The sequence below is a fragment of the Copadichromis virginalis genome, linkage group LG8 (genome assembly GCF_057382275.1).
Source record: "Copadichromis virginalis isolate Kocher_CV1m ecotype Utaka linkage group LG8, C_Virginalis_male_GT1.1, whole genome shotgun sequence".
NCBI lineage: Eukaryota > Metazoa > Chordata > Actinopteri > Cichliformes > Cichlidae > Copadichromis > Copadichromis virginalis.
The window spans coordinates 3,506,572-3,616,833 of NC_140625.1; the positions used below are offsets into that span (position 1 = coordinate 3,506,572).

Consider the following 110,262-nt stretch of genomic DNA (forward strand, 5'->3'; position numbering starts at 1 on the left):
TCATCTCTTTTGTGGGATTAGATTAAATCAAATCAATTTATTTATATAGCACTTTTCACAGGATAAAAACCACAAAGTGCTTCACAGTAATATAAAGCAGAAATACATAAAATACATTAATAATCAAACATACAGCACAAATCTAATTAAAGCCAATCTAAATAAATGAGTCTTAAACTGCTTTTTAAAAGAATAAATACAGTCAAGGCAACGTAATGATGGAGGGAGAACATTCCACAACCTGGGGGCCACCGCTCTAGAAGATCTATCACCTCTAGTCTTAAAACGAGTTCGTGGGACTACCAACAGCCTTTGATTAGATGATCTCAGGCTGCGAGAGGGAGCGTAGGGTTCTAAAAGATCAGAAATGTAGTCAGGGGCATCACACTTCAAAGCTTTAAAAGTCAGTACCAAGATTTTAAAATGAATTCTAAAATGTACCGGAAGCCAGTGTAATGAACGTAACACTGGTGTAATGTGCTCTCTTTTTCGTGTCTTAGTTAAAAGCCTTTCAGCAGCAGCATTCTGGACTAACTGGAGACGGTCAATATTCCTGTTGCTCAAACACAGAAAAAGGCTGTTACAATAATCTAAGCGAGAAGAAATAAAAGCGTGAATAACCATTTCTAACTCAGATTTAGACAGTAAAGTTCGCAGTTTGGAGATGTTTCTTAGCTGAAAAAGGCAATTCCTAATCAACTGGCGAGAGTGTTGTTCTAGGGACATGGCAGAATCAAACATCACACCAAGGTACCTGAGGCTCAGGTGAACAGATGAGCCAAGAGAACCAAGATGCTGTTTGATTAGAGATATCTGGTTGTCGGGGGCAATAATTAATGTTTCTGACTTCTCAGAGTTCAACTGTAAGTAGTTGTCAACAAGCCACTGTTCAATGGAAGCTAAACATTTAATTAAAGAGGACAGTTTATGGACTTCCATCGGCTGATAAGACACCTCAGGGAACTGAATAAGTCCTAGAGGTAACATGTACAAAAGAAAAAGAACAGGACCCAGAACTGAGCCCTGTGGTACCCCACATGTCAGATCCTTAGACAAAAACACTAAAAGATCTGTTGGAGAGGTACGACCGAAACCACTCCAGAGCCAGACCGGACACACCGACTATGTCCCGGAGCCTGTTAATCAGGATGGTATGGTTAATGGTGTCAAAGGCAGATGTCAAGTCCAACAAAACCATGACTGAGGATGCTCCTGAGTCAGCTGACATCATAATGTTACTAGAGACTTTAAGTAATGCGGTTTCTGTTGAGTGACTTTTACGGAAACCTGACTGAAATTTGTCATACATATCATGTTTTTCTAAAAAAGTGGTAAGTTGATCTGCAACTACTTTTTCCAGAATTTTCGATAATAATGGAAGCTTAGAGATAGGCCTATAATTCTTAAGCTGAGTTGGATCCAAACGGCTCTTTTTTAACACACAAAGATGTGTTATTTTGATGCAAAGAGCTGATAAAATGTGTTTTAGTGTTGTTCAAACATGTAAATTTCAGTGTGTGAAAAAGGAGAAAACGTGTACATTTTTCAGTGTTAAAGTATTAAAATACATGTTATCAATTACTTAATAAACAACACTTTTAATGATCTTCTGAAATTAATATGTATAGAATATTAATTTTCAATGTCATCCAAGTCTGAATCACTAACTTCACATGCAGAGGTGGGAAGTATAATTTTCAGGTATCTCTATTTTATGTAAGGAGTTTTTTCTGATCACTTTTTACTTTTACTCCCTACTTTTATAAACAAACATCTGTACTTTCTACTCAACTTCAATTTTCAAAACAGGTTCATATTTTCATTTCATTTGTTTAGGCTAAAATCGGTTTGATGTTTTCTATCCCTCCTTCCGCAAAGTGCAGAAGCAAGTTTGGCACTGGGATTCCAGGTTCTTCTCTATCCATCATTCGCAATATGCAGCAAGCTTCCTACCACAGAGTTGCCAGTTTGTCTGCCAGAAGGGTTTATTACTACAAAGCAGTAATGAGCCCTTCTGGCACCAGGATTCCAGGTTCTCTTCCCTCTATCCCTCTTTCACAAAACGCAGCAGCATGCTTTTATTGGCACAGGGATGCCATGTTTTCTTCCCTATTCAATTCAATTTTATTTATATAGCGCCAAATTGCAACAACAGTTGCCTCAAGGCGCTTCATATTGTAAGTTAGACCCTACAATAATACATACAGAGAGAAAAAACCCTGTGAGCAAGCACTTTGGCGACAGCGGCAAAGAAAATCTTAGCCCACTGTTAGGGCCCACTCCGGTAGAACCAGGCTCAGGGAGGGGCGGGACCATCTGCTGTTGGGGAGAGCGAAGGAGGACAGGATAAAGACATGCTGTGGGAAGAGAGACAGAGATTAATAACAAGTATGGTTCAGCAGAGAGGTCTGTTAACACATGTTGAGTGAGAAAGGTGCCTGAAAAGGAAATAATAAATGCCTCATGGGAATCTCCCAGCAGTCTACGTCTATTGCAGCATAACTAAGGGAGGATTCAGGGTCACCTGGTCCAGCCCTAACTATATGCTTTAGCAAAAAGGAAAGTTTGAAGCCTAATCTTGAAAGTAGAGATAGTGTCTGTCTCCTGAATCCAAACTGGAAGCTGGTTCCACAGAAGAGGGGCCTGAAAACTGAAGGCTCTGCCTCCCATTCTACTTTTAAATACTCTAGGAACAACAAGTAGGCCTGCAGAGCGAGAGCGAAGTGCTCTAATAGGGTGATATGGTACTACAAGGTCATTAAGATAAGATGGAGCCTGATTATTTAAGACCTTGTATGTGAGGAGCAGGATTTTGAATTCAATTAAAATAATGCTCTACACTCAATTTGTTTAAGGCAAAGGTTAAAAACTGGTTATGGACAAATCAAGTGTGTGATCATGTATGAGTTGTATAATTTTAATGTTTTATTTGGGAACAGAATGGTGTGTATGTGTAAGTTTGGTGATGGAGTTTTTATTATGAATGAATGATGAATTTTTATGAATTATTATGTCTATTTTTTATGCTTAAGGACAACAGATGGAAATTAGCCCTTGGCTATAATCTGGTATGTTTACATTCATGTAATTTTTTTTTACATTTATGTTCATTAAACATGCACTGTCCTAAATAAATAAATAAATAAATAAATAAATTCTGGATTTAACAGGAAGCCAAAACAGGAGAAATATGCTCTCTCTTTCTAGTCCCTGTCAGGACTCTTGCTGCAGCATTTTGGATTAGCTGAAGGCTTTTCAGTGAGTTTTTAGGACTTCCTGATAATAATGAATTACAGTCGTCCAGCCTGGAAGTAATAAATGCATGAACTAGTTTTTCAGCGTCACTCTGAGACAGGATATTTCTAACTTTAGCGATGTTGCACAAATGGAAGAAAGCAGTCTTACATATTTGTTTAATATGTGCATTGAAGGACATGTCCTGGTCAAAAATGACTCCAAGGTTCCTCACAGCGTTACTGGAGGCCAAGGTAATGCCATCCAGAGTAAGAATCTGCTTAGATACCATATTTCTAAGCTTTTCAGGGCCGAGTACAATAACCTCAGTTTGATCTGAATGAAGCAGAAAGTTAGCGGCCATCCAGGTCTTTATGTCTTTAAGACATTCCTGCAGTTTAACTAATTGGTGTGTTTAACAGTTTAACAGTTTAACAGAGATGCTGTGTTTTGAAAAAATGCGTCTCAACTGTTCCGATACTCCTGACACGTACGGGATCACTACAGGTTTTCGCTTAGTCAGCGGTTGTTCTTCTCTCCTGGATCGGCTGGAGCTTTCTTTTGGCCCCTTCCCAGCATTGACAAAAGTCCAGCTGGGATAACCACATTTACTCAGGGCCTTCTTGATGTGATGTTCTTCTGCCTCCCTGGCTGCTGTGTCAGTGGGGATGGTGTTTGCTCTGTGTCGTAGCGTCCTGATGACGCCCAGTTTAAGCTCCAGTGGATGATGAGAGTCAAACCTTAGATACTGATCCGTATGTGTAGGTTTACGGTACACATCAGCGTTTAGATGTCCTCCATTACTGATGGAAATCTCACAGTCTAAGAAGGCTAACCTGCCACTTTTTATATCCTCCTTGGTGAATTTGATGTGTCGATCCAACGAGTTAATGTGATCCATGAAATGAGGTACGTCCTGAGATTTGATTTTCACCCAGGTGTCATCCACATATCTGAACCAATGACTTGGTGGTGTTTCACGTTAGGATAGCAAAGCCCTCTTTTCCACTTCTTCCATGTACAAATTGGCCGCGATGGGTGAAACTGGGGAGCCCATGGCACACCCATGTTTCTGCCTGTAGAACTGACCCTTGTATGTGAAGTAGCCTGAATTTCCTGTCAGATGGCAGCAGCTTAAACATCCGGTGTCGTGGGTGTGGTTTAAATATGTTAAACCAGAGGATTCTAAGGCAAGTTCTGAAGCTGCTGCACTGCTGTTCTATTATTTTGTTGTACAGTATTACATAACTTCTATGATTTAAACAAAACATCATACTGAGAAGCATGTACCAATCATATGGAAAGAGATAAACTTGTTTCTTAGTCTATTGAGTAAACTTAATTTAATAAAATGTGAACAAATATAAAATGTGTTTATTTTGCTGCCATTGAGTGTGCTTAAGTGAAACAGCTGTACACATCTGGCTGCAGAGTTCAACTCACTGTGGGTTCAGGCTCCACTGTAATACTTCATCCAGATAATATTTCAGGTTCTTTGAACAGTCTGTGGGGTGGACTGGAGAGGAGAAGGTGACAGGCTGTCTTTGATAAGTAGCTCACTGGTCGAACACGTGTGATAAACAGATAAGGTTGTTGCTAGCATATTGTGTGAATCTAAAAGCTCTTATTACACACCATGCTTGTACAGTAGCTGCTGCATTCTAGGTGTGCTTTATTGTGACTTTTCAGATTTCTTAGCTGTGTCAGGAGTCGGGGTGTGGAGCGAAGGGAAAGAGGACTCAAACGCAGGACTCGTCGATACAGGGAGTGCAGAATTATTAGGCAAGTTGTATTTTTGAGGAATAATGTTATTATTGAACAACAACCATGTTCTCAATGAACCCAAAAAACTCATTAATATCAAAGCTGAATGTTTTTGGAAGTAGTTTTTAGTTTGTTTTTAGTTTTAGCTATTTTAGGGGGATATCTGTGTGTGCAGGTGACTATTACTGTGCATAATTATTAGGCAACTTAACAAAAAACAAATATATACCCATTTCAATTATTTATTTTTACCAGTGAAACCAATATAACATCTCCACATTCACAAATATACATTTCTGACATTCAAAAACAAAACAACAACAAATCAGCGACCAATATAGCCACCTTTCTTTGCAAGGACACTCAAAAGCCTGCCATCCATGGATTCTGTCAGTGTTTTGATCTGTTCACCATCAACATTGCGTGCAGCAGCAACCACAGCCTCCCAGACACTGTTCAGAGAGGTGTACTGTTTTCCCTCCTTGTAAATCTCACATTTGATGATGGACCACAGGTTCTCAATGGGGTTCAGATCAGGTGAACAAGGAGGCCATGTCATTAGTTTTTCTTCTTTTATACCCTTTCTTGCCAGCCACGCTGTGGAGTACTTGGACGCGTGTGATGGAGCATTGTCCTGCATGAAAATCATGTTTTTCTTGAAGGATGCAGACTTCTTCCTGTACCACTGCTTGAAGAAGGTGTCTTCCAGAAACTGGCAGTAGGACTGGGAGTTGAGCTTGACTCCATCCTCAACCCGAAAAGGCCCCACAAGCTCATCTTTGATGATACCAGCCCAAACCAGTACTCCACCTCCACCTTGCTGGCATCTGAGTCAGACTGGAGCTCTCTGCCCTTTACCAATCCAGCCACGGGCCCATCCATCTGGCCCATCAAGACTCACTCTCATTTCATCAGTCCATAAAACCTTAGAAAAATCAGTCTTGAGATATTTCTTGGCCCAGTCTTTTTTTTTTTTTTTTTTTTGCCTGTCCCATTTGGTTCTTTAGCCATCAGAATTGTTGTCTGAAGACCAACAAGGATACCCAATGGATTTACTTTGCCAAATGGATCATCGTGGCATTGCCGTATTGGTCCATTTGGTCGATCTTTGTTTTTATTATTTATTATATTTTATTTTCAGATGTTACAGACGGGACAGACATGAGTGAGAGATAGGAAAGGGAGAAAGAAAGAGGAAGGAAAGGAAAAACAGAAGGGGAGAGGGACAGTGAGAAAGGGGGGGAGAAAAAAAATAAAAATCTCCTGGATCACCTGTTGAGAGAAGAATAGAAAACAAGCAAAAAAAGACAAAAAAAAAAACAAAAAACAAAGCAACATACTAAACACAACACCATCGCATTAATCTAGCTAAGTGTAAACAGCAGTAAATACTAAATATTCAATGTTGTTGTGCAGCACGCAGGACAGATGTGCTTCGAAGTAGCAGCCAAGAAAGGTGTAATTTGGGTCTACGAGCAGTGAACACCCGTGTGCATACCTGTGTGGATCAGCGCGCTTGTATTCCAAAGGTTTCTCCATGTAACGATCTGCTAGGGAGTGTGGGGGGGCCACAGCCCCGTCCTCCAGGGTGTGAAGCAGGTAAGGAGGAGATCAAAACTCCAGACATCCAGAGGCCCCCAGAACACAAGAAACCATGGAAGACCATCAGAGGGGCAGCCGCGCCACTGTTCCAGTAAGAGCTGAGGAGAGTCCCAGATGAGGGCTCACTCAGCAGCCGCGGAGCAGAAGCCAGGGGGAGTTGCAGTGACGCGCCCATGAGCTCCGCCGGCCGCCAGCTGTGCCTGAGTGACCGAGCCCCAGGCCGAGAGGCCGGGGGCACCCCACCCCCGAAGGGGCCCGAGCGAGCCCCAGGCTCCAGGCCCCGATAAGCGGCCGCCAAGGAGTGAGCCGGGGTGTACCTGGACGCCCACCCCCAGACACAAGGAACCACCAACGCACCGACACCTGAGGGAGTCCGCCACCGGCAGGGGAAGTGGTGGTAGGTGGAGATAGGCCTCCAAACCTTGGAGGGCCTGAGATGTCCCCAGAGAGGTGGCGTCTGATACCCAACCTGACATATAGACACAGAAATACAGGCACACACAGATACAAACATCCATTCCCACCCTCATGCTCTCATATGCACTTACTCCACACTCAACCAACGTGGAGACAGACATAAAGAGACACTGTACACACGATCACACTCCCCAAGCGTACTCTACAAACCGGGTCTAGGTACCCTTGCCCCTGGAGGGGGGAACTGCACCCAGACCCAGGTGGTGTTACCCTTTTCCCTGCGGTGGGGAGAGGCAGACCACCCCGACTCCGCAGCAGCAGGGAGGCCCCACACTCCAGACCGCAGTCGGACGGCCAACTCCACCTAGCCCTCCCGCTCCAGCAGGCCGCAGAGAACGGGGGTGGGAGAAGACTCCAAACCTCCCTCCACCCGCTCATTGTAGTGTTGATGCATGTGTGTTCTAAGGTGCAATTAAAACCCAGGAGGGCATGGAGCTACCTGCCAAGGAGCAGCAGGTAAGCGCATAGTCCCTCCTGATAGCCCTCAATGTCTACGTGTATTTAAAATTGAGAGGTGGGCAACGACGCCAGGGGTGGGGTGTACACCCTGATGGTAATTTGGACTCCGTGATTGTGCCCACCCCCAAGATCCTATATGTATGTGTAATGAGAGTGTGAGTAATGTGAATGTCTAAGTTGTGGGATAAAATTGAGGCAGAGGCAGCCAGAAGGGGACAGAGGGGGGGGGGGGGGGGGTAGCCTCCTCTGCACCCTGGTGACATACCCCTACTCCAAGGCCCTGCATGTGTGGGTGGTTGTGGTGGAGCGGGAAGAGAGAGGCAGCTGGAGATGGGGAGGGAAGGAAGGGAGGGCCAGCTCCCCCGCTGACCCCAGTAGGCACTCCCACACTCCGCGACCCGCCAGGGAAAGGGGGCCCAGGCCCATCCAGACCGGGGCCCAGTGCAGCAGCGCCTCCCGGCCCCACAGAGCCCGGGACAGTCCACCCAACCCCACCACAGAGAAAACTTCACCCACCCCACCATCCACTCATCTTCCAGACTACATAAGACAGTAAACGCCCAGGCTGAGATCTTCCTCCACCTCTCCTGTATCTCCCCCTCCTGCAGAGAGAGTTCCTGAAGAGAGGAAAGCTCCTGCAAGATGTGACCATCTCCCCCACCAGTTGAAGAGCCCCCCAGGTGGTTCGACGCACCGGCGGCACCCTGCTCCAGGGCCGGGCCCCCATGCACCCACCCGCCCACAACCCCGGCAACACCAACCAGGATCCAAGCCCCTGAGGCCCGGCCCGGGCCCCAGCCCAGAGACGGAGCGCCCCCAGAACCTCACGCCCATCCCGGACCCACCCAGGGCCAGCCAGGCTACCAGGTCAGTAACCCACGTCCGTCAGCACAGACCCTCCCCTAGCCCCGCTGCACGCAGCCGCGAGGAAACAGTCACCTGAGAGCCAACAGAGCCCCTAACCGGACATGACCGCTACCCCGGGTTGAGCCCCCCAAGGAAGATGCCTCCGGGGAACCCCCCGACGCCCTAAGCCTGTCCCTACCCCCACACCAATCACAACAGTGAAGGTGGGACCAAATTATGACCCCCCACCCCCACTAGGTGATGGAGCTGATAAAAGGAGTCCAGAGCAATTGATCTGATGTGGTGGCAGAGGCTGTGTCAAGACTAATGTAATCTAATAGATAATTTCTATATTGGTTAGAATTAAGATTATTTTTATTTTTCCAGTTCATGAGGACTGTTTTCTTGGCTATGCATAGGGCAGTGAAAACCATATGGGCGATATTCTTTTCTGAAGTGACATTATCTAAGCTGCCCAGTAAACACACTAAGGGGGAGGTTGGAATGTTGTTTGGAATGGCCCAGTCTTGACGTTTCAGCTTGTGTGTCTTGTTCAGTGGTGGTCGTCTTTCAGCCTTTCTTACCTTGGCCATGTCTCTGAGTATTGCACACCTTGTGCTTTTGGGCACTCCAGTGATGTTGCAGCTCTGAAATATGGCCAAACTGGTGGCAAGTGGCATCTTGGCAGCTGCACGTTTCCGCGATGCGCGTATCGAGGCTTGCTTCATTTATGGGAGGAGCTGAAAATGATGACGTCCGAAGCCTCGCTGCCCGGCTGTACCACGTGACTGGTTCATGAAGTGGTTCGAACTTTGCCGCAAGATATGACAGCGATATAAAAGGTAATAAAAGCAGTGAAAATTTAGTTTTTACAGAATAAAATGTGAACAGTGTGTAGCTGTCCATACCTCAACGTTACAAAAGCACAACCACTGTCCACACATCACCTCACAGTAAATGATCATTTCCATTTTAAGCATTTCCAAATAATCATTTTCCATACTGCCAGTATAAATATACACAGTATACTGCATCACTACAATATACATGTTTTACACACTCCTTTTGTTGTTGACATTTACAGGCTGTGTGCAAAAGGCCACACTCTTCAAATTCATGCCAACTAATATTTTTACGTCCAGTAGGTGTCCTACTAGAGCAAATGAAGCTTCAAGAAGGAAATTGAGGACTTAAATACACAGACTGATGCGGATGATAATGAGAGACCGGTGAGTACACAGCTGAACATAATCTGGCTAACGACATGAGAGACGAGCTGATACGGGAAAAACAGGAAGTGAGAACAACATTGATGTGGCAAAATAAACTGAACATGAACAAACTGAAATCACTGGGTCAATGACCCAGGAACCCTGACAAGCGGAAGTCGTGCCTAAATATGATCATGTCCTTATTGTTGGAGATTTTAACATCAATGTGTTTTGACCTGATAAAGCGATGGTTTTTTAAGTTTAATAGATTCTTTTAATCTCACACAGCGGGTGGCTGAACCTACACAAGCATGTGGACATACTGTGGACTATGTTTTATCCTATCACCTGCCTGCTTCAAACTTGATTATTTTAAATGCAGAGTCCGAAAACGTTAGAGCACTTTTGCAAATATCTGATGTCTTGATAAATCGAGCAGATATTTGAAGTTTACACAGCACCATTCTCGCATGAAAATATCTTAAAAGTGTGACCCAGAAAGAGTAATACTTCAAACTCCGCCACTCTGTGTTCCTCCGCCACTGCCTCGTTTGCGTTTTGGACGAAATGGATTCTGGGATATTGCATTTCATCATTTCGAGCTGATTGGAGACCAAAACAGCCAATCAGATTTTTTTGCATCCAAGTCTGTGATTGGCTGGTTTTGTGGCACAAATATAACGGTGTACAGAAAGAGTTGAACGCGCACGGGCAGAAATGTTGAGAGTGCGAGCAACACATTGCGAGCGAGCGCAAATGCAAAAACTGAGCGAGAGGGGCTGCTGTTGTGTGTGTGTGTGTGTGTGTGTGTGTGTGTGTGTGTGGATAATCACAAACACTGAAATACAGTTTTTTGCACGCAGCAATGAATTTTGTTCACTCAGATTTCACTTTTCTTCGCTCAAAATAAATTTCTCCTCAAAATGCAACACTTGCACCTGCAAAACTTTTTTACATGCACCCAAATTTTTTTTACGTGTGCTCAGAATAGTGGCACAAACATAACGCGATGCCCTTTGGCTCCCCCGTCAAAGTGATCCGTGACAGCAAAATTTCGCAAGCAAATAAACTGCTGCAGCGTGAGCAAAGAAGAAACTCTGTCTGGCTTATTTGTGCACGTGGCCACTGAGTTCACTGGGATACGGATACACCTCTGCTCACTAACTAATATTTCCTTGCTAAAAGTCAGTAGAGGCCTATCCCAATATAAACTTCTGATAAACCGACCTTCATCCACCAATCTGCAGTCTCTGTCCACTACCCATTTTGAACAGAATATTTCTCTACATACTCTATGCAACCGGATTCTGGGGATGGGATAGTAGTGCAACATGCATGGACCTTCTGGCCCATGAATAAATGATAAATGATTGGTTCTTATCTAGTCTACAGGGGCACTCAAAGCGCTCAACGACAAGCTGGTTATAGATAAAGGTGACTAGGGATGGGTATTGATAAGATTTTCATGATTCCGATTCCATTTTCGATTCTGTTTAACGATTCAATTCTTTATCGATTCTTTTTAAAAAAGGAGAACACTAAGTTCAATTAGCTTAGAACTTTGTTTTATATCTTCTCTTTGAACAAGATAGAAATTTAGGAGTAGCATGGCCTTACAAACCCAACAGTGAGATCTTAATGATCCAGCCTATGGCCCTTCAATGGGGTGTCACAGGGTCCCCAGAAAAAAAAATTGTAAATGTAAAATAATAAAATAAATATTCGTCTGTAGCAATAACAAAGTATAACATAAATTATTCAGTAGCAATTACACAAGAATATCCAGTAATGTCCCTGCCTACAATTAAACACATTCACTTACCTAAAATCAGGGGCATCTGCTGTGGCAAATGGGTTCAAGCCTTTTACCACAAACTTAGTCACTGCTCGGTGACATTCGTCTATCCTGGCTTGAAAGGAGATGCTACCGGTAGACTGCAGCGAGAACTGGCAGCATCTGAGCCAGCCAGACTCTGTCTCTCTCATCATGGTCACTAAACGCACAGTAATGGCAGGTTTTGAAATAAGGCAGATCGCGCTAACATAATATGCACTGTTAGCTGATTATTTACCTGCCGCATTAACGGGAGAGGACGTGCAAACGTTACCGCTGCTGCTGGGTTGAGATTCACGAGTCCGGAGCGGAATTAAAAACACGACATTCATTTAAGGTCATCACGCGTTTTGTGAGCAAATGCTTTTGCATATTCGTAGTGTTTCCTCCCTTAAATGAAATATCTACTTTGCAAGTATTGCAAGTTGCCCTGTTGTCATCCGTTCTCGTAAAGTATAACCAAACTTTTGAGCGTTTGAGCTGCTTACGCGCCGTGTTTCCTGCCAGGTAAATGACGCTCCGCAACGTGGTGACGTCATTCGGGGGGACTGGAATTGATAAGGGAATCGTTTGCAAAAAGGGGAAACAATTCCAAGGAACTGAAACAGTGGGAACTGGTTCTCAACAAGATACCCATCCCTAAAGGTGACTGAGGTATTTTTCTGAGAGGTATATAAAGAAAATTCCACCTAGCCAGGATTACTTTGTGTGCTCAATGAGACTCAAATAAATACAAGTTGTGTTGCATGTACAGCTTGTGTATGTATTGTACAGCAGATGGAGCCATTCACCTTCCCTAGTTTCTGTACTCAATGTAACATAATGTTGAACACATTTTATTATTTGATCCACATAAATATTTACTGGTAAAATTACAAGTTAATAAAAGCAAGACTATTAAACACAATCTTTTTACATTTAGTGCTAAATCCTGATACCTGAGTTCAAGAAAAATACCCTGAAAAGATTCTAAAATGTAATAAATCTAATGGATGTTTTTTCAAGGTCAATTTTTGGATACTAAACTTTTCAAACAGTATTAATCAGTGATCTATGACGTTTGTGGGTTGCTGTGGCTGACCAGCCTACCCATTCCTGTTGTTGTGGGGTGGGAGTTTCCAGCTATACAGCTCAGGGGAAACGCCACAGGATGTCCTTTTCCTCATTCCTCAAGGACAGAATTCGGTTATGTACATGTTGAGCTGGTGTGTATGTTAAAAACATTTCCACTATGTCAGTCTTCTTTTAGTTCTTATTTGTTAAAAGGAAAAAGGAATCTTATAAACCGCATTGTCGCTGTGTTTACAATACGATCTAGTCGATCACATAGTTTTTATAAAACTGATCATTAAAGTACTGCTTGTCTAGAGATGCCTATACACAAAAATAATCTCTGTATACAGATTTCAAATTTGTTTGTTGTTTTGTTTGTCTTAAGTTTAAAATAAACTTAATTGTATTCAAACAGCCAACAATGTGTTGGAAGCAGATTCAACCGGGCTTGAGTGGTTTGTTTTGTTTGTTCACCCCTTGGATGGACCTATTTTAGTCTGCAACACTGAGTATCTCTTGAAGCATCATCAGTGCTTCATGAGATAATGTTGTGTTCATGGCTATAAACAGCTCGACAGTGCACTGGGAAAATTTTCAAAGTAATTCTACATTTTGTCTTGTTACAGCTTTGTTACAAAATGTATTCAATTCTTTTACCTCAAAATTCTGCACACTCCACAACAGCAAATTGAAAAACATTTGCTTGAAATTTTTGCAACTGTATTAAAAATAAACAAAAATATAACATGTTTACAAGTATTTAGAGCCTTTGCCATTGCCCTCAAACTTGAGTTATGGTGCATCCTTCTTCTGTTAATCATCTGTCAGCTGTTTCTACAACTTTATTGCAGTCCGTCTTTGGTACATTGAGTTCAGCTGGTTTGGGAACAATTCAGTGTCCCTCTGGATGAGGTGAAAGAGGTGGTTCAAAGTGTTGTCGGTGCAACACAAATGGTAGAAAATTGAAGGATGGATGGACGTAGTGCTGTTTAGCTAACTTTGCCTAACTTTGATATTTAATTTGAAATAATGTCCAAATGCAACAGCATGAAACATTTTCTCTTAAATGAAAGAATTAATCTTTAAAAGTAAAGCTAAGATTTTAATATTTAATACATCAAATGAACATATTATGTTAAAATCCCAGCTAAACAGAAAAATTGTACTTGATATTATCTGTAATTAACAGTATATTATAACTATAACTATGGGCACTTTTTAAAATAATGTAAGTCCATAATTTTGTATGAAGGGATACCAGTTTTAACTTTAAAGATCTACTGAATACACAAGATATTTAGGCAAGAAAAACTGATATTACAGTTGATATAATTGTTTCATAGCAGTTTTTTAAGGTAAAATATGTGTCAATATTTCTTTAAACATTGTAGACCTATCATCATCGATAAAAGATTATAGAAAAACTCAGTTCTTATTACCAAAAACTAAAAGTACACCATTGCAATTATAAACACAGTTAGTAGTTACAACAGTATTTCAAGTTTTTTCAGTGAATACTATATAATTTAAATCGAGATTAAATTTACAAGCTGTTTCACATAAAATTACACCGATGAACATTAAAGTATAGAAAACTAAATAATCATGAAACAATCCTTCTCTGTTCTTCACCTTACAGTAGGAGCGGAGCCTTTTTGGTTGTCAGCATCTTGCATTTATCAATGGAAGCACAAGATGCTAATAGTGAGGCACTGAAGGGATGAGTGCGACAGCTGCTGGGTGAATCCTACTACACTATTGGGTCATGTGGTACACACAATCACACTCTATCCCTCTGATCCTTCCAGCCCTCCCGTTTCCCTCCGTCTCTCACTAAGGCCGAGCACAGTGAGGGAGGGCAAAAATGCCTGAGCTCAGAGAGAGAGTGAAGAGCGACTAAGAGAAGGAGGAAAGGCGGTAAGCAATGTGAGTCCAGATTACCACCAAGGCAGGAGCAGAGCGGACAGAAATACAGGAATACAAGCTCTCCTATCATATTCTCTACTTGTGTCAATTTAAAAGGAGAAAAGAAGAGGATTAAAAACTCGAAAGGGTGAAAAGAGGAGGAGGGGGAAAACAAGAGCAGAGGAGCAGAAGTAATGTGCTACCAACAGCGAGCGTTTCAGAGGACAGTGTTGTCACAGATGAGGAGGTGATGCGTGTGAGCGTGTGGGTTTGCAACACAGCAGCGACAAGGGTGATGTGTGTGTAAAGTAAACCCCCCACACCTACAAATCCCCAACACCATCTACTGAGACTTGGCCTGAGGTTTTGCAAGCCATGGTGAGGACCAGGAGCTAGCTGACATCCTGCTGAACACTATGGCCCAGGTGAGGAGAGACTCCCTCATAAACACACACAAAGCTATTCATGCATTTTAAAGACATCTACTTTGTTGTATATTCACACACGCAAAGTGAAGTTTTGTCCATTCTTTATTTCTCTATCACAGTAGTTAGTAGTTGCTCAGAGCAGAACTGTGCTGGTGAATAATAACTGCAACTTTACCCTCCCTGGTAAAAGTCTGAGTTTTTGAGTCTTTGATGTATAGATACCACTCCACAAAATTATAGAATATTTCTTGCCCACGGGGCAAAAAGGAAACTCAGGCATTCAACTCCAAAAGTGAAAAATTCTGGAAAAAATACATTGTATTTACATCTATTGGAGAGATATTTTGATTCGGTGTATTTTACATTTGGCACGCTCTGACAAAGGTGACTGACGTGACGATCCCATGTGGGGTTTTTTCACATTACCTAATGTTTATTGTTGATGTTCCTACAACAGCATAATGTTCCTCCAGGATAATCATCTTCCTATTGAGGTCTAATGCTGTGACAGGGTTTATATAACCAAAATGATATTATCTCCTAAACTTACCAAACTGTGACTTTAAAGAAGAAAAAATTACTTGTCGTTGACTTTCACACAGGATAGCAGCCTGAGTCTCCAGGGTGAAAGTCCTACTCCTTGTGCAAACTATGTTGCTCTTGTCACAGACTGAAGTGCTTTTCTGCAAACATATGTCACAACAGCATGACTGACCAGATGCAAAAATAGATCTTAACATTAGTGTTGATAATATTAAAAGAAACACTGGAAACATCAGATGAACCATTCCTTTAAAATTTAAATTCATGAATTTAATCTAGCCTGTTTATTGAAAATCTTGTAACCCTGGGACTAACACAAAGTATCATGCCAGCTGCACTAACTGGCTATTAGCTATTGGTTATGTTAAGCTATTTTTTATACATGCAACATAAAAGACTGCTGGGTAAAGACTGTAGGATGTAACGTTTTTTTGGTTTTTTGTCATTTAGACCTGGTGAACCTGTATGTTCAGTCTACATTTCTATGTGTTTTTTTCATACACATTGACTTACCTAAGGTCCAAATGCAAGACAAGATAGTACAAGACGCAATTAGCAATGATGAGCCGACCACAGACAGTGAAATCTTAGCGAAATGTTGTGACGTTTTGTTTGTTTGTTTTTTAAGAAAAAAAAGTGAGGGTTATGTGTTTTTCCTCAATCAACTCAAGTGATTCCATTTATTCAGTGTATTCTATGCATGTGTAGACATTTTTTGCCAGGGACAGAAAGCAAAGAAATATAGTGCATGTAGGCTCTGTGAGGACCTGACTGTCTGAAGACACAGAGACAATGTGTCCTTTAAGGTTCGAGACAGATCAGCCATTTGAATCATGAGTGAGGGTGGAGCAGCTCATTCTACACAGCAACATAATGAAGAAATGATGTAGTTGGCCAAAGTGTAAGAGCTGCATTGTGGTTGTGGAGGTTGTGTGTAAACGTCAGGATATCCTGCTCTTGCTCAAACACATTTACTGGAACAAATAGGAAAAAGGTTTAAACCAATTTTCCGACACTATCATCCTCAATCATAAACAAGTAGGCTCCAACTTACAACTACATTAGACTTTTATTACAATTTTTGCCACAAATGTCCCTTTAGTTGAAAGTATGTGGTTAATATATTCCCTGTCTAGGGTGAATTTATTGTTGCCTGTGGAAATGTTTAATTACACTTTTAATGGTATACAATATACTGTCCTCTGCAAGTAGAAAGTTCATTGAAGGCATAGTTCAGTTCACTTTGAGAAGTCAAAATGAACTAAACAAGTGTGAGATGAAAAAAAAATAGGTACCTATTTGTCTCTGCGTAGCTCTGGTATTAAACAGTTAAATACAATACTGAATATTAGCCAGTTCAATCCAGAATGTGAGTGCTGGTGAGACCTGCCTATTTTAATTGTTAAGCTAATTTTAATTCTTATTTTAATTCATAGTGATATATACTGCTTTGTGGTGTCTGTTTTGCTTATTTGCATGCTGTGCATTTTTGTCCTGTTGGTGTTCGGCTTGTGGATGCTGCAGATGCTATAGCTATATGGTGCATAAATAGTCATAGTTTACAACTATCCAAAATTTAGTATACTAAATAATACAGATGGGAAATGTACAGTACACACCTTTACTCAATTTCCCCAATATAATCAAGGTTCAAAAATACATATCCTGTATTTAGCGTGAAAGATTGGAAAAAATGTATAAACTCTGGTCAACATACATGAGGTTTACTGTGTGACTCACTGAAGTCACGCTGCTTGGCTGAAGGCCAGCTTTGGGCTTTCTGTGTGGAGTTTGTCTGTTCTCCTCATGCTTGTGTGGGGTCTCACCAGGTACTCTGGTTTCCTTTCACAGTTGAAAGACTGGGGCTAGGTTCATTGATGACTCTAAAATAAGTGGAGAGGGAAAAATGAGAAATGATTGGACATGGGAGAGACAAAAAAGAGAAAAGCAGAAAGTGGGAGCAACAAATTAGAATTGCAGTTCCCAGTCATGCTTAGTTCAGGCCCTGTTTGAACTCGTCTGCTCTTTATAGTCTTCATAGTATGTATGGGGTGGTGTGATAGGACACAGTAAGTTGTGTGATTAACAGCTTTTTATGTATTACGTATTTTATGCTTTTTATCTATGCCACTATGAAGCCATACTTCAAGAAAGGAACGCTGTGGATTCCAGGCTTTAATATTTCATCAAATAACTGAAATATAGAATAAACATTCATCTTGTGGTTAATTATCTGGGGTTGAGAAAATACTGAGAATGTGAGGGGTTGAATGTGGCTTGTGGAGTGGTTTGTACAAACTGGTCCATTCTTTATCCATCATTGTCATCTACTGGCAAATATTTTCCTGATCTTTATAGAAGTATTTTTAAATATTGTTTTCCCCTGTGTTGCATATTTTAAATGTTTGCTCTTAGTTGAAATAAAACAAACCAAAAAAGGCAGAGTGCAGTTAGATGCAGGAGAGAGACTTGCAGCACATACAGACAGGTAGCAAAATATCTGGAAATGGGATGTTTTAGTCTTGTCTATTTGTCTTGTTGGCAAATAGAACAGCTGACTGATCTGATTTTTAAAATATCTAGTTTATATACTTAGTTACTGCAGTGTACGTGGTTGTGAATGGTTCAGATTTCTCTTGATCTCTTGACTCACATTTTTTAGTAAGTTAGTTCAATCAGCATGTCCTGAAAATCTCTGTCTTGCTGGGCTTACACATGACATCATTAGCATGTTGCAGCCTGCATGTTCAGTGCTACAGTCTGTGCCATTACATTTGCACACCGACAGCTAAGTTAAGATGGACTGTGTTATATATATATATATATATATATATAAACACCCAGCGCGCCCCTGCGGGCGGTTTATCCTTCAAGCTCGGGTCCTCTACCAGAGGCCTGGGAGCTTGAGGGTCCTGCGCAGTATCTTAGCTGTTCCCAGGACTGCGCTCTTCTGGACAGAGATCTCCGATGTTATTCCCGGGATCTGCTGGAGCCACTCGCCTAGCTTGGGAGTCACCGCACCTAGTGCTCCGATTACCACGGGGACCACCGTTACCTTCACCCTCCACATCCTCTCGAGCTCTTCTCTGAGCCCTTGGTATTTCTCCAGCTTCTCGTGTTCCTTCTTCCTGATATTGCTGTCATTCGGAACCGCTACATCGATCACTACGGCCGTCTTCTTCTGTTTGTCTACCACCACTATGTCCGGTTGGTTAGCCACCACCATTTTGTCCGTCTGTATCTGGAAGTCCCACAGGATCTTAGCTCGGTCATTCTCCACCACCCTTGGGGGCATCTCCCATTTTGACCTCGGGACTTCTAGGTTATACTCGGCACAGATGTTCCTGTACACTATGCCGGCCACTTGGTTATGGCGTTCCATGTATGCCTTGCCTGCTAGCATCTTGCACCCTGCTGTTATGTGCTGGATTGTCTCTGGGGCATCTTTACACAGCCTGCACCTGGGGTCTTGCCTGGTGTGATAGACCCCAGCCTCTATGGATCTTGTACTCAGAGCTTGTTCTTGTGCTGCCATGATTAGTGCCTCTGTGCTGTCTTTCAGTCCAGCTTTGTCCAGCCACTGGTAGGATTTCTGGATATCAGCCACCTCCTCTATCTGCCGGTGGTACATACCGTGCAGGGGCCTGTCCTTCCATGATGGTTCCTCGTCTCCCTCCTCTTTCTTGGGTTTCTGCTGCCTGAGGTATTCACTGAGCACTCGGTCAGTTGGGGCCATCTTCCCAATGTATTCTTGGATGTTCCTTGTCTCATCCTGGACTGTGGTGCTGACACTCACCAGTCCCCGGCCCCCTTCCTTCCGCTTAGCGTACAGCCTCAGGGTGCTGGACTTGGGGTGAAACCCTCCATGCATGGTAAGGAGCTTTCTTGTCTTTATGTCAGTGGCTTCTATCTCCTCCTTTGGCCAGCCTATTACCCCAGCAGGGTACCTGATCACGGGCAGGGCGTACGTGTTGATGGCCCGGATCTTGTTCTTACCATTCAGCTGACTCCTCAGGACTTGCCTGACCCTCTGCAGGTACTTGGTGGTTGCAGCCTTTCTAGCGGCCTCTTCATGGTTCCCATTTGCCTGCGGGATCCCCAGGTACTTGTAACTGTCCTCTATGTCTGCAATGTTGCCTTCTGGTAGTTCAATCCCCTCAGTTCTGACTACCTTCCCTCTCTTTGTTACCATCCGACTACACTTCTCCAGTCCGAACGACATTCCAATGTCATTGCTGTATAGCCTGGTAGTGTGGATCAGTGAATCGATGTCTCGTTCACTCTTGGCATACAGCTTGATGTCATCCATGTACAGGAGGTGGCTGACAACTGCTCCGTTCCGTAGTCGGTATCCGTAGCCAGTCTTGTTAATGATCTCACTGAGGGGGTTCAGGCCTATGCAGAACAGCAGTGGGGACAGAGCATCTCCTTGGTAGATCCCGCACTTGATGGTGACTTGTGCTATGGGCTTGGAGTTGGCCTCTAGTGTTGTACGCCACATCCCCATTGAGTTCCTGATGAAGGCTCTTAGGGTCCCATTGATCTTGTACAATTCTAGGCATTCCAGTATCCAGCTGTGGGGCATTGAGTCATAGGCCTTCTTGTAATCAATCCAGGCAGTGCACAGGTTGGTCAGTCTGGTCTTGCAGTCTCGGCTGATTGTTCTGTCTACCAGTAGCTGGTGTTTTGCGCCTCTGGTATTCTTGCCAATTCCTTTCTGTGTCCCGCTCATGTATTGACCCATGTGCCTGTTCATCTTAGCCGATATGATGCCTGACAGGAGCTTCCATGTAGTACTGAGGCAGGTTATTGGTCGGTAGTTGGAGGGGACCGGTCCCTTCTTGGGGTCCTTGGGGATCAGGACCGTCCGGCCTTCAGTTAGCCATTCCGGGTGTCTCTCGTTAACTAGCAGCTGGTTCATTTGTGCTGCCAGACGCTCGTGGAGTGCAGTTAGCTTCTTCAGCCAGTAGGCGTGAACCATGTCGGGCCCTGGTGCTGTCCAACTCTTCATACTGGAGACCCTTTCTTGGATATCTGCCACTGTGATGGTTACTGGACCCTGTTCAGGGAGGTCGCTGTGGTCTGCCCTCAGATCCTCTAGCCACTGAGCATTGCCGTTATGGGTTGCATCCTTCTCCCATATGCTCTTCCAGTATTGCTCCGTCTCCAGCCTTGGTGGTGCTGTTCTCTTATTGTTCCCTTGCCACTGAGAGTACACCTTTGCTGGTTCTGTGGAGAACAGCTGGTTTATTCTCCTGCCTTCTATCTCTCTGGTGTACCTCCTCAAGCGGCTGGCCAAGGCTGTGAGTCTTTGCTTGGCAGTTTCCAAGGCCTCAGGTATGGACAGCTTGCTGTATTTCTTAGGCACCTTATTCGTCGCACCTTTCTGCAACTCCGTTAGTTGGCTAACCTCTCTCCGTGCTACTTTGATCTTGCCCTCTAGCCTCCTTCTCCATGGAGGGTACTGCCCCTTGTGGCTGTTCAACTTGTAGCCAAGCATCTCACTGATCACTGCTGCCGTATTGTAGATCAGCTTGTTAGTGTCGGTAATCGTGGTTGTAGGTATTGCCCGTAGTGCTGCATTAACATCATCTAGCAGACCTTCTGAGGGTACTTCACGTAATCTTGGTAACCGGCTACGGGGGATCCAGGTTTCAAGCTTGGCCATGATCCTATTTTTCAGGTCAGTTCCTCTCGCACTCAACGATCCTTCTCCTATCACACTTGGGGCTATGTACCCAATCTCGGGTGGGGGTGATGATATCTCCCCCCTGACCTGGCGTCCTGACTCCTCCTTGCCGTAGCATTTGTGTTGTACCTCGTCAATCTCTAGCTGTGAGAGCAGTCCCTTCTTTCGAATGTTGGAACACTGAGCTACTAGTTGTTTCGCCGTCATTGTGGATGTTGGGTATCGAAGAATCCATAGGTCCCTCATCCTATTCATGTAGCCCCTTCCGCCGGGGTTACTTGCGTAGTAGCATTCCAACAACGCCCTGTTTTCGTCCCTTGCCCACCGATGCCTTCTTGTTCCAGTAGCCCACTTTTCGTCAGGGTGCCCTGGTTCCTCAACACCTGACGCGGACCTTGTTGATCCGGGCGACGTCCGAGCCGGCATGCCTTCATATTTATCTGTCTCGCTCATGTCTGCGGTAGGCTTGCTTAGCATAGGGGGTCTAGCCTTAGGACCCTTACTGGATACAGACGCCCCAGGCAGGAATCGAACTTGCGACCCTCTGCTCCAAAGGCGTGTAGTCTAACCACTACGCTATCCAGCTGCTTATATATATATATATATAAACACCCAGCACGCCCCTGCGGGCGGTTTATCCTTCAAGCTCGGGTCCTCTACCAGAGGCCTGGGAGCTTGAGGGTCCTGCGCAGTATCTTAGCTGTTCCCAGGACTGCGCTCTTCTGGACAGAGATCTCCGATGTTATTCCCGGGATCTGCTGGAGCCACTCGCCTAGCTTGGGAGTCACCGCACCTAGTGCTCCGATTACCACGGGGACCACCGTTACCTTCACCCTCCACATCCTCTCGAGCTCTTCTCTGAGCCCTTGGTATTTCTCCAGCTTCTCGTGTTCCTTCTTCCTGATATTGCTGTCATTCGGAACCGCTACATCGATCACTACGGCCGTCTTCTTCTGTTTGTCTACCACCACTATGTCCGGTTGGTTAGCCACCACCATTTTGTCCGTCTGTATCTGGAAGTCCCACAGGATCTTAGCTCGGTCATTCTCCACCACCCTTGGGGGCATCTCCCATTTTGACCTCGGGACTTCCAGGTTATACTCGGCACAGATGTTCCTGTACACTATGCCGGCCACTTGGTTATGGCGTTCCATGTATGCCTTGCCTGCTAGCATCTTGCACCCTGCTGTTATGTGCTGGATTGTCTCTGGGGCATCTTTACACAGCCTGCACCTGGGGTCTTGCCTGGTGTGATAGACCCCAGCCTCTATGGATCTTGTACTCAGAGCTTGTTCTTGTGCTGCCATGATTAGTGCCTCTGTGCTGTCTTTCAGTCCAGCTTTGTCCAGCCACTGGTAGGATTTCTGGATATCAGCCACCTCCTCTATCTGCCGGTGGTACATACCGTGCAGGGGCCTGTCCTTCCATGATGGTTCCTCGTCTCCCTCCTCTTTCTTGGGTTTCTGCTGCCTGAGGTATTCAGGCAGCAGAAACCCAATATATATATATATATATATATATATATATATATATATATGTTGAAAGCCTATTTTTGTGGTGGCTCTGTGTGTGTGCCTCAATGTTTACTGCTGACCTGATAATAAGTTTCCTCTAGAGTGCCTCTCCCTGAGGTTCCTCCAGCAAGAACACAGTCAGGGAAATATGTGATCCCCTGCTGAATATATCAGTTTGCTCACCCACAAAGAAATAAACATATCCGTTTATGATTCTTTTTATGGTTGTTTCATTTTATTGGGAGACGCAGAACATTAACCAAAATATAATCCTCTTCTATAATTTTGGCTCTCATAGATTGGCTGTGTGCCCATGGAGTAAACAGTTTACAATCAGTCAATCAATTACAGATACTCCTGATCTCAACTCATTGTGTGTATAAGGCACCAAATCACAACAACAGTTGCCTCAAGGTGCTTTATACCGTACAGTAGATCCTACAATAATACATACAGAGAAAAACCCAACAATCATATGACCCCCTATGAGCAAGCACTTTGGCAACAGTGGGAAGGAAAAACTCCCTTTTAACAGGAAGAAACCTCCAGCAGAACCAGGCTCAGGGAGGGGCGGGGCCATCTGCTGCGGCCGGTTGGGGTGAGAGAAAGAAGACAGGATAAAAGACAAGGATAAAAAAATATGTGGGATCTATGGATTCTTTGACGCCCAACATCTACACAAACAGTGAAACAACTAGTACCTCAGTGTTTCAACATCCGGAAGAAGCAACGGCTATCACAACTAGAGTTTGACAAGGTACAACACAAATACTATATCAAGGGGGAGCCAGAATATTAGGTCAGAGGGGAATTATGATCATCCTCACCCACTGAGATCCTGTACCAAACCCCAAGAACTGATGTGTTGTAGGCAATGAGTGCGAAAGCAGCTGACCTGATAGATGGGATCATATAAATAAAAATGAATTGAACTGAATTAAAAGCCAAGATCACGGCAGCACAGAGGGAAGTTAGCCAACTATTAGAACTGCAGAAATGTGTGCTGAAGAAAGGGATTCCTAAGAAGCACAGCAAGCTGCCCATACCTTAGGCAGTGGAAACTGCCAAACAAAGACTCACAGCCTTGGCCAGCTGCTTACCAGAGAGATGGAAGTCACTGAACCATCCAAAGGGTACTCTCGGTGGCAGGGGAACACATGAGACTGGGGCAATACTGGAAGAACATAGAACAGAAGGATGCAATCCATAACAACAGTGCTCAGTGGCTACTGGGTCTAAGAGCAGACCACAGCAACCTCCCTGAACAGGATCTAGATACCACACAGTGGCGGACATTCAAGAAAGGGTCTCAAGAATGACGAGCTGTACAGCACAAGGCCCTGACATGATCCACACTTACTGGGTAAAGAAGGTAACTGCACTCCATGACCGTCTGGTAGCAATGAACCAGCTGTCATTGGATTGATAACACGCACAACCACAGGTTTGTGAAACAAAGTTTGCTTTATATATATTTTTCTTTGGATCAGTTCCCTTTGCTCATCCTCAATGTAGGGATACCTTCAAATGCAGTAACCATCTCAAATGCATCACAAAAATAATTGAAACAATCAAAACAGATGTAAGACAAGAAAGAAACACAATATTTCAACACCCCAAAGAAAAGGAAAAAGAAAAGAAAATAACATGTGAGTGTCCAGTTCCTTATGGTGTCAGTTTATTCAGTCACCCACGGTCTTGGGTTGAGAACTGAAAATGACCTGAATTTCAGGTGGGGGAAAAAGTAGCAAAAGAAAATGATAAGGTATCTCTCAGGTGGGCTTCCTTTTGTTTTTTCCCTACTGCCCTCCTGGTACGGCAGGCCTCCACAGCAGCAACAGTGTCTTAGACCCACGATACCAGCTCCTCACTCGGCACACATGGAACTGTTCCTCAAAAAAAAAAAAAGGGTCAGAATAGTTCAAAAAGTTTGAAGAAACACTCCGACTCCTTTGAGGTAGGTACCCGTCTGTGGTTCACTGCTAACGGCAGCTCTCTCACAAATGTTAATTGAACCTCTTTTTTTCCTTTTAACTGGAAAACCGTGCTTCGCGGCAGCATGGAGTTTTTCCTTGCCATCCTTTTTCCTCTACACCACACCTTCACGCGCACCGAGCTGCAGATGATGCCTTCAGGGCAAGCCCGGAAATTAAAGTATCAGACAAAAACTACGATGCATTCAAAGAACTGATTGCTGTAAATTTTATCAGGGTTGCACAAGGATCTACTCCCATCCAACTAGAGACCATTAATCTGTCTCAGTACCACATGGAGGCTCCTGCCAGGCATCATAGCTGCTAGGATAAACAGGCATGTGGCTCAGTACATGAGCGTGGCACAGAAAAGAATTGCCATGAATATCAGAAAGGTAAAAGATTAGCTACTGGTAGACAGAGCAGCCAGTTGAGACTATCTGACCAACGTGCGCAGTGCCTAGACTGACTACAATAAAGCCTTCGACTTAATGTTTCATACATGGATCCTGGAAAGCCTAGACGCGTACAAAATGAATAGGAACTGCAACACAGGACCCACACACACACGACTGGTTCATGCTTAGACTGTCTTTTATTGAGAAATAATCTGTGGTTTTTGGCACCCGCCTCGGACGCAGCCACTTCGACTCTCTCCCAGCATCATCTGCTGCTTCTCACTGCGGACACACATAAGACACATCTCCCTCATTAAAACAGTCCTGTACACCTGTTCCCTCCCCGCCTCCGTGCCGCCCAGAGAGCTCACTGTGTCACCCCTCCTCTGCAGCAGGCCAGCAAACCACGCCCCCGCCACAGCTTCCCCATTGCCCAACTCAGGCCGGGACCACACCCGGGAGAGGAAATCAGCCACGACCATCTGCGTACCCGGCCTGTGGACCACCTTGAACTTAAACGGTTGCAAAGCCAGATACCAGCGGGTGATCCGGGGGTTGGCATCCTTCATGTGGTGGAGCCACTGCCGTTTTTTCCTTAGACTCTGCAGACAAGGGAATCTGCCAGTAGCCCTTGGTCAAATCCAGTGTCGTAAAGAAACAAGCAGTGCCCAACCGGTCCAGGAGTTTGCCGACCCGGGGCATTGGGTACGCATCAAACCGTGACACCTCATTCACCTTGTAGTCGTCCACACAGAACCGTATAGACCCATCTTTCTTCACTACAAGAACTATGGGGCTACACCAAGCACTGTGCAACTCTTCTATTACACCCAGCCTCAGCATCTCATTTGTCTTTTATGTCTTTTATGTTCCGGCAGCCTGTAGGGCCGTGAACGCACCGTCACGCCAGGCTGCGTTTCAACATGGTGCTCTATGAGAGCTGTACGGCCGAAGGGGGGAGAACACATCAGCAAAGCGCTGTTGCAAGGCAGCAACATCCGTTCTCTGGGCCTGTGTGAGATGGTCATCACAATGGAGGGAGGCGGGAATGGTAGAATTTGGCACCTACGGCCCCAACTTATCTCGCTCCTTAACCAGGCTTACTAGAGCGGCGGTTCCCACCTCCCGCCATGCTTTGAGGAGGTTGAGGTGGTAAATCTGTGTTGCCCCTCCCCTGTCCAACCGGGCAACTTCATAGTCAACGTCCCCCACCTGCCGTGTGACCACGAAGGTGAAAATTGCCTGAGCCTAGCCCCTCTGTTGTACAGGCTCTGCTGATGTTGCTGGGCCTGGAGCAAATTCTCCCATGATAACCTCCCCAGCCTGTGCAGCTTTGCTCTCAGGTCCAGAACGTGTTGAATTTCATTCTTGGCAGGGCTCGACCCTTCCTCCGAGCACCCCCCCACAGCTGTCTACGGTACAGTAATTCAAAGGGAGAAAATCCCATGGAGGCCTGGGGTACCTCCCGCAAACAACAGAGGGACTAGCCAGCAATTCCAATTTGGTTCATCCTCGCAAATAAACTTACGAATCATGGATTTTAAAGTCTTATTCAGCCTCTCTACCAGCCCATCAGTCTGCGGGTGGTAGATGCTGGTCCAAATAGATTTAATGCTCAATAATCCGTACAGTTCCCGCAATGTGCGCGACATGAACGACGTGCCCTGGTCAGTCAGTATTTCTTTCGGAATACCAACCCAGGAGATGACATCCGGCTTGCTCGAAACCGCCGCCTGTAGTCCTCTGAGGTGAGCCTGGGCCGATCCAGCACCGCCCTGCAGATATCCACATAGACAGTCCGGGGCGCCAGGGGCACACTGAAGGCCACCGTCTTCGCCTCGCCCTGACAGCAACGGTAGCAGCCTGGGAGCCCACTCCTCTTCAGGCCACCGGCAAGGCAAGCGCCGTGGCCTGGAATGTCTCAACAAACGTCAGGGGATCCTCCCCATCACCCATCTGGTGCAGCGTTACAGACAGTGGTGGAGGTGGAGGCGGCGCGGCCGGACCTCCCACTAACTGTTGCAGCACCGCCATCTGCTGTGCCGCTTGCTGGCAAAGCAAAGCCAGCTGCTGGTCCTGGGCCGCTGCCTGGCGCACGGACATAGCAGCCAGATCCTGCATCATCTGCCCCAGAATCTGCAACGGCTGGACAGGTGGCTGGGCGGCAGGCTGGGCAGCAGGCTGGGTGGCAGGCTAGGTGGTGGGCTGGGCGACGGGCTGAACGGCAGGCTGATCCGGTGGGGGGCCCGACATGACAGCACACAACTGGGTTTCGGCACCACTTGCAACACAGGACCCACACACACACGACTGGTTTATGCTTAGACTGTCTTTTATTGAGAAATAATCTGTGGTTTTTGGCACCCGCCTCGGACGCAGCCACTCCGACTTTCTCTCCCAGCATCATCTGCTGCTTCTCACTGCGGATATACATAAGACACATCTCCCTCATTAAAACAGTCCTGTACACCTGTTCCCTCCCCGCCCAGAGAGCTCACTGTGTCACCCCTCCTCTGCAGCAGGCCAGCAAACCACGCCCCCACCACAGGACCTTAAGCGCCTCCATCAGGAATTCAGTGGGAATGCAGTGAAAAACACTAGAGGCCAACTTCAAGCCAACAGCACAAGTTATCATCAAGTGTGCTGTGTGATTTCTTACTATTACTGAAGGCTACTCACCACCAAGCTAACACTGTTAGCTGGCGTTAGCTGAGGTTAGTTTTTAGACTGCAGACTGGTAGACTTGATATTCAGTGTTGGGGAGTAAAAAGATAAGATAAGATAAGATAACCTTTATTAGTCCCACACGTGGGAAATTTGTTTTGTCACAGCAGGAAGTGGACAGTGCAAAAGTTATGAGGCAAAAATTAGAATACAATAAGAATAAATACAGTACACAACTGTACAGAATAGAATAAAATAAAATACTATATACAGTAGAATAAAATAAAATAAATATACAATAAGATAAAAATAGAATACAAATACAAATACTATATACAACTGAGTAAAAATACAACGATGACAGAAAGGATTATTGCACTTAGTATTATTGCATATGTATGGATGTGTGTGCTTGATCAGTTAAAGTGGAATACATGTACCGGTGTTACGTATTTAAAATACAAAATATGAGTAACTGTATTCCGTTACAGTTACCGTTTAAAAATGTGGTATTCAGAATACAGTTACTTTGTTGAAATAAAGGGACTACACAGCAGTCTTTTCCTTTTTCATATATTAGGCTGTCCCCTCTCTATTTTTGGTAATTCCACGCTGGTGAAAACCCAAACAAAACACGCATTAAGAGGCTCTAATGACTGTGTCTCAGTCTCACGGCCCATGTCACCTCTACTTGCGGCCCGCATAAATGGCGTGAAGAAATATTTAAAAAAATTATAATTCAAAAAATGATTTAATATGAAGGCAATAGGCAGAGTGTTACAGGCATAGCCCTAAAGAATGTAGCCTCATGGGTAGTGTAGTCCATGCTGCAGGGAGATTGGCCTGCCATACCCGTTATGTGTTTGTGAGCGTGACGGGGGGAGAAGAAGAAGAGTAGAAAAGTACGAGTTGTCAGTTGCCGAACAGAAACGAGAGATGGAGTTTATTTATTTATTACTTCCATCCATTCGCTTCCGCTTATCAGGGTCACGGGGGGGCGCTGGAGCCTATCCCAGCTGTCATAGGGCGAAAGGCAGGGTACACCCTGGACAGGTCGCCAGTCTGTCGCAGGGCCAACACACAGAGACAGACAACCATTCACACTCACTCGCACATTCACACCTAGTGACAATTTAGATTAATCAATTAACCTATCCCCACAAGCTGCATGTCTTTGGACGGTGGGAGGAAGCCGGAGTACCCGGAGAGAACCCACGCAAACACGGGGAGAACATGCAAACTCCACACAGAAAGACCCCGGCCTGATGGTAGAATTGAACTCAGGACCTTCTTGCTGTGCGGCAACAGTGCTAACCACCGTGCCACCGTGCTGCCTTATTTATTACTTGTTTAGAGAAAAGGGGGGCATAAGTCCTATTAACCTGCAACAATTGTGATACTTGCTTCCAAAAAAAGATATATGAAACAGGAACAAGAGATGGAAGCATGTAAATATGATAATAACCACTACAGCCAAAAAGAGTGCCTGACGAGCCCAGTTGTAAGTGAGCTATCAAGACTCGACTGTACACAATGTATTGCGTGGAACAGTTTTCTGTACGAGATCGCTGCAAAAAGTGCAGCCTTACCTAATGTCCACCCTACCTACTGTTACTCATTTTATATTAAGATTTACAAATCTAATTGGTATTGGTATGGCGAGTAGCCTTCAGTAATACAGGGAGTGCAGAATTATTAGGCAAATGAGTATTTTGTCCACATCATCCTCTTCATGCATGTTGTCTTACTCCAAGCTGTATAGGCTCGAAAGCCTACTACCAATTAAGCATATTAGGTGATGTGCATCTCTGTAATGAGAAGGGGTGTGGTCTAATGACATCAACACCCTATATCAGGTGTGCTTAATTATTAGGCAACGTCCTTTCCTTTGGCAAAATGGGTCAAAATGGGTTGTCTCACTTCCTGAGACAACTGGGGAAGTACAGTCTTCCACAGGAGCTGCTGATCCAGTTCTACACTGCGGTCATTGAGTCTGTCCTGTGCTCCTCCATCACAGTCTGGTATGGAGCAGCCACTAAACAGGACAGGAGCAGACTGCAGCGGACTGTACGGGCAGCAGAAAGGATCATCGGCGCCCCCCTGCCCTCCATCCAGGATCTGTACCTCTCAAGAACCAGGAAACGGGCAGGGAAAATCATCACAGACCCCTCACACCCTGGACACAGACTTTTTGATCTGCTGCCCTCTGGCAGACGGTACAGAAGTCTGCAGACCAGGACCACCCGACACAGGAACAGTTTCTTTCCCCTCGCCATCTCCCTTGACCTGTCACACTGCTCCCACTGCCAGACTGCAACTGCACCTTATGTACATTTTGTAGTATTCACTCCACCTCATTCATTTCTGTATTTTATGTATATAAGTTTAGATTCGTTATTTATAGTTGGTTTACACAGCTTTGTGTATGTATGTGTAATGTGTATATATAGACGTGTGTGTGTGTGTGTGTGTGTGTGTGTGTGTGTGTGTGTGTGTGTGTGTGTAATGTGTATATATAGACGTGTGCGTGCGTGCGTGCGTGCGTGCGTGCGTGTGTGTGTGTGTGTGTGTGTGTGATTTACATTGCTGTGCTTGAGAGCCGCCATCTGCCGGAACCAAATTCCCTGTATGTGTCTGCACATATACTTGGCCAATAAACACGATTCTGATTCTGATTCTGATTCTGAAAAGAAGGACTTGACAGGCTCAGAAAAGTCAAAAATAGTGAGATATCTTGCAGAGGGATGCAGCAGTCTCAAAATTGCAAAGCTTCTGAAGCGTGATCATCGAACAATCAAGCGTTTCATTCAAAATAGTCAACAGGGTCGCAAGAAGCGTGTGGAAAAACCAAGGCACAAAATAACTGCCCATGAACTGAGAAAAGTCAAGCGTGCAGCTGCCAAGATGCCACTTGCCACCAGTTTGGCCATATTTCAGAGCTGCAACATCACTGGAGTGCCCAAAAGCACAAGGTGTGCAATACTCAGAGACATGGCCAAGGTAAGAAAGGCTGAAAGACGACCACCACTGAACAAGACACACAAGCTGAAACGTCAAGACTGGGCCAAGAAATATCTCAAGACTGGTTTTTCTAAGGTTTTATGGACTGATGAAATGAGAGTGAGTCTTGATGGGCCAGATGGATGGGCCCGTGGCTGGATTGGTAAAGGGCAGAGAGCTCCAGTCCCACTCAGACGCCAGCAAGGTGGAGGTGGAGTACTGGTTTGGGCTGGTATCATCAAAGATGAGCTTGTGGGGCCTTTTCGGGTTGAGGATGGAGTCAAGCTCAACTCCCAGTCCTACTGCCAGTTTCTGGAAGACACCTTCTTCAAGCAGTGGTACAGGAAGAAGTCTGCATCCTTCAAGAAAAACATGATTTTCATGCAGGACAATGCTCCATCACACACGTCCAAGTACTCCACAGCGTGGCTGGCAAGAAAGGGTATAAAAGAAGAAAAACTAATGACATGGCCTCCTTGTTCACCTGATCTGAACCCCATTGAGAACCTGTGGTCCATCATCAAATGTGAGATTTACAAGGAGGGAAAACAGTACACCTCTCTGAACAGTGTCTGGGAGGCTGTGGTTGCTGCTGCACGCAATGTTGATGGTGAACAGATCAAAACACTGACAGAATCCATGGATGGCAGGCTTTTGAGTGTCCTTGCAAAGAAAGGTGGCTATATTGGTCGCTGATTTGTTTTTGTTTTGTTTTTGAATGTCAGAAATGTATATTTGTGAATGTGGAGATGTTATATTGGTTTCACTGGTAAAAAGAAATCATTGAAATGGGTATATATTTGTTTTTTGTTAAGTTGCCTAATAATTATGCACAGTAATAGTCACCTGCACACACAGATATCCCCCTAAAATAGCTCAAACTAAAAACAAACTAAAAACTACTTCCAAAAACATTCAGCTTTGATATTAATGAGTTTTTTGGGTTCATTGAGAACATGGTTGTTGTTCAATAATAAAATTATTCCTCAAAAATACAACTTGCCTAATAATTCTGCACTCCCTGTAGTAATAAATCACACAGCAATAGTACATTCATGTAGTTGTAAAAAGCATGACAATATATCATGTAATCCAAAGTATTCAGAATACATTACTCTAATTGAGTAACTTAACGGAATACGTTACAAAATGCATTTTGGGGCATGTATTCTGTAATCTGTAGTGGAATACATTTTAAAAGTAACCTTCCCAACACTGTTTATATATTAATGAAAGCCAATACTAACATAGATGCATTGAATGAGAATACAAAACTCATCATTGGAGTGGAGTAATCATACCAAACTACAAACTGGTAGGTCTGGTAAGTCAGACAGTTTGAGAGGCTTTCAATATTTTACTATCCAGATCTAATCTGAACTGCATAACAAGTATTTATAGATTAGATGTTACCATATTAAATTATCATTACATGCATACTTAAACATGTGATTTCATGTCACTTAAAATTTGGAACCCTTGGTCTACTACTGTATTAAATTAAATCATTAACTGACATGATCTCTGGCACATCTTTTCTCTCCTAAGTGCACATTTGTTATTTTGTTTTTCATCAAAGCAACATGTCAGGTGATGTTATTTTCTGTCATCAGCAGAAGCCATTGTTGTTGACGGTAGCTTTGCACCCCACTAACCCTGTATAACGCAAGGACAAAGTGCATAATTGACTTTTTAAAATCCTGGATGCTGAAACATGTATGTATACAAAAACACTTAAAATAGCATACAAGAAAAAGTAATTAAAAAATTAGTGCACAGGCAAAATCTATTTAATGCATTTAATCTCTGGGCAGAACATTGTTTGTTTTGAATAAGTTCTATTCAGATGTGATTTGCATTGTTCAGATTGAATTGCTCAACTTGAACAGATAGTTTTAAAAACTGAATTTGAAATCCAATGCATTGGTTTGGAAATGATTGACACTAAACTGAAACTGAATTTCATATTTTAAAAAATGAATTTATTTGCTTTGAAACTGTATCATCAAATCCTTTTTTATTAGTGATTCGGCTGCTACACTAAAGCAAACCACTGATGATATGTTTACCCAGTTGGAGCTTTGAAACCTTTGATAAATGTAGTCTCAATAGTGGAGCCAAGTCTAAGTAAATAACTGTATAATATATCATAATATATTAAAATAATATTGTTGCACTGTGATCAGTGTAAGATCAACTGTGTATTATTAATGACACCTGAGTATATTTGTTGTTGTTTTTAGACGTCTCTGGTTGAAAATGTTTTTCCTCTGCAGTAATACAAGGAATGTATTTGAAACTGAGTGTGTGACAGGATGCAGCACAGGCAAGATAAGACATTTTTGTATGTATGAGCTGGCAGCCTGTTGAGGGGTGGGGGATTTAAATCCAGTAGATTAAGGCTGTTGTGTAATGGTTAGATGGTCTGTGCTTTGTGAGACTGACACATGCCCTCTTGAAAATACATTCAAATGATCTTATATAAGTACAGAAGTACATGAATGAATATCCTGTTGAAATTCATTGTGGTTAAATCACTATGATTACGATGTCCTACTCAGCAGTAATGTGCGTTCATGTGTTGCACCTACGCAGTTTATGTGAGCAGCTTGCTAAGATTAGATGCTGGCTTATGGCCATATTTATCCAAAACTAGTGAGTGACTTTTGATTTATGGCATAGTATGCTTCACTGCATGGCTGAAGGCCTGAGGGAAAATGGGTATGTTCACAGAAAGCTTATCTTCAGTGATCTTCATTGGCTGTCCACTTTGTAGAATACATATAATTCAAGTAATGCAAGTGCATGGCCTTTCTATAGCTGCAGGGCAATGACACTGATGACACTGATGGGAGGGGATTGTCCTATGAAGCAGAGTTTTCTCTGAGGGTAGTAGTTCTAATGTAATCAGATTGCATGAGATTACACAGGGACCACCAATGAACCTGGATAGAGATGTGTGTTTTTAAATCGAAAACTACTATCGGTATGATGACTGTTCATATGGCATTTGTAAACATGGGAGAAATAGTTCACGTACAAAAGTTCCTCATTTGCCCAACCTAACTTCTAATTTGCCTTCAGCTTACAGTCAGCTTGCTCTCTAGTGGTCAGCCTGCCCCACTGCACAGACAATCCTCAGCTTCACTGGAGATAAGATGGATTAGGTATTTAGCGAAATCTCTTCATGCTGCTGTAAATAGACAGATGGGTTTGAGCCCCCCCACCACCACCTAACCAACCAAACCTACCAACCTCCACACTCACCGCCTCTCTGTTGCCGTGCCAGGCCACAACATGACTGAACACAAGTGAACACAGGCAGATAAATGTCTGTTTAATTTCAAAAGATTACTTCTACTCCCCTATTCATCTTTCTCATTTTACTTTTTTTCAAAAACACTTGTTTAGTTTCATTGAAGCTTTATGGTTTTACAGTGTTTTACTGAAGTGACAGACAACACTAAAACTAAGAAAGACTGTGCCACACTTATCATGCAACATGAGCAGTTTTTCCTTTTTCTTCATATTAATTTGAAAATACAACACTGCTCAAAAAAATAAATACTTTTACCAGAGTATAGCATCAAGTCAATTAAACATTTTGGAATATTGATCTGGTCAGTGGGGGGTAGTTAAGCAGTTTAGCAGGTGCTATATAAAAGATCAACAGTTGTGATGGTTCCAGTTTCCACAGACAACATATCCTCAGCATAACCATGTATAATATCCACAAAACTTTTTTTAAAAAAAAGGTTATACACACACAATACAGTAATATTATGTTGAAGCACAGTACGTATCACTCCGCGAGGCTCCCGACTATGGTAGCCGTAATGTTCCGACAATCCGGTGCGGCTTCGTAGCTTAGCAAAGTCGTACTAAAACATTTTTTGACAGATTTTTGAGTGCCGTGTACCACATAAAATTGGTTCGAGGTCAGTAAGCACAACCAGAATTCATATAGAAGAATTATAAGGGGCACTGTCGATTTTTCAGAAAATCAAAGGATTTTAAGAGCGACTTATTTTCCGAAAAAGGCGGTAATAACGACGGCCGCTAGCATGTTTTACTAAAAAATGTGCTTTGGTGTGTATCTGATGGACAAAAGCCAAACCAGTTCCACACCACTGAAGTTGTGCCATTTTTACAAACCAGTTCTGGTTCATCTGTTTCATTCAACGATCCACTTTCGCTTATTCTCCATCGCCGCCATGCTTTTTCTGCCAAAGGCACTGCGCATGTGCGTTCTACCCATACTCTAAAGCAATATTTCATTTTCTTATCATTGCCTAACATTATATCGGTATTACCGTGAACAGTATGATATGGCCACACCCTACGAGGAGAAGCCAAACTTCAAGTGATTCAACCATCCAGCAAAGACTGAAGGTCTGCCACCGCCTTTAGAAGCGGCAACAAACGAGGACATCAGAATTAGGAGCATTTCTTCATTTTGTAGGGAGAAGATGGGAAGCCAGGCAGGGTCCCATTTCTGCACTACAACCAAACCGCACACACACAGAGAAAGACAGAGAGGAGGTAGAGCACTTTAGAGAGAGAGAGTGGTGAGTCAAGCAGTGAGGACAAAGAGACTGTGACAACCAAACGTTCCTCAGCTTTGTACTTTGTCTCTACTGAGCTGTCAAAATGTTTTTTATTCTGAGAATGATATTAATAGTATTCGTTCTTTGCTCTAATCCATCTTTGTTCTTTCTTTCTTTTCAGTTTAAGCTTACACATTTGCATTTTCTGTGTTGTCCTGTAGAGCCAGAAGTGATCAAATTTGGATAAAAGGGTGAGCTGTATCTGCTAATTAGTGCCAAGTAAAAGATTAATAAAATAATAAAGTTTTAGTCACTAAAGCTGAAGCACAAGCTTCTTGGACAGTCCATACGAGAACATATCATGATAGCAGTGCTCCAAAAAGCACCAATACCACAAACACTATTAAATTAGTATACATGAGGCTAACTGTGAGCCCTTAGCTTTGAACCTTAAGGGGAAAATGTAATTTAATTAGAGGGGAACTCTCCACAGAGGTCAAAGCTGGTTTTTGTACCCATAGACTCATAGATATATAAATATATGAGATGGAAGTTGGCACTGTGATATCATGTGTTTGTTTCTGAAGCACCAATATGAAGCCTCAAAGCATTTCCATTGCTCCCGTCTTGGCTGCAAAAACGGGTGTAAAAAGAGGGACGGGTCTGATACTGCACACTTTTAAAAACTGTTAGCAAATTAGCATGTCATTTCCATTTTGAAACATCCCATATGGAAAAGATATATATAAATCTTATAAAGTTTGTATCTGTCTTGTGTGAAACTTGTATGAAAAGCACACAAGAGTGAAAACAGATATAAAATCCCTTGAAAAATTATATAAATGAAACTTGTATTTCTTGGATACTTACTAAAACAATATATGAAAGTAATGAGAAAGTGGCCACTTTCCTGAGTAAATCACATAAGCCTTATATGATTCACTATATGAAGTAGGCCACATCTTATGCAAGTCTTTTATAAGTTTTTCATATTTCTTTTCCATATGGGATAGTATGACCAAGATTTGCAAAATAGAAAAATATTTCTATTAAGTATGATTCAGAATGGAGCACGAGCCCATAAACTAAAAGTAAAGTGTTTACATCGATCATTGTTCATACCAGTTTTTTTTAACACTGTAAAGTTTGACTTGCTGGCCCCTATTGGGAACTGTGTTGTTTTTTTGTTTTTGTTTTTTTAACTTTAGCGTTGGCTTAACTTTTTAGCCCGAGAGATTGTTGTGTGAATAAAATCAGCCTTGGGACATTTTTTTGCACATTTCACGATGTGTTTACTTTAAACAAATAGATTCCTGGAAGGTTAGAACAACATTGTAATGTATCAACTGATTTTATCAAGCATCCATGTTGGGTTTATTGAAAAATAATTTCCATAGGCCACATTTTTTCCAGTCTTTAGAGTGCATGTGTGGAGCATTTTTGATGTATTCTGTAGTTCTCCTACATGTTTGTGCTTCAGTTTTTGTGAACTTAATTGTATTGTTACTTTGCTCTAAACAAACTTTAATTAGTGTCAGTCCATTCTACACACCCATTTTTAGAATTAACTTTCTAAATAGCCTTGCCTTAAATTAGCACTTCAGGATTCATGCATACAATCTTTATTTTGATACCAAGATTGTTTATACAGAGTTTGCAATTGCAGAGAAATACTCTATTCATTTTGGGCATCTCATTCTGGAGCAGGAACCACAGAAAGATCTTTGGCACTCAAGAGGTTAACCTCTAGCTCCAAAACCACAACATGGTAACAGCCAAAATGCTAATGGGTGACACTGCAGTGCCTACATCCATCTTTTATACTATCAGTTCAGTTTATGATAGGCTAAAGTTGCAGGTTGGGAGGGTCACAAAATGCATAAGCTGAGAGACTGGGGGATGATGGGATACTGGTTCTGTGCAGGGCCCCCCATTGTGAGGATGAAACCCTTTTCAGAGCAAAAGCAGATTAGCACTGCAGCCTGACCCCATATGTGCATGAACACACAGACTGTTGGAAAGGAAATTTAGGGCCTTTGTTTTGGAACAACAAAGCTGTTAATCTCTTGTTATGGAAGATGTGATACAGGAATTTCAATAAATATCTGTGTCATGGTCTTTGGTAATATTTCAATATGCCAACAACAAGAGAGCCACAAACAAAAGGAATATATGGTGACTGCGCTTTGGGGTCCCTAAGAGAGGAGGGGGGGGGGGCTATACAAATACAGGCCATTTACGTTTTTGTTACGTAACATCTTTTAGTTTCTTAGACTATGCTTGTTTAGCATGTACTCTAAATGCAACCTATAGTGCTTGATGGGACTGGGACTGTAAATACTTTTCTCCTGACCTTTTTTGTGCTACATGCTAAAGCTTGTGAAATGTCAACGTGTACCAAACTGAAACAAAGATCTATACAAATATGTCCAAGAACAATTTGAATGTATCATTTTTCCTTTATTGACTCAGAGCATTTGTATTTAGGCTTGTGAAACATTTTAGTAAGCTTACCCGTGAAATCATTGCAATCATTGTTTCAGTTGACTCAATACATGAGATACTTCATTTTCATTAGTTGAGCTTCTTATCTGAAAAGATGTTCTCTTTGAAAAGTTATGGGATTACAGTGTTACAACCATTAACCTAAAACAAATTCACAAAAGCATAAGCTCAATTAAGTAGAAACAAAGAATTCAATAGTTTAAAAAAGGAAAGAAAAACAATACAATCAAGAGCTTAAGTAAAATCTGAAAAGAATAGTCAATGCAGAAAACATTTCTGCATCCATCCTTGAACAGCTGAAACAGATATTAACAGATGTGGTTATATTCATCTGGATCTGTGTCAGCTGATAGAGAAACTGTACTGAGTCAAACTGAATTCAAACAGCAGCATCAAATGACAGGAGGGTAATTAACTAAGAAAGGATGAACTTGTCATATCCATGATTTTCTGATTGGACTCAGATTGGGAACTTCCACTTGTTAGTGATAAACTCCAAGCAGTCTGATCCACAACTTTGCAGTACAAAAGGGTGCTAGTCAGACAGATCCGCAATCCTCTATCTTGCTAGATCTCTTACTCTCAGGTAACTCACACCTCAGGTCCAGTTATCCTGCACTGAAGGAAGCAGAAAGCAAGTTGCAGTCTCTCCACATGCAAAAACAGAAAAACATTTGCATACAGTAGCACTAATCCCACTTACAGCTCTTTGTTAACAATCCAGCAATGAATGGATGTCTTCCTCCAGCCTAAGTAGCGGGCAACTGATCACGAGATCACAAACAGGTGAGATAATCAGCTCAGGTGCCCAGGTGTTGGCAGGCGTAGAGCAGGAGGAAGGCCGGCCTCTAAGACAGGGGTGTGGCTAGTGCAAAAGCAAACACAACACAGACAGTCAGAGAGAGGAAGAAAAAAACAGAATGAGAGAGAGACAGAACAAGTGAGAGACGAGTCAGAAATGGGGATTGGAGGACCACGACAGCAGTACTAGCAGTACTAACATTATTCAAAGTTTCACAGTTTATCAGGACAAGCAAGACAAGTAGCGGCTGCCTTTTAAAATCTAAAAGTAGATATTAATTAAATCTAAAGTGATCCCTTTTATTTCTTTGCATGCACCCTTGACATTGCTGCCATCCTGTGGCCACAATTGACTACTACAGGGTTGCCTTTTTTCTATACAAATCCACAGTGCATCTCACTTCCATATCCCAGCTTAAAGTTGTCTTTTTTGAAGGGGGTGGTTAATGTGCATGTTCTGGTCTTTGACAAGAGACCAATGGGAGTTTAGCATGCTAGACTACCTGTTACTGGTTCTGCTTCTGCTCCTCTTACATCAGTTAACATCAAACATAAAGCCTGAGGGCCAGAATCAGTCTGGCAAAGACTCCAATGTGGCCCACTGGTAGACTTCAGAAAATGTGTAAGAGTGCATAGATTTTAAACTTTTAATTGTATGTCCAAAGTTTTGCAGCTTTTCCTATTAATAAATTATCCACATGCCATTCATACACAAAAGTAGTTAAGTAAAAAATAAACAATTAAATGACAGAAAAACTTCTGTTTTTCCACTATCTACTTTAAAGATTTCTCTTTTCCATAGTTTAAAAACTCTTGTTTTATAAATACAGTCAGGGCAATAAGAAGCACCAATGCCACATGATAAGAACTTTTTTCTCAAATATCTTATGTACAGAAACTGAGATGTATTGTTAAAATTACACTTCTTTTACTTATATTAAAATATCTCCACGATTAAATGTTTAGTTAGATGTCTACACTGACAGAAAGGGCAGTTTCTGTCCAGCCCTCTTAAGATCAAAGTTGGCTGTATGTGGGCGACAGAATAAAATGAGTCCGACATCCCTGATGGTAAATGGAGCAGCTCTATTGCTTTACGCAACTTGCCTCATTCACCCATTCATACAAGCACTTTTTCTCAGTTTTTTCTATCTTTGTTCACACACATTTGTACTTCAATTGATTCATCAAAGAGCAACTTGGGGTTAGTATCTTGCCTGAGGATATTTGGCATGCAGACTGGAGCAGCCAGGGATCGAACCACCAACCTTTTCAATTAGCAGAGGACCAGCTCTACCTGACTTCCTGTGTTTACTCCTGTTTGTGGAAAAAGAGGTAACATTAGTAAGGTGCCAATTTTGTGTTATTCATCATCATAACAGATAACTTTTCTCTCTGCTTGTTAATAAATAAACAAGAAAATATCCAATTTCTCAGTGTGACACCATGTTATCATCTCATGTATGCTGGAGCAGTGTTATTAACACTTTAATTGTTTAATTGTTATTAACACACTCTTGTTCCTGTCCATGATATGTGACAGAATGTCACATATGGAGCTTCAATTTAAAAGCTTTAATTTAAACTAAAATTTAAAATGCGACTGAACAAAGCACTGCCTTCATTAAATCATTAAAACCAACTCATTATCACTGGACTCACATGTTGGTAACTCGAGCATAGGCTGGCAGCCACTTTGTATGATAGGCTCCCTGTGGAAGCATTTTTCTTTAGCGTTCTTTTATATACTGTGTCTGACTTTGTGCGAGAGCAATGTAACACCAATAGAGGGTGTAGAAGTGTCTATCTACACTCTCAGCCTCCCTTGGGGCTCCGTGTCCTGCTCTTATATAATGACTCATTGAGAGCATGTTAGTGCACAAGTAGTGCATGCTCTTCTCTCTGTCCCAAGGGGACTGTTGGCACAGCAGCACAACTGGGGCTGTATGTTGTTACACTGTCTATGATTTTGGACGCTACACAGATATATACTTTTCACTTCAGACGCCATTATCTTGACATATGTACCTACCCTAACTGTAGTTACAGACACTTCTTCAGTACTTACAGTTCTAAAACTAGAGTCCACAACACAGCATAGTGTAAGAAAGGTGTCTGATACAATTCAATGAAACGAATTTTAGTTGAAATCAGAGGGTCCACGTGCAAAGTTACACAGCAAAAATTAGAAAAACACTGGAATAGGATAAGAATAAGATACTGTACACAACTGTACACAATAGAATAAAATAAAATAAAATACTATATACAATAGAATGGTAGAATTGAATTGATGAATTGATGGAAAAATGTCGCAATTAATTTGATGACAACTCACAGTTTTCCATGCATCCTAAGCACAACTCATCAACGCTTTCCTGGATAAATTTGAGGTTGCTGTGGTTGACCACTTTGAAACTGGCACTGGCAAATATTGCATTTGAAATATGTTCAGGGGTGGAGCCTTATCACACGTGGAGAAGTTTGGTCCAGATTGGACAATGTATTTGTGAATAAGAGCCAATTAAACTTTCATGGTGAATGATTAAAATGCAGTGTGGACACACAAAGGCACCACAATTTTGAATATGGCCCACATCTGTAGTTGACCAAATATGAAGTTGATTGGATAAAATCCCTCAGAAGAGTTCAAAAAGGAATAATTCCTGGAAATGGTCAAGTTAGCGCCACAATTTCATCTTCAATTTAATATGGCTGACTTCCTGTTGGGTTTGAGTCATGTACCCAGTGGACGTTTAGTCCTGTCTTGGCATGTACCAGATTTCATACATGTGCATGACACCCAGTTGGGGCAGTTTTTTCACTTTTGTAGAGGGTGCTACTGAGCCATTATGTCCAAAACCAATAAAATACATAAATAAATAGTAAAATACTAGACTGTGTCTGAGTTTGTGAGCATGTTAAGGCCCTCAAAAAAGCAATTAATTTACCAAAATAATAAAAATATAAAATAATAAATGGAGCGGCTCTGAAAGTAGCATTTAATTAAGACACATTGCTTTACAATAAATCCTACCTTTCTTCAAGAAATTAAGCTATTCACGAACTCCACGCAGTTCTTGGAGGATGACGGAATTGATACCATTGACATTTGACGCACATAAATCCAGTAGGATGCAGTTTGAACTGTTATCTGTAATTGCCCACTAAGGTTTATGTTGAGCAATAATGTCGAGCAATATTAAAAATGTTAGTGGTTCTACTAGATTTTAAATAAAATGTTTTATTTAAGTAAAGCGTATTATTTCTGATAAGAATCGTCTTCCTATATGCAATGCCTGAAACGCAAAAGTAAATTTGAAGAAAATGCGTAAACATGTACCCATATTTATTTTGAAGTTCAAACTTCCGGTTGTGCTGTGCCACATGCTTTTAGCTGAACTGTTTACGTTGTGGGGACTGCTGGAGAGAAGAGCACAGCCAGTCTGCTCTACACCCCAGCACGATTTAAGACAAAAATGTTGACAGCAAAGTATGTCTTTTTGTCGGTTTACGCACGCCAGACGCTGACACGCCAATGAATGGAGTTACTTTTTGCGTTGTTGGAATTCCACCTCGCTCAGACGCTGAAGTAAGTCAGATACAATAACTGTTTTTCTGGTGACTGGAATAATGTTATTATAATATTGATCAGTTCTTCCCGTCGGGGGGAAACCATCCCATAAAGACGGTAAATCTACCCACAAATGGATGCTACTTAGTATAATCGTACACTAGACGAATCAGAGCTTTTTTGCCGTAAAAAGTCTAAACCAAGGATGTTAAACTCATTTTCCTGCTTGAGCCCAATTTAATCTCAAGAGCATGTAAACAAGTACATGCTATCCATATGATGAAGAATCTGAGGTGTTTAAAAAAAAAGAGATATGAATGATATTCGTTATTTTCATTATTTTTTTCATTTAATTATTTATCATTGTACATGCACTACAATTTAGCGAATCTAAAAGTGGACAGACCATTCACATATTTGAGGAACTTAAGCCTTACTTGCTAAAATTCGTGCATTCTTCTGTAAAGCTGAAAAGTTAAATGATTTCACATCAATTATTTGACTTTAAAAAGCCCCCACGCTGGCCCAGTGGGCCACACATTTGACAGTCTTGGGTTAAACACACAATTAATAAATGTTTCGTTTCATTAGGAGAGGTGTGGGATAGTTTCCACAATAGCTACGTCACAGCATTGACAGACAAACTGCAGACATGACTTTTTGTGCACTTTTGTTCTTGTGCTCTTGACCATGTCTTACGCAACTTGTCAAATTCCCAAAATTAAAAACAAAACTGCAAACCACATAATGTTAACTCATAAAAAACGTTATGACTGTAAGTGCATGGTTTTGTAAGAAACTCAAAATCTGTGTATTTTACTTTCCTGTGAATGTCTACACCACAGTTTATTCACTCATCATTGACACCATTCTACACATAATACTTCACATATCTTGCAAAATGGAGGTATGGGGTGTGGGCACATAGCAATGGAATTGGAATGCATGTATTTCCATGTGCCAGCCCACATATGCATATTTGGCAACAAAAGGCACATTGTAAGCTTTGGTCTTCTGTTAGTGCAGAAACATTTACTCATAAACATTTCACGAGCCTTTTTAGAAACTAATTTGCTAATCATGATTCTGACATTTGTTGTGTCCCTTCACTCAGCACATTATTCTTTGCTCAGATTGTGTGAGTTGTTTTCTCCCCTAACTTTTAATATTTTCAGAGCTTATTATTGTGGGTGCGCTAACACGTTAACGAGCTAACCGTGCTAACGCATTGACACCGTGAATAGTGTATTAACACAATTCATCTAAAATTACAAAAAAAATAATAAAATCAGAGTATGAAGAAGTTATGTTTGGTACTGTAAAGACCACAAACATGTTGAACAAATCATTTTCATAACTTGAAATGCAAATATAAATTGTAAATTTCAAAAACCTATGTACAAATTTTGCAAACAGCAAAGTTATATGCAACTAATTACCTAAAAATGCAGCCAATGCAGCATTGTAGCAGATAACAGGGCATTGCAGAGGATGGTGAAGTTTGTGCAGAGGACTATCTGGTGCAAATTACCTCCCACTGAGGACATCTACAGCTTCAGATGTAGAGAAAGAGCCGTCTGTATCCTACGCAACCCAACCCACACTGCACATGAACTGTTTACTCTCCTCCCCTTTGGATGGAAGCTTCAGAAACCGCTTCTAACCGAATGCAGTCAGACTGCTAAGCTGCCCTATGCTCAAAGTGAACACCTTACACCTTAAAAACATGCCACTCTGGAATTGTTGTTACTGATGTTTTAGTTAACTCTGTACTGTGCACTGCTGTTCCCTGCTGGTGGAATTTTGTACATTCATTGGATCTGTTGCAAAAACTGCTTGTAGGATGGGTTTTTGCTATTAAAGGCTAATGTTTTTCATATACTGTAAGGAATGACCTAAGAGTGGAGATCAGAAAGCATCTTTGTTTGTTTGGTTGTCTTCTTTGTCTCACAACAGAGGTTTGAAACTAAAGATAACATCAAGCTTTAGTTAGGGTCAGCCTTTAGTATCTATGGATGTCAGCTATTTAAGCAGTAACGGCATTTAGTGCATGTCTGAAAAGCCCAGGCTACAGTCTTCTGTTGCACTGATGCAGTTAGTGTGTGAATATTATTAAATGTGCTTTGGTGGTATGCGCTGTGAATTCACGTATCATCTGATGAAACAGAAGAGAAAGTCACACAGCCTCAAGGGAGCATCCTCTCCTCACAGCCACTCCTCGACTGGGTCATAAAAAAAAAAACAAGCAGAGCACATGCATATTCTTGTATGACTCACACATTACTATGACTCACACACAATATTATGTTATTTTTGTTCTGCCTAGACTCATGATTGTAAGTTCCTAGCATCAGTAAAAACTATAAATAAAAAAGAAAGAAATCATTATGAGTGCATTGGAAGGGGAAGTGAAGGCCAGAAGAGGATGGGAGATGAAGATGCAGAGTCTGCTGTATGATGTTTGCATGGCTGTCACCCTCTTTTAGTGTCTCTACATCACACTTTTGTTTCCTTATCTTCATTCGCCCTTTCTCTTGCTTTCAGTCTTAACTGTATTCAGGTGTTAATAAAACGAGCACTGTGGGCCTGACAGCACTGTTAGAGCTGTTTGGTAAAGCCTAGAGGAGGATGGACACGTGCAGCCACACACACACACAAGCTGGCATTCACATTTAGTTTTTCTAGAAGCACTAACATTGATGCAAGTTGGCGGTTCAGTTGTAATCATTTGTTCCTTCTCTCAGAATCCCACATTTACTCAACATTGTGTTATCAAAAACACTGATGCACAATGAACGTGTTGTTTTACACTTACTTACAGATTTCTCTTTAAACTTATTACACTTATGTGTTCGTGTCAAATCTCTTATCGCACTCTTCAAGACCAATTCATGGCTTTGTGTACATGGGCAGTTCCTTAAATCCAAAACTTTTATTTAAAGGAGGAGACTTTCAATTATTAAAACAATAATTAACATGTGAGCATAGAAGTTATGGTCTGCCTTAACGTATAAAGCACCTTGAGGCGACTGTTGTTGTGATTTGGTGCTGTATAAATAAAACTGAATTGAATTAAACTGAATAGAAGGGAAGCAATCTAGGCAACAATGACATGTCATGAATTTGCACACTATCTTTGCCAGGTTAGCATTATTTAACAACAATCCAAGCAGGTTTGTCTTTTTTTCCCCGTTAAAGCAGCAGGCAACATCGATGAAAATTGTGAGAGGATCCTTTAAGGTTTCAGGAGAATTGATGAGCGATTTGATTAGTGAACAAACAAATATATGATAAACCGATTTCTAAAATGAAACCACAATAGTGAAACAAGCTTAATACAGCTACCTCTAGTAAAAATTAAACACAATGTCACTTTACTCGCTAATACAACACCGACCTTACATGTTTAGCATACAGTTGTTCCATAGTGTAGTAAATAAAAATACCTACTAGTTATATTATATGTTCAAAGGACACTGTGTGCGGAGCACTGTATATGTAATACCCTAGAAAAAAGCAACCAATCCTAACTAATCATATTTCTGCGCTCAGGGAATGTTTGTCGTTTTTGCTTGACCTTTTTTTTGATGATTTTTCTGTCCCATATAAATTAATAATAATTGTAATGTAAAAAAGACCCACATTTTATGTGTTCTGAAGAGCAATATCAGCTAGCCAGTTGTGAGTTTAAGAGAAGCTGACAGGAAGAGAGAGAGAGAGAGAATAGCATTTCTCTTTTCTCTACCAGTGGCCTGGACTGTTAAGCTAAAGAATGAGATGAATGTGACTGAAAGAGAAAAAGAAGGAGAAGAGAGAGAGAGAGAGAGAGAGAGAGAGAGAGAGAGCTGGCATGTCAGCAAATAGTCCCAAGGCAGAGAGAGAATGAAAAGAGACGCACAGTGGAGAGGGGGGAAGACTATACTTAGACACCAATACTGCTCTAGTGCCAGAATAGAGGAGAATATCTTATAAGCACCGTGGGATTTTTGCATTACTTATTTGAGATGGACTCGTTTCTGAAATCCAGAGATGAGTGATGAATATAAGCCAACCTACACACAGCAAACCACTACATCACTGAACTGAGTGTGTTGCATTTGGACAGTTACTTTGAAAGCTTTCAAGAGGACGAGCTGAAATTGAAGAGAAGTACCAGCTTATTTTACAACTAGAATTAACCTGGAACTGATGTTCTTTTATACAAAGAACGTTATATCTAAATGAGAGGATATAGAGGGCAAGAAGAAGTGATATTTCCTGTTTTGATCACCAAAAAAAAAGAACACTGTGGACTTGCTCAAGAGAAAATTGAAGAAAAGTGAACACCATATTATACTTTAAGTTTGGACTGCGTCTGCATAGCTTGAACATCGATCTTTAAGACCTTTGAAACATGACCAGATGAGTAGACTTACAGACTTTGTGCTTTGCCAGTTCTGATGGTGCTGCTTCAGTAGTTAACACTGTGTAGAACTGTTTTTGTTTTTTTTTACCACCAATTTAGCTTACTATTCTGGTCACAATGCAGCAAGTAGAGACTTTGCACAGATGAACGCAAATCGCAGTCTCACATTCTGAAGCTTTGGTGTGTTTTTATGTGTTTGCTACAAAGACAATACATGTTTGTTTGAATGTGGAAGTTCTAATGTTGAGGGTGTCGAGTGTAGCACCAGCTCCAGCAGGCCACAAGTGGCGATTCCAGTGCTCTGTCGGGGTTGACTGTAGCGACGCCGAACCTCGCTGTATCTGGCTGGCTGTTTTAAGGGATGTTTTACCTCATGCCTCCCCTTGTCAAACACCCATCACATCAACAGGAAGAAGTGCATACCAGAGGGTCATACGTCGCCGTTGCTTGTCTTGGGTAATTAGTTGTGATTAAAGCAGTATTAACAAATTTGATTTATTGGTTAAAGGACTAGTTTTGTGCATGACAATCTTAAACTTGACACACTATGTGGAGCGCTTTCTGCTGGATTTCATTTGCTATCTGTACAAAATTGTTTAAGAACAATGTTTTTGAAGAAAAAGTGTCCCATAGCTACTAATACGCTTAAATAAGTTCTAAAATAACAGTTTAAAATCAAACCTCAAACATCTCATGTTATTTAGCACCCAAAACATTTAATCTAAAATAGGATTAGGTTTCAAGGGAGGTTTGGGGTGATGACCAATGATCATGTAGACATCATTCCAATACCATGTAATACCATCAATACCATCACGTAGATATCAACTCACCAACAACAGGGTTTTGGCCTTTCAATATTACATCATTAGTAGAGTCAGCATGTTTCGACCATGTACCTCACATAGTAGCCGTTCTGACTATTATGGCTTTACTACCTGAATCAAGCAAATATTATAACAGAACACTTAATGTTTTACCTGTTCCAGCTCATATTTGTCCCAAAATGTCTAGTAATTGTGGAATTAATAATAATAATGGATTTATATAGCACTTTTCAAGGCACCCAAAGCGCTTTACAATGCCACTATTCCTTCACTCTCACATTCACACACTGGTGGAGGCAGCTACAGTTGTAGCCACAGCTGCCCTGGGGCAGACTGACAGAAGCCAGGCTGCCATATCGCGCCATCGGCCCCTCTGGCCAACACCAGTAGGTGGTAGGGTAAAGTGTCTTGCCCAAGGACACAACGACCAAGACAGAGAGCCCGGGGATCAAACCGGCGACCTTCCGGTTACAGATACGCTTCCCAACCCCCTGAGCCACGGTCACCCCGATTGTGTTGAGTTATTGGGCATTAACCTAAATTTGATGCTCTGTCACTGGTATGGGATCTACACTGGTAGACACTAGACACTCCCTAGTAGAGATGGCACGATACCACTTTTTTATGTCCGATACCGATACCGATATCATAAATTTGGATATCTGCCGATACCGATATGAATCCGATATAGTGTTTTTTAATCAACAAAACTGTTTTTTAAAATATCTTGCTGCATTTTGCAAGTCTGCAAGTTCATACTCAAGTTTAAAACAACAACTACACTAAAGCTATTCTGTTATACCTGTATACAAAAAAAATATTTCATAGTTCAGCAATACTGATCAATCTAATAAACTTAGACCTACACCATCCTCCCTATTCTGGTATTTTAAAGAGTACTTAGCGTAAATATTAAGCAACCTAACTAATAGGGTTCCAACTCCCAGCAACAACAAAAATAAATAAATAAAAAATAAGGAACCACCCCTCACGCTCCACCTCATGATGCTTAATCGACGTAATCAACCTTAATTTGATGCAGTGTGAAAAAAAATGCACAGAAATCAATTATTTTTCAAGAAATATTAAATAGATTCAACATCTTTCTTCAACAAAATTGCAGACTGCACAGATGGTACCTTCCCAAAGGAAAAAGTACTATAGCTTACTAGGGTATATATTAGACTTAATAGTCACTATATACAGTAATTGACTTCTATTCATTTTACATCAAATTAAAACTTTGGGTGTCAGATAATTATTTATTAAAAGCTCGACATTTTAAATGAGAATAAGAAAGAAAAGTATGTCTTTGTGCCCCCTTTTCCCTGTTCATGCCCTATCGGCCCCCCTGGCTAAACTTTGCTAGATCCGCCCCTGCACAGTTACCAGCGTCAGCTACGTAGAAAAAGATCCTCGAGTAGAAAGTAATATTAAATACATTCTAACAACAGCTGATCAAGCTTAAACGTTCTGCTGTTGTTCAGCCGCTGGTTTCCTCTTTCTGGTGCAAAGTGGACCAAAAACAAACAAGAGACACGGACTCGCGACAGAAAAGCCGATCAGCTGATCATTTAAGCAGTTTCACGATTGAAGTAGCAGCCGGAGAGCGAGAGGCAGTCGCTCCATATATCGCTTGTTAAGCTTAACGTGGGAATGCTTTACAAACATTCAGAGATGGACTTACACACTTGCTTTACTTCTCTCGGGGATAACTTTGTCGGAGATGAAATGCCAGGTTGCTAGCGAAGCTCCAAATGCTATCCAGACCACCGACAGGTCCGGCATGCCACAGCTGCTCTATCACGTGATGCATACTGCTCCGACTGCTAACGTTCTGAGGTGAGTTACGGTGTGTTGCAAGTTTTGTGAGGTGCTTTCGTGATATTTAATGGATCGGATTACATTTTTTATTTTTCTCCGATATCCGATCCAGTAATTTAGGTCAGTATCGGACCGATACCGATACGTAATATCGGATCGGTCCATCTCTACTCCCTAGTGTCTATCTCTTAAAAACTACTACGGAATACCTCACCTGTTAAATGCATTAAAAATTACCCTATTAGCAGATCAACAGCCCTGACCTATTGCAATAAGGAGAGATCATTTGGAAGAATTTGACATAAATAATTGAGATATAGAAATTTACTTATTTGGCAATTAGACTCCAATGATCCATCATGGCAGAACGGAATGCCATATTTATAATTTGCAAAGCGGCGCCCAGGTGTCACTGTTGATGATGACGTCATCTAAACAGACATGCAGCGTTCGGCTGCAGCACCCAGTCCATGAGGCGCTAGAAACTGACTGGGGCTCCAAACAAGCCAAACGGCAGTGTGACAAATTGGGAGTGGAGAAGGCCATTTTTTCCTTGGATTTTGCAGACAAGGGAATCTGCCAGTGGCCCTTGGTTAAATCCAGTGTTGTGAAAAAGCGAGCAGTGTCTAACCGGTCCAGGAGTTTGTCGACCCACGGCATGGGATAAGCAGCAAATTGCGTTCATCCTCGTGAATGAACTTACGGATCATGGATTTTAAAGTCTTTTTCAGCCACCCCACCAGCCCGTCAGTTTGAGGGTGGTAGACGCCGGTCCAAACAGATTTAATGCCCAGTAATTCATACAGCCCTTTAGTGTCCAAGACATGAACAACGTGCCCTGGTCAGTCAGTTTCGCTTTTGGGATACTGACTTAGGAGATGACGTGAAACAGTGCCTGCGCCACACACTTTGCAGAAATGGTGCACAACAGCACTGCCGTGGAATATTGCGTTGCATAATCCACCAGAACTAATACAAAGCTATATCTGTGTGCACTCCAGTTAAATGATCCGATGAGGTCCATGCCAATGCATTCAAACAGAACCTCCATTAATAGTAGTAGGCGCAAAGGCACTTTTGGAAAGGCCTGCTGGTTAACCAGCTGTCACTCTGAGCAGGAAGCGCACTATCGGTGCACATCCGCTCGGATGCCCAGCCTGTAAAATCAGGCACCAAGCAGATCACACAGATGCAGCCTGTCTTTAATCAACACAAAATGCGGGTAGGTCCACGCTGCATCAGGGCGCACCAAGTGACCATCAGTTTTTATCACTCAGTCCCTAACCCCTAACCCTGAGCAAAGGGTGTCAACAGCTCTTGCGGAAAATCTTTAGTGGAATGAATCACTGGAGTCGGCGGGGCCTCACAAGGCCCTGCCACCTCCTCCTCCCCAAAGTCACCATCAGATGCCCCCGCGTCCACCGCTGAGCACAGCGCAGACACCACACCCCGCTAAAGGTCATGAACACATCCCGACACACACTGCCCCAACAGGTTACTAAACCCCAGTCAATCTGTCCCCAGAATTAAGGAATGCGTCAGGCACGGGCTAACTGCAGCCTTTACTCTATGCGTTTTGCCCTTGTATTTAATTTGCAGGAGCACTATGGGATATTCAATTCAATTCAATTCAATTCAATTTTATTTATATAGCGCCAAATCACAACAAAAGTCGCCTCAAGGCGCTTCATAGATACAGAGAAAAACCCAACAATCATATGACCCCCTATGAGCAAGCACTTTGGCGACAGTGGGAAGGAAAAACTCCCTTTTAACAGGAAGAAACCTCCAGCAGAACCAGGCTCAGGGAGGGGCGGGGCCATCTGCTGCGACCGGTTGGGGTGAGAGAAGGAAGACAGGATAAAGACATGCTGTGGAAGAGAGACAGAGGTTAATAACAGATATGATTCAATGCAGAGAGGTCTGTTAACACATAGTGAGTGAGAAAGGTGACTGGAAAGGAAAAACTCAATGCATCATGGGAATCCCCCGGCCGCCTACGTCTATTGCAGCATAACTAAGGGAGGATTCAGGGTCACCTGGTCCAGCCCTAACTATATGCTTTAGCAAAAAGGAAAGTTTGAAGCCTAATCTTGAAAGTAGAGATAGTGTCTGTCTCCTGAATCCAAACTGGAAGCTGGTTCCACAGAAGAGGGGCCTGAAAACTGAAGGCTCTGCCTCCCATTCTACTTTTAAATACTCTAGGAACAACAAGTAGGCCTGCAGAGCGAGAGCGAAGTGCTCTAATAGGGTGATATGGTACTACAAGTTCATTACGATAAGATGTGGCCTGATTATTCAAGATCTTGTATGTGAGGAGCAGGATTTTGAATTCAATTCTGGACTTAACAGGAAGCCAATGAAGGGAAGCCAAAACAGGAGAAATCTGCTCTCTCTTTCTAGTCCCTGTCAGGACTCTTGCTGCAGCATTTTGGATCAGCTGAAGGCTTTTCAGTGAGTTTTTTGGACATCCTGATAATAATGAATTACAGTCGTCCAGCCTGGAAGTAATAAATTAGCGTCACTCTGAGACAGGATATTTCTAATTTTAGAGATGTTGCACAAATGGAAGAAAGCAGTCTTACATATTTGTTTAATATGTGCATTGAAGGACATGTCCTGGTCAAAAATGACTCCAAGGTTCCTCACAGTGTTACTGGAGGCCAAGGTAATGCCATCCAGAGTAAGAATTTGGTTAGATACCATGTTTCTAAGATTTTCAGGGCCGAGTACAATAACCTCAGTTTGATCTGAATTAAGAAGCAGAAAGTTAGCGGCCATCCAGGTCTTTATGTCTTTAAGACATTCCTGCAGTTTAACTCATTGGTGTGTGTTAACTGGCTTCATGGACGGATAGAGCTGGGTGTCATCTGCATAGCAGTGTAAATGTATGCTATGTCTTCTAATGATGCTGCCTAAGGGAAGCATGTATAATGTAAACAGAATTGGTCCTAGCACTGAACCCTGTGGAACTCCATAATTAACCTCAGTGTGTGAAGAGGACTCTCCATTTACATGCACAAATTGGAGTCTATTAGATAGATATGATACAAACCACTGCAGTGCAGTACCTGTAATACCTACAGCATGTTCTAATCGCTCTAATAGGATATTATGGTCGACAGTATCGAACGCTGCACTGAGGTCTAGCAGGACAAGCACAGAGATGAGTCCACTGTCAGAGGCCATAAGAAGATCATTTGTAACCTCCACTAAAGCTGTTTCTGTGCTGTGCTGAGCTCTGAAACCTGACTGAAACTCTTCAAATAAACCTCTGCAGATGATCTGTTAGCTGTTTGACAACTACTCTTTCAAGGATGTTTGATATGAAAGGAAGGTTGGAGATTGGCCTATAATTAGCTAAGACTGCTGGGTCTAGAGATGCTTTTTGAGTAAAGGTTTAACTACAGCCAGCTTGAAGGCCTGTGGTACATAGCCGGTTATTAGAGATAGGTTGATCATATTTAAGATCGAAGAATTAATTAATGGCAGGACTTCTTTGAGCAGTTTTGTAGGAATGGGGTCTAAAAGACACGTTGATGGTTTGGAGGAAGTAATTATTGAAGTTAACTCAGAAAGATCAATTGGAGAAAAAGAGTCTAACTTAACATCAATGGTACTAAGAGTAGCTGTAGATAATATTACATCTGTGGGATGATTATTGGTAATTTTTTCTCTAATGATTAAAATTTTATTTGTGAAGAAGTTCACGAAGTCATTACTGGTTAACGTTAAAGGGATGGTTGGCTCAAAAGAGCTCTGACTTTTTGTCAGCCTGGCTACAGAGCTGAAGAGAAACCTGGGGTTGTTCTTATTTTCTTCAATCAGTGATGAATAGTAAGATGTTCTGGCTTTGCGGAGGGCTTTCTTATAAAGCAGCAAACTATTTCTCCAGGTTAAATGATGATCCTCTAAATTTGTGACACGCCATTTCCTCTCCAGATTACGAGTCATCTGCTTTAGGGTACGTGTTTGAGAATTATACCACGGAGTCAGGTACTTCTGATTAGAGACCTTAGTTTTCACAGGAGCTACAGTATCCAGAGTCGTACGTAGTGAGGAGGTGAAATTATTAACAAGATAATCGACCTCTGTTGGAGCAGCGTTCAGATAGCTGCTCTGCTCTGTGTTGGTACAGGGCATTGGAGATGATAACAGTGGGTGGATTATATTCTTAAACTTAGTTACAGCGTTTTCAGAAAGACATCTACTTTGATAAAGTCTACTCTCCACCGCTGTGTAATTAATTATTGTAAATGTAAATGTTATCAGGAAATGATCAGACAGGAGAGGGTTTTCAGGAAACACTGTTAAATGTTCAGTTTCTATGCCATATGTTAAAACAAGATCTAGAGTGTGATTAAAGTGGTGGGTGGGTTCTTTTACATTTTGAGAGAAACCAATTGAGTCTAATAACAGATTAAATGCCATGTTGAGGCTGTCATTTTTAGCATCATGATGTTAAAATCACCCACAATAATTATTTTATCTGAGCTCAGAACTAAATTAGATATAAAGTCTGAGAAATCAGACAGAAACTCTGTGTAAGGCCCAGGTGGACGATAGATGATAACAAGTAAGACTGGTTTCTGAGTTTCACAGCTGGGGTGGACGATGTTAAGCATCAGGCTTTCAAATGAATTAAAAGTCTGTCTTGGTCTTTCATTAATTAATAGACTGGTGTGAAAAATTGCTGCCACACCGCCCTCTCGGCCTGTGCTTCGAGGTTTCTGGTAGTTAGAATGACTCGGGGGTGTTGATTCATTTAAACTAACATAATCATCCTGCTGCAACCAGGTTTCTGTAAGGCAGAGTAAATCAATTTGTTGATCAATTATTAAGTCATGTACTAACAGAGACTTGGAGGAGAGAGACCTAATATTTAATAATCCACATTTCACTGTTTTACTCTTTGGTTCAGATGTGGATACTGTATTGTTCTTTCTTTGTAATTGTTTATGTTTAAGTTGTTTGTTGCTGGTTCTTAGTTTGTTTTTTGTCTTTTTGGAAGCTGACACAGTCTCTATGGAGATGGGTTTTTTGGGGGGGTAGCAGGAGGAGAGAAGCTGCAGAAAGGCGTGTAAGACTGCAACTCTGCTTCCTGGTCCCAACTCTGGATAGTCATATTTTGGGGGGTTTAATAATGGATGTCCCCATGTACACACCTGACCTCTACCCACTATGCCTGCAACAATGCCCCGGGTTGAATAATCAGGCTCCTTTTTATCTTAAAGGCCTCATAGTACCGTGTCACCCTAATAGAGTACTTCACTCTCAGACCCCAGGTCAGTGGTATTTAAAAGTAGAATGGGAGGCAGAGCCTTCAGCCTCCCATTCAGCCCATCTTCTGTGAAACCAGCTACCAGTTTGGTTTCAGCAGACAGACACCCTCTCTCCTTTTGAGATTAGGCTTAAGACTTTCCTTTTTGGCAAAGCACATAGTTCGGGTTGGATCAGGTGACCCTTAGTTATAATGCAATTGGTCTACGCTGCTGGGGGCGTCCCATGATGCAGCGAGTGTTTCTTCATTCACCTTTTTCACTCACTATGTGTTTATACATCACTCTAAGTTTATCCTTAGTTATTATTAATCTCTGGCTCTCTTCGACCACCTGTCTTTGTCCTGTATTCCTACCCTAACCCCCAACTGGTTTCAGCAGATGGCCATTCCTCCCTGAGCTTGGTTCTGCTGGAAGTTGCTTCCTGTTAGAAGGGAGTTTTTCCTTTCCACTGTCAACAAAGCAATTGATCATAAGGGTTCATATGATTGTTGGGTAGGTTCTACCTTACAATGTAAAGAATCTCGAGGTGACTGTTCAAATTGCTATATCTGCTCATTCACAGCTGTCCACTATCAGTTCCTGTCCCCTTCGAGGTCTTAGGCATGATTAGACAATGGCCACCAGCCACATTGGCCAGCCTCCCTTAAGCACTTCTCCCTGAACCCACTGCGGTAGAGCCACTACAGCAGGGCAAGAGCCGAACAGAGAGTGAATCGGCATCCCAGGAGGTAATAGCAAAGAGAGTTGACCGCCCACCTGATTGCCAGACAGTCTTTTTCTACTGTATTGTACCTGAATTTTTAATAAATAATAACCAGCTAGCCCCAAGAACCTCACCTCCTTTTTGGTCTTGGGACATGGGTAGGATGCAATAGCTGCTGTTTCGTCTGTCTGGGGGTACAGCTGCACCGTATGCAGACGCAGGATTAGGACTCTCTCTGTGCATTTCAGGCATCTTTGTGGAATAAAACTCTGATTTCTTTCAGAATTTTATTCAGATGCTGGTCCGAATAGACTTCACCGTAACTCATACAGCTCCTTTATAGTACAAGACATGAACAATGTGCCCTGGTCAGTCAGTATTTCTTTGGGGATGCTGAATGACCTGAAACAGCACCTGCATGACACTCTTTGCAAAAATATTTTTCAGCAGCACTGGTTCGAGATAGCACATTGCATAATCCACCAGAACTAATACAAAGTGATATCCTTGTGCACTCTGGTGAAATGGCCCAATGAGGTTCATGCCAAACAGGACCTCCATCAGCAGGTTATAACGAGCCGATTGCACCGGCCACAACAGACTCAGCATTATTCAACAGCTATTAAAATACCCAAGCAACCACAGAAAATAGGAGAAGCTCTGACCCTTTCTGTAGAGTGGTGTTTTTAGACCAGTACAGTTTATTGTCAGTATGTACTGTCAGGTATTTATAGCCCTCCACAATGTCCACATTGAGCCCCTAGATTGAAAGTCACTGGTTGTCTGGTCCAAAATCAAAGTGCACAATCAATTCCTTGGTCTTTGTCACGTTGAGTTGCAGATGACTCTGCTTGCACCACTTGACAAAGGAGTCCACCACAGCCCAGTACCCTATCTGATAACCCTTACTGATGCATCCAACCACCACACAGTCATAAGAAAATTTCTGAAGCTGGCAGGTCTCTGTAGCCGAGTGGCTGAAGTCCATGATGTAGAGCAGGGGCCTCGAACTCCAGGCCTTGAGGGCCGGTGTCCTGTTGGCTTTAGATCTCACCCTGGGTCAACACACCTGAATCAAATGATTAGTTCATTACCAGGCCTCTGGAGAACTTCAAGACATGTTGAGGAGGTAATTTAGCCATTTAGATCAGCTGTGTTGGATCAAGGACACATCTAAACCCTGAAGGACACTGGCCCTCGAGGCCTGGAGTTCGAGGCCCATGGTGTAGAGGGTGAATAACAAAGGGGAAAAGACGTCCTTTGTGGTCCCTTGGTATTTCTGATCACCTTGTCAGAGACACAATGCTGAAGACGCATATATTGTGGTGTTCCTTGTCAGGTAATCAATAATCCAGGACACTAGACAGGCATCCATCTCATCGCTGTCAGCTTATCACCCAGGAGGGTCCGCCTTATGGCATTAAATGCACTGGAAGTTGAAAAACATTACCCTCACAGTGCTCACTGGCCTATCCAGAATGGCATAGAAGTGACTGAGCAGGTAGATGATGGCGTTCTCAACTCCGAGGTGGCACTGGTAAGCGAACTGATGATCCTGATGTGAGGATAAGAGCTGATTGAGGATAAGGCTTTCCAGGGTCTTCATGACGTGGGAAGTCAGCGCCAGAGGTCTGTAATCCTGGTGGCCACTGGGATGGGTGTCTTTAGTACAGGAATGAGGGCATGATGTGTTCACAGCACTGGGACCCTCTGCAATCGCAGGCTCATCGTGAAGAGTTTATCAAAGATTCCACAAAGCTGAGCGCACAGGGCTTTAGGATGCAGGGATTCATCACGTCTGGTCCAGCAGACTTGCCTGAGTGGAGTCTTCTCAGTTTTCTCTGAACCTGGTTGTGAGTGAAAGTGACAGGTGGGGGGTGGGGCGTCAAGGACTTTCACAGGAGGCTATGGTGTAAAGTGGAGAGAAAGTGAGAGAGAGTGGCATTGGCTCTGTCTTCACCACACTCTGCCCCTCTGCTATTGAATGGCCTGAATCCAGTGACTTCCACCCATTCCACTTCCAACCATGCCCCCGGATGAACCAGGGTTTGGTGAACCTGGATCTGCATACATTTTGAGTCCAGCATAGCCTAAAATTTACCCCATTGTCACCTTACCAGAGTACTGTGCTTCTCTACTGGACCAGGGGAACGTGTCGGAGGGCCAGCATCACAGAACACCTGTCACAGCTCCATGAGAGGGCATTCTCGGTCAATGTGTCCCGCCTGCTCGCACCTCCAGCACTGCTGATGGGCAGGGCCCAGTGACTGTAACCACTGGGACCTGCGGAGAGACAGCATATGAAAAAGGATTAGACAAGAAACATGATGAGACATGATCGATCCTCCGTAGCAGCCAACCAAGTTGGGGATGTCCCTGCCACACTGCCAGGGTCAGCCAGACTTGGCCAGGATCATGACAACTTCGAGGCTCATCGGTCAGTGACTTTTGAGCCCCTCCACAAACTGTTCGAGGACAGTTATATTTAGCAGCCGAGCCTTTCCTGGCGTGGGACCATACAGTAGCCAGTGGCTACAGCATCGTACAACCACCTGGCGTAGGTGAAGGGCTGACTTCATAGTCAACATTCTCTCCTTGCCGTGTGACGACAAAGGTCCTTGCCACTTGAAAAGTCATTTTGAGCTGGATGAAAGGAGAAATGCTAGTACTTTATCTCGGAAAAAATTGTCTGAGCCTTGTCCCTGTGTTGTACAGGCGCTGCTGACATTCTTCCATACTAACCTCCCCAACATGTGTAGCTTTTCACTCAGGTCCAGAATGTATAAAATGTTATTCTTGCCTGGGCTTGGACCGCCCTCTCAGTTTTCTTGAATTAGGTTCAACACCTCCAACATCTTCTCATAGGGAGAAAAGCCCAAAATTGCCATGACATTCATGGCCATGATGAGTGTATGGAAACTTCTGACCACAACTGTAGGTTACCAATGACCTGGTGGGTGTTTAAAGGCCAGTTAAGGAACACAAGCTTGCACAACACAAGTAAGATCAGTCTTTATCACTGTTTCAGTGATAGGCACTAGTATTCACTCTTCTGCCTTCACACATATGAGCTTGAGTGATCCCATTCTTAATGTGTAGAGTTTAGTGAGATGTTGGACCACCCTTTGCAGCGATGTTTATGGTACTTTTTTACTATTTTTCAAGAAGTGTATTTGTGAGGACAAACATTGATCTTGGATGAGAAGTCCTGGGTCACAGTCTCTGCTCTAATTCATTCCAGAGGTGTTTTGTTGGTTTGCAGACTGGACTCCATGTCTTTATGGACTTGCACTGGTGTGCAGTCATGTTGAAACAGGAAGGGACCATCACCAAACTGTTCCCACAAAGTTGAGAGCCTGAAATTGTCAAAAATGTTTTGCTATGCTGAAGCGCTAAGAGTTCCTTTCACTGAAACTAAGGGACAAACCTAACTTGTGAAAATAAATTATTATATGTATTAATTGGATAGCCAGATAGGGAAGTGTGATTCGTCAATCCAGAGAATATGTGGCAACAACACTGTATCTGACGCTTTGCATTGCGTTTGGTGATGTAAGGCTTTGATGCAGCTGTTCGGCCATGGAAACCCACCACCCACCTCTTAATTTTTCCTTCCCACTGTCGGAAAACTGCTTGCTAATAGGGGGTCATATGATTGTTGGGTTTTTCTCTGTATCTGTTATTGTACGATCTACTGTACAATATAAAGCGCCTTGAGGCGACTGTTGTTGTGATTTGGCGCTATATAAATAAAATTGAATTGAATTAAATTAAATTGAATTGAATTAATGGGTGAGTTGCTGTCATTCCCAACTTGAAATATTTATTATCAAGGGAATTTCACAATTAGACTTGTTGCACAGGTGGCAGATCCTGAGAGCTCAGTGAATTCCACAAATGTTTGTAGAAGCAGTTTACACAGGTGCTTTGTTTTATACACCTGTGGCTAATGTTCCCTCTAATTTTTCATATGTCTGAGCGAACACACAAACTCCCTGAGCGGACACTTGGACCACTGTGAGCAACAGCAGACGTGGTCACGCCAGCATCGAATCCATCCAAGTCACGTGGTTTATTAAAATAGTCAAATTACAGCATTTACATTTATGTTAGACTACTTTTAATTAAGTGCTTTATCCCACTTACAATGAAAATTTAAAAAAAATCTTGTTCCTGACCTTTGTAGTATGTTAACACTATTGGAAGTAAAAATAACTTGAACTCCAACAACTTCTTTTTTTTTTTATAAAGCTCTGACTTGTATTATGAGTCTGAGTCTGTGGTCTGGGAGAGAGTCCTGTAACTCTCTGTCTGCAAAATACAGTATATAATGACCAAGTAACTGAGTTATGCAAACAACAAAGTTTTTTGCAGCTGTTTACCTAAAAATGCAGCCAAGGCGGTTTTTAAAATAAACATTTCAAACTATTTACAGAACAATCAGCTGTTCTGCATCAAATCTGATGCCACACAAATTATTTGTGCCACTCCAAAAAATAATTTCTGTCCACTATGAGATAAAGGAGAACAACAGCCTGATACCTGCAGGACAACAGCAGATGTATCACTGCTGTAACACCTGTAACATTCAGCAGTCGCCTCATTGTTCTGACACACACAACAAAACTATTGACCACACTACACACTAACTACACACTAACTACACACTAACTACACACTAACTACACACTAACTACACACTAACTACACACTAACTACACAAGATTTGTGCTCACATCTCAAAACACCGCCACGTTCCCCCTTCCTAAACAACTAAATGCCATGTTGCCATATCAACATGGCATTGGTCGACATGGTACATTCTTCGACCAATAGGAAAGGCTGGGGGAGGGAGGCTGTTTTTGCTCACAGGCGGAGAGTGCTTTCCTTTCCTTTGCTGTTTCTTCTTCCAGTAAATATAATCAACAATAGTATTCAGGAAGAAAAACAAACATTGCAGATATTTTTATCATAACTCTGGTTTTACGTGGCCGCTCAACACAATTTAAAAACTGCTATAAAGTCCACACTTTGTCCGTCAGTTGTTCCGTCTGTCCTGCTCACATCTCCAATGGTTGTACACGTTGTCATTAACGTGGCTTCACTCCACATCAGCCGCTTTGCTCGCTAAAACACCAGTGTCGGCACATAAGGACGCTGTCATAGCCTGTCAACGACGTGGATTAGCTGCGTATATACGAATGTGAATCGCATTATTGGCTGGACTATGGGATAAGGTGGCATCGTTCTAATCCTATACAGGAGCAGCCAGTCACTGACTCACACTGCAAAACAGGATTGTTAAAGTATTAATTTTAATTTCAATTCAGGTTAGATTTTTTTTTTTTTTTTTTTTGTGCGCAACGCAGATTTTCTGTGCGCATAATGCGCACGCGCGCAGCTTAGAGGGAACATTACCTGTGGCCAATGGAAGTGATTGGAATTACTTAAATTCAGTCTTTTAGATGGGTGATTTTTTTTGTCCATCTGTGAACAAGTTCCAGTGCAATTGCTTTGCTTAGATCACTCAAAGACTTTTGACCATTTGTACTACTCTGCAGGTTCACTATGGACCTAAAACGTGTGCAGGTAACAAACTTCAGCTTCTGCATCAAACTGAGCCATTGAATATTCATGTTGATAGTCATGGCCACCAACAAGAGCTGTGTCTCCACTACAACCCAGTAATAATCAGGAGTTTTAGTGTTAAAGTTTACAGGTTCATAGCATACCTTACACCTATTCTCGGATTCCTTCACTGACTTCCAGTGAGATAAAGCTCTACAGTGATAGGCCCCTGCTAAGCAGCAGAACGTCTGAGACCTTCACTGCAGCCAGCCTCTCTGATCCTCTAACCAGGGCTTTTCTTACTGTCCCTCACTCTAATTTTACAATCAGAGGAGATCAGTTACCAGCTTGCCTGACTCTGTTATTTGTTTAAAATGACTGCTGAAACCCAATTTTCAGCAGTTCTTAACCTTTCCTTAATCTTTTCCCTTTTATTTTTGGTCATAGTTTGCAACTGTATGCGTGTTTGAACATGTTTACTTAACTTCTGTATGTGGCTTTTTTTAAAACTGTGAAGTGCTGTTGTGTTTAAAAGTGCTATACAAATAAAGTTATTATTGTTGTTGTTGTTGTTGTTGTTGTTGTTGTTGTTCTGTCATGGCAGTTCTGAAAGGCTGTGAACAATGGAAAGCCCTGAGCAGAAACTACCTGCTCAGTGCTGTAGAGTGTGCTAGTGTTGCATTGCTTTTAAAGTATGCATATAAAAGTTATTACATTCCAGTTCTTATATGAAACTAAATAAAATCGCCATCTAATAGCCATCACCATCACTGTCTTCTGTGAAAAATTTCCATGTGACCTTTCCAATGTGTTTAGCAGTAAATGGAAATCATTGGTAATCACCTAAACGTATCTCTACATTCAGTTACACTTTCTGCCAAATAGACGTTGCATCAGATGATGTGCTATGCTCTCACTCATTTCCCCAAACCTAACAATCAAATGATGATGTGTATTTTACCTTTAGTGGCCAGGCATGTTTACATGCAGGATATCCTTATGAACTTTAAACATCATGTAGTACACATAGTGCATCGCCTGCTTGAACTGATTTGATGTTGGGCTACAGTCCTGGAGAAATGTAGAATGTAAAACGTAAAACCGTTCACCTTCTGAACCCTTTACCTCCTTTGTCAGTTGTTTATCTTATTTTCCAGATGTGTGTTTACAAGCCCTGATATGTTCCTGTTGTTTAAAGACTTATTTATAGGTATATATTTTTAACTCTTCCATTGTTGGCAGGAAGTAAAAAGTGGAATCATATGTGAGGTCACTGGTAAAGTTTCTTTGTTAAAAATATGATGCATCCTGCAATTGGTTGGATTTTATAATGGTCAGATCAGGCAGTGTCCTCAGTTACTGAACCACCCGCATCCACCAACTCACGCTTCCTTAAATGTGTTCAACTCTGTGGCCTGAAAATGATACTTGTGATAAACATCACTTCAAAGTTCACACAGTAACATTTCATCCGTCTTGATTTCCTTTTGAGAGAAAAAGAGAAGCCAATGTTTACTGATCTAAACATTTATTCCATCTCCTCTATAGGCTAAAGAGAAGAGAGATGGCATATTGTCATCCAATGAGAACAGGTGTCGGCCACTATCATCAAGCGAGGTGGAGGGCGTATTGTGGCATGGCCCACGGACAATTTTTCTGCAGAAGAACTCACAGGGATTTGGCTTTACTCTGCGGCATTTTATTGTCTACCCACCAAAGTCCTTCCTCAATAACCTTAAGGTAAAATACTGCTTTCTTTAGATGCACTTGAACTTTGAACTTTTCTTGTATTTGAAATCTGCATTACATTAACTCTCTGAGGTCTAAGCCATATTTTGAAAAATGGCAAAACTGACTTGTTATTAATAAAATGTGAATATATTTTGATGTATGTTAGAATTGTTATTAAAACCAACACTCCGTATTCTGATTGCCTAGGGTTATTTAGGATTGGGGTTTCCTGACAGTAATTTGAGCTCACAGGGTCAATCGAATTTTGTTAAATTAAACTTTGGTAACTTATGAGGTGTGGAACAACTATTGAACATTCTGGTAAGACTACCTATGTTATTCTAGCACATTTAGCAACTTCTCTTGCACTGATTGTTTTCTGGAATCAAAACTAAACTTAAAAAGTCTGAATCTGAATAACTCAACCCCATATACCTATATCATATATCATATTTGTTTTGGGATTTTTTTTTAGCTTATTAGGACTAGTGACATTCTCTTAGCTACTAACAGACATCATTAATATCATGTTAATGATGTCATTTGGTAAGTGGCAAAAGGGGAGTGAGGAGTTGTCCTAAAATACTAAATCAGTGTTTATTATTATTATCATCATCATTATTATTATTATTAGTAGTAGTAGTCGTAGTAGTAGTAATTTATTTAGAACATTTTTTATTGTTTAGCCATTTTTGTGTGGTGTAGCAGCAGGGCTCAGTGTATTTACATAGGGCTTTAGGTGCCAAGGTCAAGAATCAAATAATTCAGCATAGTATCAAAAGCCCGACGTGGACCAATTAGACCACCAATCCAACTGACAGAAAGCAGCATGTTAATGTGTGAGTGTGTTTATGGGAAACTCAGGCAGAATGCCATGGAGGCAGAGAAGCAGCAGCCAGACCTGGAGCAGTGCCCTGTGGTCTTTCTTATCTTAACACCTGCCCTGTTTCTTTCACAGGATGAAGAGAATGGAAATGGAAATGAAAAAGGTAGGTGTTTGCTGTTTCTGCTAACTTAATCAACCCCCCATTTTTTCCAAATGTTTACACATTTACAGGGGGTCGGATTTATATAATGAATCACATCAATATTACTTCTAAGTGTCTCAACATGTCCTTGGGCCCCTATTGTGTTATGTTTTGTAATGTGGTAAATGTACTGGATCTTATATAGCGCTTTAGTACTCTCCCAGAGCACTCAAAGCGCTTTATACAGCATGCCTCATTCACCCATTCATAGAAGTTGCAACATTGTATTTCTCTGCTTAAGTGCAACATTCACACACATGTGATCCATTAGAGAGCAACTAGGGGTTAATGTCTTGCCCAAGGATACTTGACATGCAGACTGGGGCAGCCAAGGATCAAATCACCAACCTTCCAATTATTAGGAGACCAGCTCCCCAAACAACAAACAATGAGGATACGGGTTTATTTTGTTTGTTTTTACATTTACTTAGATCTGATATAACACTGTGGGCTTTAATGGTACTTTAACCAGGTTGCCAGAGGTCTTGGTTGGAGCCAATGGACACGATCTTCGTGAAGAGTGTGAAAGAAAATGGTCCTGCCCAACAAGCTGGACTGTGTACAGGTAGGAAACATGCATCTTCACAACATGAATTACACACTTCATTCTGTGGTTAAAAATGTGAAATTTCCAGCTACCTAAAAACAGACGGTAACAGCTTTGGTTAGAGGCATTATGTTTTTGGATTGTCCAATCTAATATAAATGTATTTTGCCAGAAATGCCGGAATCTCAGGTTAAAGCTCACAAAACTATTTCAACAACCACCAAGCAGCTAAAACAGCAAATGATTAAAGAGCAGGTAATGGATTCGGCAAAAACATGTAAACACAAAGCGCAACCCAACAGCACATACGCAGACATGCCGCTGGGACATCTCGCAGATTCTGAAGCTGCAGGTTTCGTCACTCTCCGACCAAAATTCACTGAACCAGCAGCAGAAGAACATCGTCATCAGTCCATCACACTTCCTGTACAGCTCTCTCTCTCAGTTTATTTCAAGACTAGTTTACCATCAAAAATCTCTGTTTCCTCCATTATGTGCTTGGTTATTACCCTCAAATTTCTGCTATTCAAAGGATACTTGCTGTACGGAAGAAATTTGAGCTTTTACAAATTATACCTAATTATAAAACTCTTAGCTGTGTCTCTAATAAAACCTTTGTACCTTAGTTCTGCTTCACTTCAGCAGCATCAGGTAATGTTCATATGCACAATATACTGCAGAATATTTTTAAGGTTATTTGCTATAAAAAGACAGGGCAGGAAAATCTCCTTCATGTTTTTCTGTGTTTTATCGTCAGTTACTTTGAGACAAAGACCTCTGATGAAGTCTCATGAGCATCAGCTTTGTTGCTTACATAGATATAAAATTATGGATATGTACTGATAAATAATCATAATTATAATATTTCTAACTGTTTGAGTCAAAATTGAAGTGAATTGAATTGAACTGAATTGAATCGAATCGGGACAATGTGAATCAGAATTTAATCAGTCAATCAAATCAGTGACGATACCCAGCCCTAATTACAACATCTTAATTAGGGATGGGTATTGATAAGATTTTCACGATTCCGATTCCATTTTCGATTCTGTTTAACGATTCGATTCTTTATCGATTCTCTTATCGATTCTTTTTTTTTTTTTTTTTTTTTTTAAAGGAGAACACTAAGGGTTAGGGGCAACTTTTTTATATCTTCTCTTTGAACAAGGTAGAAATTTAGGAGTAACATGGCCTTACAAACCCAACAGTGAGATCTTAAGAGATCCTTAAGAGATCCAGCCTACGGCTCTTCAATGGGGTGTCACAGGGTCCCCAGGAAAAAAAATTGTAAATGTAAAATAATAAAATAAATATTCGTCTGTAGCAATAACAAAGTATAACATAAATTATTCTGTAGCAACTACACAAGAATATCCAGTAATGTCCCTGCCTACAATTAAACACATTCACTTACTGAAAATCGGGGGCATCTGCTGTGGCAAACGGGTGCAAGCCTTTGACCACAAACTGAGTCTCTGCTCGGTGACATTCGTCTATCCTGGCCTGAAAGGAGACGCTACCGGTAGACTGCAGCGAGAACTGCCAGCATCTGAGCCAGACTCTGTCTGTCTCATCATGGTCACCTAAATGCACAGTAATGGCAGGTTTGTAATAAGGCAGATCGCGCTAACATAATATGCACTGTTAGTTGATTATTTACCTGCCGCATTAACGGGAGAGGACGTGCAAACGTTACCGCTGCTGCTGGGTTGAGATTCACGAGTCCGGAGCGGAATTAAAAACATGACATTCATTTAAGGTCATCACGTGTTTTGTCAGCAAATGCTTTTGCATATTCGTAGTGTTTCCTCCCTTAAATGAATGAATGAATAAATCGATAAGGGAATCGTTTGCAAAAATGGCAAACAATTCCAAGGAATTGAAACCGTGGGAACTGGTTCTCAACAAGAACCGGTTTTTGATACCCATCCCTAATCTCAATACAGCCAGCCAAAATATGCGATAATAGCCCACCACTAGCTTTGACAATAGAATGAAGTACACGATCATTAGCCTATAAAACTATTCAGATCTATTCTCAGTAACGATCTGAATAGTTGTTTAGTCTTGGACCTGTCTGGGGTCATACATGTCAACATGGATAAAATTTACTGGCATAGTCATAAATCTTATTAAAAGATTATGGTATAATCTAAAACTGAATTATTATAATAACATATAACAATGTAATTTTATGACAGATTCACACCTATATGTGTATGTTATCATATCATGTATATGTTAATTTTGTATTTGGAACAATGTCAAGAACAGAAAGAAAGAGAACTACAGTGTCCAAAGATGTGCAGTCAGTGATATTAGGTCAATTCCTGAGTCTAAATTACAAATAGGTGTGAATGTGAATGGTTGTCATTCTTCCTATGTTAGCTCTGCAAATACTTGCAACCTGTCCAGGGTATACCCGCCTCTCACACTATGGCAGCTGGAATAGCCTGCAGTCCACTCATCAAACTGAATTGGATAAGTGGAAGAAAATGGATGAATGGACAGATTGAAATTTCTTGTCTTTACCTGTCTTCGCAATATAGAGTAGTAAGACTTAAAAAAGTTTGTTCAGAGACTAATAACACACTATCAATGAATAAATGGGTTCAAAAGTTACCAAATTTGGGTGGCTGTAGCTCAGGAGGCAAAGCAGGTCATCTACTGAGTGGAAGGCTGGTGTTTCAGTCCCTGCCTGCTCCAGTCTGCATGCCACATATTTTTAAGTTGCTTTTTGATATATCCATCTCTGTCACGGTCGATAGCAGGGACTCAAGCACAGAGCAGGTTGACGTTTCCAAACACAGTTTATTTATAACACCAGTGCAGAATATATACAGTGAGGGGGGAAATCCAGGGTTCCAAAGGTCCAAGGGGAAGCTCTCTCACACTCGTTCTCGTCTTCACGCCCAAATCACACACGTTTGCACAGCAGGATGGTCACAAGTCCGGGGAGGAAAACTATCACACAGGAGAGGGAAATTACTCACAAGTCACAAAACACTTAAGCAAAGATTCACAGGAGCTGAGAGGATCACTAACGTGTCTCACACAATCATCCAGCGACGAGAGGATCTGCGTCCCAGCCTCAAATAGTGGACAGGTAATGACAGCTAATCACGAACAGGTGTGTGGGCCAAGGGCGGGAGCCCGCAGTGAGCTCCGCCCAGGCAGAGAGAGGGAGAGGGAGAGAAAGAATACAAAACACATGTAGCCTTGCGGGGCCGGCTGGGCAGACACGGGGACCATGACAGTACCCCACCCCTCAACGGGAGCCTCCCGACGACCCACCAGGCTTACCTGGATGCCTGCGATGGAAGTCCCGAAGCATATTCTTATCCAGGATAGCCGCCCGAGGCACCCAGGAACGTTCCTCTAGCCGGTAGCCCTCCCAATCCACCAGGTACTGAAAACCTCTACCCCGGCGTCAGGAGTCCATGATGCGGATGATATTGTAAACCAGCTGGCCATCCATGAGCCGGGGGTGGTGGCGGGGGCCTGTAAGGAGGGCACAACGGGCTGGAGGGCACAATGGGCTGGAGAGCACCGGCTTGACCTGGGACACATGACAGACATTATGAATCCACATGTTGCGCGGCAGTTTGAGACAGACAGACACAGGATTGACAATGGCGTCTATGGGAAAAGGACCAATAAACTGGGGTGACAGTTTCTTGGATTCGGTCCGTAATGGCACAAAACCAGTAGACAGACTGTTGTCCGACGGTCAGCGAGAGCCTTGTTCCGTTCTGCTGTGCGGAGTAGAGCGGCCCGAGTCGCATGCCAGGCACGGCAGCACCTACGGAGGTGAGCCTGCACAGAGGGAATGGTGTGCTCACCTTCGATCGCTGGCAGCAAAGGCAGCTGGTAACCCAGGGACGCTTCAAAAGGAGACTTGCCCGTGGCGGTAGAGATGTGGCTGTTGTGTGCGTATTCAATCCACGGAAGCTGTTCACTCCAGGTTGATTGGTTATGTGAGGCGACACAGCGGAGGGCAGCTTCAAGCTCCTGGTTGGCCCGCTCCAATTGTCCGTTACTCTGTGGATGGAATCCGGAAGAAAGACTGACCTTGGCCCCCAGCGTGGAGCAGAACTCCCTCCATACTCGGGATGTAAACTGCGGCCCTCTGTCCGAGATGACGTCCTCAGGGATCCCATGGAACCTGAACGCATGGGAGGTGAGGAGCCGAGCCGTCTCCAGGGTAGTGGGGCGCTTCAGGAGGGCAACGAAGTGTGCAGCCTTAGAGAAATGGTCAACAATGGTAAGTATTGTGGTGTTACCTGCAGAGGTCGGCAGACCCGTGATGAAATCCAGAGAGATGTGCGACCATGGATGGGCCAGTATGGGAAGAGGCTGAAGAAGACCCGGTGGAGGACGGCTGGAAAGTTTGTTCTGGGCACACGTTGAACAGGCTGATACATACTCCCGGGCATCCTTAGCCATGGTGGGCCACCAAAAGTAGCGTCGGAGGAAGGATATGGTGCGGAGGACCCCCGGATGGCACGAAAAACTGGTGGTGTGAGCCCACTGGATAATTTGAGGGCGGACGGCTAAAGGAACGAAGAGGCGGCCGGGCGGCCCGGTTCCCGGATCTGGTTCGGTTTCTTGCGTCTTCTGGATTATTGACTCGATCTCCCAAGAAACAGCTCCAATCACACAGGTGGCCGGGAGAACGGGTCCGGGGTCCGATTCCTCCCCCGTGACGGAGAACTGCCGGGACAGGGCGTCTGGCTTCACGTTTCGTGACCCTGGCCTGTAGGTGATGGTAAAGTCAAAACGAGTAAAGCACAGCGCCCACCTGGCTTGCCGGGAATTGAGACATCTGGCCGAGTGAAGGTATTCCAGATTTTTGTGATCCGTCCATATGACGAACGGCTGCGCTGCTCCCTCCAACCAATGTCTCCACTCCTCCAGAGCAAGCTTGATGGCCAGGAGCTCCCGGTCCCCGATGTCATTGTTACATTCTGCGGGAGAAAGACAGCAAGAATAGAAGGCACGGGGTGAAGCTTACCGTCCTCCTGTTGGGACAGGACTGCCCCCACCACGGAGTCCGATGCGTCCACTTCCACAACGAACTGCCATGTGAGGTCCGGTTGCCAGAGAATCGGTGCAGTGGTGAATCTCTCTTTGAGCAGGGTCAAGGCTTGCTGAGCGGCAGAATCCCACTGAAAAGGAACTTTCGGAGAGGTGAGTTTAGTGAGAGGGAGAGCGATTCTGTTGAAATCACAGATGAATTGTCTGTGGAAGTTTGCGAATCCCAAAAAGCGTTGCAGTTGCCGGCGATTTGGAGGTGTGGGCCACTCCACCACCGCTCGCACCTTCTCCGGGTCAATCCTTAAGTTCCCCCTCTTGATGATATAGCCCAGAAAAGCCACCGAGGTCACGTGGAACTCGCACTACTCCCACTTCACAAAGAGCCAGTTTTCCAAGAGGCGTTGCAGGACCTGCCTCACGTGAACTTGGTGCTCCGTGAGTGTCTTAGAAAAGATCAGAATGTCATCCAAGTACACAAAAACACAGCAGTTAACAAAATCACGAAGCACATCATTAACCATTGCTTGAAACACAGGAGCATTGATCAGACCAAAAGGCATCACGAGATACTCAAAGAGGCCCAAGTGTGTATTGAATGCAGTCTTCCACTCATCCCCCTCCCTGATGCGCACCAGATGGTAAGCGTTGCGGAGGTCTAGTTTGGTAAAGACAGTCATGCCCTGAAGCAGCTCAAAAGCAGAGGAAAGCAACGGCAAAGGATACTTGTTCTTTACAGTGATCTGGTTATGGCCCCAATAGTCAATACATGGGCACAGCGACTTATCCTTCTTGTCCACAAAAAAATACCAGCCACAACAGGGGAAGAGGAGGGGCGAATCAACCCCGCTGCAAGCGACTCCGTGATGTAATGTTCCATAGCATCTCTCTCAGGCTGGGAGAGGCTGTACAGTCGGCTAGACAGCAACGGGACTCCGGGAAGGAGATCGAAAGCGCAATCGTACGGGCGGTGGGGGGGAAGGGACTGCGCACAATCTTTACAAAACACATCCTGCAAATCATGATAAACCCACGGAACCGCTGAGAGGTCTGGGGAGCCGAGCGGTGAGTTAGTGGGCGGAAGTGGGACGGGTGGAGTGGCTGCCCGGAGGCAGTTCATGTGACAATTCACACTCCATCCCATTATGTCACCTTTTTCCCAGTCAATGTGCGGGTTGTGGAGTACAAGCCAGGGGTGATCCAGCACTAGTGGGGTGAGTGGCGCTGTAAACGAAAAAAAAACAAATCCTCTCCGTGTGATTGCACGAGAGGGAAAATGAAAGAGGTTCGGAAACGTGTCGGAGTCGCGCAGCCCGCTGGCTGTTGTGGAGGTCCCATGAAAACCCAATGGCTCATGACCCGAGCGTGTGTGTGCACTCTGGTGTGCGCATACTCGGTCATCCACCCAAATACACAGGGTCATAAGAGCATCTAGGGAGGAAGGCAGTTCACGAAGCATCAGTTCATTTTTTATCCCATCATTAATATTAGCAAGTAATGCACTTTTAAGAGCCTCTTTCCCCCATTTCGTCTGCTCAGCCAAAGTAGAAAAATCAATAGAAAAATCGGCCATGCTCCGCTTACCTTGTTTGAGCGCGAGTAAGTGTTGGCCAGCGACGGCTGGATTCCCTGTCAAACACACTTTTAAACTTATCGAGAAAATCAGAAAAAGTGATTTCAGGGTTAACGTGAAGCACAGCTTGTGCCCAGGTCAGAGCACGATCCTGGAGCAACTGGACAATAAGCGATTTTCGCACCATCATTAGAAAAGGCTTGCGGCTGCTGGCGAAACTGAAGGGCACATTGAGTGAGGAAACCAGCGCACTTATCAATCTCTCCAGTGAAAGTTCTCGGTGTAGGAAGAAATCTGTCAGATTGAACGGGTGTAGGAGCAGGTGATGTAGCACTTACTGCTGGAGCTGGCGCCTTCTGAGCGGCGGCGGGTGGAGTTGCCGGCAGAGGTGTTCGCTGGGCCACAGCCTGCGTGAGGTTTGTGAGCTCTCCCCGAATGTGAATAAACATTTGTTCATGTCGCTCCAGCATCGCTGCCAGTGTGGCAAGAGTGGGGGTCGAGGTTGCCGAATCTGCTGAGTCCATTTTCTTGGCTGGATGATTCTGTCACGGTCGACAGCAGGGACTCAAGCGCAGAGCAGGTTGACGTTTCCAAACACAGTTTATTTATAACACCAGTGCAGAATATATACAGTGAGGGGGGAAATCCAGGGTTCCAAAGGTCCAAGGGGAAGCTCTCTCACACTCGTTCTCGTCTTCACGCCCAAACTCACACACGTTTGCACAGCAGGAAGGTCACAGGTCCGGGGAGGAAAACTATCACACAGGAGAGGGAAATTTCTCACAAGTCACAAAACACTTAAGCAAAGATTCACAGGAGCTGAGAGGATCACTAACGTGTCTCGCACAATCATCCAGCGACGAGAGGACGCAGATCCCTATTTGAGGCTGGGATCTGCGTCCCAGCCTCAAATAGTGGACAGGTAATGACAGCTAATCGCGAACAGGTGTGTGGGCCAAGGGCGGGAGCCCGCAGTGAGCTCCGCTCAGGCAGAGAGGAGAGAGGGAGAGGGAGAGAAAGAATACAAAACACATGTAGACATGCGGGGCCGGCTGGGCAGACACGGGGACCATGACAATCTCTGTGTGAAATATAGATAGAAAGCACTTAATCATAGAAATATAGTTTTTGTATGAATGGGTGAGTGAGGCATCTTGGATAGAGTGCTTTGAGTGCTCAGGTAGAAGGCAGCAAAGCGCTATATATAAGAACCAATAGATTTACCTATTTGATGCAAATAAATGTAGTCTAAAGCCCTTTGAGTGGTTAGTAAGACTAGAGGAGTGCTATATACACACTACTATATAGCACTCCTCAGGTGTGGGATTAGAGCTCTGGGTAGCTCCCCAACTGGGTCTAGAGAGTATTTTAAATTCAGGGAATTTAAAATAGAAAGTAGCTCGTCCACAGAAGGACTGGTAGCTCCCCTTACGATAAGGGTTCAGATCGCGCGAACAGGTGTGAAATGTGTGTGTTTAGTTAGTTTGTTTGTTTGCTTGTTTTAATCAATTTTAAATCATGCTTTTTATTTGTTTTTGTTTCTAATGTCTCTGTAAAGCACTTTGAATCACCTTGTTGTTGAATTGTGCTATACAAATAAATTTGCCTTGCCTTGCCTTGCCTTACTAAGACATTTGCCAAGTGCCACTGTTCAACTGATTGCTAACGTAAAAACAACAACACAGCACATAGGCATGCAGATACGGCCAAGACCATTAGCTGAAATTTGAACGGCTGACAATCAGAAACTGTTCCCACACAACAACTAGAGAGTTTAATGCCAATGTTTGAAAAAGTGGTGAATGGCTAGACTGGGTTGAGATGTTAGGACTGCAGTAACTCAAATAAACACTCGTTAAAACAAGGTATGCAAAAGAGCATCTCGAAATGCGCAAAACCTTGAAGCAGATGTACTACAGCAGCAGAAGACCACACTGTGCACCATTCCTGTCAGCTACAAACAGGGAGTTGATGCTTTGGCATGAGCTCACCATAACTGGACGACAGAAGATTGCAACAATGTTGCCTGATCTGAGAATTTTGCTTAAACAACATGAAAGCAACGATCTATCCTGCCTCATGTTAATGGTTCAGCCTGCTGGTGGTCTAATAGTGTGGGAGATATTTTCTGGGAACACTTTAGGTCCTTTAGTAACCCAACCACACACCCTGTGCATGCAACTTTTTTTTCCTTTCCTCTCTTAGTGTGTGTGCCTTTGTGTCTTCCAGGGGACAGACTGGTGAAGGTGAATGGGCAGAGCATTCTGGGGAAAACCTACTCTCAGGTTATAGCACTCATCCAAAACAGGTTGGAGATTTTTTTTTTTTACATCTCATTGATTACATCTAAATTCTTTATCAAGGATTAGACTCATTTTTATGGTATTATTTATTATTTTTTTGTAGTGAAAACATTCTGGAGCTCTCTATTATGCCAAAAGATGAGGATGTGTTGCAGTTGGTAAGTGTGAGTATAGTCTTTCTTTAATATTCTCTTCTTCTCTTCTTTTCCCTTGTGACTTGTGTAACCATCAGTGAGCTAGCCATCAGTGTAACAACAGGGGTTTAAATTTCTGCTTCAGTTCATTCAGAAACTGTTCAAATGTTTGTGCATGGACAGAAAGGACTTCATTATCAGCTGGCATGCACAGGTAACTGTGTAATTAATTAATTCTGTTAAAAGAGAAGGGGATGAGATAAAAATAGATCACCCAACAAAGAACCTGTTGAAAATGCTTTGAAGTTTTACAAGCTGGGTTCCAATGTTGGTTGTACGGTAAAGATTTACAGACAAAAAGCCAGAAAAAGTGCTGCATAGTGCATCCTGACTGACTTTGCCCACTCTGCCCTCTTGCTGCCCCTGCTGTTCATCCTGTATTTCGATTTTACATTGTCTCCTCCCCCCTGCTGTCCTCAGGCATACTCCAAGGACGCCTACATGAAAGGCAATGAGCCATACTCAGGTAAAGCCCGAAACCTCCCAGAGCCACCACCTCCTTACTATCCGTCAAACAAGCCCAGCTCTACTTCCTCACAGACTAGCCGCAACATTTACAGCTCCCTTGACAACTGGCAGTGTCGAACCAGCCCTGTCACCCCACCATTAGACAACCGCCGCCCTGCTGCTTCTACTCCCCCCGAGTGTTGGTTTAGGAGTCCTGAGGATCCAAGCGTTCGATTTGCCCCATTGGGGGGACACCGCGGACGGTCCTCATCTGCCGTTACTGCACTGGACTTTCACTTTGTTAACCACAATGCAGCCATCGCTTCTGCAACTCTACCTCCACCTCGGAAAGCTCCTGCCCATGTTCATGTTGGCACCCTCTACCACCAGCAACTGTCAGACTATAGCCACATTCATGGCACAGAATGCATCTCACCCCAGTATCGCAGTATATCTCAGGATCATTTAGCTGAGCTGGGGTTGGGCTTAACAGTTACTCCCAAACCATCAGCTACTGCTGTGGCTTCTTTAGAGCAACGGAGAAGAGAAACCTTCCTGCATCACCAGGCAGCTACTGCTGCCCACTATTCCTGTTGGTTCAGCAGCTGTGGTAGTTCATCAGGACCAGCAAAGAAGTCCTGTTCAGAGACCCTGCTGGCAGCCTATGCCGAATATGAGCACAACTACGGACGTTCTATGGAAACACTGGCCCAAGCCTCCGCTCTGGTCAGTCCACATTCTGAACAGACTTCACAAAGCTCCAACATGATAAAATTCAACATACAAAAAGACCTGAGAACCTCAGAACCTCAGCACCAAAGCACAGGAAAATCATCTATCACAACTGCTTCTACAGGGCCTCCCAGTGAGAGACAGTCAGGTCAGCAAGTAGCAGAGCCCCAGAAAAGGAGAGGAAGAGAGGAAGAGCAAGTGGGCTACAAAAGCTACAGCCCTACTTTTTCCCACAAAGCTGGTCATGTCTTTCAGCAAGCCCACTCCTTTAGAGAGCCTGGCTACAGCAGCCCTCACCTTGACTGGAGGCCTGCCACCAGAGACAGCCCTGCTGATACTGATGTAGGGTCCAAGTTCATTACCCCTCAGTCTGCATTAGAGGAGATAATGGAGCTTGGGGAGCACCGAGAAGTCATCTCCCCTGTATCCGTGACTCAAGAGGTGGTCCTAAGGCAGAAGCTGCCTCCAGGTCGTCATACACCCATTCAGACTCTGCAACATTCGAACTACAACACACCTGTGGAGTCCACAGAGCTGCCTGGTTTGACACTCTGCACCTCTCCTGTTCCTGCAGAGACTATTCCCAACCGCAGGTCCAGCGGCAACCTGGCACAGAATGTATTTGATTCCTTATCCTCTATTCCCTTCATAGGTTAGTAACCTTTCCTCAAACTTGCATAGTTATACGGTGTCAGATTGTAACAAATTTAAAGGTTATAATGAATGCTTTTAAATTGGATATTTACAACAATGTTAAAAGTGCTATTTTATGTCATTATTCATTATTCTCAACATTTCTTGTCTAGTCTGCTGACAGATGGAGAGAAATAAAATATATCAAAGAGATCTTTAATATTTGATCCAAAACTAAAACTTGAGGGTTAGTTCACAAAACTTACAAAAAATGCCACTGAAGGCACAAATAATCTTTAAGATCCTGTCAGCTAGGCAAATAGCTCAGCAGCATTGTCTCAAAAGCACTGTGAGTGCCAGTCTTTTTACCATTTATCAAAATTATATCACAATATTTCAAGAAAAGTTGCAGTAAAAGTATTTTTGTCAATATAGTAAAGAAAAAACAAAAAAACCAACAATGTTTCACTGACGTTTGCAGCATGGAGCACCAGGTCACATTTATATGTGTGAGTAAATGGTAAAATGGTAAATGGCCTGTATTTATATAGCGCTTTTCTAGTCCCTAAGGACCCCAAAGTGCTTTACATATCCAGTCATCCACACATTCACACACTGGTGATGGCAGCTACATTGTAGCCACAGCCACCCTGGGGCGCACTGACAGAGGCGAGGCTGCCGGACACTGGCGCCACCGGGCCCTCTGACCACCACCAGTAGGCAACGGGTGAAGTGTCTTGCCCAAGGACACAAAGACCGAGAATGTCCAAGCCGGGGCTCGAACCGGCAACCTTCCGATTACAAGACGAACTCCCAACTCTTGAGCCACGATAAATAAATACAGGGCATTTTTTCCACCCTTTTTTATTGAGTTACACACTGCCTAATCTATTTAACCATGGTGTCAGCAGCAGCAGTATTACACCTAGTGGCAAGGCATAAATCAAATGTAGGCCTAAAAATTATTTAGGTAGGTTTTTGTTTGTTTGTTTGGTTGGTTGGTTGGTTGGTTGGTTGGTTGTTCCCCCTGAAAAACGAAGTAAAAATATAAAATAACTGCTTTACAGTTAAATTCAATAATAAGTGAAGTAACTTAACCTCTTACCTTTTCAGGCTTTACAGGAGCCACAATATTGTCACATAATTGTCACAAAATTGAAACTGAAAAATGGTTTTTGTGATGTTAAATCATGGTCGAGCTTTTAACCAGCTGCCTAAAGCCCATCAGCATCAGTAGCTTTCATCCATCATCTGCTCTTCCTATCGTATGGAGTGCAACTAGCAAACACAAGAGTCGTGTTTACATTTAGGTTGCACATCACCAGCTGCTAGTATCTCCTCTTTCGGGGTCTAGTTTTACTCAACACTGTTTTTGTTTTACAACAATCCTCGATTCCACAGGTATCGTGGGACAACAGCAATGATATCACAATATCACATTTTTAAATGTGATATTTAAATAAATAATTTAAATTGTGTGAAGTCATTCTTCCGTGGATCTTGCCACGCTCCTGTGCATTATACCTGGCTCTGAAGATTGCGTAGCCCTCCGGTGCTGTTGGCTCGTCTGGCTTCACAAGTTTGAAAAAACAAAGCGCTGACCAGTCCTGAATGCACTGCTGCATAGATGCGCTGTATCAGAGGTGCCGAATCATAACAGATGGTAACTTTGGCTGAAACAAGAAGACACAAAAAAACAACAGCTAAAAAGTAGGTCTGACTCTAAGCAATCTATGACGTTTGCAACAGACCACCATGTTAATTCAAAAAGGCCTCGCTTGCCTCAGTTAAGGTCGTGTTCATGACTCAACAATAAGAATTTAAAAAAAAATAGCTTCCATGGGTGATTTTCCAGTTTTCCTACCTTACAGCCTACACAAAAAAATTGCCTGACCATAAACCATCTTAAACTGAACATACCTAATAATGAGGCTGAATTTGAACATTGTTTGCTGCTTAACTCAAATATACATTTTTTTTTTCTTTTTTTTTTTTTTACCAACAAATACTGTTTTAAGATCCTCCTGGCAGCAAACAAAAAAAGCCCAAACAAAATGTTGGAATCAGGAAAGTCTCCCTAATACCACGTTGTTTGTCAATATTGTCATGCATATAGATTCACTGGAACAAATAACATTTTATTATTAGCCATAGCAACTAGCTGCTACTTTGATGAAATTTAAAAGACAGCTAACATGGCTAGTGAATAATTGATAATTATTAAAAACCTATGTTTGCTGTGTGTGCTGACCAGGCTGACATTTAGTGATTCTATTTATGACTCACTGTTGTTACAACAGGAGCTTTACTGACCCATTAAGTGTTATTCAGTGATGCGCACATCAACTCCTGTTCATGAGTTCAGCTGCTACTCAGGGGAGGAGAGTGCCTGTCTGTCTGCAGCAGTGCTGTGTGATAAAGTGTGTCAGCTGGAAGAGGTGAAGACACTTTGTATCCATATTGTTGCAAATAATTATCTAATCCAGTAGTAATGGTCACTTTATTATTGTGTCACAAGTGTTTGTCACAATGTGTAACAAGTCTAGCTTCTTGTGAAAAATGTTTCTAGATTAGACTCTTAAGTAATGTTAAGAACGAGATAAATATCACAAAGTGCTTCACATCAAAAATGTTTAAAGAAACAAATCAAAACAAAAATTACACAAAAGCGAGCCTAAAAAGAGTTCTAGATGAGTTTCAGGTACATTTCACAAGACATCACTGAGTCCAGATCTCAGGCTCAGTAGGAGAGCAAGAAAAAAAAGTTACTGAACAGGTCATCTACTGCTTTCCAAAAGTGACTATACGTGACTATAATAGTAAGTTCCAGTTTTTTGTATTCAACTTCATGCTTCTTTATAGAAGAACATACTTTCTGTCTAATAAGATTGCACATCTAAAGCAGTGTTTTAGCATACGACCTTGTTAGCATGGCAGGCTAAAATCCCATGCTATGTGAAAGCAAAGTATAAAAACTATTTTTTTACTCCACACTATATATTTTATGTTTACTCATTAACCCATCGACCAGTGTCTCAGTCAATTGTTGGCTTTTTTGTTGTAACCTCGGCTTCTGTCTCCTTCTCCTCTTTTTCTCTCTGACTTACTTTGCGTATTTACAGGTAGTATTAAAAATCGACGATCCTCTTACCTACTCGCCATCACCACTGAGAGATCCAGGTCCTGTGATGAAGGTCTCAACACCTTCAGGGAAGAAAGCCCTGTCTTCTCGTAAGTCGGGAATCCTGGAAATGAAATTTGATGGCTTTGTGTCATTCCAGATATGAGGCCATTTTCCACCTCAGAGACTCAGTTGAACTTTTTTTGTGATTTGTGTGTCCACTACATAGGACATAAATGAATGTCCAGGTCAGGAGGTTAAAGTGGTTTTTACAGAGTAAAAGTCAAATTGTACAACAATTAGAACACAACTGATGTCATAGAGAAATTAATAATAACATAAATAACAAAAGTACGTCAACAGAAGTTAACTTTTTAACAGAGCTGGAATGAGCCCTGGTGCCACAGACTGGCTTAAGTCTTGTACAAGGGACAACTAATAGATTTTGAGCTTATGAGTTAAGACAGCGAACAGCAGTGTACTTAACAATTAGTTCAGATATGTAGTCTGGACTCAGTGCTCCCTGTGGTCGCTCACAGTGGACATATGTCCACTGTGAGCGACCATCTTTGAACAGAGGCGGGGTTTACGACACCAACTCTCTGCCATCTATAATCCAGTTTTGAGATCCCTTCCCAGACGCCTTAACGCCCACTCACATCCTGGGCCATCTGACCTCAGGAATTCGCATGATAAGGTGGGGCCAGGTTTCACAATGAGCTCACCCGAAACTCTGGCTGATTGGGACCCACACCCAGTTTCACACCTTGGCTCAGGCGATTAGAGGATCAACAGGGGGTCCTTTTGTCCCTCTGTGGGGGGAAACTCCCACTAGGTTTATATCTGGGACTCTCCACCATTTGAACTTAGAACTGAAGAAGCTTCTCGGTCTTCAAGTAACTTAAAGAAGTCCAGATGCTTTTCTTTGCAAGCTCCTTTGATCACTGTTTGACATCACAAATGCACTTCTGGAGGAATGGTCACAGATTCCCATTAATGCACTCCTAAAATTTGTGGAAAGCTTTCCCTAAAAAGTTCAAGCTGTCATAGCTACAAATGGTGCTGACATTATATTAAACGTTATGGCTTAAGAATGGAATGTCAGTCAGTTTCATATGCATGTAAGGATCTGAACAACTTTTTCTGTGCAGGTAATTTTGCTCATTGGTCTAAGCTGATTCAAAATTTTTACGGAACATCATGAATCCAGTGATTCTGACACAATAGTGAAATCAGAAAGGCTCAAAGGAATGAGTAATGAAGTGCAAACATGCAAACATTCATGCCTGACGTACTGTGAAAAAAGTTAATCTTCTAGTTTAACCAAATAATACAGAGTAATCAATAAAACTTTAAAAACTTGAATTTTATTGCAATATACCGTCTATATCTGTAACTCGTTTGCTGTCTGCTCCACAGTAAACTACCAAAAAGGGTCAAGAGCTTTTTCACGGATGGGGTGAGTCACTCTCATTTCTAAATTCTTGACCTGGATATTGTCATATGTGTTTTCTATATTTAGTTCATTGATGTTTACAGGAACCCAGTAACCACTGTCTTTGTAAGTTCCATAAGAATAGAATAGAATAGAATAGCTCTTTATTTTTTATTGTACATGTACAACAAAATTGTGGGTGCTCCACACCAACTGTGCCGGAGTAAAATATAAATAGCAACAGGAATAAATAGCAAACAGGAGAAATATATACAATCAAGAGGGATATGTACAAAAATAAGAAAAAGGCACACAAAGTTGCAAAGTGCTTGGAAATAGTGCAAAGAAAATTAAATACTTGGTCTGAGTAGAGTCTGTGGTGGGAGTTACTCAGACCATGGCTCAGATTAGTGAGGTGAGTGGGCAGAGTGGGGTGTGGGGGTTTGTCAACAGTCCAAATGGCCCAGGGGAAGAAGCTGTTTGTTAGACTGAAGGTGTTGGACCTGATTGACCTGTGGTGCCAACCAGAGGGAAGCGGGTCAATCAGGTGGTGAGCGGGGTGCAATGGCTCTGGTTTTCCTGAGACAGGAGGATCTGGCAATGGCCGAGGGTAGGCAACCCCTGCATGCCAAACACCCAGGCAGTAGGAAAGCACACTCTCCACTGACGAGCAGTAGAAGGCCAACTGCAGCTTCTGGTCCAAATTATTCTTCCTCAAGACACAGAGGAAGTGCAGCCACTGCTGGGCCTTCTTTACCGGGGTGTTGGTGTTGTGAGTCCAGGTGAGATCAGCAGAGATGTGGGTTCCCAGAAATGGAGTTATTGAGGCTGGTTGGTGAGGAAGTCTTTGATCCAGGAGCAGGTGGCAGGGGGGGATCTGAAGATGGTTCAGTTTGGTGGTGAGGATGTCTAGGATTATGGTGTTGAATGCTGAGCTATAGCCCATGAAGAGCATGCACACATAGCTCTTCATGTTCTCCAGATGGCTCAGTGCTCTGTGAAGGGTGATGGTGATGGCATCCTCTGTGGACTGATTTGCTCTGTAAGCAAACTGTTGGGGGTTGAGGGAGGGGAGTAGAGAGTTTTTGATGTGCTGTGACACTATCCACTCAACACACTTCATGAATACAGACATGAGGGCTATAGGCCTGTAGTCAATAAGGCTGTCTATACCAGTCTTTGGATGTGAGTGATGATGGGGGCTCTCAGACAGGTGGGAACAGTGGCATGAGCCGCGAGGTGGGGGGGGGGGGGGGGGGGCAAAGAAACCGAGTGAAGAAGGTGTTGAGCTCCTTTGTGAGTTTGTGGCCGCTGTTACGGGTTGGGGGCTCTGGCCTTTGTAGTTGGTGAGGGCTTGGATGCTAGAGGTTATTATAAGTGAGGAAGTCCTGTATCCTCCTGTAGGCCTCCTTGGCTTGTTTGATGTCTCTACTCAGTTCGGCTCTGGCAGTGCTGCACAGAGAACTGTCCCTAAGCTTGAAGGCAAAGTTAAGAGTTCTTATCAGAGCCTGCACTTCACTCATCATCCAAGGTTTTTGGTTAGGAAAAACCCAGATAGTTTTTCTGTCACTGTCAGATTCTCCACACAGCACTTAATGTAGAAAAGGCCAGACTGAGTGCAAGTCTCCACGTCCTGCTTTTTGAAGATGGACCAGTCTTGTTAGATCGAAACATAATACTTCCACAATGCGTTTCAGTCTTTGGAAAGTCTGCAAGCCCAAGAGGACGCCCGATCCAAGCGCCACTCCACCTCTGAGCTGGGTATCATCACCTTCAGTGATGTTCACAAGGAGGGCTGGCTGCACTACAAACAGATTCTGACAGAGAAGGGAAAGGTAAAAATAAAAGAAGAAGAAAAAACCCCACTGTGTCTGCATTTATGCAGGATGTCTTTTCTAATGCTTGTCCGTGTCCAGGTGTTAGCAAACTAAAAAGAGATGGCCAGCTCTTATGTAAGGACACTTATTCCGACTTTCCACTTAGTGTTTGCTGAAAAGGAGAGAGGGGTTTCTGAGATCACCAAAGAAAACACCTGCCTCCTGGCTACACCTAGAAAGTCTTTCCACAAAACACATAAACGTTATCGGCCCTGGAAAAGACCAACAACACCCACCAGGAATGAGTTTTGAAAACAACGCAAACTAAATTTACACCAAATGGACCAACACACACACACAGACACACACACACACACACCTCTTCAAATGCCTCCTTCAAGTTGGTTGGGCAAATTTCCATATACCCTCAAGTAAGCATAATTGTATTGTGAGATTTGCTGTTGAACGGTGCATCCTGATTTGGTATTTGCCTGTGATAATAAATATATTAATACACCTATCAGACACAGCATCAAAACAAAACTCTGTACAATACTGTATAGGTCATCTTTATGTTGCCAAACCAGCATCAGGCAAAGAACTCTGGCTAAATGTTTAAGTTCTTTAAAATATGACATACACCTTCATGTGAAGAAATGAGTTTCAGCGAGCCAATCAGGTAGTTTCAGTTGCTAAACGGTACATTTTTTTAAGGTTATGCCTTCTCTTCATCTTTCTTCATGACAGAAAGTCGGTGGGAGTATGCGACCGTGGAGACGCGCCTTCTCCGTTCTCCGCTCCCATTCACTCTTCCTTTACAAAGACAAGCGAGATGCAGTGATTCACGGGGCAGGAGCAGGACCCGGTCAGGTTGAACATTGTCCAATCAGCATCCGCTGTTGCTTGATTGACATTGCCTACAGTGAAACCAAGCGGAAACACACCTTGAGGTTGACCACGCAGGATTTCTGCGAGTACCTGCTTCAGGCCGAGGATAGCGATGACATGCTGGCATGGATCAAGGTTATTAGGGAGAATAGCAAAACAGATAACGAGGTATGAATAATATTTGCTAGTTTGCACTGGCTGCACAAACACATACACCAAACTAATTTGTGGCTTTCATTCTTTATAGGAGATTGGTTTCTCAAGACAGGCTCTCATCAACAAGAAGCTGAATGACTACAAGAAACACAGGTCAGGATGAATAATTATATTAAGTAAAAAGTCTGCGCCTTACAGTAATTAGAAGTCACTGTAATTCTGGGCTTGAAGATTGCCACAAATCATACTTTAAACTGCAATTTCCCCAAATTACAAATAAAACTGTAGTCATCATGAAAAGAATTTGGAATATACAGAACATTTCCCAAAATATTGCCAAAAGTATTCACTCATCCATCCAAATCATTGAATTCAGGTGTTCCAATCACTTCCATGGCCACAGGTGTATAAAATCAAGTACACAGGCATGTAGGCTGCTTCTACAAAGAATGAAAGAATGGGTCCGTCAGGTTCAGGCCAAGAACGGGACCCAAATGCAGGACTTTCCAAAATAGAGAGTGAGTTTATTTATAGTGAAGATAGTTGAATAGTGATAGTAATGTGACAATTTCCAAAACACATGTCTTCCGTTGTGGTGCTTCTGACTCCCACACAGTGCTCGTGGACCATTGCGTGAATGGTGAAAACTCCAGCTCTTCGTATATATAACCTTCCGGCCTGATGATGCGCGTAAACCGCCACTCTGGAAACACACGCACACACTCAAAAACAAATACAGTGGGGCAAAAAAGTATTTAGTCGCCACCGATTGTGCAAGTTCCCCCACCTAAAATGATGACAGAGGTCAGTAATTTGCACCACAGGTACACTTCAACTGTGAGAGACAGAATGTGAAAAAAAATCCATGAATCCACATGGTAGGATTTGTAAAGAATTTATTCGTAAATCAGGGTGGAAAATAAGTATTTGGTCAATAACAAAAATACAACTCAGTACTTTGTAACATAACCTTTGTTGGCAATAACAGAGGTCAAACGTTTACTATAGGTCTTTACCAGGTTTGCACACACAGTAGCTGGTATTTTGGCCCATTCCTCCATGCAGATCTTCTCGAGAGCAGTGATGTTTTGGGGCTGTCGCCGAGCAACACGGACTTTCAACTCCCGCCACAGATTTTCTATGGGGTTGAGGTCTGGAGACTGGCTAGGCCACTCCAGGACTTTCAAATGCTTCTTACGGAGCCACTCCTTTGTTGCCCGGGCGGTGTGTTTTGGATCATTGTCATGTTGGAAGACCCAGCCTCGTTTCATCTTCAAAGTTCTCACTGATGGAAGGAGGTTTTGGCTCAAAATCTCACGATACATGGCCCCATTCATTCTGTCCTTAACACGGATCAGTCGTCCTGTCCCCTTGGCAGAAAAACAGCCCCGTAGCATGATGTTTCCACCCCCATGCTTCACAGTAGGTATGGTGTTCTTGGGATGCAACTCAGTATTCTTCTTCCTCCAAACACGACGAGTTGAGTTTAAACCAAAAAGTTCTACTTTGGTTTCATCTGACCACATGACATTCTCCCAATCCTCTGCTGTATCATCCATGTGCTCTCTGGCAAACTTCAGACGGGCCTGGACATGCACTGGCTTCAGCAGCGGAACACGTCTGGCACTGCGGGATTTGATTCCCTGCCGTTGTAGTGTGTTACTGATGGTGACCTTTGTTACTTTGGTCCCAGCTCTCTGCAGGTCATTCACCAGGTCCCCCCGTGTGGTTCTGGGATCTTTGCTCACCGTTCTCATGATCATTTTGACCCCACGGGATGAGATCTTGCGTGGAGCCCCAGATCGAGGGAGATTATCAGTAGTCTTGTATGTCTTCCATTTTCTGATGATTGCTCCCACAGTTGATTTTTTCACACCAAGCTGCTTGCCTATTGTAGATTCACTCTTCCCAGTCTGGTGCAGGTCTACAATACTTTTCCTGGTGTCCTTCGAAAGCTCTTTGGTCTTGGCCATGGCGGAGTTTGGAGTCTGACTGTTTGAGGCTGTGGACAGGTGTCTTTTATACAGATGATGAGTTCAAACAGGTGCCATTCATACAGGTAACGAGTGGAGGACAGAAAAGCGTCTTACAGAAGACGTTACAGGTCTGTGAGAGCCAGAGATTTTCCTTGTTTGAGGTGACCAAATACTTATTTTCCACCCTGATTTACGAATAAATTCTTTACAAATCCTACCATGTGCATTCATGGATTTTTTTTTCACATTCTGTCTCTCACAGTTGAAGTGTACCTCTGGTGCAAATTACTGACCTCTGTCATCATTTTAGGTGGGGGAACTTGCACAATCGGTGGCTGACTAAATACTTTTTTGCCCCACTGTACACATAAAGGAGGGAACCGGGAGGGGAGCCTTGACAATGAAGATAGAAAAAACATAACACACAGGCAGGTTAACCGGCGAGGACTGCCAGACCATGACAGGATCACTCTCAGGGGCACAGTGAATTCCTGCATGGTACCATGATAGGATGCCATTTGTGCAACAGTTAACTGTTATTGGTTTCATAACAAAGACGTCAACTCTGCCACAGAGTGGTAGGCCATGTAAAATCGCTGAGCAGGGTCAGCAGATGGCACATAGTGCATAGAGGGTGCCAACTTTCTCTAAACTTCATTTGGCCTTGCTGATTTGATCACGAGTAGTGTGTAGAGAGCTTCATAGAATGGGTTTCCATGGCTGAGCAGCTGCATCCAAGAATTCGATCACTGTGCAATCCAAAGCATCAAATGCAGTAGTGTAAAGCACGCCGGCACTGGACATTAGAGCAATGGAGACGTGTTCTCTGGAGTGAAGAATCATACTTGTCTGTTTGGCAATCTGATGAAGGAGTCTGGTGGTTGCCAGGGGAATGGTACTTATCTGACTGGTGGAGGGGGGAATATGGTGTGGGGTTGTTTTTCAGTGAAAGGAACTCTCAGTGCCACATGACTATCCATCCATTCTCTTACACTTTGCAGAGGACTGGAGCCTATCCAAGCTACCACAGGGTAAGAGGCAAGGTACACCCTGTACAGACTGCCAGTCTGATGCAGGGTTAACACAGAGAGACAGACAACCATTCGCACTCACATTCACACCTTTGGGCAATTTAGAATCACCAATAAATGCAACCCCACTAATTGTATGCCTTTGGACTGTGGGAGGAAGCTGGAGTACCTGGAGAGAACACATGGGGAGAACACGCAAACTCCACATAGAAAGGCCCTTGCCAGAGGGTGGAGTCAAACTGAGGTTTCTGTGAGGCAACAGTCCTAACCACCAGGCCACCATGCCACCCAGATACCATTTGGACAACTTCATGTGAAGGTGTAATTGGTCCACTTGGATTTTTTAACATTTTTTTCTGTTTCCTGTTTTTTATTTAAACGTTGACATTTTATGATCCTGATGAAGACCACAAGCCAAAATGCGTTGGTCACTTGATAAAGTTGTTTCCCATTACTTTAAGTGCCACTGGAGTGTCCACGTCATGACAACTTCATTCTCCCAATTTTGTGGGAACTGGACCAGTCCAAAAAGCAAGGTCCATAAAGACATAAATGAGCAAGTGGGATGTGGAAGAAGTTGACTGGCCTGTAGAGAGTACTGACCTCGACAGAACACCTTTGGGAGGAATTAGAAAGAGAAGCCAAGTCTCCGTGTCCTTACAAATCCACTTCTGCAAGAAGGGCCACAAATAACTCTAATAAATCACACTCCTAAACTTTGTGGAAAACGTTCTGATAAGAGGTGAAGCTGTTATAGCTGCAAAGAGGGCTGACCTAATAGAAACTCTATGAATTAAATTGGGGTTAACATGTTGCTTAAAGATACTTGGCATGCAGACTAGGGGCAGCCAGGGATCAAACCACCAACCTTCCAGTTAGTAGATGGCCTGCTCTACTGCCCGAGCTACAGCTATCCTGGCAATCAATGTCATTCAAGTGCATATACTTGTAAATATGGATATATACTTTTGGCAATATAGTGTATCAAAACCACTGCACCTTTTTATTTATTAATATCTTTTGAAGACACATCAAAACTAACAACTTCTGTTAACCTTGTTACATCCACTTAAACTAACATCCACACCTAAACCAACACGATGAGGTTAAAAATTACCTAACTTTGTTGTTCTCTTTTGTGTAGTCTGACAGGTAGTAAGCTAGACTCCTCTCCCAGAGCCCATCGTATGATGCCGCCCTTCTTTCTGGCAAAAACTGACAACACTTCAGTGAACAGAGCTTCCAGATCTGGAGGGTCTAAACATGACTCTGGTTTGTGTTCTTCAGTATATATGACAAATCAAAGCAGCAAAAATGCTTAACTTAATTATGTATCCATTTATCTGCATCTGTGTGAGTCAGATGATAACAAGGCACTGTGGAGCATCAACATCATGAAGAAGGCCAAGAAGACAGGTGTTCCAAAGGCTTTTGGTGTACGTCTCGAGGACTGTCAGCCTGCTGTCAACCATAAGGTAAGTCAAAATTCATAGTAAAAAAAACTGCTTGGCTACAAGCAGAATCATTAAATAATCCCAAAATCAAACTGTCAAGTTAAAGTGGAGCAGACCTATAAATGTATTTTTTGCCTTGGGTCTATTGTAAATCAGTTTTTTCTTTGGTGAGCTTTATTGTTTCTGTAAGTGGTTAAAACAAGTTAGCAGGGAAAAAAGTTTGTTTTAAAATAATGTACAGTAAAATAGGTTTCTAATGAGATTTTAAGTAAAACAAAGCCGTGTAGCTCATTGGAAAGTATGATAGGTATTTTACTGAAACTGATGTATTCAAGTTTTCTGAAAATCTTACGAATGCGATAACTCGAGAAAGCATTCACCTAGGATTTCAAACTGATACCACAGGTATATCTACTAAAAATCTCGGACAAGTTTTAATCTCAGTGACTTTGGACTGAAGGTCAGAGGTCAAGTTCTCTGAAAAAAACCAAGAGGGTCCAAATACCATCAGTGTGTTAGGTGCATCAGAGATGTAGACTTGGATGTACTCTAAGATTTCTAGTGTCCAGAGCAATGGTGATACAGGCAAGATGGTGACCATTTAAGACGGAGACTTGGAAAAGTTTGGACAGAGGTTCCAATGGAGTATTTAGTTGTTTGGCTATGAAGTGTCTTTGTAGACACTTCATTCTTACTCACGGGCTGAGTAGAGGTAAAAACCCTACTCAGCCCGTGAGTCTGTTAACACTTCAAAGGAGTCATCATCGAGGAGCTTAGCAGAAATCAAAAGATTGTATAAGGAGAAAGAACACTCCTTAAAAGTGCCCTGCTTTCAAGTGCCGCTGTGCTGTTGAAGTAATGTTTTCAGCTCAGCTGTTTGAATTCTAGAGATCATTGTGTTAGTAAAAAATCTCAGCCTTTTTCCAGTTGACTGGAGAAGGATTCCAGCTGAGACGAGGCTCTCTCTGTGGACTGAGAGGAACGGACAAAGATGGCGGTGTGATAGTGACTCTCTGATGCTTCTGAGAGATGTAAACTGTGAAAGGCAATTCATTTTGAGAGCAAATAATCTGCGCCATACTGTTACTTGTTAAAGCACTCATTCTTATTTGGTAGCAAGATGGTGGAGTGGTGTGCTCCACCACCTGGGCTCTCTGAGGGGAAAAAGCCTCCTAAAGATGATACAAGGAAACAAAGTTAGCAGAGTTTGTTAACAAGTAGAAATCTAAGCTAGAGTGAACTGACTGAAGGGCCGCAGAGCAGGGTGATGGCTGGGACAAAGGTAAGTCTACTGGTATACAAGCACATATTAAATCCACGCTGACTTTGAAGGGGTCCTTTCCAGAGACAGCCTTCACATAGGGAAGCAAGCAAGAGACATTACCATTTGATGACCCATGTGTTATTGTATTGTCTTCTGCTGAGAGTATTTCTGATGAGGTGTCTGTGAGTAATAGTGTCAGGTGCTTTTACCAAGTATGTATGTTTGTTTGGTCATTTAAGTTCTCTTTATTCATTTTCAGTTTGTTTCTTAGTTTACTTCTGGTTTAGAGTTTCACCTTTTCACCTTTTTGGTGTGTCTTCTATTTGGATTTATTGACTTTATTTTCTGCTCCATTTTTGGATTTCTGCTATGCTTGAAAACGTTGCCTTTTGTTTAATAATTCCAGTTAAATAAAATAATCAAAAAGGCAGCTCAGTTGTTGAGCTGAAACTGGACCCTGTGAAGGCACTGTTAGAGCACAGAACACGGTATTTTGTCATTCTCTTAATTTGCTCGCCAATCTTGTCCATCTTATTGTCCAAGGTCCCCACTTTTCCCAAAAAGATCAATGGAACAGACAAAGACAAGCCACTAAAGCAACTGTTCCAGAAATAACTTATTTCAAATGATGTATATGTTCAGACGGAGTGTGATTGTCATGTGATGCTGAGGTTGTAGGTGAAAATCTGTTTGTTGAAATAGTTTTTTTATTGTCTATTTTTCCCTCTTTTGTCTCCCTTGCTTTCTCTTATCAGTTTGTTCCTCTAATAGTGGAGATGTGTTGTGGTGTTGTAGAGGCAACTGGTCTGGAGTACACTGGTATATACCGTGTACCAGGCAACAATGCCATGGTGTCTAACTTGCAGGAGCATCTCAACAAGGGCATGGACTTGAACACTGCTGAAGAGGTATGGAAACGAGCCCTGCTTTGCTTAGCAGACTACAGCAACTAATGTTACATCATGATGAGTTTTTTAAATGTTCAAAATTTTACATCTGAAACAGATTAAATTATTAGAAAACTATAGAGGAAATTTTTAACACAATAAAGATAAAGTCTGACTGTGGCAGGTCAGACTGAAAGTACATACCACTAAAGACTATAATCTAAGGAGCTGATTATAATCTATAATGACAGGAGCTGAAGTTATTTCTTTTGTCTTCCCTTTGAGTAACTGCAGCACCTTTTTTTCTAACTCTTAATTATTTCAAATCATCAAATTAATTTTAATATTAGACAAAGATAACCCAAGGACATTTATTTTAACTTATTAGGGGAAAAAGTTATCCAAACCTACCAAGTCCTAAATGAAAAATTGTTAAATTCTGATCAATGATCATGCTACTTGTCATTTTTCATATCCTTCCTGGTGAACTTGATGTGTTGGTCCACCGAGTTAATGTGATCAGCACCGTGAACAAACTCTGTGGACCAACACATCAAGTTCACCAGAGAGGAAAGACCATCTCTGAATTGAGGAGGTGATCTAAAGGGTAAACCTTTGCCATCTTACAATGCTGTGATTGCAGCCATTCCCCAACTTTTTGTGAATTATGCTTATGGCCACTGATCAATAGCCATTGATCAATGGTCTTTGATCAGTGGTTGTTGATCAATGACCATGACAATTTGCATATTAATGATCAAGGAACTGGCCTCACAGCCCATTGTTCGCCAGCGGTGCTAGTTTCAGTCACTGTGCAAAGGTACTGCTTAAAGGTTAGGCAAAGCTGTGGTCAGCTGAGACTGAAGAAGTCAGCTGGATGAGTGACAAAACATTTCGTCCCCTGAAAACGCTACGTCCCGATGAAAAGAATACCTTTTTGGGATGACCTAAAGAACAGATTGCCGCCAATAGAATAGAAAAGAAGTTTTTCTATGCCATATTTGAAACAGATTTTATGTGTAATTTTGATAGATTAGGTAATTCCCACATAGCGAAATTGGTATGGCCCAGATCTGGCCCACACAGTGTGTGCACACATGGCCCACATACCGCAAAGAATGACGGCGCTTTGCTGGCCCAGATATGTTTTGCCAGAGGTGGCCCACACATGGGCCAGCACAAGGCCAGTTGCAGACACACTGGTGGTCCTGTGCTGGCCCAGAACAGTTTCAGCTCTGGCCCCAGATGTCAGCCTAATGTGTACCTTAATCAAGCCATGTAATAACAACATGTGCCAGAACATAATAGTACAAAAGCAACATGACTAAACTCTGTTCAGGCAGTGAATTCTTAAATAGTGCTTTTCTAGTCTCTATACAACATGCCACATTAACACATCTTCTCCTAACTACATTCATACATATTCACACTCAGCATGCAGACTGGAGGAACCAGGGACTGAACCACTAACCTTCCAATCAGCAGGTGATCTGCTCTACCTCCTGAGCTACAGCCGGCCAGTGGTAAACTTGAGTAAACCATCACTAGGTTTTGGATAAAGTGTACACTCACAAACCTGTCAAACCTGCATTTGAAACGTTGGCTACCATAGCAGTATAGTACTGCAAATGGCATTTGGGTCTTCTAACTAAAATTGGAAAATAGGAACATAAATAGTGCCATCATTGCCAGACCTGGCCCACATCTGGTTGACATACACTCTGCCATGACACCAGTCAGTCAGAAGGGCCAGCTTGATGCCGGATCCGGGCCAGACCTGTTTGCTATGAGCCTGGGCCACATAACCCAAACCACAATCGAGCCAGATATGGCATGCCATCGCATAGACAGTGCCATCTATGCCAGGCCTGGCCCATATCTGGATGACATACGTCTTATCATGCCAGAAGTCAGCCAGCAGTGCCGGCTTGATACCAGATCTGGGCCAGACCTGTCTGCTATGTGGGATACTATAATCCTAAAGCCTCCTCTTCATGTCCTCACAGAGATGGCAAGACCTGAATGTTATCAGCAGCCTACTTAAAACATTCTTCCGAAAACTGCCTGAGCCTCTGTTTACTGATGGTGAGTCCAGACATTTGTTTACAGTGAAATGTCAAAGAATCTTTAACAAGTATGTATTGAATAATGTTCTGTTGCTTGGATAAAAAAATAAAAAAGATTGCATTTTTTCTTCAGTGGCAAGTTACAAAGCCGCTGAATTTGTTGGCATATGATTTTCAGAATTTTAGAATATCACTTGTAGTTAGTTAGTCATCCATTATCTCTGCCTACAGATAAATACAATCACTTCATTGATGCCAACCGGATTGAAGATGGAGAAGAGAGATTAAAGACAATGAACAAACTGGTAAAAGAGGGCAGAGAACAGAGAAGTGAACATACTTCTGTCTTTTTGATAGTAAAACTCTCTCTATATGTACCCATTGCTTCTTTCTAGATCCATGACCTGCCAGATCATTATTATCACACCCTTAAGTTTCTGTTGGGTCACCTCAAGAAGGTAGCAGATCACTCTGAAAAGAATAAGGTAACCTTTACCTTCAGTCCCATCAATTGAATCGTGGTTTTTTTGTGGTCTAAAATGAAGTTTTAATATTATTTCCAGATGGAGCCAAGAAATCTAGCCCTGGTGTTTGGACCCACTCTGGTGAGGACATCAGAGGACAACATGACAGACATGGTCACCCACATGCCTGATCGCTACAAAATAGTAGAGACCCTTATCCTGCATGTAAGAACCACCAGCTGCTTGCTCCAGTTGCACCTCTGTGAATCGCCAGTTGTGTTTTATGCATTAACACCATGCAGTAGTGCTGCATTCAGTTCTGCCTCCAGTGGTGTAGTGGACAATACTATACATTCAATTAGCAACTAAAAGGTTGTTGGTTCAATTGTAGCCAAAGATGCAAATTTTCTTTGTGTCAAGAAAGGTATGTGAAAGTTGCTTTAGTGGTTCAGTTCTACTTATATAGTGCAAGTTCTGTTTGAAGATGCTTTATATTGTAAGATAAACACCCTGCAATATTAGAGAAAAAAAATAATCAAGCAATCCTTTATAAGCAAACGCTTGGGAACTGTGGAAAGGAATATGTCTGTGAAGGTTCTCAGTCATCCAGGTCATCGTAGTCTAAGGAGCTTGGAAAGAAAACCGTCTGGACTCATTTCCCGAGGTCAAATGGCCCAGGATGTGAGTGGGCGTTAAGGCGTCTGGGAAATCACATGATAGGGTGGGGCTAAGTTTCACAATGAGCTCACCTGAAACTTTGGCTGATTTTGACCTGAACCCGTTTTCACACCTTGGCTCGTGTGATTAGTTGGAGGATCATTACGGGGTCCATTGTCCGTCTTGGGGGGACACTCCCACAAGGCTTAAATCTGGGACTCTCCACCATTTGACCCTCAAACTGAGAGGTGAAATGTCTTCAAGCAACTTAAAGAAGTGCAGACACTTTTCTTTCCAAGCTCCCTAGACTGTGGAAAGGAAGAATTCCCTTTAACAGATAGAGAACGCCATCAGAACCAGGCTTAGGGAGGGGGAACCATCTACTGCAGCTGGATGGATGGTGAACACAAGCAGACTGCAAAAAGCAAACAGGACATAACACTTGTGACACTTGTTACAAATAGTTTGATAGTGGCACATAAGCAAACACAGAGAAGATCTCAGTGCATCATGGGAAATCATCCAGCAATCTGAGCGTATAGCAGCATAACTGAGGGATGGTTCAGGGTAAACCGATCCAGCCCTAACCTGCTTTTGGTAAAAAGGAAAGAAACAAAGAAAGGAAATGTTAAGTTTAATCCTAAAAGCAGAAAGTGTCTGTCTCCTGAATCCAAACTGGGAACAGGTTCCACAGGAGAGATGGGAGACTCCTATTCTGCTTTTAAATATTCTAGGAACCGCAAGTAAGCCTGCTGTCTGAGAGCAAAGTGCTCTATCAGAATAATATGCAACTATAAAATCTATATAGGACTATAAAGGACTCCTTGTTTACATAAGCAACTAGAATCTATTTGATAAATATGATTCAAAATAGTGCAGCAGAATTTCCTTGATACCAGCTGTTTCCTTTCTCCAACAGTATGACTGGTTCTTCAGTAATGAAGAGCTTGATAAAGAAGAGAAGGTATGGGCTCTTATCACCCAAATGAACAGAAAACACCATGAATGACTGTATGCATTCAGATGTCGTCACTTCTTGTGTGTGTGTGTGTGTGTGTGTGTGTGTGTGTGTGTGTGTGTGTGTGTGTGTGTGTGCCCGCGTGCGTTTGTGTGTGTGTGTGTGTGTGTGTGTGTGTGTGTGTGTGTGTGTGCCCGCGTGCGTTTGTGTGTGACTGTAGGCCCCAGATGATAATTGGGACATACAGCCTTTGCCCAACATTGACCATCTGCTGACCAACATTGGCAAGCCGGGCATGCCAAGAGAGGCATCAGGTGAGGAGTGGGGGCTGCTGCAAGAGTCCTTTAATGCTTCACCAACAGACAGATTCAATTGTACGCACATTGTGAAGCAGCTAGATTCTCGTGAGCTTTAAGAGTAGCTCAAGAACAGTGGGTAGAGAGCTTAATGGAATGTGTTGTCATGGCCTAGCAGCTGCTTCCAAACCTTGCATGACCGAGCACAATGCAAAGTAATGGATGTATTCTAGAGCAGTAGAGACGGAGTGACAATTTCTGGAGTAAAAAAATCATGCTTCTATGTCTGGCAGCCCACTGGAAGAGTCTGGGTTTGGCAGTTGCCAGGAGAATGGTACTTGTCTGACTGCATTGTGCCAAATGTAAAGTTTGGTGGAGGAGGGATTATGGTGTGTGGTTTTTCAGCAGTTGGGCCGGGTCCCTTAGATCCAGTGAAAAGAAGTCTTAATGCTTCAGCATTTTGCTCACTGCCTGGGACCATGGAACCCAACTGGCATTTGCTATAGAATACCAGAATTGATAGGTCGACCAATGGTGCCCTGTACATTTCACAGAGGGCAGCATCTTCACCTGGTCACTTTTGACAGGCATAAAATAGCCAGGAGACGACGTGGCCAACGTTATGCTGTGCGTAACATCGCTCAGCATTACCAGTTTGGTCATGGGTCATAGTCAGGGGAGGCATATTCATGAAAGAACGCACAGACCTCTAGGCAAAGACTAGATAAAGGCACCCTGACTGCCATTAGGTGTTCGGATAAATTCCTTAAACGTACTGTCAGACCCTTTTTGGTGCAATGGGTCCTGGTTTCTCCTGGTGCACAAAAATACCCAGCAAGAGTATGCAGGGGTTCAGACACTGACAATCTAATGCCACTGCATTCAACACTAGCAACACAGAAATGTTGAAACATTAGACGGGCTTTAGTAGAAATCACTGAGTTCACTATTTCCTCACTGAACACAGACTCTTGCCAATTTATGGTTAATTCAGATGAGCAGTGGAAACACTGCTTACATACAACTTGAAGAAAAGAGCCTCACTGCTTTAGTTGGAAAGTCTTAACTTTCCCTCCTTATTCATAATTCTGTAGCCTCATCAACTGACAGCATTTTTCTTTCTCAGCAGACCTCTGTTCTGTTGTGTTTGTAGATACTGACAATGTTTCCTACTTTTTCCTCTGTTCTCTTCTCCTGGGCCTTTCTGTGCTTTTTTCTAGCTGAGACAGTGGATCAACCTCTTCGGTAGGACCAGGTCTTCCTTTCTGTGTGTTTGCTCTTTCTTTGGATTCATTTAACCATTTGTGCTCTTTCCACAACTATTGTTTTTTCCAACATCTCCACTTTGCCTTTTTGAAAGCAGCTTGTGCTGTGATTTCTCTTTATTTACATGTTTTTATATTTTGTGACCATCCTAACATTACTACCATCCAATGATGACATTAACTAACTTACTTTTTCCTTTCTATCAGGTTCCACCACCAGCGATTCTCTTAAGTTAAAGGTAGGTGCTAATTCTTGGAATAGGATATCACATTTTGCAATAGAAAAAACATAATTACAAATACTTACAAGTGGTAACCTTTCAGCTTTCCTCTGCATCCAAAAAAGATCCGAACACCAAGTCCATCATCGCTGCCGTCACCCACAAACATAAAAAAAGTCCAAGTATCCACACGGTGAGCAGAAACACTGATGAGATTTCTGCGCACGAACCAGCCAAAGCCAGCAACAATGGTGAAGGAGGGGTAGGGGAAAAAGAAGAAAGAGGAGAGCTAGATGAAGTCGAGGGAGAACAAACCATCCTTAACACTGAAAAAAGGATAGAGGGAAAGATCTCACTTGTAGGAGGAGAAGAAGCTAAAGCAAAAGGAGCAGGCAGTGATGCAAAGATGTCAAAAAGGAGGAACAGCCAAAGAACCAACTTACCACCATCACAGCTTTATCCAAATAGAGGATCTGACTCAACCCGTCAGATCCACACCGCATGCTCAAAATCACCACCTCTCAGGAACCCTCCTTCCCATTTTAATCACAGTCTGGCCAGAGGATATCAGACCATTCCTTTCTGGGTATTACCCACCAGGTCACGCAACATCAGCAGCCAGAGTGGAACTGCTCAGCACCAGTCAGCACCAATCTGCTATAGGAAAACTAGAGGTGGGAGGACAAGGGCTGTGTCCATGAATCTTGACCTTGAGCTGGGCAGGAATGAGGATAGTGTAAGAGGATGTAGAGATGATAGGGTGAAGGTAGTCAGAATGACTGAGGGAGAGCCAGGTCCCAGGTCCCTACCTCACTGTGCACAGAAGCTTCCCTCTCTCATCTCCTCTTCATCAGGATGGATAGATCAGAGTTCCTCAGGACATTCCACTGTCATCCTAAGGAGATCAGGCCTAGACCTGCAGGACAAGCTGAGAGCATGGCGTCGCCACACAGTGGTAGTTTAACCAGTCTGTTTCATCCACACTAATGAATACCAAGCACTTGGCCTTTACTCACTAACACTGTGTTGCACTTGTCCACAAGCAGGAAAACTGTCTCCAGAATATTCTATTGGAGATGTAATGTGTCATTGGAAAAAAATGTCATTGTGTGCAATTGCAATGTCATTCCAAAGTGACAACAATAATGCACGGTACTAGGATCTTTATCTTATTTTCACATACTGCACTCCCTCCCATCTGCTGCGGATTTTTCTCTCCTACAAACATGGTCAGAAATAAAACTGCATAAAATCAAATCAAATATACACTTCTTCAAAAATGAGGAAGAAAATAGCACTCCTGACAACAACTGATGTCATAGACACTTCATATAAACCATATAAAAGATGGAGGCTAGCTACATTAGTGAGAAAGCTGCATTCATAATCTTGTGAACCAAAAAAAAGTCCACGCACATCTTCCTCTGTCAATGGAGCAGGTGCAGAGCTGAAGAAATGAGATGAAGAAATAATGGTTTGCACACTACAGAACTCTAGATTCATTATTTATTGCATGCAATAAATAAAGAGGCTGTAACCTTTTGGAATGAAAACCTACAACAGTATAAATGTAAAAGTGCTATGTGGTACCACAGCAGACATTTGAAATTTAGCTGAAGAGCTGTTGCTGCTCTAGTTATAGCAAGTCACAGTAAAGAATTCATCTTTGTTTTTCTCTGCAGCCTGACTCTGAAATAACTGGTGTTCCTTTTGCCTTCTGGTTTTGACTAATCGCCACTCTTAGTCTCTCGCTGTATGATTGGACTTTTTAGACAAAAAAATACTTGCATGGTCAAAACAAATACAAATATGCAAACCTTAAGTGTACAGTAAGACTATTGTGTTTCCCAGTATGTGTGTGTGTGTTGCATGAGGAGGGCCAGAGCTATAATAAAACCTGTTTCGTCATACGTTTTCAGGGCAGCTATGTGAAGTCATGCCAATTTTTTTGTGTTTTTTTTTCTCTGTTTGTGTAATCATACAGTGTCAGCAGTGTGCAAACATGATAAATATTTGTTGTTTGTCATATTGTGAACTCATACTTAATGTCAGTGTTACAGAGACAAGAAAGCAGCTAAAAGCAGCAAGCAAACCACGTCCTTAAATCCAAAACCACACAGTCTCATCTGAGTGATGTTAGCTTTTTGTTCTTTTTCACAGCTTCGGTATTTTTTTGATTCCTTCCCAGAACTTGAGTTTTGTAAAAACAAGTTTCAAGAATGAAAAATTGGAATGGTTAAAAAAATGCGTGTGACCTAAACTGACATTAGCTGTGGTCAAACCAGACTCCATGTTTGTATATCTAGAATCCGTCTGTCTTCTCTGTCTGTGCCCTGGTGCATGTAACTCTGTACAAGTGTTGCAAAATTGGTCCACGCAAAGTCTTGTTAACCTGTGTATATAAATATTATACATATTAAATTATTTGTATTGAAACTGGATTAGTAATATTTGTGCTTCAGTAACTAAAAATAATTGACCTTTAATAAAAAGGGCAGCTCTATTTATTTCATAATTCGGGACAGTTTTCTCATCATGCTGGGAACTAAGAAGCACTGCATTTTTTCTGTCTCAGAAAAGTAAAGAGGGGAAGTGAAAGCTTACAGTAGCAGTTCGAGAAATTCCAAAAAGATACTGCCCAGTTGCAATGTGGGAGATGTAGGATTGGGCACTCTTCCAGTTTACAACACATTGGCCATTGAAGACCAAATGTAATGAAGGATGATGATGATTGTATTAGTCCAAAATAAAAAAGAGAATGCTCATACTTTACTCATGTTTGTCTAGAAAGGAAACAGACTGAGGCACCAAATATACAGTCAATCGAAAATAAATGCTTCTCAGCTTAAAGGCAGGATCCATAGATTCATGGTAAAATGAATGAAAGAAGAACTCGCCCCAAAAAGCCCTGTGCATCTAACTCCATACAAAATCCAACATGTTTATTGTTCATCTGGATGTAGCATCAGTGGGAGAAATGTTTTCATCACTCTTGCAAAGCTGTGATTGCAGCCATTTGGAGATTTTCTTACCTGAATTACGTCCAAAATCCATTTTCTTTCACTTCTGTGGAGCCAGGTCTTGGTGGGCAGCAGCCTAAGCACAGCCACCAAGACCTCACTCTCCCAAGCCACCTCCAACTTATCTAGGGGGACACCGAGGCATCCCGAGATCTCTTCACCGTCTCTTGGCCTCGAAACACTTTGCATTGGATGCGCCCTTGTGAGATGCCCATACCACCTTAACTTTTTTCCCGCCTTAGACCTTGTCATACTACATATATAATAACTGAAATAACACTAATAGAAATGAAAAAACAAACACATAAAAAGAATCATATGAACAAGAGAAGCCAAAAGAGAATTTATGGAAATCATCTTGGGAAAGAAACATGTTCATAATTTTGACTGCAAACGCTGCCAGACAGGATTTCTTAAAATAAAAACAAAATAAAAATAACAAACTTTTTGAGTGATCTAAGGTTCTTTAGACACTTCCAGTAAGACTGTAGGTTCACAGTGTAATTCACATTTAAAGTGAATTACACTGTGAACCTACAGAACTGCACATAGAAGGGCGATTCTTCCACTGTCTCTGTTTGTAGCAATACAAACCGACTGAAGCATACCACCTAGACTCCTCTACCTGTTTCATACCTGTGTGGGTCTCTGTGTCACCTCTGCCTACGACTAAGGCACTACATCCTGGGGCACCCAGAGTGGGAACAACAAATATTGAACAATATTTTATTACAGTTATTGAAAAATGTGCCAAGAATCATATATAACACATTTATAGGATGCTCGTAAATGACGTGATATTTTTGAAGGATGAATCCATGGTGAGCATCAAATCACATAATGATGTAGAGGATAACTTCTCCCCATTAAACTCCTTCACAGATATTGTGGACTTGTTCACTGGTCTTACGTTGAATATCAGCTGCTTCATGAAGACATGCGACTTTTCTTCCTCAGCAGGTAGACCAGACCGTGAGCAACAAAAGGCCACAGCAGCAAAAAGACGACAGTCTGCCCAGACATGTCAAACGGCCACGACATCTGTTCCTAAGGGGTGGGGGGCAAAATCCCACAGCACGTGAGAAAAAAGCCTGTGACCACATGTTTGTTTACATGAGCATGCATGATAGGACGATATTCTTTGATGAGTACAATCAGAGCCTGGTACCTGTTGTGGTGAACACTGCAGGTGTGATCTCAAGTCTGAATTGTGAGCCTGCCACACACAACACAGCAGTAAACTGAAATGACTCCCAAACTTCAGGTATGTAATTTCCTGTAAGCCTGTAATTAAGAGCTTTTATCCTTTACATTTTACGGTAAAGAAAGTACACTTGAAGTGTTGGGACGTAGGAAAGCTTACGTGTGTGGCAGCAAGCCTCTCCAACACTTCCAATCTGTCCATCACACTCCTCATGTCCTCTCTGAGCCTCTGAAGAGCCAGGATGATCTGCTGTTGTAGGTGAGCCTGATGCAGCATCTCTGCACCACCTTCTGAACCGTGCCCTCCTCCACGTCCATGCCCACTTCCACCACCTGGGGACCACCCCAGACTTCCCTGTGGAGCACCTGTGGACCATAACACTTCAACTGTCTCTTTATTCATTGATTTATTATAACAATCTTTAGGATAAGATGTTATTTCATTGCAACGATGGGTATTTCATTTATACCTATCGTTACAGCGCAGAAAGCTGCTGCAGGATTCTCCTGAACGACAGGATTCGCCACAACAAAGGTGCATGACCAGACAACACGCCACAAAGCCTGGGCTGCGCAACACATGATAACATTTAGCTGTGTTTTTAACAACAGAACATTTCTGTGATATCTCTTTAGTAAATAGCTGATAATTCTAGCTCTTCTAGTATAGGCCTTGTTGATAAGTTATTATGTCAATCTTTAAAGAGCAGCAGCTTGTATCGCACAAAACTACATGACTTTGACAACGTCATTGTTCTAATGAGCTCGTACTAACTAACAAGAGTGAACTGCATCCAAGGCGCTTTATACAACTTGCATTAACACCCATTCACGCCCACACGAACCCTTTTTATCTATGTGTGTGATTCACAAATTTATACTCCAATGGATGCATTGGTGTCTTGCCCCCTGGATCAGGGGGCCACCCAGGGATCTAACACCAACCTTCCGATTAGTAGATGACCTGCTCGATCTCCTGAGCTACAGCCACCCGGTTTATCCAATAATAAAATTAACGCTTTTAGAAATTACATAGCAGCTTACGTTCTCTCCAATCACGCTGAGAAGTTTCTTGCCCAGTGTGCCGACTCCTCCTGTCTGGAGCCATCCCATCCTCTGCTCCTTCTCCACCTTGACCTGCCCCAACCTTTCGGCCTTGCTTCTGGCTTTGAGCTGGAGAGGACTCTAGGGGCACGTGGTCATTATAAAAGCTGTCTGACCGGGTCTGTGAGCAGACACAGTTAATTCAGTTAGTTAATGTTTTCTTAAAATTAAGACATTGTGTTATTAACTGGCAGATGTGCCTCACACCTTGACGTTATGGAGCTCCAACGAATCCACTGAATCAGAGAAAATTTCACTTTCTGAATCACTGGTGAGCGGCATAACCTCCAACACTGCAGATTCAGCTGCAAGTAAAATCAAATGTATTCGTGTTTGTGTTGGTTTGCTGGGTTTAACAGGCATTTTGCTGGAACCAACATCATGACAGGAAACACATTTTCAGCCCTAATAGAAAAAATAAAAAATCATTTGTGGAATCTTTTAAGTGAAAATGGCAAAACAGAACTTGATTCTTCACTTCAGTTTATAATACACAGATAATTATTTACATTTATTTAGTATTTAATAAATTCAGAGATTTAACTGTCTACACCATCACGTACAGATTAAAAGCTTTTGTAAGCAGTTGAGACTTTTCTGCTTAAATATGACATAATACACCAGATTTTCCCACAAGCTCTGAAGTAGAAAAAGACAACTGATTAAAGAAATGTAATCAAATTAATACAATTAGCCGATTCCTGTACTAGAGGTCCAGGTTAATGTCGAAGGATTAGTGAGAAAGGCCAGGTCCAGTACCCCACTGTGGGAGAAGTGAGCAGGACGAGGAAAATACAACGACGATCTGTGATCAGATCAAGGATTGATTGTATGTGAACAAAGGTTTCGCTCTATAACTGGTTTATAATTGATTTAGAGTCCAGCCCAAGAGCTGCCTGTCTGCCAGACAGTTTACCTTTGACACTGTTAAATTTGGGTGAAAGCTTTTAACACCTGAACCGGTCATATGATGATATATCCATAATAACCACATAACCCCACTGTACTTACAGTGGAGGCATTAAAGGATCCACAGAGACCAGACTTCGCTCCCTCACTGTTCACTTTATTAAGACCAAGTCTAAAGTTTGACTTATTAAAGTCCACAATTTGCACAGCTACATTTTACAACTTTAGCTACAAGGCAGAAGCACTAGTCTGTCATGTCATGTCAGGTCCGTACAACCCGCAACTATTGTATTTAGCCTGTTCAGCACCATTGAGTCCTCCTGTGCATTTCCAGCTACTTTTTCGCCGGTTTTTAATTCCTTAGGAAAAGAATACCAATCATCGCCTCATAATAACAAATAATAATCATAGCATCAATATAAGGATCCACAAATGTCAGCAAATTCCTAGAGGGAGAAACTATTGGAATGGAAAAGTACTAGAGGGACAAATATGTTTGCATCCCCGCAAAAAATGACGACAACAATGAACGAGGGGAAAAAATTTTAATAAAAATATTTCAAGTATTTTCTTTTTTTTCAGCTGGGACCACAAATAAAACACCGAAACATGACCACACAATAATTAACACATAATGCACCAGCACTAGCATACATGCTAGGAACAACGTCACTCACGTAGATTACGTCATAAATTCGACAAAGCTTCCCCCCAAAAGTCAAAATTAGGCCAGAGGTATCAGATCCTTACATACCATTACATATGGTACTCCTGACATGCTGACATACGGTAACATACACCCTGAGAATCATGCAGAAGTCACTAGAGGTGTTTTTATTAAAGCTATTTATTTGGTTATGCATTAGGGCCACAGGTTTTCAAAGTAGGGCTGTGCGATATGACCAAAATCTCATTTCCTGATATAAAACATTTCTCATCCCAATAACGATATATGTCACCAAATATTGCATTTTCTGTCAATTCTGTGAATCCTGGACAACTCGACTTGAAGTGTTTTCAGCTGGGCATCATGTATCTGGAGTTGAGTGTTTTGACCAATGCATTAAACTATACAATTTTAGACATAAGTTGTAACGGTAAGTATGTAATTAAACTAGTATTTAGTACACGGCGTGCTGCGGGGAAAGGCCTGCTCTAATGTTTGAGTCTAAGGTTTAATTTGAGCACCTGTCGGCTCTTTTTTGCTTCTCATCCATAAACTCTCTCCACACTCTTTCACGTGATTCTTGCGTCGGTGGTTAAAGAGGTTTGTCGTGTTTGAGTCTGTGGTGGGGACCGGTTTGCGCCATAATTTGCAGATTACAGTTTTCTGGTCCGTGTCAGACTTTTCATAACCAAACCATGTCCATGCTACAGAGGTAGCCACTCGTTTAGAAATAAGGTGCTCGATTTGTTTTGACTGGTCCTTCTGTTTGGAGCTAACTGGTTCTGGCCATGCTGGTATCCTCTGTGCCCCGATGAAATAATATTGCCGTAAACAGTGTATTTTGCAACACCATGAAACAAATGATAGTGTGTAATTTGAAACGAAGTACTAATGGCTTCCTATCTGAAGCCATTAATACTTAATAACTTATTAGATTCTCAGTAGCTGAACCTTTTAACCCAAACCTGTAAGTGCCTCATTACACAGAACGTAATCACTGACCTTCTCTGAGTTTCAGCAGTGACTCTGGAGGTCGGGGCATGTCATCAATGAACAGGTAGAGAGGCTCAAAGTATTTGAAGAGTGAGGCTGTATTCTCATCAATGGGCATGGTGTCAATGACCTACAGGGACATAAGAAGACTTAGAGATCAGGAGATTCATTACTTCACTGCAAGTCCCTGAGACATTTAAACAGAAGCAGATTTTTGAGTGATCAGTGAGAAAAGACAAGTGCTATAAAAATCCCAGTCCATTCTATTAACTCTGGTATGGGACTGTTACTCCTTATTACCAGATAACTAGAGCCAAAGTAGTGGTAACGTCTCAGCTAATTGTTTATTCTTGCATCCAGTTTCAACATACATTGTTTAACCCACATAAAATGAGGGTACCTCTTTAAGAAACGATAGAGCCTGCCCAATCAATCAGAATAAACAGGCTCCAGTATGTTTCAACCAATGGGAAAGCTGCCTGCTGCTGTGTGTCCCACCCACCTGCTCTGTGTCTGCTGCCCTGTTATGTATGTAGTCTCGTGTTGGCTGGAGGAAAAGAGTGCTGCACTGTGTAACAGTTGCTACTGTGGAAGTTCATCTCATTCTTCATCCAACAGTAAGGTAAGAGTTCAAAAACAACATATCTGTATTATTATTTACGGTGAAATGTCATATTACTGTTATTAAAGGGTAAAAAACATACCCTGTCACATTATTTAGAACCCCGCATTCTGACTGAGAGACACCATACAATTGTCTTCAAGCATGATGCACTGAGATCGGTGCACACATACTGTATGTCTCAGTTAGTTTTTGTCTGCTTTGCACTTTATTTTTAAATAACTGCATTCATTTGAATTGTTTTGATAAATAACTGTTGTATATGCAATTACTTTACTTGGATTGCTTGGTAAATTTCAATGTTTTCATATTGTCTTTGGAAAAGTGTTTATTATGCAATTTTCTTGTCTGTTTGCCATAAAGCACCAAATCCTTCCCTTGTAGCAGCTAAAAAAAAACAGCTAAACAAAAGCAGGCTGTTTGGGAAGCCTCTAATTAACTTGTGTGAATTTGCTTCTTTACATGTATAAAATAAATGTACCTCCTGTGCAACTTTCTTCATCTCGTCCACATAGGCAGCCATGGCGCTCTCACTACTCATTTTTCCCAGTTGGTTCCATGCATCCCTAACACAGATAAACAACTTTTGAGTCACTGGAAGAAATACACTTGACGACAGCATATCAGATGACAATGTGGTTAAAATCTTATCAAAATGTTTTCTAACTTTGGAATTACAATTATTAGTAACTTTGTAATTAGTAGACAATATCAGTAATTTTAATATCGGCAATTTACTTAACAACATAAAACAAAGAAAGACGTTATTAATCAGTTGGACAAAAAAACTTCTAAAATTCAAATTTTAGCAAGATTTTTAATGCGAGACTATTTCCTTTGTTATTTTTAAGTGACTTGATTACTTGGCTTGTTTTTTTGTTTTTTGCTTTTTTCAAAGTGTGTGTCTGCCACCAAAAACTAACCTGACTACAGCGACTTCCAAGTGCATAAAAAACATATCAGAAAAATTGAATTTCTTTTATTATTTCATTTAAAATTGTAAAATTTCATATACTCCATTTTTATTACATGCAAAATGAAATATTTTAAAGCCACAGCAAGAAGGTCCAGAATTCAACTCCACCACCTGCCTGGGGCCTTTCTGTGTGGGGTTTGCATGTTTTCCCCATGTTAGTGTGGGTTCTCTTTGGGGACTCTGGCTTCCAATCCAAAGACTGGGAAGAAAGCCTTTCTTCCATTAGTGGATACTTGGATCGGATTGGCTCGGCTCGTGGTCCTCCACCTGCTGCCTCGCCTGTACGCCAGCCTTTGCCATGGTGAGTGGGTGTCACCCGCCGATCTTCTCACTCTCTCGCCTCTCCGCTCCTCGCTCCTCCACCTGCCACCTCACTCACTAGCGCTACCACCTCGCCGTGGTGCAGAGGCTCCGTCATTCAGCGTTCCTACTGTCACCGTCAAGAGGAGGCAAGGCTCTCGCCACCACAGTTCTTCTCATTCAGAGCAGCAACTTCCAGTTGTGAGTGAAACTGACTTTTTCCCTCCTGCTCGCCACAAATTAAGACAGATTAAGACTTCTGTTTGCTCAGCTAAAGAGCCACTGACTGTTTGTTGTAAACCTGGACTGGACTATCAGATAAATGTTCATCATCAACCTGCTTCCAAAAAAATGCTCCACCATGTCAGTCTGTCATTAAGGACACCTGCACCTTTAAATCCGATTATTCCTGTCATTCTGTTTCTATATCCACACCTGTCTCTCAGCCCGTTCCTGCTCCCAGGGTGGCTTGGGCCCTGCCCTCACCTGTTCCTGAGACCCAACCTGTCCCTGCACCCATACCTGTTCCTCAGGTAGGGACAGCTAAGGTCCGGCCAATTCTTCCACCTGTTACGGTGCCAAGGGACAGGCGGCCCAGTCCTCAACTTGAGCTCCAGCCACAGCATCCAGAGCCAGCCGAGTGCTCTGCTTCGCCTCAGCCAGAGGTTCCCACGCCTGCTGGTCCTGCTCTGTCTCCAACAGAGGGCTATGCCAAGCCACGCCGCCAGTAACCTGCCAAGCTGCTAGAGGCATCCCATCATCTCCGCCGGTCTACAGTGCAGCATCTCTTGTGCTGCCCTCCAGATCAGCACCGGTGCCACCGCTGGCCAAACAGTCGCCTGCCTGAACTGATTTGTCTGTGCCGCTGGCCATGCGGCCACCCACATGAGCGGATTTGTTTTGGATGTTTTTTACTGACTGCCAAAAAATGAATGTATTTAGTTTTTGCAGTACTGTATGGAATGTCTATGTATAAAGGTCACTACACTTATTTATATTTAAAAGGCAGGACAGTGAGTCAAAGATTGATTTTAACTGGTTGTTTCAACAGAACTTGCCAAATGTAGTGAGGAAAACCCTACATGTGGCAACTTTGGTAAAATAAACATTTTTCAACAGTTTTTGTTTGCTCACAAAAAAATGTTCATGTTATTTAAAGACTCGGTGTGCACAAGATCTCCTTTATTTGCTGCAAGGCAGAATCTGTATAACCCGATTCTGTTTAATGGAACATTCAACATCATAATTCTGCTATAATTATAGAAGCTTTAAGCAAATTTAAAATGGAAGCTGTAAATGAACAAGCTTCAATTATCCCTGCTCTCCCTGGTGGATACACAGGGGGAGCAAAAACTCATTTTCCTCCTGTCTTTCAGTAATGTGTAATGTTTTGAATCACAGTATTTTCCTTTTAAAAAAAATAAAAAAATACAGACATCATGCCTTTGTTCTATAATGCAACATTTGCCCACTCACTATAATTGTGGGCAATTTACAGAAAAAACTCACTTGATTAAAACTGTTAAATCAGAATATCAATCACACAGTAGCTCATATTGGCTCATGATCTAGCACAACTCAAATTCTATTGCCCATAAAATGACAAATGTGACCTTGACCTTGAGCAAAACTTTACAGCCACAGAATGACTTTTGTTAAAGTGATTCAGATCGACTTGTTTCAGATAGTTTAACAACACTGACTTTTGTTGATTTGGTCTGAGCTTGCCTGGCAGTGATATCTGGTAAAGCAGATTAAAATATTTACAAATAAACAAATCATTAATGTATAATCAATGCATAACCATCAAAGTGAAATGACCTGATTTATTTATTTATTTGCATCATTTTCATGATGCGTCTACCAAGAAGTCATTGATTCGTTGTTAAAGTGGGTCCAAATATTTGAAAGGTGCTTAATGTAGATAATAATAATGTAGATAATGTAGATAATGTAGATTTTAATTAAAAAGAAATTAAAAATTAAAAAGAATAATTAAAAAGAAAAGCTGGTGGATGGAAAATTCGGGTTTTATATCACTGACCCATTTATACTGTTTAAATAGTAATTCCTTAAAAATTAAAGGAAATATTATAATATTTGATATTTTTTGTGGTCGGCAATAATGATTAATATTAAAACAGAAAATTTCAAAATTAAATTTTCACTTTCTTAATTAACCGACACAAAATATTGAATTACTGAATTTTTTGGCATGCACATGTGTATACACACACCCACCATTTGTAGCGGCCCACTGGGTCCCAGAAGCCAGGCCGAGGCACTGTACAGGGACCACACACTGCTTGCTTGTACAGACTGTAGAAGCGCAGCATGACCTTATAGGAAGGCCGGTAGGAGCCTACAAAACAGCACAACTATTTGTCAGGTTTATTTCTCCACTCATCAGGACTGGACACCAAACTATACTACATCAATTTATAATCAAGGTCCATTTAAAAAAATACAGCCCTTTTTTATGTGCAGCAATACATACAAAATAGAAAGAAAATGGAGAAATGATAAATACTCTTTGTTAAAATCACTGGTTATCCAGCAGGTAGTACAGACATGTACTACCTGTCTGTACTACCTGCTGGATATCAGATCATATAATGCAATATCCTGAGTTTCCTTGTTCCGAGTACTGACATCCTTTTCTTGAGTGTAATCAAATATTTCTTCTGGAGACTTCTTCAGTTCCATTTATTTGGTCTGGTTGGCAAAGCTTCTAGGATGAGAGGTGAAACGTCTTCAAGGAAACTTAAACAAGTCCAGACACTTTTCTTTCCAAGCTCCTCAGATTGTAGGAATTGCCTAATAATTGATGCTTCAATTTTAAATATGATCAACCTAACTCTATTAATCGGCCACTTGCCTTCCAACTGGCAGTAGTTAAAAAGCGATTACTTGATCCAGCTGCCAGCCTTCCTTTATCTCAAAAATTCTTGAATGTAGTTGTAAAACACCTAACTTATTTACAGAGGAATGATTTATTAATTTATTAAGTTTCAGACAGGTTTCAAAGCTCATCACAGCACAGAAACAGCTTAGTGACGGTAACAAATGATCTTATAAGTTCTGAAAGTGGACTCTGTGTGTTTGTTCTGCTAGAGCACAGTGCAGCGTTAAGTAATGCTGATGACAATATTTTATTACAGCAATCAGAGAGTGCTGTTGGTACTAAAGGTACTGCGCTGCATTAACGAACTCAAATTAGTTCATGTAATTGGAGAGTCCTCTTCAAGCACTAAGATTAATTATGGAGTTCCACAGGGTTCAGTGCTAGAACTAATTCTGTTTACTTATGCATGTTTCCCATAGGTAGTTTTATTAGAAGGCATTGCAAACATGTTCAATGCTATGCAGATAGCAGTTTTATCTGTCCATGAAGCCAGATAACACAAAGCAATTAGTTAAACTACAGGAATGTCTTAAACACAAGGACTTGGATGACCTCTAATTTTCTGCTTCTAAATTCGGATAAAATTGAGGTTATTGTACTCGGCCCTAAAACTCTTAGAAATATGGTATCTAAGCAGATTCTTACTCTGGATGGCATTACCAGGAACACTGTGAGGAACCTTGGAGTCTTTTTTTTAACAGGACATGTCCTTCAACGCACATATTAAACAAATATGTAAGACTGCTTTCTTCCATTTGTGCAACATCTCTAAAGTTAGAAATATCCTGTCAAAATGATAATAAAGAATTAGTTCATGCATTTATTACTTCTAGGCTGGACTATCACCACATTCACGTCACTTATTCACGAGGAGTCACCAAAGCAGGTGGACATGAGGGGGAGGGAATTTGAAAAGACATTTAAGGAAATATTTAGTCAACTTGTATGCAAAATGTGTTCAACTGAATTTTACAGAATGAACACTGTCCTCCCCCGTGTAATTAATTCTATTATACCGTGTTAAGAGCGGCACTAAGTGTAGTTCATATAATAAATACTATCTCAAAAAATGATTTACTATCAAAAATTCATCCAATAGTGAATCCATTTGAAACTTTTGCAAAATTGTAAACTTTTTAAACTGGTGCTGTGAAACTTTTTTCTTTTAAATGAGCGCAGGTGAAACTATTTATGAGAATTTTTGGGAAAATGAGAAATACAGAGTATGACAAAAAAGATGCACACGACAAATATGAAACTCGGCTAAATCTCTACTGAGCACGTGCTCTGTGGAGGCAGGACACTCGGAATTCTCCTTTTGGATCTCTAGTCAAGGATCTTGGATCATGTGTTTCTGGTACAGTTCATTCCTACAAATAAAATACCTACATATATGCTATTGTAACAATAGTAACACAATATATGTGATTGCTCAACAGTCCTCAATTACGTGGAACCAGCAATGACTGAAAGATTCCATGTACCGTTTTTGGGGAGTTTTTGGATGACATCCACTGCAGCCTGAAAGCGTTTCTGGTGATCAACCACAGGCTCTATCATGGCTGGGACTGGTATGACACAGGAAGCATGAGTGGAGCTGTAGCTGAGGGAGAATATGTACACAGATGTGGAAGTAAAAGTATAAGGAAAAATAAGTCATGAGAGTGAGTCAAATCCAATATTAACAAAATATACCGTAAGTCAAATTAATCTGTGACTCTCTGGGCATTTTTTATTTTGGGGGGTAAATTAATTCAGTTACTAATAGGTAATTAGGTCATAATTAATTAATGCTGGCTATTAATGTAATGTTGATATTTGCCTTGACCCCTTAGCACGAGTGAACACTAGTCACTGATTATAATCACAATGCCCCTCTCTGCTCCGATGGTTATTGGAATAAAGTATTGTTACTCATACAATGCGCAAATTCACTGATGAGAGCACTGACAGGACCAGTGGTGAAATGTAGATTAGAGCATTTACTGTACGTGTACTTTATTTAAGTTTAAAGTTTACATGTGTCACTCGTAACTTAGTAACTACTTTTAATGCTGTTTCACTTGGTAATGCATTTGCTGGAATTTTCTGATAAATATCAAATTCGTTTGATATGTAGACAGCGATATACAGTGCTGCTACAGTGAACTTTGGCTGCAAGCGAGCTTAGTATGAGTTAGCTGTCTTACCTTACTGACTACGTCCTGCCGCTGTCCATGATCACACCGGAGAAAGACAGCTCGGCAACCTCGGCCAAAAGACTGACAGAGCTGGCAACAAGACGAAGCTTGCTATATCTTGGTCTACGCTGACGGTAACGTTTGTTCACAAAACTGCTCACTAGCCACCTGCCACAGGGCTGACCTACCGTCAACTGCAGCTACTCACCAGTCTGCGCTTTACACAAATGACTTCCGTGTCAAATCACGTGACAATGAGGGCGTCCTCTCTTCCTACTGCCTGGTAGCTCCATACTGATTATGGGCATACTGGACATCCTTTGTCCAATAGATCCACTATCCCTCCACTTCACTAAACCATGCCGCTCTAAATTTGTATCCAAACCGCGGAAATCCAACCTGAGCTATCCCAGTGACATACCTGTTTCTTTTCTTGTCCATCCTGCTCACTCTCAATGAAAATCTCTGCTTCCACCCCTTTTTTACCACCATCATCTCCGATAATAATATAGTAATAATAGTTATTATTATTACTATATTAGTAATAGTAAAACTATTAACTACTAAAAGTAGTA

At 42.4% G+C, this 110,262-nt stretch overlaps 2 protein-coding genes and 1 long non-coding RNA gene across 4 annotated transcripts; 1 reads left to right on the forward strand and 2 right to left on the reverse strand.

Moving 5' to 3' along the window:
• Positions 1-37,973: 37,973 nt before the first annotated feature.
• On the reverse strand, positions 37,974-39,781 carry LOC146702519 (uncharacterized). The gene is made up of 3 exons (XR_014922070.1): positions 39,716-39,781; positions 38,350-38,511; positions 37,974-38,264 (listed from the first exon to the last, which is right to left on the reverse strand). It is a non-coding gene; the product is annotated as an uncharacterized LOC146702519 (long non-coding RNA).
• A 2,092-nt stretch (positions 39,782-41,873) lies between these two features.
• On the forward strand, positions 41,874-97,244 carry LOC146702520 (rho GTPase-activating protein 23-like). 2 transcript variants are annotated; one of them, XM_085465423.1, is made up of 23 exons: positions 41,874-42,039; positions 62,179-62,370; positions 63,320-63,350; positions 63,862-63,954; positions 72,773-72,851; positions 72,950-73,010; positions 73,461-74,871; positions 77,975-78,083; positions 79,393-79,432; positions 81,106-81,243; positions 81,973-82,281; positions 82,361-82,422; positions 86,421-86,548; positions 86,639-86,751; positions 88,750-88,902; positions 90,888-90,966; positions 91,179-91,252; positions 91,343-91,432; positions 91,511-91,636; positions 92,988-93,032; positions 93,247-93,340; positions 94,795-94,826; positions 94,912-97,244. In XM_085465423.1, the coding sequence occupies exons 1-23, from the start codon at positions 41,986-41,988 to the stop codon at positions 95,770-95,772; spliced, it is 4,374 nt and encodes a 1,457-aa protein (XP_085321549.1). In that variant the 5' UTR covers positions 41,874-41,985; the 3' UTR covers positions 95,773-97,244. The 2 variants fall into 2 exon arrangements, with proteins under 2 accessions (XP_085321549.1, XP_085321550.1); XM_085465424.1 differs by lacking the exon at positions 41,874-42,039 and adding an exon at positions 46,635-46,882.
• A 905-nt stretch (positions 97,245-98,149) lies between these two features.
• Positions 98,150-109,936, reverse strand: acbd4 (acyl-CoA binding domain containing 4). The gene is made up of 10 exons (XM_085465425.1): positions 109,697-109,936; positions 108,992-109,110; positions 106,844-106,964; positions 103,808-103,892; positions 102,714-102,834; positions 100,343-100,440; positions 100,076-100,256; positions 99,192-99,397; positions 98,997-99,044; positions 98,150-98,875 (listed from the first exon to the last, which is right to left on the reverse strand). Exons 2-10 carry the CDS (start codon positions 109,065-109,067, stop codon positions 98,756-98,758), a joined length of 1,056 nt encoding a protein of 351 aa, XP_085321551.1. The 5' UTR covers positions 109,068-109,110; positions 109,697-109,936; the 3' UTR covers positions 98,150-98,755.
• Between the last annotated feature and the right edge of the window lie 326 nt (positions 109,937-110,262).

Excerpts from the sequence above, each read along its gene's own strand:
- LOC146702520 (XM_085465424.1), top strand. The coding sequence starts at position 46,667 with ATGTTGAGGGTGTCGAGTGTAGCACCAGCTCCAGCAGGCCACAAGTGG. Across the intron at positions 62,371-63,319 it reads CCTTCCTCAATAACCTTAAG|GATGAAGAGAATGGAAATGG; the intron begins GTAAAATACTGC and ends TTTCTTTCACAG. Across the intron at positions 93,033-93,246 it reads AGCTTGATAAAGAAGAGAAG|GCCCCAGATGATAATTGGGA; the intron begins GTATGGGCTCTT and ends GTGTGACTGTAG.
- acbd4 (XM_085465425.1), bottom strand. The coding sequence starts at position 109,067 with ATGATAGAGCCTGTGGTTGATCACCAGAAACGCTTTCAGGCTGCAGTG. Across the intron at positions 100,257-100,342 it reads TGGAGCTCCATAACGTCAAG|ACCCGGTCAGACAGCTTTTA; the intron begins GTGTGAGGCACA and ends GTCTGCTCACAG. Across the intron at positions 99,045-99,191 it reads AGAGGCTTGCTGCCACACAC|GCTCACAATTCAGACTTGAG; the intron begins GTAAGCTTTCCT and ends TGTGTGTGGCAG.